Raw genomic sequence first — 143,042 nt, 5'->3', positions numbered from 1 at the left:
GCCCCTGAGACTTACCTCAGTGCTCCCTTTCCCTTCTTCCCTTGCTCACTGCACCCAGCTGGGTGGTCCTGAACTTGTCAAACTCCTTCCCGTTTTGCAGCCTTTGCCCTTGCACTTCCATCCCAGGCCCTGTCCCCAGGTCCCTGCAGGGCTGTCTGTCCGTATTCCTTCTGTGTATCCATGCCACCGCTTAGAATAGCCTTTCCTGGCTGTTTTATTTCTAGTGAAGGTGCCCCTGGCCTCCACCTGCCTATTTTCTGATAATTCTGTCATCTTTTGCTGGGTGTTCAGATCCTGTCTCTGCTCCTTAAATGTGAGATTGTGGGCAACTTTCTAGAGCTGCCTGAGCCTCAGGCTGCTGGAGGTAATGGTGGCATCGACCTCATGGGCTGTGGGAGGATTAGGAGAAGTCACAAAATACATTGAACACATTCCAGGCCAGGCACTCCACTGTTTTCCATGTGAACATTTTCTCTTTACTTATCAGAACTGCCTGGTGAAGTGGGAAGGATTATTGTACTGATGTGGAAATCAAGGCTTAGAGAAATGATGGGATGTCTGCCCCATGGTCACAGCTGGCAACTGTCAGATTCAAGAGTCTTAATTTGGTCTCTGGGAGTCTGGCTCCAGAACAGGGGATTTTTAATCACTTTATCTCAGTGTGTGAAGCCCTCAGCTGGGGTGGCCACACGGGGAGGACCAAGGAGACTCGGCTGCTATTGCTGCAGTTCTCATTGTTGGAATTATCATCATGATCAATTTCCCTGTTCCTCTGATGTCCCAGACCACCTGTTGTCTGCCTCCACTGTCCTCATGGGAATGCTACTGTCTTGTCATCTCCAGCAGCTTCCCAGGGGAGGTTTTTCTCTCAGCCATAATTGCATTATGTCCAAAGGCTGCATCTCTCTCCCCCTCGAGCCCAGCACAGAGCTCTGCCCTCAGGAGGCCTCAGTGATGCAGGCCTGGGTCTCTCTAAATCTTGACCAGAGACTGAGTTACAGGGTTCTGACCCCATCCAACAGCACAAGGCCAATATCATTACTTCTGTTTGACTTTCCAGGTTTTGGTTACCTTCAAGGATGTGGCTGTGACCTTCACCCAGGAAGAGTGGGGACAGCTGGACCTGGACCAGAGGGCCCTGTACCAGGAAGTGATGCTGGAGACTTGTGGGCTTCTGGGCTCACTGGGTAAGGGCTCACTTCTCATCCCTGTGGGGTAACCCAGCCTTCTTGATTCCTGGCTGATCAAGAAGGTCACAGGAGTCATCTTCCCTCTTCCCTGAAGACCCTGCAGTTTTCTGGTTCCTTCTCTTCCTACCTGGCCTCCCTCCATCAGGTCTCCGTCAGGGATCATTGGAATAGAAACAACCTACTTCTGAACACAAACCCTCACCCCAATACCCAGCACACTCAAGTTGCCGTCTGACCTCCATATTCCAGACTGCACAGGAGCCTGGTTGGGTCAGGCGTCCAGGGCCCAGTTAGCAGGGCTGTGAGTGATGGGCTGTTCTCAGGAGAGAGGGTGAGTCAGGCAGATCCCCATATGGCATTCGTCATCAGTGCCCCCCGTGGGATCTTCCTAAACAACATGGTAGCTATAAAAAGACCCCTGGTGTCTCCATGATCATCACCTGTTCTTCTGAGGCCTGGGTCACAGTCCTCCACTGAGGTAGGAGATGCTTTAGAAAGTGCACAGGAATGGCTAAAATGCCAGAGGTGGACACCTTGAGAAAGCCAGTCCTTTAACCTCCTCGGTCTGGAAGGCTGATTGGTGTCAAGAGAAAGTCTCAGAACAGTGCTGAGTATTTCATGTGCCCTAATTGTGGTTAATTTTTCTCTTCAACAGAAGGGACAGCTTCTAGCTCACAGTCCTGAAATATCTACATGAACTTGCTAGGGCTCTGATGGCATTACTTTTTGTTGTTGTGTTTTGATGGTAACCTGCCATTTGTGGAGAGTGAACTTGACTTTGCTCATTTACCAGAGCAAAACAGAGTTCCCTTTTAGAACAAAATACTTAACAAAAATTAAAAGTGGGGCCGGTTAAAGAGAAGCCACCAGTGACAATGGCACCGTGTGTGTGAGAATGCAGACCATTCACTCTGAGTTCAGGTGGGAAGGCAGACGTCAATTCTTAGATGAATTGTGATGAGTCATACATAGAAATATTAGGGGACCTTAGGAGTATGTAGCCAGGTGGTCATAATCCATCATGGGTGCTTCAAAAAAGGCATCTCAGGAAGTGACATTGGAACTGAGCCTTGAAGCTTGGAGGGGAGGTGGAGGAGGGGCTCCAGGTGGAGGAACCAGTACAAGAAAAGGCCCTAAGGTGAGAGGGGGCTCAACTGGCAGAGCCAAAGGAACGTCTGGTTCACCTTTTCTCCTGCCCCTCCCTGAGCTCCGGGCCAGGCATGTAGGACACGTCGATGACTGTTACCGAGACTTGTCCCACTGAGTCCTGGGCTGAGGATCAGAATCTGCTAGTTGATAGACTTCAGTGGGTCCTGGTGCCTCAATCCTTGAAATTCTGTACAGAACCCACCTATCTCTGTTGAGCTCTATCTGGCTGCACGAAACAGAAAAGCAAGCTTGAAACTGGCTTCCCCTGAAGGAAATTTCCCATCTCACCTAATGAGAATCCCCAGGGTGGGGCTGGCCCCCAGGTTGAAGGCTGCAGCTACATAGTTCTATCTTCAGTGATGTGAAGGTTCTCTCTGCTCCTCTCCCTGGACCAGGCATCTCCCTGTTCCTCAGGCTGGCTCCCTGTGGGCCTGTGGGGTGCTGCAGCCAGGGTTGAGAAAGCAGCCCCCTTGTTCAACCTCCCCTCACATTGGAATAAAGGCTTTGTCTTCAGCTCAGGTTACCTGCCTCTCTCAGATTACCAGCGATCAGAGATGCCATTCACCAGTTTCCTCCCCTGGCAGTTTTTAGTTCTCTCTGGGAGAGAGAATTCCCTAGGGAGAGCCCAGAAATACTGTTGGCTAGGCCCAAGCAATTTTGTTTCTTTTGGTTTGAGGTTGGAATCAAGCATCCCTAAGTGGTTCTCAAGTACACGGTGTTTGAGAACAGTGACTTAGATTAATTACAGAATCCCTTCTGGAAGGAGGGGCTCCCCTTCCCAGGGTCCCATGGCTGTGTGTGAAAGTGGTGTGCCCCTGAGTAGGATTGGCTTCTACCAATGAGGTTCAAGGACACTGATGTTGTCTGGACAGACAGCACCACCCTCTATGGCATTTGTGCAGTTGGGTTTCCAGGTCACAGGTCAGCATTTTCTTCACAGCTTCATTCAGTTCTTGTCCCTGCCATGAAGTCCCAGAAGGGATGGAGATACTGCTTTCTTCTCATACACCATGACCTATTTCCTTCTCCATCAACAGGGCATCCGGTTCCCAAACCAGAGTTGACCCACCTACTGGAGCATGGGCAGGAGCTATGGACAGGAAAGAGAGGCCTCTCACGTAGCACCTGCTCAGGTAGGAGGGGACAGCTGGTCAGGTGGGGTCATGGGAGCCTTCAGCATGCAAGCCTCTGAACTTCATTGTGAAACTTAGTGACCTCTTGGTCACATTCATGGAGAACACGAATGAGATGGAGTCTCCTAGTCTCTCAGATGAGGAAATCATGCTTTGAAGAAAAAAGTAACCTGTTCAAGATCACTCACTTGGTAGAGGCAGGACTGGACCAATGGTTTTCTGGCTCCAGAGCCCTCTTAACCACGACATGAGGCCTCCCAGCAGAACAGAAGCTTGTCTTTTATACCATTTGTCCCTGAGTGTCCCTCCATCCCTCTTCTTCAGTCTTAATTCTCTTCCTTTTATGGTGATCCCACTTCAGTGTTGGCTTCACCAGGCATCTGGGGCCCTTTCTTCCTTTAATTGTTCAGCACTCTCCAAGAGTGACTCTACCCATGCTTGCTCCTTCCATTCCAACCCAGTGCTCCCTTCCTCTTTCTCTCTCTGGCAATTCTGATTCTCCATTAGGACCTAGCTCACGGGACACCTCTGGGAAGATGACCTCTTTTTCGTCCCAGTCCTGTTCGGTGCCACTTCTGTGTACTCTCTTAACACCAAGAGATGTCAATTCTTGAAGCAAACACCCCACAGACAGTGTTATGTCCTCCCTCCTCCCCTCTGGACTGTGAGGAGGGGTCTCCACTCCAGATCCTCAGTTCTCTGGTCTAGCCTGTCCTCTGGATTTTCCCTTTAATGGTGTCAAGGGTACAAGGACCAGAGACAGTCATTGGAAACCCAGGATACAGAGCTGTGGGACACAGCAATCCCAGGGTACTGTTTCATCCTCACTTTCCCACTGAAGTGTTGAATTTGTTTCTTCTGTATTGAGTCACTAAAAGTTCCCCTCTCTGTGTTGGCTTCTCTGCAGGTGACAGTGCAAAACTTCAGACCAGGGACCCAAGCACTTCTCAGCTGGTTTTGTCTGAGGGAGCCTTGCTCCAGGGAAGCCTGACTCAGGGATCTTCAAGGGACTCCAAGTTGGCGCACGCCAGGGATTGGGAAGGGCTTTTAGAAATGCAGAAAAGTCAATTGAAGCCTGGGACAGATGATCAAAAGGAGACCCATCTTGGGAGAATGAGCCTTGAAGATGACGGTTTGGGGACAGATGATAGTCTGCACTCTCAGGGACATGTTCTCTGTGAATGTGACCCACAGGGACCAGGTAAAGGCCACATGATTCATGCAGGGAATAATCTCTACAAATGCAAGCAGTGTGGGAAAGGTTTTAACCGGAAGTGGTACCTTGTTCGACATCAGCGGGTTCACACTGGAATGAAGCCCTATGAGTGCAACGCATGTGGGAAAGCCTTTAGCCAGAGCTCAACCCTTATTCGGCACTACCTCATTCACACCGGGGAGAAACCATACAAGTGCATGGAGTGTGGGAAGGCCTTCAAACGCAGGTCCTACCTCATGCAGCACCATCCGATTCACACTGGAGAGAAGCCCTACGAGTGTAGTCAGTGTCGAAAGGCCTTCACCCACCGCTCTACTTTTATTCGGCATAACAGGACCCACACCGGAGAAAAACCCTTTGAGTGCAAAGAATGTGAGAAATCATTCAGCAACAGAGCACACCTGATTCAGCACTACATCATCCACACTGGAGAAAAGCCCTACGATTGCATGGAGTGTGGGAAGGCCTTCAGATGCAGCTCAGAACTCATGCAGCACCAGCGGATTCACACTGGGGAAAAGCCCTATGAGTGTGCCCAGTGTGGGAAAGCCTTTCATCGGAGCACCTACCTCATTCAGCACTCCATCATCCACACGGGGGAGACGCCATACAAGTGCCTCGAATGTGGGAAGGCCTTCAAACGCAGGTCACACCTTCTGCAGCACCAGCGGGTTCATACTTGAGAGAAGCCCTCTCAGTGCCGTGAATGTAGAAAGGCCTTCACCCGCTGCTCCTGCTCTTTTGTCCTTCATAAGGAGATGCACACTGGAGGAAAAAAAACAAAAACAAAAACCCTTTCAGTGTAAAGAATTTTTGTTGGCTCTTCAAACACATGAGTAGTCACACTGGAGATGAGGCCTGTGATGCAGTGAACACGAGAAAGCCTCCAGCCACTGCTCTGCCCCCACTCATCATTGGATTCATACCAGAGAGAATTTCGAGAAGGCAGGTCACCCATGGGTCCACCTCTGTCAACATCAGAAAAAGCCCCAGGGAAACACATTCTGAACGCAACTACTGAGGAGTCTTTAGGCAGAAGAAGACTCTTACTTACCATCTGAGAATCATAATGAACAGGAACCACATCGATGTCATTGCTGTGAGAAAACCTGTGGACAGGTCAGCACTTACTGTTATGTCAAGAGTCAGATGGAAGGGGACACAGCGTGGGCCTTAATGTGCCCACAAGAAGCATGTGGGAGACAGACAGTGGGCACTGTGCACTTACAAAGACCTCCGGCCACCGATCTGCTCCTTGGTTGACACTTAGAAAAGCCATCTCAGCATTATTTTTAAAAGAATAAAAAGAAGGAAATGGAAACCTAGACCCTAAACTGAAAAAACAAGTGTCTTCACAAACTCTTTCAGATTTCCCTGCCAAACCTATTAGTTTTTCATCAGTTTTGTTATTTTGGTGGGGGAATGTTTGAGAGAAAGGGTCTCAGCCCTTTGTTTTTGTGTGTTCCCTGCTGTCCTGTGTCAGGAAGCTTGCACAGTGAGGACAGCTCTACAGATGTTTGCTGGAAGCCTTGCTCCACATCTCCGCCCACAAGGAGCATCATTCTTTGTGAGAAATATCAAGGCTGAGTCATGAGATACTGGAACTTAGAAGAAGTTAGACTTCCGAAAATAACATCACGTGCCACTTGCTTCTGATGTTGTCTGAGAGAAGGATCTGCATACAACAGCCACGTTAAAACATGCTCCCTCCAGACTGTTTAAGGCTTTGATATTTATAAGTAAAACTCCTTGTTTGTGTGGTTTTTAAATGCCTGATGTTCTCCCTCACTTGTTTATTCCATTCTGCTCTTCTGTTTTCTGTATTTTTCCCCTGATGGTATGGGTTGGCCTTCTCAGTTGGGGCCTAATTCCTTCCTGTTCTTGGGGTTTCCTCATGTAGAGGACTGCGCATTCCCAAGTCCCCCTCCACAGCTTTCTTGGGGTTGAATTACTGCTAAAACCAGTGAAATAAAACACTCTGCTGAGGCAAATTCATGATAAGCCCAGAAAAACAAACACAGAGTATTCTCATTGTCTGATCTTACAAATGGTTGTGTGAAGTTTTGTTTCAAAATAAAGTGCTAGCCCGCGGCCGTGCCTCCCGGGGCCCCGGCCGGCCAAGCACAGTGAGCCCTCCCGATGGCAGGCTGCGAGGAGGTGAGCGTGTCTGGCTTGGAGGAGTTCCGCTGGGCCGTGGAGCAGCACCATGACAAGACCATCTTCACCTACTTCACCAGCTCTAAGGACGCTGGGGCAAATAGCTGCTGCCCTGACTGCGTGCAGGCTGAACCGGTCGTACGAAGGGCTGAAGCATATTAGTAAAGGATGTGTGTTCATCTACTGCCAAGTGGGAGAGAAACCTTATTGGAAAGATCCAAATAATGACTTCAGAAAAAAACCTGAAAGTGACGGCAGTGCCTACACTACTTAAATATGGAACACCTCAAAAACTGGTGGAATCTGAGTGTCTTCAGGCCAACCTCGTGGAGATGTAGTTCTCTGAAGATTAAGATTTGATGATGGCAATTGTGTCTTGATTTCCTGATTTCCTCTAGTATAAACGCAATTGCATACTTGCTTTGAATTCATGTTAGCAATAAACAAATGATGATGTAAAAAAAATAAAGTGCCAGGGATTTGAACAGGAGATTCTGGTTGTGTACATGCGGGTGTCGGGTTTGTGTTGGCTTCACAGTTGCCACCATGGACTATTACCCGTGTGCCGGCATTGGATGTGGTCATTTTAAATTCATCCTGTGGACTTTCCTTCAAGACTAGTTTTCAAGGTACACAAGATAATGTTAATGGGTTAAAAATGTACAGAAAAATATAAAGTGATCATTTCCTCCATGGAGCTTTCCTCAGTGCCTTTTAAAAGACTACACAGTTCACATTTTCATAGTGGGCATGCACCTTTTTTGTGGTGACTGCACTTCTTGATGAGTTAATAAGAGTTTTTGTCTGGATAGTGTGCATAGTTTTCTGTTCTTCAGAATGGAGAGTTGACTCAAAGCCCCCTGCCCTCTTCTGTCCTCTCTCTGGAGGGTGGGGTGTATTGTAGTTGTGGTGGTACTTCTGGCTGAGCCTTGAGTTCAAGAGAGTTGGAGAAACCCCTCTGGAAACATCTTGGTTTTTATCAAAGGTTCTCCTTTGCATGCCTGGGATGCTGACCCCAGTTTGTCCCAAAGCAGGAGTGATGCATTTTCCACTAGATGAAGGACATCTGAGGATTTATTCCCTCAACTTCAAGGTTTTTCCATACAGTCTTAACATGTTCAGTGCCAGGTCCTACTATACACTTCCTGCTGTGCTCAGCAGGGTTCTCCTGAGACCTCTGTCCTTCATCCACATGACCACTTAGTGTGTTCTGGGCACACTGTGAGGAGTGGGGCACCTGGGTGACTGAGACGGGAGTCCAGTCCTTGAGCAGGGAGGGAGCTTAATGGCTAGTGTAGGTGAGCAGAGTACACTGAAATCTAAAGAGAAGGAAATTGAGCACATGGCGTTGTTGGATTCTTAATCACCTTAAAAATTTTGTCTCCAAAATAGGATTCTTCTCCATTCTTGAGTGCACTCAGGGTACTGAACCTGAAGGGAGGGTGGTAGTGAATTAGTAAAGTTAGGATAAGTAGCGGAGTGGATTCTTTTTTTTCTTTTTTTAAAGATTTTATTTATTTGACAGAAAGAGACACAGCGAGAGAGGGAACACAAGCAGGGGAGTGGGAGAGGGAGAAGCAGGCTTCCCGCCGAGCAGGGAGCCCAATGCGGGGCTCGATCCCAGGACTCTGGGATCATGACCTGAGCCGAAGGCAGACGCTTAACGACTGAGCCACCCAGGCGCCCCAGCGGAGTGGATTCTTATAAATGTCACAAAAGGTGACATTTAGTGCTCCAAGAAATCATTTATTGTATATCTTATGTGAGTCTTGGACTCTTGTAGGTATACGAAATGCACAAAACACCAAAAGAATTTTGCCCTCATAGAACCTACATTCTGGGTGAGAAAACAGCAATGTTCCTAACTTCCATAGCATGTTAGAAGGGAATAGGTTCTGTGGAAAGGAGAAAAGCAGGACAGTGGTGAAGAAAAACAGAGGAGAGGGAGGAGTCCCGACATTAAGACTGTTCACACTAGGGCTGGTATGGATGCTGTGTCTGGCATGTGTTTTAAAGAGGTGAAAGAACAATCTATTTCTTCCTTTCTAATGCATATACGTATACATTTTTTCTTGCCATACAACACTAGATAGTTTCCGTAGAGTAATGTTGAAGGCCAGGAGATCCCAATTATTTTTCTTTTGTCTCTGATCTTCGGTGAAATATTAACATCATATCTATGGCGTGTGTTGTAGAATTTTTTCAATGTTAAAGGAAAATCCATTCTATACTTTGTATTTTTTTTTAAAGCCAAGAATGGGTGAATTAGCATCAAATTATATTTTATGCATCATGAGTTGATGATGATACCATTTTGTATGAAGTAAAACGTATTGATTTTTGAATTTTTAAATTTTTCAGCTTTAAACTTACAGTAAGTACAAGAATAGTATGAGATACTCTTGTATAAATTCTACCCAGATTAAACAATTGTTTGTTCTGCATCTTTTGTTTTATTAGTCTCTCCCCACATACATGTGCATATGTGGGTTTCTGAACAATCTGAATTAATGGGTAAATATATTGCCTCTGTACAAGTGAATGCTTCAGTGCATGTTTCCTAAGGGCACATCTTATATTATCAGAATATTATCATAATCAGGAAATTCAGTATTGGTAAAATACTATTATGTAATCCACAGGGCATGTTCAAATATTACCATTTGTCCTAATATTGCCCCTTGGTGTCTTTAGGGGTCCATGACCAAACCCAGATGGTATGAAGCATTTGGTTGTCATTGCTCTCCACTCCTTTAATGAAAGTTAATTAGCCTTTGAGTTCCTTGGATATGATAGGTCATGAATTCTGTAGAATTTCCATCTGTTTCTCTGATGTTTCCTAATGATATTTTCCTTTTGCATTGTTTACACTGAAATCACAGAAGTGATATTGTATCTTTCATAGTACTTCATATCAGGAGGCCCATGGTGTCCATGTTTACCAATACGGATAGTAACTTCAGTCACTTCTGTATGTTTGTGTTCTTAAGAATTACCATTTCCCTTTATTTTTTGTAACATTTTAAGAGTTTATTTGAGCAAAAATTGATTCAAATTGGGCAGCATCTAATCTGGCAGACAGAAGGGAACTCCAAGGAGCTGTACAAAATGAAATACTTTTGGGCCGCCTGGGTGGCTCAGTTGTTAAGTGTGTGCCTTCAGCTCAGGTCATGATCCCAGAGGCCTGGGATCGAGCCCTGCATCGGGCTCCCTGCTCAGTGGGAAGCCTGCTTCTCCCTCTCCCACTCCCCCTGCTGTGTTACCTCTCTTGCTGTCTCTCTCTGTCAAATAAATAAATAAAATCTTAAAAAAACAAAACAAAATGAAATACTTTTATAAGGGAGAAGGGAGTTGGGAAAAAGAAGTCATCCTAGGCAAAAAGTGGGTTGGTTCAGACAAGGTCACTTTCCTTCAGGAGATGGCTGGAGTCCATCAGGCAAAGTACCTGACTAGTGCTGATCAGGAGATCCTGATGGTTTATGGTTCCATTTTTGGGAGAACCAAACTATAATGAAGTCTTGGTTTGGTGACATAGGGCTTAACATAAGGGACTCCATGTTGGGCCTGTTGTTTTATTTCCCTTTATTTTTAGTAGGTAATTATTCAGAAGATGTTTTGAAACTGCGTGAATATACTGATCCACATCAGTATTTGACCCCATAGTTTTAGCCACCACTGATGATTTTCAAATCCCAACAGTCTTCCCACATTTATGAGTAGGCATTCTACTTGGGAAGTAAGTTTCCCAACAGCTTGTTCACTCATTTTTTATTAATATACATCAGTATGGAATAATGCACACTTAAATATATAAGTGGGCCATTGTGATGCTTAAATCTTCCCGGGTTGGGCTCAGGGGAGCTCCTTCTAGCTTGCTTCTTTGTCCCTTTTAACATCACCGTCACACTGTGGGTACAACTTTCTGGTACAAAAGAGATTACAGTTTCATCTTATAACTTTCCTTAACCTACCAGGAATCAGTCTTTTTTTCAGGAGGTTTTCTTTTTGGTAGAGACCAGCGTTGAGAAATCAAGAACTGGGTACGGGGTGTGCTGAAGGGCACGTTAACCATTGCTTCTAGGCCACCTTTTGACTACATAGAGTGTATTTTATTGGTTTTTTTTTTTTTTTAAGATTTTATTTATTTGACAGAGAGACACAGCGAGAGAGGGAACACAAGCAGGGGGAGTGGGAGAGGGAGAAGCAGGCTTCCTGTGGAGCAGGGAGCCCGATGAGGGGCTAGATCCCAGGACCCTGGGATCATGACCTGAGCCGAAGGCAGACGCTTAACGACTGAGCCACCCAGGCGCCCCTAGAGTGTACTTTTTAAAAAACATTTATTTTAGAGTGTGAGTGGGGAGAGGGGCAGAGGGGGAGGAAGAGGGAAGGGAGAGAATCTCAAGCAGACTCCTGGCTGAGTGTGGAGCCCCACAAGGGCCTCGATCTCACAACCCTGAGATCATGACCTGAGCTGAAACCCAAGAGTTGGACGCTTAACCAACTGAGCCACCCAGGAGTCCCTCACTACAGAGTTTATGTTCATAGATGCTACCCATGCCATGACAGAACCAAAACCACTAAGTTCAGGAAATGTTTTAAGCTTTTTTAAAGTAGGCTCCACACCCAACATGGGACTTGAACTCATGACCCCAAGATCAAGAGTTACATGCTCTACCAACTGAGCCAGCCAGGTGCCCCAGTGTTTTAAACTTTTTTTTCCTTTTATTTAAAATTTAAATTCTAGTTAGTTGACATACAGTTCAATATTGGTTTCAGGAGTAGAGTTCAGTGGTTCATCATTTGCACATACCACCCAGTGCTCATCATAACAAGTGCCCTCCTTAATACCCATCACCCACCTCCCTCCACCAAGCCTTGGGAATACACAAATAACTGTACAATTTGAGGACTGACAAATGCATTTACCCATGAAACAACTTCCCAATCAAGGTATAGAACAAATCCATGATTCCAGAAAAGGCCCACATGCCTGATTCAGTAAATCTCTGAAAGTCAAATCGCTTTTCTTATTTTTTCATTGTAGTTTTTCTCTCATTGCTATCTAAACTTTGCCTGTCCTGAGTTTTATGAAATGGAAATCTTCAATTGGAAGTATTAACTATACTTATCAATTTTAATTAAGATTTTTTACTTTCTCTGGATTTTTTAAAAAAGATTTTATTTATTTATTATAGAGAATGAGGCGGGTGAAGGTGGGCAGAGGGAGAAGTAGGCTCCCTACTGAGTAGGAGCCCCAATGCAGGGGCTTGATCCCAGGACCCCAGGATCACGACCTGAGCTGAAGGCAGATGCTTAACCGACCGAGCCACCCAGGCACCCCATGGATTTTTAAATTAATTATCTAGTAACAAAATTATGCTCCTAGCATTTTTAAAAATTAGTTTTAGTTTTAAATTTATTCTTAGAGCAGCTGGACTCTGTCAGTATACGTGGTGTTATATATGAATCCACTATTACTTCTTATATAAAATGAGCCATTTTGCAAATGACAGAATTCATTAAACATATGTATTTGCTATGTGCTATTTGTAAGACTTTCTGTGCAAGGGTTGCAGCATGAGAGATGATATTCATAAACACTTTCCCATGTGAAGAATAAATCCAGAGTGCAAACAAAATTGTATTTAAAATGCTATATCTAGGGGTGCCTGGGTGGCTCAGTTGGTTAAGCGACTGCCTTCAGCTCAGGTCATGATCCTGGAGTCCCGAGATCGAGTCCCGCATCGGGCTCCCTGCTCAGCAGGGAGTCTGCTTCTCCCTCTGACCTTCTTCCCTCTCATGCTCTCTCTCTACCATTCTCTCTCAATAAATAAATAAAAATCTTAAAAAAAAACATATTAGGGGTGCCTGGGTGGCTCAGTCAATTAAGTGTCCAACTCTCGATTTCAGCTCAGGTCTTGATCTCAGGGTTGTGAGTTCAAGCCCTGCATTGGGCTCCATGCTGGGAGTGGAGCGCACTTAAGATAAAATTTTAAAAATAAAATAAAATGGTAAACCTACCTATTAAAAAAAATGAAGCATAATAATGAGGGAATGAGACAGGGAAAGTCATGTGGTTCTGTTTATGTATGGATTTGCTCAGAGGAGGCATCAATGGGAATGTAACTTTGAGTAAGGATATAAAGGGGCTGGGCCAACAAGCTGTATTAGAGAATGGGCACAGCAGAACTGAGAGACATGGACATCACTACTGATGAGCACAAAAGGGCTGAATGTGGGAAAACATAAAGCTATGAGCAGAGGTAAGGACTAGCCACTGGCTTGGTTCACAATTATGAATAAAGACAGAGAAAGTGAAGAAGGGAGAAAATAAAAAGAGACAAAGGAGCTCACCAGAATGAGGATGGTGCAGGTGGTTCTGGCCTCATGAGAAGACCTGAGGGAAACGCTGTTGATATGAATGTGTTGCACCCACTGCATGTGCTTGAGCAGAACAAAGAGTATGATGCCGCCAGTGAAGATCAAGAGCCCTAAACAGATAACACCAATGAAGAACATAGTGACTCCAAGAAGGTAGGCCACAGATCTGTTTGGCATGAGCCAGGAACAGTATCCCTTGCTTGTTTCTACACTTCTATTTTTGTCATTTGTTAGGCCAATCACTCTTGTAGAAATTGGGATGTTTACCAGAAGTTGCACAATCCAGCAGAAGGAACAGCAGAAACTTTGGGGATCTCATTCTGAGCTCCAGCCACCTAGAGATACTGGGGCCAAGTTTAATGGCCTGGAAACCACTGAGCAGGCAGGTGGTGCTGAGGGAAGCCCCTCTGGCCACTTGGTGAAAATAGAAGACAAATTTACATCCAGTATCATCCAGGAAAGATTTCCATTCCAGAGCTGCCATTGTTTGAGGTACACTGTTAGAGAAAAGAGGCACGGAGTTTGCCAAGACCACTTGGTTGAGAATCAGCTCTGTGTGTGTCACCTTGTCTTTAGTAAGTAAAGCGAAGTTATAAAGACAGAGGAGTAAGGTGTTTCCCAGGATGCCACTCCAGTCTGAGTGAGTAAAATAAGCCTTACTTCCAACTTGACAGAACCCATAGTATTAACTTCACAGCACACAAATTTTAACAGCAGTCATAGGAATCTGAAGACAGTTGAATTTTATAAGCATCCTCATGCTGCCTGCTGAGCAGGGAGCCCGATGCAGGGCTGGGTCCCAGGACCCTGGGATCATGATCTGAGCCGAAGGCAAATGCTTAACCGCTTAACCGCCCACCCAGGCGCCCCAGCTGGTGACATTTTAATGTGACACAGCTTTCATCTTGAAGAGGTTCTCACTCCACAATGATGGGAGGATGTTAAGGAACAAATTCCATTTTTCTTAAAATGGATAAATAGAAAGAGTCAATCATTTCTTCTGCCTTTGCTGAACAGATTATATTTCAGGGTGACCAAACAGATGATGAGGGACAGTTCTTCTGTATAAAATAATTCCAGGTACTAAATGCAGAAACAGTAATAGCATTAGAATATCAACTTTCTGCAGCATCAAATGAAGTACTTCATCCAGGCAGTGATCATCAGCAATAGCGGAAACCAGCGGATGAAGGCTGGTAGGAAACTGGTAACAGCACATGTACCTCTGATCAAACTTCACAGCACAGAAAGGAAAACAGCTGGCATGGCACCCCCGGAAGGAGGCAATAATGAGACAACTGCACTGCGTATGAAGAGTCCTGGACAAACCCGAACCTGAATTACATCGAGTTTATATTTATAGGGCATATGGGGATATGTGTTAAACGATGTCAGCATGATACAATAAACTAGCAGGATGTTTGAAATCATTCAAGACAAACGATCCATTTTTATCCTCAAAAAATGAGAGCAGGAAGGGAAAAAGGGAAGAGACACCTTAGTTACAAGAAACTTCAAAGACAAAGAAACCCTAAACTTTATGTGGATATAATGTTGGGATCCTGATTCAAACAAACCAACTCTTTAAAAGAATTTTTGGAAGAAAATTAGGAGAGTGTGAACCCCGAATATTCAATGATATTATTGAATTATTGTTATTTTGGTAGGTGTGAAAAACATACTTACGTCCTCCCAATGAAATAAATCCATTGTTTGAAGGTACACTTGTGACTATTTGCTGTGGCGTGTAATGGTATATCTAAGTTTTTTTTTTTTTGTAAAATACTCTATTAAGGGTAACGTGGGAGGAGTAGAGACAAAATGACCGTGTGCTGGTATTTAATTGTTGACACTAGTTATTCATCTATGGATTTTTTTACACTATTTACTTTCATATATACTAGATATTTACATTATATAGCAGCTTTCAAAAGCTTTTTTTTCCATCAATAATTTTATTCCATTGATGTGATATTTTTGTTTCACTCTAAGGTGATATATATTATACTCTGTCTTTCATTTTTAAATCTTTTATCTTAAAATACTGATAATTGTCCTCCCAACAGCAGGAAACTCAAAGTAATTCTATGTCCAGAAAGGCCTGGAGAGGGTAAAAACTCCCAAAGATAGAAGAGCTTCTAAACTCAGCTAGTTAAGTTATTCAAATATCTTAACAATTACATTTTTTCAAAAACACCAATGAATCAGATTGTTGTAAGATACCTCCTGTGGTAGGCAGACTGATGATATGTACACACTCTAATCCCCAGAACTGTGGATATGTTACCTTACACGGCAAAAGGGGATTTGCAGACATGAATAGAGCTAAGGACTTCCCATGGAGGAAATTTTCTGAGCAGCAGATAAAAGCATATTCAATCTTAGATAAAGATGTGTATATCCAAACTAAGATAACTGGAAAAAATACCAAATTCAACAACATTTAAAGGACAGACTTTCCTATGAAGAACTTTTCCTTCTTCTGAAATGAACCAAATATTCATATTGGACAATGAAATATGGGGATATTCTCAAACTGATTAGGATCAAGACAGTCACATCAAATGCTGCCAAATTGACTCACTAATTTCCTGGTGGGGTCAATTCACTGTAAATCAAGATTTAAATGTTCAAGCCTGAAAGCTGAAGTAGTTGTTTCCTTGAGAAACACAAGAGAATCACTAAAATATATTAGATTTATAACATAGTCCAGGACACAGAAATGTGCCAGAGATACCACTGTAAATCAACACATTTCCTGTCTGTAGGAAATAGTCTCTTTAAAAAAAAAAGATTTAAGAAAAATTATCTTGTACAAAGTTAATAGAAATTTAGCAAAACAATATTAAATCTACGTTTGTGTAAAGGATATTGAAACAAAATTAAGAACTTTTAATATACTAGGATCAGGATGAAATAACAGCAAAGAAACACTGCAGACTGAAATAGAAATTCTGCAAATAGATCAATTCACAAAATACCTTACGTAATGTAATACCAGTTGAATAGCAATTTTTCCAAAATCCCGCTAGTAATTACAAAATATTTCTAATTAATAAATAAAATGTAAAGTATTCAAGGAAGAGAATTGGCCCTGACAAACAAAATATATTAATAAGTTTTTAATGCCAAATGGCTGAAGGGGAGGGGGAGGCACAGGCTTCCAGCTATGGAATGAGTAAGTCACAGGAATAAAAGGCAGCATAGGGAACATAGTCACTGATATGGTAATAATGTTGTGCAGTGACAGACAACAGCTACAGTTGTAGTAAGCACAGCATAGCATACAGACTTGTCCACAGACAACAGCTACAGTTGTAGTAAGCACAGCATAGCATGCAGACTTGTCGACATACCTGAAACTAATGTAACACTGTGTGTCAACTACACTCAGAAAAAAAAAAAAAAGACAAAAAATTGAGGATTATTTCAATGGTACAGAACAGGGAGCCTGTGAAACAAACGACTGGTGATAGATGATGGATAGATGGATGGATAGCTAGCTAGCTAGATGGATGATAGATAAGTGAGAGATAAGTGACAAGTGACAGGTGATAGATAAAGAAGGAAGAAAAAAGAAAATTTAGTGAACATAAGGCATTAAAATATTTGAGTATTTAATTGAAACACAGAGGTAAGTTTTTACCTGGTACATCAGAGAGTTTTAGAAAATAATATACTCGATCTAAAATATCCTGCTATATATTTACAATGTGGAATAGGGCAAATCATTACTACATATAGCACAGACCAGAGGACACTTAATTTCATAAAACTGAAATAATAGTGAAATTACTAATATGCCACAAGCAAATTAAAATGAAACCTAAAGAAAATATTTAAATATGGAATATTTAAAAGAGGAAGCTATCAATAATCTCCTGGTACTGATATTAATCAGTTGGGTTAACCAAAAAAATGCTGTAATGTATAGGAACAGACAGTATTAAAAAATAATTAACTCAGAAGGCATGTTCGTAATGAGCAGAAAATTGCAAACAAAAATGATGCTCCATTATGTTCAACTATAACATATTAATTTGCTCAGATTGTATTTTGGATCAAACCCCTGTGATTTAAATTTTACATATTTTTCATTCTCTATCACAAACCATAACTGATCAAACATGACTTAATATTGGGAATCCTTTCAAATAGCCTGAAAATTTAAAGATCGCAAAAACCTGAGTGGAGAATATTCAAAGGTTTATATGATATCTAATCTGGTATGGTTTTATAACCCATTTTTACCTCAATTGCATTTTTAAAGCCTCTTCACTTTTCATGTTTTTGGAGACATGCAATTTAGGATTTATAGAAATAAGACATTTTGGCAATACACGTCAGTAGTTGTCATTACCTTAAATCACATTTGACAATTTATTGTCATAAAGGGCTTCATAGTATTCCCTCATTATCCTTTTAATACCTATAGAATCTGTAGTGATGTCACTTCTAACATTTCTGACATTGGAAATTTGTGTACTCCCCTCTTTTTTGTATGATCAGTTTGGATAGAGGTTCACAATTTATTGATCTTAAAGCTTTGGATTTCACTAATTTTATCTAGAGTTCTTCATTTTCTATTGCATTCATTTTTATTTTATCTTTATTATTTTCTTCTGCTTTCCCTGGATTTCATTTCTCTTTTTCTGGTTTCTAAAGGTGGAAGCTGAGATCCTTGATTTGAGACCTTTCTTTTTTTAAAGTAGGTTCCACACCCAATGTGGGGCTCAAACTCACCACCCTGAGATCAAGAATCACATGCTCCACCGAATGAGGCAGCCAGGCACCCAGAGACCTTTATTTTTTTTTCTGTGTGTGTGTGTGTGTGTGTTTTAAGATTTTATTTATTTATTTGACAGAGAGAGACACAGCGAGAGAGGGAACACAAGCAGGGGGAGTGGGAGAGGGAAAAGAAAGAAATTAAAAAAAAATTTGGTGTGTGTGACAAGGAGAGAAAGAGTCATTAAACTTAAGAGCTTCTACAAAAGTGCTATTGCAAATATGGCTACTGCCATACCTCTTTGTCCATTATAAAATATGCCCCTAAGATTGTGAACAAAACCAGGATGCCTACTCTCTGCACTTGTATCCAGTATTAATACTGATGTTCTTACCTAGTGCAATAAAACAAGAAAATGGATATGTAACATTTGGAAAGGAATAAATAAGGAATTTATCACTAGCCACCTTAACATTTTCCCCCAAATTTCATCTTCACTGAGTCCTACTATGGAGATCCAATTTACCTTTTGTAATCCTTCCCTACCCCCTCTACTTGTCTTCAATCTGGTTCTCTCTCCTTCCATGAGATCTATTACCTTCTAAGACACTATGTAATTCAACAACTGAGACCCATTGCTTCTGTTTCCCTTAATCAGAATGCAATTTCCATAAGGAAACATTCCTTATGTTCTGTGCACTCAAATATCATATACCTAGAAATGTGCCTAACCCACAAAAGGTACACCATAAATATCTGCTGAAGCACTGAACAATATAACACAGAGTTCCCATTCATTTGCAACATCATATGTTGTTTCTAACCCTACAGATTCATTAGGGTCTCTCCTTTCAATTTCAGTACCATCAGGTCTCTCAGAAAGGGAAAGAAATCATATTTTGGATATAAACACTGAACTGACTAAGTGGATAAGATGTGCTCAGCTTAGTTCTCTCACTTAGTAGATTTCAGTGTCTTCTATTCAATTTCCATTAGGATTTTTGCTCTCCCCATCCTGTTCTGCCATTCCTGTTGGATATCTCCATCAATCACTTCTAATAGCATTCAGTGATAGGCACAATTCATAAATGTTTTCCAGAAATAATCTTAAATCCCCAGCAGACACTGTCAGTGCAATTATAGGTGAAATGATAATCACTTTCCAACAAGCGGATGAAATCATGGAATCTCAAAACCTTCACCTCAGGGTTCAAAAGCCCCTTTCCACACCTGCAGAGGTGCCATCACTATAGCCACTGCCCTCACAGCTCACTCCAATTGGGTTAGTTAGCTATTTTTTTTCCAGTTCTTATAAGGAATTTATCTCAGGAAATCCAGGGATATGCATTCTCTTAAAAGCATGAGGCTTTCTGAAATTGAAACATAAAAATACCGAGGGGCAGGGGAGACATTTGCTCTTGGAACCAGCTGACGAAAACAGAGGCTCTTGCCACTCTTGTCCACCTGCCTCAGGGCCACCGCAGCTGCTCCCTCTCCCTCAGTTACAGCCCTTGTGAAACCGTCTCTCACTTGTCTGCAGCACACTGCACCTCACAGGCTCCACTCCAGAGACTGCACACTGCGGTCGTGTGATCAGCAGCCAGAGAAGAGGAGCTCCCAGATGACGAGTGTCTGAGTGACCGCTGGTGGGATGCCTAAGTACTCTGCCGACGCTGCTCTCCGTTGTGCACAGGGGAGGTGGCATGTAGTGCTCACTAAATAATATGTTTCTAAATTTCTCTCATTTGTAAACATTCATATCTCATTTACAGAAAATAATGTCTCATTTGTTTGCATGATAGAAACAAAATTTTTATGGTAAGAAAAATGTGGCAAGGGGCACTAGTTGGCTCAGTCGTTAAGCGTCTGCCCTCAGCTCAGGTCATGATCCCAGGGTCCTGGGATCGAGGCCCCACATCGGGATCCCTGCTCCGCGGGAGGCCTGCTTCTCCCTCTCCCACTCCCCCGGCCTGTGTTCCCTCTCTCGCTGTGTCTCTCTCTGTCAAATAAATAAAATCTTAAAAAAAAAAAAAAAGGAAAAAGAAAAATGTGGCAAGGGCTCCTGAGTAGCTCAGTCGGTTAAGCAGCTGCCTTCGGCTCAGGTCATGATCTCAGGGTCCTGAGCTAAAGCCCCGAGTCAGGCTCCCTGCTCAGTGGGGAGTCTGCATCTTCCTCTCCCTCTGCTGCTTCCCCTGCTTGTGCTCTCTCGCTCACGCTCTCTCTCTTTCAAATAAATAAATAAAATCTTTAAAAATATACATTAAAATAAGGTGGCAAAAAGTTTGTGGGGAACAGACAAAAGGAATAATCAGGACTCTAATCGTCTCAAAATACAAATGTTACTCTGACAGGTAACCAGATTTTAAAGGTGCTTCAATAGTCTCCTTCTTGTACAAATCTGACATTCTCTCTACCCTCTAGGGACCTCAGCTATCCCTTTGGATCCATCATATCTATATCTAAAATCATCTATCTACCTATCTCTATCATCCATCTATCATTCTTTCTATCTATCTGTCACCAATCTTTCTTTCTAAATATATATGTAGTGTGTGGTCACTCCATCCACTTAATCACCTACCTCATTTTATACATTCTTTTTTTTTTTCAAACGGAAAACAATTCTGACCAGACTCTGACTGACAGGCAGGTTCACCTTCTTCTCTGCTAGAGCAGGAGCACTAAATTTAGATTCTCTCTGTGACTCACAAAGCTACTATGATCAGGTGGACACTGTGAGCCATTATTGCCCTGTGCATTGTTACAATTCTTTATTGGGACTGAATGGTTAAAAATCACACTGATTTGAGATTCACAGGTTTCTGTTGTGAGATCTCTTGTTAAAAAGAAAAAAAATATTAAGTCCTACACCATGACTGTTAACATACTATTGCTATTCAAATACATTCTATGATTTCTCCTCCAAATCATTCCTATTTCTCTCCCTATTCTCTTGTTTTAGTTCTATAATATTTTACTATCTAGTGTTTTTTAATCTTAACTGTCATTATCAAGAGTCAGTTTTCTACCCCAAAACTTTAACACCATTGCACCCTTTATTTCAATTAGATAGTGTATTTGATATGATGAAATGCTGGAATATGGATGCATTAAAAAATACCTTCTTTGTACCAAACCTTAATTTAATTCTTTGAAGAAAATAAATACTATATATCATTTAAAAAAGCCATTAAGGAGAAGTGGATGAAGAAACCAGAGTGCTTTTGAGAATAGCATGATATAAATCAGTGAGCATTCTCTACTGAAAGAGGTTTTCAAATGTTTTAAACCTTTTGGGCCATTTTTAAAAACTTATACAGTTTTAAAACCTTTGACTAATTACAGTTTGTGATAGGAAAATGAAAATGAAAATACTGTACCACAGAAATGTGACCCATAAAACAATTTTGGTAAATTAATAAAAATTATACTTGACAATAATGGAATATCATTTTTAATTGATTTCACTTTCTTATTTTAGAAACAAGCATTTCATAACTTTATAATGTTTTTACTTCTAAGTACTACCTGTTCACATACACTGCCAGCATTTTATTTTTTATTTGTTTTTAAAGATTTTATTTATTTATTTGACAGAGAGAGAGACAGCGAGAGAGGGAACACAAGCAGGGGGAGTGGGAGAAGGAGAAGCAGGCTTCCCGCGGAGCAGGGAGCCCGACGCGGGGCTCGATCCCAGGACCCTGGGAGCATGCCCTGAGCCGAAGGCAGGCGCTTAACGACTAAACCACCCGGGTGTCCCTACACTGCCAGCATTTTAAAAATCCATTATCTAAATGTTTAATATCCATAGTGAGGTCGTGCTTAATATTGTCCTCCTTTATAATCTACATAGTTAAATAACTTCTTTGTATTTAAGTTTAATTCATTTCTGGTACATCTGTATTTATCTCTACTTTCATGTTAATGAAATAAAATGGCCTCTGATTTGGGCCATGCATAGTAATGATGTATCAAAACAAATTTATAAAAATATACCCTAGCATTTTTACATGGCAGATTTGACATTTTTATGTTAAGATAGTGTGTTATTTAATTCTAAGATGAAAGCAAGAAATTTATCCCTACTATTTCAAATAAATCTCCGAGCAGTTTAGCCATGTATTAAATAGCTTTCCCAAATAATTGATGATTTACTTTCATCAGATATGGTTTTTGGTTTATTGACCCCGTTCTATGCCATTGATTGTATATTTCTTCAGCAGTGATGAGTTGTGGGTAATGCTCTTTGTATCTGGATTAGCAAGTTCTCTTCATTGAACTTAAGTGTAAATATATGGATGATATAAAATACATTAGGTAATATGGAATGCATTTAATATGTAGTGTATAATTACATATGTTTATATTTTTTGTTCTTTTGTAGTATTAGAAAAATTTAGGGGCACCCGGCTGGCTCAGTCGGTAGAACATGTGACTCTTGATCTCAGGGTAGTGAGTTCAAACCCCACGTTAGGTGTGGAGCCTACTTAAAATAAAAATTAAAAAAATAATAATAAAAGGGATGTCTGAGTAGCTCAGTTGGTTAAACGTCTGACTCTTGATTTTGGCTCAGGTGATGATCTCAGGGTCATGAGACTGAGACCTTATTGGGCTTCAGGCTGGTCATGAAGCCTGCTTAAGATTCTCTCTCTCTCGGGCACCTGGGTGGCTCAGTTGGTTAAGCGACTGCCTTCGGCTCAGGTCACGATCCTGGAGTGCTGGGATCGAGTCCCACATTGGGCTCCCTGCTCAGCGGGGAGTCTGCTTCTCCCTCTGGCCCTCCCCCCTCTCGTGCTCTCGCTCTCTCTCAAATAAATAAAATCTTTAAAAGAAAAAAAAGATTCTCTCTCTCTCTCTTCCTCTGCCCCTCCCCATCCCTCTCTAAAAAAAAAGAAAAATTTATAAATTTTAACTTGAATTATATGAAGAAGATACTGTGTTAATTAAATCACTTACAGCATTAGATTTTCTATCTTGAGATTAAGTCTGTCATGCTATTTTTTTAGTACTGATTTTAAGCTTTTAATAGGGCTTTAATTTTGCTTCAGTACTTCACTACCATTATTTAGCTTATTAAATTATTTAATTTACTAAAGAATATTTTAGTAGACTATTTGCTATTTGGCAAAACTGTATTATCTTTAGTGAGATATCTTTATAATTCTAGAGACAATATTTCCTACATACAGAAAACTGGTTGATTTCTGATTATTTTCATAGCAAATACATAAATGTTAAACTATGTTCTTAATTCTAACATTTTATGTGGTCCTATAGTGCCTCTGAGATATGCAGGCATTTCAGCTCTCAATAATATATTTCCATTTAAAATAAATGTATCTCATAGCTATTTTCCCTGACTTATTGAAATGTCAGGAAATTGGAGTCAATAAAGGACCAGGATAGTCCTCTTATTTCTGATCAATTTGGGAATATTTCCATATTTCTCCATCCAGTACCAGAGTATTTCTTGAAGAAAACCCATTCTTAGGGAAGCCTCCCCCTCAAAATCTTATTGAATTTCATTTTATATTAATATACTTTAGATCTCTGCTTCTTTTTCCATCACTGATAAGGTTTTTTATGAGTGAAATCATTGACTTGCCACAAAGGCTCATACAAAATAGACCTAGTTTGGATACCTGCTCCCAAAGAGTTTTCTTAAAGTGAATATTCCTTTCTTTTAAATAGTATGGAAATTTATTAAGCTAGATTCCTTACATTTAGAATTATGTGAAAATCTGATACACTTCATTAAATGATGAGCGCACAAGCACCTGTATATTAGGCAGCTTTTACCTTTTTACTTTCCAAACTGCTCATTTATCTGGTCCCTCTGGATACAGACATCATTTGATTTTTAGAGTCCTGTCTAAAGACAGAAAAACATTTAAATATAGTAAGAATAAAGTAATTTAACATTTAATGAAACACTAAGAATAAAAAGTATATTGTCTCAGGTTGAAAAATATTGCCTTAAAGACATAAAACTTAGAAAATATTATTAAGAGAAGAAAATGTTTTTAAAAACTGGCACAATGGAATATTCCAAATATATGTGAAAGGTAATAGCATAAAGCTCATAGACTTATTACCAGCTTCAACAGTTAATTATCAGCACACAGTCATTTCATTTCATCTACACTGCTACCCACATTATCCACACCGGATTATTTAACAAAAAATTATATATATCATTATATTCTTGAGTAAATAATCAACAACATACTTCCACACAATGATATGGGATCTAAAGATGGTATTCATTCATTAAGGAGGACCTGAATACCTTTATAATACCTACAACAATAACAAAAACTCAATAATATCATTAAATAATAAGAGCTCATGTTTTCCTTATTTCCTCAAAAAAACACTAATAATCATTTGAATCAGGATCTAATCAATGTACACCCATATAATTTGTGGGTTATTTTTTAAAGATTTTATTTATTTATTTGTCAGGGAAGAGAGTGAGAGAGCACAAGCAGGGGTAGCTGCAGGCAGGGCAGGCAGAGGGAGAAGCAGGCTCCCTGCTGAACAAGGAGCCCAATGCATGATTTGATCTCAGGACCCTGGGATCATGACCTGAGCCAAAGGCAGATGCTTAACTGACCGTGTCACCCAAGCATCCCTAATTTGTGTTTTTCTATTAAGAGTCTGGCAAATAATAAGTCCTCCTTTTTTTCCTCATTCTTATAAAAAAGAAAATAAATGGATCATTTATCTAGAATAATTTAAGACATACTATTAACTTACTGCATCACACTGATGTTGTTTCACACACTGTCCCAGACAGCCACTAAATGTATAATTTTTGCTAATGGTTCACTCAAATTCTAGTTCATTGTGAAGGATACTTCAGAGGTAGTACAGTTCCTTCTTTTTTTTTTTTTTTAAGATTTTATTTATTTATCTGACAGAGAGACACAGCGAGAGAGGGAACACAAGCAGGGGGAGTGGGAGAGGGAAAAGCAGGCTTCCCGTGGAGCAGGGAGCCCGATGTGGGGCTCGATCCCAGGACCCTGGGATCATGACCTGAGCCGAAGGCAGACGCTTAACGACTGAGCCACCCAGGCGCCCAGTACAGTTCCTTCTTACTGCCTCTCACTGGAAGAAGTTTTTCACGACTTTCTGACTTGATGGTTTAACAAGATGTTTCAAAGTCATTTTTCTCATCCTGACTAGGGATTGTCAAATTTTTATCAAGATGTCTTACACTTTTTTAGTGAGAAATTGCATTTAGAGGTCACAATCTGGGGAATGGAGGTGGTAGTTACTCAGGGAGTTGGTCATAATATCTGTACCTGTTCATGTCTCTCTATATATTTTAAGTCAAATACGGACTGGTTAATGTTGATTTTTTTCAAGGAAATGAACAAATATATTATCTTAAAGCAGATTGCTTTTCTATTTCTTTTATTTTTTCCTAAAAGTCTTGGTTCTCAAGTATATTAATATTCTTATTCCATCATTTAAAAAAAACTATGATTTTACTAAAAAATATGATATTGAATACCAGTTCACAATTTCTTGGCTGGTGTTTTGTCTGAATATATCCCAATAAAAATAAACAGACAAAATTATTTTAAGTTTCTCAAAAGTTATTTATATGGATTGGTCACAAACTTCACACATAATGACGTTTGCATACATACACACAAATATATAGCTTAAAATTCATTTTGAAATTGAAAGTAATAGGTTATTCTAGTATATGTTGGTTTTATGTTGTTTGATAAATGTGCAAAGTATTTCCATTTTTACAACAGTCAAAATATAATATACAAGGTCAGTTGAGAGAAGTCTAGCCTTCAACTTTCTCTGCCCCATGAGGCCATTATTTTTATGTTTTTTGTTAATCCTTCCATAGTCCTCTTCAAACACTGTATTTATTTATATTTATATTTATACTGCTATTCTTTGCATTCTTAGAAAAATAGACCCTAGTTCACATGCTCATCTGCATCTCACTTTTTTTTTCACATAAGAATATATCCTGGAGGTAACTCCATACCTGCAGTGAGGAATTCCTCCATGTTTATAGCTGAAGAGAACCAGAGCCTGTTATACTTGGTTTACATTATTTCCAAAATGTTTACATTATTTCCAAAGCAGAACATTGGTAGTGACCCTCACACACATACTCTTAATGTTCATTTAGAGCGAGAAAGCCTGTGTTAGGCTTAACGCTGGAATTGCTGGGCGAGATGATGGTAACAAATTTTTGTTATTTTTAATTCTTCTGACTTCATTTAAGATCAAGTTCCACTAGATATTGCTGTGATGAGTTCTGTCAACTTGGAAATGGGGATTTTCTTCCTCTGCCAGGGTTTGGCATCATGGGTAATTCTTCACTCCTTTGTCTTTATAATTTCATTCTGCTAACTGGATACAGTAAGGGCCTTTACAAGATCTTGTCCAAAAGGGCAGGTGGTGATTTATGGAGTTGCAGAGTTGCTTTGATGCCTCAACAGCAGTACTTCTGGGACTTGTCCTCTGGAAGTTGGGAGTGTTTGGGAAAGCTATTCTTGAGGGTCAGAGGTAGGCCACTTCAAAACTTCCCGGGGAGGGTGGTGTTGGGAAAGCTGCTGGCTACCATGCCCAGCAGGACCCGGGAGCTGGAGACTCACACTGAGACTTATCTGTCACTCAGTGGTCCAGCTGTGCGCTCACCCACAAGGTACAGATCTCATCCTGGGACATGCCCTCTGGCTGTCCTAGCTCGGGCCTAGAGTTCCCTGCGCCTGATGATCCTGTACTCTTCAGAGTTCTTGCGACTTCTCACCCTCCAATCCCTTGTTATTGCAGTCCTGTTTCTTTAAACTTGCCCTGTTCGAATTATGGCACAATAGTGACTCACGGACCTCTCCACTTCCTCTGTTCCCCTTAGTCTACGTACAATACAAAGGCCAGAGTGATCCTTTTAATATACAGGTTGGATCATGCCCCTCTCTATTCCAATACTATGTACACATTCGCTTACCATTTCACTTAGAGAAACTCCAAACTCCTTACAATGGTCTCCAGTGCCCTACATGACCTGGCTCCCTTAGCCCTTCAGCCTCAAAGCTTTACCCTTACTCCCTTCATAGCTGTGCTCCTCACATTTTCAGCAAAGATCCAGGCATGATCCTCTCCTTCAGGCACTAGTCTCGTTGTTTCATCTGTGTGGAACATCCTCCCAAATATGCAAATCCCTCACCACTCAAATATTTGCTCAAATGTCACACCCCTGTGAGACCACCCTGATCACCACATTTTACATTGCCATCCACTCTATTGTACACGATCATCTTTACCTGAATTTTCTACTGTCTGTATTTGGGTGACATAACTTTACAACTTACTGTTAACCCCAATATTTCTTTTATTATTTGTTCTCTGTTTCCATCAATTAGAATGTGAGCAACACATTTTTGGTTCTTTTCACTGGTGTGAACACACATTTAGAATAGCATCTGAGACAGACAAGGTGCTCAATAAATATTTATTCAGCACAGGACACCACCCCTTTCCCTCTGTTTATACACCTTGGTCAACTTTCTCTCACTTTACTTTTTCTTAACAGCCAAGTTTGTTTTTGTTCAGTGGTCTCAGAAATAAAAATATGCTTTGGAAAACAATTTTCATGGTAGCCTAGATGTAGCATAGCCATGGACTCAACTGAATTCTCTCAAGTCTCAGAACCCCGTGACCTCTACTTCCCATCGAGACTTAGCCAATCACCAACTTCACCAACTTCTCTATTTCTATAGTCATTCTCTTTGTACAAGTTTGTTAATTAACATTAATAGCTTTATATAATGCTCACTTCACAAATGCTTTTCAGATATAATTTTAAGTCCCATACAGACCCTCCCCCACCAATTACAATTGAAGAGATAATCACTTCCTAGCAAGAGGCAAGATCATGGAATCCCCAATTTTTATCTCAGGCTTCAGAATCCCCATCTCCACAGACGTACAGGTGTACAGATGTCTCTGCCAACTACTGTCCTGGCAGCAAACACCATCTGTTTGGGTAGGTGGCTATTTTAAAAAACAAGTATCATGGGCGCCTGGGTGGCTCAGTTGGTTAAGCGACTGCCTTCGGCTCAGGTCATGGTCCTGGAGTCCCGGGATCAGGTCCCGCATCGGGCTCCCTGCTCAGCGGGGAGTCTGCTTCTCCCTCTGACCCTCTTCCCTCTCGTGCTCTCTATCTCTCATTCTCTCTCTCTCAAATAAATAAATAAAATCTTAAAAAAAAATAAAAATAAATAAAGAACAAGTATCAGAACCTCTGAGGAAATAGAATGTATTCCATAAAACCTAGTAAGAAACTCATATGAAAAAACCTCATTCTTCTTGCTTGGATTGAAACAAGTACTCTTAGGATTGAAAGCATTAGGGAATTTTCTGAGGGATCCAGACACACTGTCATGCTCATCCACCTGCTTCAGGGCTCCCAAGCATATCCCTCCTTCTTCCCTATTACCCTGACATCTTCTCCTCTTGCTTCTGAATAGACATGCACTCTTATGACATTCAGGGCAAAGGCTTAACTCTAAATGGAAGTGAAGAACAGTAAGATAATGATTTTTAGTTCTCATCTGTAAATGGACACTTGATTTCTGGGTGGCAATTGCAGACAGATATATGCAGTAGGGTTTTGTTTGTTTTGAATCACTGAGAGCCTGTGTTTAAAGGAGTCTGTTATTATATTTCTCTACAATACCTGCGACTGGTGTTAAGAGTATAAACCTCCAACTCCCGTCGGAAGATATGACTCTTTCAAGAGAAAAGTGACTGAAGATTCCACACTTAAGAGAGCGGAGATCATCAGGGACTTCAATATTCTCAGGTTCTCGATGTTACCCTGACCTAGAACCAATTTCAAAAGTACTGTGAAATTATAATTATCTATAAATCTGTAACTCTTTCTACCCAACAAGAACTTCACTGTCCCCTCTGATCAATATGAAATTCTAGTGTGTTCACCCCTCACACCTGTAGCATTAACAGGATGGTTTGTTCTGACATATAAAGTTTTACCCATATAATTGACTTTCTCTGCTTGACTTATTTCACTTTGCATAATCTCCTCCAGTCCCATCCATGTTGATGTAAAAGTTGGGTATTCATCCTTTCTGATGGCTGAGTAATATTCCATTGTATATATGGACCACATCTTCTTTATCCATTCATCTGTTGAAGGGCATCTCGGCTCTTTCCAAGTTTGGCTATTGCGGACACTGCTGCTATGAACACTGGGGTACACATGGCCCTTCTTTTCACTACATGTGTGTCTTTGGTGTAAATACCCAGGAGTGCAATTGCTGGGTCATAGGGTAGCTCTATTTTTAGTTTTTTGAGGAACCTCCACACTGTTTTCCAAAGTGGCTATACCAACTTACATTCCCACCAAGTGTGAGAGGGTTCTCCTTTCTCCACAGAGGAAGTCAATTATCATATGGTTTCACTTATTTGTGGAACATAAGAAATAGCATGGAGGTCATTAGAAGGAAAGGAAAAATGAAGGGGGCGAATCGGAGGGAGAGATGAACCATGAGAGACTATGGACTCTGAGAAACAGGGTTTTAGAGGGGAGGGGGTTGGGGGGATAAGTTAGCCCGGTGATGGGTATTAAGGAGGGCACGTACTGCATGCAGCACAGGGTGTTATATGAAAACAATGGATCGTGGATCACCACATCAAAAACTAATGATGTGCTCACCTCATAATTGTGTGGAGGGCTCCTCTGAAGGGCGCTGGGCCCCCTCCCAGAGTTTTCTGGTTCTCTGGGTCTGGGTGGGCCTTGAGAATTTGCACTTCTAGCAAGTTCCCAGCTGATGCTGATGCTGCGGGTCTGGGGACCCCACTTGGACAAATCACTTCTCTGCACCCCTGCTATCCAGTACGTAGTCACTAGCCAGTTTATGGAGTACGGGAAATGCAGTCGGCCCAACTGGGGTTGAATTTTTAGTTATATTTAACTTAGAGGCAATTAACTTGATGCACTTTTTAGAAAACTCTTCAGTATGGTATGTGAGTCTTGTTTCAACTGTAAATTTTAAATACAGGTCAACCCTTTCTCATGGAAATTTAATATCCAAATTGAGAATCAAAAACACTGAACTTTGAAGACAATACCAGTAAAGTATGTCATTGTTAAAGTTATTATTTACATGTTGAAATGCTAATATTTTGGATATGATGGATTAAATAAAGCAATAAAGTTAATCTTAAAAAAAAAACTAAAGATGTATTGTATGGTGACTAACATAATAAAATTTAAAAAAATAAAGTTCTACCCAAGTAGCATAATGATTGATATTTCAATATTCTTTCTTTGAGAGCACAGTGCACATAATTTAGCCCTTAACATGCCTCCATGGTCACCATTCCCTTTTGATTAAAGGAATAAAATGAGTCCCTTTTTGCCCTTGAATGATTACACTTTGAGCATAGGAGTGACCAGTGATCACAGCTGTTAAGGAGTCAGACAACTCAAAGTTGTCTCTGATTTATAGAAACTGTATAAATTCTCACTCCACATAAAATGATATCTTTGTTGGAGAATTGAATTCAGTTTGTTTTCTTTTTAAAATTATTTCTGGAAATTTCCCTTGGTTTAAAATTCTTCTTTGATAAAGTTCATATGTATATTCTACTACTTTTTCTTAAAATTATTTTTCAATTTTAATTGCTGTTATAAAAATCACAATTGTATCTAAACATTTTGAACAAATCCACCTGCCTATAAAGTTAACATGAAAGTTTATGTCTAAATACCCCACAATTCCCTCCTTTAATAACCCAAGGACTAATGGTTGTTGTCAATTAGTACACATCCTTGGAGAAACATTTTGCATTATTTACAACTACTTAGTAAAATCTCCTTTAGATAACCTCTCTCTGATCCTTTTGTTTGCTTTTTTATTTTTTATTTTTTGGTGGGGGGGGAAGAGTAGGGAAGAGGGTCAAAGGGGGAGGGAGAGAGAATCTTAAGCAAGCTTCATGAGGTGGGGCTTGATCTCATGACCCTGAGATCATGACCTGAGCCAAAATCAAGAGTTGGATGCTTAACCAATTGAGCCACCCAGGCACCCCCCTTTTGTTTGCTTTTAAGGACATATTCTGAATGTCCTTTACATGGGAAAAAAATGTAGTTAATGAAAAGCCCTACAGGAAACATGAAAATAGTAATACATATATTTTGGATTTCCTCCAGATCTTCCACTCCAATTAAAGCCAATTTCCACTTAAAAAAGAAAAAGACCAATTTCCACTTGATATTGATGTGATGGGCTCTTTCAACTTGGAAATGGGGATTATCTTCCTCATTCAGACAGGAGTGGGGATCCTGGGAAATTCTTCCTCTTTGGTCTTTATAACTTCACTTTGTTTACTGGACACAAGTTGAAATCCAAAGACCTGATTCTCAACCAACTGTTCTTAGCCAACTCCTTGGTGCTTTTCTCCAAGGGGATCCCTCAGACCATGGCAGCTTTTGGATGGAAATACATCCTGGATAACATTGGATGTAAAGTTGCCTTTTATGTATACAGATTGGGCAGAGGAGTTTCCCTCAGCATCACCTGCCTGTTGAGTGGCTACCAGGCCATTAAAATTCATTTTAATATCTCTAAGGTGATGGAGCTCAGAATATCTCCAAAGTACATTGGCTTCTGCTGTTTCCTCTGCTGGATCTTGTATCTCCTGTTAAATATCTGCATTCCAATAAGAGTGGGCCACTGAACTGCAAAAACCTTAGTTTGAAAAAAACATATGTCTACTGTTCTGGACTACCACAAGATAAATTTATAGGCTCACTAAATGCCGTTGTGTATTCTTTCTTTGCTGTTGTGTGTTTGAGCCTCATGGTCTGTGCCAGAGGCTCCATCGTCCTTTTCCTGCTCAGGCACAAGCAGCAAGTCCAACATACTCATAGCCACAGACTTTGCCCCAGACCTTCCCATGAGGCCAGAGCCACACACACCATCCTGATCCTGGTGAGCTCCTTTGTCTGCTGTTCCTCTCTCTCTTCCATTTTGTCTCTTTGCAAAGTACTTATTTTGAGTCTAAACCCGTGGCTAGTAAACACTACTGTGTTTGTAGCATCATGTTTTCCAACATTCAGCCCATTTGTGCTCACCAGCAGTGATATGTGTGTCTCTCAGTTCTGCTTTGCCTGCTGGACAAGGAAAACAATTTTCCTTAATCTGGTAAAACAGTTGTGTATCTTTTGATCAGTACAGATAAATCTATTTTTCATTTCACTCTCTGTCAATATGTAGGTGACTATTTGGTGCAAGTTACAATTCTAGGAATCTGTGATATTCAGTGATTAACACCCCACCCTCATACAGCCATAGTGGAGTCAAAATAGACTTATACAATATGCAATGATTACTTTTTAAATTTTTTAAAAAGATTTTATTTATTTATTTGACAGAGAGAGAGACAGTGAGAGAGGGAACACAAGCAGGGGGAATGGGAGAGGGAGAAGCAGGCCTCCCACCGAGCAGAGAGCCCGACGTGGGGCTCACTCTCAGGACCCTGGGATCATAACCTGAGCCGACGGCAGACACTTAATGACTGAACCACCCAGGCGCCCCGCAATGATTATTTAATATACACATGCTATATTCCTCAACTAAGTTCAAGCTCCTTTAGGGGGATGTAATATATGAAAACTACCATGTTTGCCAGCATAAGTAAAACGTCCTGTATATCTAGCATAAAACAGGGCCTTTTAATAGTTTTAATATATATTTTTTTTCCTAAACATAGGTAGATGAGGCTGTATCTATCAGGGAAAATATCTGGAATGGCCCATGTGGGGAACGCACATGCAACCTTAATAAACAACAAAGCTATAATATTTGTGGCAGAATACCATAGATCAGACAAGAATTCTAAACTTTGTCCTAACAATGGTGAAGAGTAATGAAGGGGCATCACCTTTGCTTTTTAGATGTCATTTAGTACATACCTAATTGTGTTTTACTTTAATGAACTTCCATCTGATTTCTAATTTTTTTAATATTTTATTTATTTATTTGAGAGAGAGAGAATGAGAGATAGAGAGCACGAGAGGGAAGAGGGTCAGAGGGAGAAGCAGACTCCCAGCTGAGCAGGGAGCCCGATGTGGGACTCGATCCCAGGACTCCAGGATCATGACCCGGGCCAAGGGCAGTCGCTTAACCAACTGAGCCACCCAGGCGCCCCCATGTGATTCCTAATTTTGATTAAAATATTTTGGTTTAATAGTGATGTTGAGCAACTTTTCCTGTGTCTGTTGGCTGGCTGAGGATATTCTTGGTATACATAATATTTACTTCAATATTTTAAAAGCTTTTATTTCATGGTATACTTACAAACCTAGAGTTTCCAATTTTCAATCACTGGCTTTTACTTTAAATGAAAGGTAAACTTTCAAGAATGTAAGTAAGCATTTTCACTCTATTTCTCATATTTACTATTAAATATAAGTGTTTTTTTCCCCAGTGATCTCTTTTCCTCTATTTAATTCAGGCTGTTCATATTGTCTTTAAGGATTTTAATTTAATCTTTTAATTTTCCTGAGGAGTCCAGGCAATTTTACAACTATTTTATAGTTAATTTTGATAAATCCTAGGACTGAATGCTATCTTTGAGAATATGTAGCCTTTTATTATTTACACACAGAAAAAGATGACATTTATAGGCCTCAAGTCCAATTAATTTTTATAAAAAGTTCATGCACTGTGCAACGCTTTCTTGAGCTTAAGTTTACACCATAGTCTGTGATGAGGCCCTATCCTTCCCATAACATCCACTCACAGGCTCCACTATCAGGTCAGGGTGTGTTTCTCTAAACCATCCTGATTTAAATGCTAATTACCTAGAGAGTCACCAACTAACTTCTGTCCTCTGTAGTCCTAAAGTAGTAATTCCTAGACCAATTAATTCTTGAATAGTTGATTAGAACACACTGTATATAAAACTTAACCTTAGCCCAACAACACCTAATTCGTACAGTTTATCAATGAAGTTAACAAAAGATACAGCAATTTCCCTATCTCTGATGACCCCACCGCTGACTCAGACAGACACACCTCACAGTGAGCTCTCCCAGACCTGTTCTAATGCCTGCTGTCAGTTCTTTCCTGACCTGCATGTCTGTCCCCTGACCTTATTGGTCTGTAGGTTCTACAGCAGATTTCGTATTTTCTAAGAGTGGGTCTGAAATTATTTTATTTCTATGGTTTTACTAACAAGTTATTCATACAACTCAGCTATAAGCTAAGTATCCTCATGTCCATCTGAAGATGAGAAAACAGATTTACAACCTATAAACTCCAACCATCATTCCATGGTACAACTTGACTCAAACTCTTTGTCCAAGTTCTAGACCATGTTCTTAATGGAAATACTTTGTATCCAAATAACTGTGATCATCCTGTTTTTGAAGCTGAGTGAATCATTTTGGGAAAGTTTTTTCTTTTGCATTTTATGGGTTGATCTGTATTTCACCTGATTTTCAGCCAAGCAATCATTCTCTGGGTCTGTGAGGACTTCATACTGATACTGACTGATTTTGTGTTTATGTTTCATGCCTTGCCTCTCATGAGAGACCTCATTAGAAAGAAACCTGTTAGTTAAACCTAATATCCAACTTTCTCTTTCTTCATTTTCCATTTCCAATTTTTTTTTTCTCTTTTCTGCTCTCTGGGCAGGTTATATGTAATTCATCTCCATTAAATTCTTTCATTTTATTGTTTTTTGGTGCTATCACTTAAGGACCACACTTATGTTTATCCCATTTTTCTTTATACTCTTATTGTTATATATAACATTAGTACAGGGAATTTGTAGATATTTAGAATTTAACAAATGTTCCTAAAATAGATGCCTCTGTATCTGTCACTGAGGGAAATACAAAGAATGCTAGTAGTGCCCTGCCATGTCAAGTACTCCATCCCAGACACAGTCTGCACCTCCTCCAAGAGTAATCCAACATCCAGATTTGAAAGTCAGCACCTTTTGGATTTTCTTGATAGTTTTCCTTACTATGCATAAACCCTAAAACTAGAGTTTGGCTCTGTATATCATTGACATTTATATGAATGGAATCATATGCTGTGTGTTTGTTTGATCTTACTTCTTTTGCCCAATGAATGTCAGTACAATTCACCCACGCTGTTCAATGTGTCTGTATCATCCATTTTCATTGCTGCTAAGGGCACCATTTCATAATCTGTCTCTATTCTACACTGATGGACCTTCGTATTGCTTTCGGGTGTTGCAATAACAAGAATGCAGCTGTAAAAGTGTTTGTTCATGTGTTCTGATGCACATCAGAACATATTTCTTTGGAGCAACAGTTTCCTTCCACACTAGGTGTGGATGTCCAGATGTATATAGATCTCCTTCTAAGCTCTACATGGTCTCCACTGTTCTGTACGTGTAGCTCTCTGCAAATATCTAATACCAAATTGTCGTCATTTCTAGTTTTATAACAGGTCCTAGCTTCTGAAAGAACAATCCACCTTATCTTTTTTTCTCTTTATCTTCTAAACGTGCCTTATTTTTCTGTGAGTTCTGAGTTTTAAAAACCTATTGTCAAGTTCGACAACTGTAACAAAAATCAGAAAAACGAAAACTCAAAAGCATTTCAGCACTCAGAAAACTTTTTCTCTTAAAACTACCAACTATACCAGAATTTACTTTTAAACTGTGTTATATGTACAAAATTATTTTTTCTTTTAGATAATAAAAAAACATTATCAAGATATGGATTATCCTTACATGCCAGCCCTATTTCACCACCCTGCTTGGTCTGTCTTGTCTGAATACTTGTTTTTAAGACAGTCATTGTGGTAAATTCCCAGTTTGGAAAAATAAATTCCCAAGTTTAATATGCCCACAAATATTTTTATTGCTTTTTCTTTCAAATGGCATATTGGCTGAGGATATATTTTTTAAAAATTTCTGCTTTTCTATCCTTTTTAAATTAAAAAAATTTTCAATTAATTTATTTTAATTCCAGTACAATTAAAGTACAGTGTTATAATAGTTTCAGGTGTACAATATAGTGATTCAACAATTCTATACATTACTCAATGCTCACAACTGTACTCTTAATCCCCGTCACCTATTTCACGCATCCCTCACCCACCTCCCCTCTGGTAACCACCAGTCTGTTCTCTATACTTAAACGTCTGTCTTTTTTGGTTTGTTTCTTAAATTCCACATGAGTGAAATCATATTTGTCTTTCTCTGACTTATTTCACCTAACCCTATACCCTCTAGGTACATCCACGCTGTTGCAAATGGGACGAATTCATTCTTTTTTATGGTTGAGTAATATTCCAGTATGTGTACATTTTCATACAAACACACACACACACACATCTTTATCCATTCATCTAGACACCTGGGTTGTTTCCATATCTTGGCTATTGTAAATAATGCTACAATAAACATAGGGTGTGTCTATCTTTTCAAATTACTGTTTTCATATTCTTTGGGTAAATACTCAGTAGTGGAATTACTGGATCATATGGTAATTCTAATTTTTAATTTTTTGAGGAATCTTCAAACTGTTTTCCACAATGGCTGAACCAGTTTGCATTCTCACCAATGGGGCAGAACAGTTCCCTTTTCCTCCACATCCTTGCCAATACTTGTTTTCCGTGTTTTTTATTTTAGCCACTATGACAGCTGTGAGGTGATATTCATTGTGGTTTTGATTCACATTTCTCTGATGATTAGTGATGTTGAGCAACTTTTCATGTGTCTGTTGGCTGGCTGAGGATATTCTTGGTATACATAATTTTTACTTCAATATTTTAAAAGCTTTTATTTCATGGTACACTTACACTCACGAATTGTGAAAAGGAATGGGCTCAAGCTGATTTTGGTTCCTCTATTTCTCTCACTGTACATGTGTATAACTTTCTCCGGTCCTTGATTTTCCTTATTACAATGGGCCTAGGCAGCATGTGTTTCCCTGTTCTAAACATGCCCCCTCTGTAATTTTTTGTGTTGTATTATCTAGATATATGTCTGTTTCTTCTTTAATGTTTTAGATTTTTAGCTTTCCTTTAAAATTTCCATTGGCTTTACCCCTTTCTGACTGCTTTAAGATTTTTTCCATCTGAGAGAAATCTTTTTTTTTTTAAGTAAGCTCTATACCCAATGTGGGGCTTGAACTCACAACCCAGAGATCAAGAGCTGCATGCTCTACTGACTGAGCCAGCCAGGCATCCCTGATATTTTTAATTTTAGTTGTATAGAAATTTATTTCTCCTTATTGTGTACTTTATGAAGCCAGTGTATTCAATGTCTAATATTTCCACATTATCACAACTTTTATATTGTACTATATTACTAATGTCCTCCTCACTTTGAAAATAACTATTACACTTTATTTAATAGATATATTAGTCTGTTACAAAAGATGTTTCTCCAGTGTTATACATAGCCCCTTTTACAATGGTTTTGCTTACAGGTAACTTTGAAAGAGAAAGCCAAAAGGTGACTTCTTTACTAGATATGAAGAAACTAGAAAGTCATGGTAATGAAAGGTGTGGTGTCAAGCAGTCAAGCAATCTTTATGCAGCTGCTAGGTTTTGCTTGCCAATCTGCCATAGGTAGGCTGGTAAGGAAACCACAAGCCCAAATGGATTGAGAAAGATTATTCCTTACACAGATAGCATAAGAAAGTCAGCAAACATTCTGTCACCTCCTGCTATGCCTGTCACATAGGAACCACCAAATCAAAGGGACCAGGTTACAGGCAACATGTGCAGTGGGACTCAGTTGCTGAAGAGCGTATTCAAGCCTGGCTGTGAGTGGTTTTATATCCTTGCAGATGGACCCTACGGAGGGAGGGATTAAGTGGAAATTCCAATGTCTCACAGGAACTAGGAAGGTAGTGAAACTCTCATATACCGTTCGTAGGAAATATAAAAAATAACCATTTCAGATCAGTTTGGTAATTTCTTAAAAAGTTAACATTCACCTACCCTATGATTCAGGCATTGCACTCAGACATATTAACACAAGAAAAATGAAACATGTATCCGTATAAAGATTTATACATGAACCTTCACAGAAGTTTTATTTGTAATAACCAAAACCTGCAAACCCAGATGCCAAGGAACAGATATATGGAAAAACAAATACCGATATGTCCATATAACAGAATATGATTCAGCAATGAAAGGAATGAACTTTTTAAAATCTCAAGGTAATGATGCAGTATATATGAAACAGGGAAAAAAATAAATACTTTATGATTCCAATCATATAAAATTCTAGAAAATGTAGTCTACTCTAAAGGAAAGTAAATCCAAGTTTGCCCAGACAGCCAGAGAGGGCAGGGAGAGAGATTAATAAAAATTATGAGGTAAATATGTGTGGGACTTATATGCTCATTATCACAATTATGATGATTTTGTGGATTATACCATCAAATCTTATCAAATTATACATTTTAAATATGTGCAGTTTACTGTATGTCATTATAACTTAAAGCTTTAAGCAATGGTTCAAAATAAAAGGATCTCTCCCACTCCTTATAAAAAAAAATCAAATTTGGCATCCTTCTATTATCTCTATCACCTCTCTCCTAATGCTTTGGGAGGGATGCCTTACCTCAGTGATAGCAAATATTGGTGAACAATAGAGGATGTTTCCACCTTAGTCACAAAGGCCATATCACTAGACTAAGAGATCTCCCTTCTCTCTAACCTTGTTTTCCTGAATGTGCAGTCTTAAGGTCAACAGGCCAGAAAGCTACAGGAATCCACAAAACCTTAATTTCTCTGCCAATGACCTCAGCTATTCAAGATACACAGACCAGGAGGTACATGCTCACTCAACACAGCCAGAGATGCTGGAATAGCTGTGGGTGCACTTTTAGAAGAGGGATGTTCCATCTAGTTTACTGCAGGCTCCAGCACTCCCTATCAACCCAATGTTTCTAATCAATTATGATCCCCCCTGAGCCCTTTAGTGTTAAAACCAGTGACACTACCCTACCAAATTCTGGGCATCAGGGCACATGACTCTTCTGAAGGACCTGGGGAAGAGAGTCCCCTTAGCTGTGTGGTCATTACATGATATGCACTATAAACAAAGGAACCAATCCCAGAAACACTGGGGATTGTCACAAGTGCCCGCTCCTCAATGTGACCTTTGGGCCCACAAAAAAATCTTGGCTTCCAGGCTGCATGTTAGTTGTACAAAGCCTGTTGCCCTCCCAAAGTTGGGAACTGTCACACAAGCTGTTTACCCCTTCATGTTTTCAAAGCAACCAGCTAGTGAATACAACCCCCAAGATTAAAGGTGGCTTAAACAATAAGGCCTTTATTATTGCATAAATCATAGCAAGGTCAGGCAGGCAGTTTATGGGTTGGTGACATGGAGAATGGAAAAATCCATCACAAGTGTCATATGAAAACAATGTCCTTCAAGACAAACCTTCTCTGCAAGCCACCAGTAGAACCCAGATAAGGTGTTCTGGGAGAAAACTGGGTCAGGTATACACATTAATTAGAGAAAAGGGAATGATGTTACTCTAAAGGCTCAGGCTGCTCATTATTTTCTCCAGACAGAACACAGAGATCTACTTCCCTAAACAGTGGGGTAACTGATGCATACCATGGGGGCCTTTCTAGGCAGTAGAGCTGATTTATACTACGAAAACTGGCAGTCACACAATTTCAGCAAGGAGCCCAAGCTGGTTAGGAAGTGCAATATGGTTCCTAGAAGCTTCCCACATACCTGGAACTTACAGGGAATCTTCCCTGTGGTGTATATTCAGATGTATGAGTTCAACTTCAGGAAGATGTCTCCCTCACAAAGGCTCTCCTCCCATGTCATTATATCAAACACGTAGAAAGCCTGCTTCTTGTATGGCTATGGCTTTGCCGTGTGAACTTTCTGGTGCCCAATGACGTGAGACTTTCGGCTGAAGGTTTTCCCACATTCACTGCACTCATGAGGTCTCTCTCCAGTGTGGACTTTTTTGTGTCGGATGAGGTTACACCTTCGGCTAAAGGCTTTCCCACATTCACTGCACTCATAAAGCCGATCTGCATTGTGAACTTTCTGGTGCTGAATCACGGCAGACCACTGACTGAAGGCTTTCCCACATTTGCTGCACACATATGGCCTTTCCGTGTGGTGGTAAACTTTCTGGTGTCTAATGAGGTTAGACCTTCGGCTGAAAGCTTTTGCACATTTGTTGCACTCATGAGACCTTTTTCTGATGTGAATTTTTTGGTGTTGAGCAAACTGGGTGTCACTGAAGAATTCTCCACATTCCCTGCACTCATGAGGCCTCTCTCCAGTGTGAACCCTTTTGTGTTGAAAGAGGTCAGAGTTGCGGGTAAAGGATTTCCCACATATCTTACACTCATAAGGTCTTTCTCCACTGTGAACTCTCTGGTGTTGAATGAGGCCAGAACTTTGGCTAAAAAACTTCCCACATTCCCTGCACTCATAAGGTTTCTCTCCAGTGTGAACTCTACGGTGTTTAATGAGGCTGGAGGTGTCACCAAAACATTTTCCACATTCACTGCACTCATAAGGCCTCACTCCAGTGTGAACTCTCTGATGTTTAATGAGACTGGAGCTTTGGCTAAAGGATTTTCCACATTCACTGCACTCATAAGGCTTTTCTCCAGTGTGAACTCTCTTGTGTACAATAAGGCTGGAGCTCTGGCCAAAGAATTTCCCACATCTGCTGCATTTATAAGGCTTTGCCCCTGTGTGAATTCTCTGGTGTTGAATGAAACTGGAGATGTGGGTGAAGAATTTCCCACATTCATTGCATTTATAGGGCCTTTCTCCGGTGTGGACTTTCTGATGCTGGAAGAGGTTAAACCTTCGGGTAAAGGATTTCCCACATTCACTGCACTCATAAGGCCTTTCTCCAGTGCGGACACTCAGGCATTCAGCAAGAGTGTATTTGTGGCTAAAGGTTTTCTTGCATTCACACCAACTGCAATGGCTCTTCCCACTGTGAATAGCTTCCCCACACACGGTGCAACTGTGTGGTTTCTGCCCATTATGAGTGGCCTGGTGCTGGTGCTGGCCTGAACTGGCGAGGAAATCCTTATCAACCTCCCCATTGGTAAAGGACTTCCCTGACACATGGGACCTACAGCTCTTCACAAATGAAGCCCATTTCAACAGTTTCTCTCCACTATGCTGCTTCCCATGCTGGTGAAGGTTTGCAGTGAAACAGACTTGTTTCCTACATGTGTAAGATCTCAACTGGGGACGTGTTCTCTGATGCAGAGCCACACCCAAAATGTCTTTTAAGACCAGACAACATATCCCACAGGGGTGTGCCTTCTGGGGATATGAACCTGCATGGTGAGTCCTGACCTGTGACACTCCTATAGAAGCAGCCTGCTCTGAAGGTGCCTTCCCATCCTCTGCTCCATGCCAGCAACCTGAAAGCAGAGAAATTCTAGTGAAGTAGACATAGGCAGTAGTGGGAAGAGGCAACACCATCATAAATGTGTGTCCAACGCACCAACGAATGTGCTGATGGCACTGTTTCCAGGATGAAGGAGCTGGGGTCAGGGTAAAGAAGCTGCTGCTGTGGGGCACCTGGATGGTTCATAAGGCTTCCCGCTCAGTGGGGAGTCTACTTCTCCTTCTGCCCCTCCCCCCCACTTGTGCGCTTGCTCTCTCAAATAAATAAAATCTTAAAAAGAAAAAAAAGCAGCAGCTGCTGCTGTTTAGTACTGGGCCTCTACAGGTCAGTGAGGGAGGCCTCTCCGGGTGAAGAACACAAGGATGGGATGTGGCACAGAGAGGGGCAGCAGGATCTATAGCTCATTCCTCTGCTAATGGCTTTCAGTAAATCCTTGCTGACAACTGCAGAAAGGTGTATCTAAGCTCAGGAAAATCCAAGTGCAAGAGAGCTGGTGCTTAAGAACTATGTGAGTAGGGGCGCCTGGGTGGCTCAGTCGGTTAAGCATCTGTCTTCAGCTCAGGTCATGATCACGGGATCCTGGGATGGAGTCCCGCATCGGGCTCCCTGCTCAGCGGGGAGTGTTTCTCCCTCTTCCTCTGCCCCTCTCCCTGCTCGTGCACTAATAAATAAATAAAATCTTAAAAAAAAAAAAAAAGAACTATGTGAGGATATGTGCACACTTCATGACACAGAATGTGTAGGACGATGTGAGAAAGCACTACAGAGGAAGCAGTAAGACAAACTGGTGACATGTGGAGTCCAGAGAGGTGGGAATTAACCAAATTCAGAGCAGAAAGGACAAGTTAGCAAGTGTCAAGAATGGGGAAGTAGAAGTAGAAACAAGGTGGCCAATGGCCACCAGTGGAACAGGACAGGTTTCTGGTATCATCTGAACACAGATGAGTTCTCTCCTACTTAACACTTTTCAGAGCCAGGGCTCCTCTGAGCTCACCTTGCTATGGCTGGAGTCATGTTCATCCTGGGAAACACCCAGGACTCTCCTCCATATCCCCTGGTTCGGGAACTAAATGGGACCTGCATGATGCAAGTTCTAAGGGAAAGGTGGGAGAGATGAGTGACCAGCAGTGGCCCAGAGCAACTTAACACATAACAGACCATAGGAAAGAAAACTAGTATTACAAAAAAAATCCTCAGAGGAGGATCCTATAAGAACTGCCCATAGTCCACATAAGTACTGACCATGTCAGTGACTACAATTCCTGGAGCAGGCAGGGACAGGAAATGTCATCACCTATAGGAAGGGGGCAAAACCTTCTGACCCTGAATACCTCCCCAGTGAGGCTATGGTGCAGTGCACTCAACCTAGCCCTAAGGACTACAACTAACCAGGGAGCTGTGGAAGGAAGCAATGCCCATGTTTGTGATGGGAGAAATAGGGAGCTATCCCTGGGATAAAAGTAGAAAGCCCAGGTCCCTGGGGAGGGAATGAGGGCCTTACCCAGGGTGGTCACAAGTGCAAAGTTCTCCAGCATCACATCATGGTATAGGCGTCTCTGAGCCTCATCAAGAAGACCCCATTCCTCCCAGGAGAAGTACACAGCCACATCTTCAAATGTCACACTGTCCTGTCAGGACAGAGACAGATGAAACCCCAAAGAGCCCCTGTCCCAAGGACCTACAATTTCTTCCCCCACAAAAATCACCCCATAGGCATCATTGGTGGTCTCTCCTTACGGTCCCATTATTCACTGTGTACAACCCTCAGCAACAACAGCACATCATCAGATAAACACCATCTAAACTCTGGGCATGGCACATAGGGAGGGCCCCAAAGCTCCTGCCAAGCAATACCCCTGCAGTCCTCCAGACTAAGTGTCCCAGACTCAACCAAATTTGGGCTTTCCCTTCAACCTTAAGTCCCCAGTACCAGAACCCTGGGGCCATTAGTTCACAGTCCCTCTCCACATGCACATCACTGCACCTGTGATGTACAGACTGTACCTTTTACATCTCTGGAGCCCACAGATGCACTCTCTCCACCACCACAACTACCCCCTTGCCCCACGGCACAGGCATCTCCCTAGATTGACAGTGCTTGCTTGGCAAACTCAAATGGAATCCAGTATTATCCAGACCTCCAATGCCTTCCACTACCAAGGGCACTCCAGAATCCTGCTAGGAAAGCCTCCCCTTCATAGAGAGAAAGCTAGCTCTGTTCTTTGCTTCAACCTCACCAACCAGAACCACATGCACACCTCAGATATCTCTGGTCCTCCTCAACTTCTGTGCTGCCCTTCCTGTCCTCTCCAGTCACATCTAAACCTCATTCAAAACTCAGCCCCACTGGTTCCCTATCCCAGGCCTAATAACCCATAGATGACCACAGTGGACTCTGAAATAACCTACCATCCTGACTGAAACATCTCACGCCCTACCCAAGGGTCACCACAAAGTCCTGGGAAACATCATCCTGCCTCAATTACTCCCGTGCCTCCACATTTTCTGTCAGGTCCACTTTTCCCTTGGAAATCTTGGTTACCTGCCAGATCGTCCTCCTACCCACACTTCCCTGCCAGCCACTCTTCTCCTTCACCTGTGTACCCAATACCGTCCACCTTCAACCAGGTGTCCAAGCCAGAGGTCCCATATTTGGCCCACACCATCTTCTTCTTGGACTGCTAACAGTATCACCACCAGGACCTGAAGATTCCCCTTCCTCAATGCAACCCACAGCTCCACCCTGGTTGACACAGCAGCAATCACCTTTGGGATGGCTCCGTCCCGAAACCCCCTCCCTACCAAACTGTGTGTGCAACTGCCCACTTAATGCCTCCACTCAATAGTCTCTGAAACGAAACAAACCTCCTGATACCCCACTGAAAACTGTACCCGTTACTGACTATCCCATCTCAGTTGGTGGCACTTCCATCCTTCCAGCTGTTACGACCAAAACCTTTGGGGTTATCCCCGACTCTGTCCTTTCTGTCCACATCAAAAAGCCTGGTTGGCCCTACTTTAAAAAAAAAAAAAAGAGTCCAGGATCCAACCACTTCTCCCACCTCGATGGCCACCATTTACATCCAACAAGCCTCACCTGGCCCGTTGCGGCGGCCTCCTTCCTGGTCATCCTTCTCCCCCGCTTCTCCCAGAGTCCATCCTGCACTGTGCAGCCACACGAGGCCTGTGAGAACCTTGGTAAGGTCGCTTTACTCTGAATCAAACCTCCCATTACCTCCAGAATTGACAAGTGACCTCCAGGGCAGCCATTCCAGCCCTGCTCCTGTCACCGTGTTTCCATGAGGAAAAAAAAAAAGGGGACATCTTCAGTTCCCTTGACACTCCCAGCTGCCTCCAAGCACTTGCACCGCTTCCTGTCCCTAGGATGACCCTCCGCCCCTCTTTCATCTGGCTGCCAGAAAGCACCCCTCCATATAACCCTCAGCCTAGACTCGGGCCTCTGTGCCTGCAGTCTCTCCAAGGTCTCCCAGACACTAGGAGCGGGAGCGCGGCAGACGGAGTCGCCGGACGCCTTAATCCCAGAAACCACTTGGCAGGGGCCAGGACCAGTAAGGGACCGAGACCCTCCACTGACCCGTGTTGGCCTCCTGAGCACTTCTTCACCGACAGAAACCTGTGAAGAGACAGGCCCTAGAGGAAGACAGCCACGGCCGGGCTCCACGGGCTCCCATCTCCCTATATTCCTGCCCAGCCCTGGAGCCAGGCGAGCTCCGCTGACTGTCTAACCTCTGTGCCTCAGAGAGGACTCTGACCAGGGACGTGACCTTGCACAAGAACGTCACCTCCCGGCACCTCACTGTCCTCCTCAACCCCCTTCCCGTCTGTTCTCCTTCCCAGCAACCTTCGGGAAACTTAAAACCCTCAAGGAGATCGGGTCCCTCCTGCGGCCGAAAGGCCCCTTGGCGCCTAGAGTCCTCACCTGGAGGTACGGCACCTCGGCCCGCCAGTCCCGGCGCGACGCCGCCTCACGCGCGGTCCCCTGCGGGCAGCCTCCTCCCGCCTCAGGGCCCCTCCGGCCTCCCTCCGGCCTCCCTCCGGCCTCCTCCCGCCTCAGGCCCCCTCCGGCCTCCCTCCCGCCTCAGGCCCCCCGGCCCGGAGCCCGCTCCTCACGCCGGCACGCCGGCGCTCGCACACGGGGCCCCCGCCCCCCGCCGCCGCCCCGTCCGACGCCGGGGCCTGGGCCGCAGGGCCGCGAGCAGCTCGGGCCTTTCGGGTCCCTCATTGGTTTTATTGATACTAATAAATATCAGTGCGGGGGAGGGCAGGGAGGGCAGGGGGACGAGCGCTTACCTGAGCCGCGTCCCTGGACGCGGCCGCCGCCATCGGACTGTGGAGGAGCGGACACCCGAACCGGCGGTCCCCGGCCCGGCCCCTGGCGCGGGCAGTCTGGGCAGCGTCGCCGAGCCGCGGACCCAAATCTGTGCGGTGGGGACAGCGTCTCCTCCCGACCCTTCTCTGACCCCGTCAGCTCACTCCCAAACCAGGGCTACAGTATCTCTAAATCACGGTAAGCCCCGAAAAGCCAAAATGACCGCCAAGAAGAGGACGCCAGAAGTCCCGCCCCAATATGACGTACTTGCACAGAAGGGCCCTCTCCTGAGCCTTCATTGGCTCAGCGCCGCCCGGCGCTCGGACAGAGCATTCTGGGTAATGTAGTTCCGACAGCTCTGCAGACCTCGGCGAGGGAGGTACCCACACCTACCTCCGGGGCAAGGCAGGCGGCTCTGCCGAGGATGGCTAGGAAATGGCCTCGCCAACGAGAGCCTGCAGCTTGCCTCCTCAGGGAAGACCAGCACCCATACTTCCGGGTACGTTGTTGCAACAGATCGCCAAAGTGTTTAGAAACATGTTATTTCAGACTCCACGGAGCCGAGTTTGCTTCAGAGGCCAAAAATATTATTTCAGATGCCCTCAAAAGGACACGGATCCAAATGGACGTATCGTTCCATCGTTACTCGGTACAAAACGCGTTCGCGTCGTAGCCGGAAGCTAATAAACATCATGCTATTGCTTTTCAAATGCAGGTACCCCGAAACTTTGGAGTCGGTTTTGTTAGTTTCAGAATTTTAGGTCAGGGGCTAGGAGAGAAGCCTCCGGACAGGGTCATGGCAATGAAAACAGGGGAGGAATGGACGTTGGACACTCTAGAGCAGGTGGACAAGGGTAAACCAGGCTCCGGTTCCCTCGGAAAATATCTTTCCTGCCTAAATTATCAGTGATTGTATCCAACCCAGTGAGTACTGTTTTATCCATAGTCTATTTCTTACTCCATATCCTGAAATATATTTTTTACAAAATGATAGTGGCACAACTCACTACTATGGCCAATGATAGTAGCTATCATTTATTAGGTCATAATAACAAAATGTATGCTTCTTGTTCTGTTGCTCTAGATGTATCAATAAAACTAATGAGGGAGAGGAAAGGGAGGATTAGAAGGGAATAAAAATTAAATTGAGACAGGAGTTGAGTAACTGTTTAAACTGAAAGGAGGGGGAAAGGAGCTCCTTTCTGTTTTCTGGGTGTGGGCAGCCACTTTGTGCAGGTGATAACCAAGTTGACACTAAGGAGACACATGAGGACTAGTCACGGGGAGAGCCAGGTTAAAACACAAAGGTAGAGAAAGTGCCAAAAAGAGATGAGAAAAAGCTCGGTGAGGTGGAAGGAGATCAAGTAGCCGGAAAAGGGCAAAAGGGGGACAGGAGAGGAGGAAGAGGGGAGCGCAAATGGGAGCACCAATGAGAGCACCACATGAGGCTCAGGTTTCTGATCTCACTTTTTTTTTAAAATTTTTTATTTATTTGCGAGAGAGAGAATGAGAGACTGAGAGCATGAGAGGGGGGAGGGTCAGAGGGAGAGGCAGACTCCCCGCTGAGCAGGGAGCCCGATGCGGGACTCGATCCCGGGACTGCAGGATCATGACCTGAGCCGAAGGCAGTCGCTCAACCGACTGAGCCACCCAGGCGCCCTGATCTCCCTTCTTTTCTATGTACACTCACTACAATGGGGGAACCTCAACCAGGCTCGTGTCTGATGACATTCTCTCTGTACTTATGACTCCAAAGTTTACGTCTATATATCACACTTCCTCCAGGAACTAACCCATACCTCTATTCACCTACTCAGCATGTCCAGATGGGCTTGAATCTGCTGTCTCCAGTAGTCACCATCTTGGTTCATAACAGCGCCATTATCCTAGGTCCTCAGAGCAACCTGGAGGTCACCCTTAACCATGTTCTCCCTTGTCCCTCATAGCAGTCATGAACAAATCATGTGCTACTTACTTTCAAAGGACAAAAAAATCTGTATCTCCCTACTAAATATGTTAATAGCTGATCCAGCTACCATCTCCTCACCCCTGATTTATTACAGCTGTCTCTCAATGATCTCCCTACTTTACTTGTTGATTTATGGTCTAATCTTTAAATAGTAGCCAGAATGATTGATCTTTCCCAAGTAAAATCATGTCACTTCCCTTTCCAAACCTTTCAATACACGCTTCTTTACAAATTAAAACCTCGATTCTTGCAATAGGTTTAAAGGACAAACATGACCATGTTTTGGCCCAACCCTATGAACTTTCTTCCTACAGGGACGTCTTGCTGCCTATTCCCTGCAAGCCACCGGCCACACATAAGGACAGAAGTCAAACATCTACTGGCTATGCCAATTCACCATGTATTATGAGCCAAACCCATTCACTTCTGGTGGGTGAATTTTAGGCAACTGATTTTAAGTAACCTTCCTTCCATTACTTCATAAAATAACTCACAACTGCAACCCTCTGACACCCACTTCCACAAACAAATTTCAGGCTTTTAAGGTTAAATGCTGTACTTACATTATGTGTTTCTCAGACTTTTAACATGTGTAAAATTGTGCTATGGCATTTATTAGGATTCCATCTTCTTTTTTTATGTTTTACTGATTACATTTTGAGGATCTCAATAAGCGCTGTGATTTTTTATTTTGGATTTTGCATAGCTTGGTGGTTTTCAGGAACATATACATTCCATGACAGCACAACTCTGTGAACTTTCCTCCAGAATATATTTTTTTTTCTCCAGAATATATTCTTAAGTAAAAATCTATGCTCCAGAATAAACACACACACACACACAGAAACACACACACCATGTACAACTAGAGGAATCTGTATGAGATCAGTAGATAGTATCAATGCCAATTTCATTGTTGTGATATTGTAATATGGTCTTGGAAAATATTACCAGTGGAGAAACTGGGTAAAGCATACACAGGATCTCTCTGTAACAATTCTTACAACTGCATGTAACTTGCCAATTTTCACATTAAATATTTCAATTAAAGAATCCAAGGGCTACATACAGCACAAAAATTCCTGCAAAGTATCTTAAAATCCTTTACTTACCATGTTTTGGCAAAATCAGTTGGTACTGATAAATTTCAAAAATAAGCCTAGTAATTAAAATTTGGCAAAAATAACACTAAAATGAGGTAATTTTAAGGAAAATGGAAGCAAAAGTTAAAACTATTAAACTATGAAGATCAGAAGTAAATAACAGCAGAGACAAAGTATAGCACAAGATAATATATGTAAACATATTTTTATAATATAAATACATTATTTAACATAACTCCAATATAAATATTTTGGTAATGTTCCTAACATTTCCTAATTATAAAATATCAGAATTATAAAAATAAGTAAAAAGTCAAGGGAAATTAAGATAATGGGTAGTACCATTTTATACTGAAAATGAAAAAAATAGGAAAGTCAGGGACACAGAACAAGAAGCTTCTCCCTGCTGCGCGGGAAGCCTGCTTCTCCCTCTCTCACTCCCCCTGCCTGTGTTCCTGCTCTCGCTATCTCTCTCTCCGTCAAATAAATAAATAAAATCTTTTAAAAAAAAAAAAAAAGCTTCTAAAACAAATCACACACATATGTGTATGGATATATTTTTACTGATAAATATAAATTACCAACTTATTAAGAAACCATTTATTGGGGTGCCTGGGTGGCACAGTTGGTTAAGTGTCTGACTCTTGGTTACAGCTCAGGTAGTGATCTCAGGGTCATGAGATCAAGCCTTGCCTTGGGCTCTACACCAGGACAAACTCCACTTAAGACTCTCCCTCTCGGGGCGCCTGGGTGGCTCAGATGGTTAAGCGTCTGCCTTCGGCTCCGGTCATGATCCCCGGGTCCTGGGATCGAGTCCCGCACAGGGAGCCTGCTTCTCCCTCTGCTTCTCTCTCTCTCTGTCTCTCATGAATAAATAAATAAAATCTTTAAAAAAAAAAGACTCTCCCTCTCCCTCTGCCCCTCCCTGCCCGTGCTCTTTCTCTCTAAAATAAATAAATAAATCTTTTTAAAAAAGTAACCATTTAATATATACTATTTAAATATTTGTACCATTAGTTCAAAAAAATAGAGGTAAATTTGACCTCATAATTTAAAAAAATTTTATTCATTTATTTGAGAGAGAGAACACAAGCTGGGGAAGGCACAGAAGGAGAGGGAGAAGCAGCCTCCCGCTGAGCCAGGAGCCCAACACGGGGCTCAATCCTAGGACCTTGGGATCATGACCTGAGCCGAAGGCAGACGCTCAACCTACTGAGCCACCTAGGCGCCCCTAGAATCAAAAAGTTCTAATATTCTGGGGCGCCTGGGTGGCTCAGTCGTTGAGCGTCTGCCTTCAGCTCAGGTCATGATCCAGGGTCCTGGGATCGAGCCCTGCATCGGGCTCCCTGCTCCGCGGGAAGCCTGCTTCTCCCTCTCCCACTCCCCCTGCTTGTGTTCCCTCTCTCGCTGTGTCTCTGTCAAATAAATAAAATCTTTAAAAAAGAAAAGTTCTAATATTCTTTTCCAGAGTAGTTAATTTTGGCTTATGAGAATACACTACATTTCTTTTTTTTTTTAAGATTTTACTTATTTATTCATGAGAGACAGAGAGAGAGAAGCAGAGGGAGAAGCAGGCTTCCCGTGGAGCAGGGGGCCCGATGTGGGACTCGATCCCAGGACTCTGGGATCATGACCTGAGCCGAAGGCAGACGCTTAACCATCTGAGCCACCCAGGTGCCCTACATTTCTTTTTGTATTCTTATTTCAGTTGTTCCCCTCATGATAAACAGATTGGAAAATTCAAGTCATTCAAGTTTTAGGGAAGAAAACTGAATCTTGCTATGGATGTATGGTAAACATACACCAACCTGTGGGGATAGGCCTTCGGGCTGGTGGAAGCACTGATCCCACTAGCAATGTGTGTGTGCTTTCCATGGACTGAAATCAGGACACCTGACAAGGGAAGACAAAGAAGGAATCCACTCAGCACTATGTCAAGCAGACAGACATTCTCAAAAATCTTACTGAATATTTGTATGAATATTTACATAAAATGGACATCTATCTGGAGGGATCCTCATCAACTGTGGTTGTTCCTTCCCGGGGCTGGGAACTTCATGAGGTAGGAGGGGAGTAGTACATCATCATTATTTGATTTAACTTTATAGATATGTAGGTTCTTTCAAAATATCTACAGTATACATTATAATTTCTATAATACTATTTAAGGTTGAAGTGAAAAAAAATAGGAAATCACTAGTATAAGGAAAACAGTTTACAGAGCCAGAACAATGAAGCAAAACAAGGGATAAAGAAAAGAACCAGAAATCATCTTCAAGAGGAGTCAAAAGATGCAGTTAAATAACAAAAACATATGTCAATAGAATTTACTGTGGTCATTTCAAAGTCTGCATAAACCCGAGAGCCTGATAATCATGACATTGCAGTTTATGGACTATTCCAGCCCCTGAAGACCAGTGATTCACAGGCAATAATGACTCATAATTTCCCCTGTTCATAGATATTCTGTGGAAACACAGGAAGGATATAAGTTAAATGCCTCCTGCTGTCAGAGTGGGGTGTGGACCCATTCATCCAAGAGTGATTGATCTGAATTTTTATTTAAAAATAATTGTATGGGCGGCATCTGGGTGGCTCAGTCAGTTAAGTGTCTGCCTTCAGCTCACATCATGATCCCAGGGTCCTGGGATCAAGCCCTGCATCAGGCTCCCTAGGGAGCCTGCGTCTCCCTCTCCCTTGGCTGCTCCCCCTGCTTGTGCTCCCATTCTCTGTCAAATAAATAAATAAAATTAAAAAAAAAAGAATTATAGGGGCACCTGGGGGCTCAGTCATTAAGCATCTGCCTTCAGCTCAGGTCATGATCCCAGGGTCCTGGGATCGAGCCCCGCATCGGGCTCCCTGCTCAGCGGAAAGCCTGCTTCTCCCTCTCCCACTCCCCCTGCTTGTGTTCTTTCTCTCACATTGTCTCTGTCAAATAAATAAATAAAATCTTTAAAAAAAATTATATGGTACATGTGGTTAAGCTGAAACCACACTAAAGCAAAGAGATTAATAGATGACAAATTGATCTGTTTTTCGAGATATAGGAAGGGAAGCCAAGGCCCCAGGACGTTAGAATGTTGAGTAGTATGAAAATGAGAACATCCAGGCACTTTGAAAATCTGGTTAAATGTCAGAGTAACATTTGTATTTGGGGATTTTAAGTCCTAATTATTCCGTTTTCCACACATCACCACCTTTTTGTTATATTCATCTTTACTAAGACCTACATTTTATAACATGGAGATAAATGAGCCTTTCAGTGGTTTAAGAGATGTGGTTAAAAGCCTTCCACCTAGGATATTTAAAGACATGCCACTGAAGACTCCATTTAGCACAACATACCCCTGCTCAAAACAAAGCAGAACACCAAAACAACATGCACATACACACATGCCAATGGCAGCTATCACCCAGACACTAGATGTCTGCTCTAGAGTGGGAGCTCACCTTCTTTATGTTACTCACAACCCTGTATCTTGAAGACTTTATAGAGTGAATGCTGCTCTGGTCACTGTGTTTCATGAGAAGCAAGTGAGAGAAATTTCAAAACAATATAACCGAGGAGAGACGCGAGATGTCGGGCAGCCCTGAGGCAATTTGACGAGACTGGTGACATGCCTCTGGTTTCCTCAGCAAATTTGTGTCTTCCCTGTTTGTGTTTTGTCTTTATCTATCTATCATCTATCTATCTATGGTGTTTTTTTATTCCAACCTCAGGAAGACAAATTTATTTTAAGAATAGTTAATCCTGGGGGGCACCTGGGTGGCTCAGTCGTTAAGCATCTGCCTTCAACTCAGGTCATGATCCCAGGGTCCTGGGATCGAGCCCCGCGTCGGGCTCCCTGCTCCGCGGGAAGCCTGCTTCTCCCTCTCCCACTCCCCCTGCTTGTGTTCCATCTCTCGCTGTGTCTCTGTCAAATAGATAAAATCTTATTAAAAAAAAAGAATAGTTAATTCTGGGTTTCCTGAGATAAACATTTTCTAGGAATCGGATACCTGAAAAGAAGAGCTACTTCCCAAATTGTGTTTGCTCCCAGGACAGGGACTGCCATGGCAGCATCTGTGCAAGGGGGACATATACACCAAGACAAAGTTCTGGAATTCCATTGTCTCATCTGCTTGCTGGGAAATGATTATCATTTCACCTTAAGTGCAGTGACAGTGTCTGCATGAGGAGTAAATATTAACTGAAAAATATTTCAGACTGAGCAAACCAATGAAAGCTATTAAAAGTGCTTAGTAAGATATCCATCAGGAGTGGCACAAACTGAAAGGGGAAAACTTGCTTTTGAAATAAACAATCAAAATCCCAATAGACTGTGAGGAAAGGAATCTGAGATCTAATAAGTGAGGGACGTAAGCCAACCAAATGCCTATTGGGGCTTTTCAGAGAATTTGAAGGTTTTTTGCAAAATGGGATTTCTTGCCATTACTGTAAATATTGAGGTTAGTGAAACTGAAGGAAAAGACACTGTGGGTGGAGTTAGAAAGTATATCCAGAGTAGGGCAAATAAACGTTAAATATGCTTTGTCATTTTGTTCAACATTTTAAAACATCAATTATGGGGGCGCCTGGGTGGTGTACTCGGTTAGGCCTCCGACTCGTTTTCAGCTCATGATCTCAAGTTCATGAGATCAAGGCGTGCATTGGGCTCTGTGCTGAGCACAGAGTCTGCTTGGGTTTCTCTCTCTCCCTCTGCCCCTCCCCACTGCTCTCGCTCTAAAATAAATAAATCTTTTTTAAAAACACATCAATTATGTACCTCATGTGTTTCAGGCAAATTTCTAGGAACATGGAATATATCAGTGCACAAAATGTAAAAAGAAATTTCCCTCCTGGAACTTACTCCACAGTTGATGGAAAAGGCAATACGCAATTCATAAATTATATTAAGTTGCATAGTGTAATAGAAGGTTATGTGTCCTAAGAAATGAAGAACACTGAATGGGTAATGAAGAAGTTGGGAGTTTGGGAAGGGTTGAGGCAGTAAACTGGGTATCTATATTTGGACTCATAGTGAAGACAAGACAGGAAATATTTTAGGTGGTTTATTTTTTCCTTGCCAACTATTACATATCCATCATCTTGCCTTACTGAATGAAACTGGAACTCCAGAACAAATGAGTAAGAGAAAGGAGCAGCTATCTTCCCTTTGTTTTAATAACATGGGAAAATTTTAATAATGAATAATAAGGTATAATATTTGTAAGAGTTTCTTTGTAGACATCATTTATAACATAAAGGAGGATTTATTCTATCCTTAGTTTAATATCTCTTTTAGTGTAACAAGACCGAACAACTGGCAAATTGAAATTTGAGGTAAAAATTACCATTTATAATATCATCAGATGTAGAAAATACTTGGAGATACGTAAGGTATGTGAGGGCTATAAAAAGAAAACTAAAACACATTGCTAAGAGGGGCACCTGGCTGGCTCAGTAGGTGGAGCATCTGACTCTTAATCTCAGGGTTGTAGATTCAAGACCCACACTGGGTATACAGATGACCTAAAAATAAAATCTTAAAAAAGACAAATGGATTCTATTTTTTGTTTGTATTTTAAATTTAAATTCAATTAATTAACATATAATGTATTATTGGTTTCAGAGGTAGAGGTCAGTGATTCATCGGTCTTATATAATACCTAGTGCTCATTACATCACGTGCCCTCCTTAATGTCCATCACCCAGTTACCCCATCCCCCCACCCCCATCCCCTCCAGCAACCCTCAGGTTGTTTCCTATGATTAAGAGTCTCTTATGGTTTATCTCCCTCTCTGATTTCATCTTATTTTTTCCTCTCTTCCCCTATGATCCTCTGCTTTGTTTCTTAGATTCCACATATGAGTGAGATCATATAATTGTCTTTCTCTGATTGACTCATTTCGCTTAGCATAATACCCTCTAGTTCCATCCCTCTAGTTCATTGCAAATGGCAAGATCTCATTTTTTGATGGCTGAGTAGTATTCCATTGTATATATACCACATCATCTTTATCTGTTCATCTGACAAGTGGATTCTAAAATTCATATGGAAAGGTGAAGGACCAAGAATGACCACTACAACTTTGAAAAAGAAAACAGTTGTAGGAGTACATGACCTTGATTTCAAAACAAATTATTCAACACATGAAAGTATAGAGTAAAATAGATAAATGCAACAGAAGAGAGTCTAGAAATAAGCATTCAGAGAAATGAATGACCTTCAATGAAGATACAAAAGCCAATTCAAAGGAGAAGGAATAATCTTTTAAATCGATATGGCAGCAGCTCTTGGGTATCCACGTTTTGTTTTAAGTACTCTGTATGCCCAGGGTGGGGACCAAACTCATGACCCTGAGATCAAGAGTCACATGCTCTACTGACAGCCAGCCAGGTGCCCCTGGGCATCCATATTTTTTTTAAAGAATGTCCAAAAATTAACTGAGAAAGGCACATAAACATCAGTAAAAAAAAACTAAAAAAAAACTCGCAAGAAGAAACATAGGAAAAATTGTCTTTATATTTGGCAAACTTTTTTTTCACAAACATTTCTTGTACACAAGATCAAAAGGATATTCAGTGAAAGAATGGACAAATTCAACTTCATTAAAATTTTAAAATTTTTTCACAAGAAAAGTGATTGAAAAGACCAAACCATAACTGGAAGAAATACTGGCAAATATTTAAAATAGAAGACTTTCATCAACAATCCACAAACGTCAAAACTCAGTAATTAAGATGACAAATTATATGAACAGAAATTTCAAAAGATATGATGGCTAGAAATTAACACATGAAAAACATCTAAACATCACATCATTAGGGAAATACAAATTAAAATCACAAGGTGCATTACACACCTATTACACCACTGAAATTAAGAAGCCTGACCATACCAGGTGTGAGTAAGGATATAGAGAAACTGGAACTCTGGTTCTGGTTTTTCTGGTGAGAATGTAAACTGATACCAACATATTAGATTATCCCTTAGTAAGTTAGACATTCATCTACACTGTGACTCAGGAATGCACTGCTACATACTAATTACAAAGCCCTGTAGTCTTTCCCAGGATGCCTTAGGAAGCAATGCAAATGAAGCCAAAATAGGACTAAGAAATATTTTCTGACTTGGGGCGCCTAGGTAGCTCAGTCGTTAAGCGTCTGCCTTCGGCTTAGATCATGATCCCAGGGTCGTGGGATCAAGCCCCGCATAGGACTCCCTGCTCGGCGGGAACCCTGTTTCCCACATTGGCTGCGCTTATAAGCCACTCCCCCTGCTTGTGTTCCCTCTCTTGCTGTGTCTGTCAAATAAATAAAATCTTTTTTTTTTAAAGATTTATTTATTTGAGAGCGCGAGAATGAGAGAGAGAGAGTACATGGGGGGGAGGGTCAGAGGGAGAAGCAGGCTCCTCGCCGAGCAGAGAGCCCAATGCGGGACTCGATCCCGGGACTCCGGGATCATGACCTGAGCCGAAGGCAGTCACTTAACCAACTGAGCCACCCTGGCGCCCAATAAAATCTTAAACAAAAAAATATTTTCTGACTTGTACTGTGCCTCTGACATGACACTGACTCACAAAAGCTGTTCACCCCTTCACACTGGCAAACCACAATTCTATCCTAAACCTACCCCCAAAGTGCACATAACCTCCACACTTCAACGTGGCTTAAACAACAAGGTGTTTGTCTACTACTAAGGACTTTCTCTACTGTGAACTTTCTGGCGCCTGATGAAGCAATATCTTCCACTGAAATACTTTCCACATTTGCTGCACAAATAGGCTTTTCTCCAGTGTGGACTTTGTGGTGCTGAACAAGTCTATCCTTGAGGCTGAAGGCTTTCCCACATTCATTATACTCAAAGGTTCTTCCTCCAGTTTGGATTCTCTGTGCTCAAGATTTCTTTTGTAAATGGAGGACATCCCACATTCATTACACATATTCAAGGCCTCTCTCCAGCATGAACTTTTTGGTGTTGAATGTGAGCGGATCAATGATCAGTGTCTAAAGAACTTCCCACATTCATTACATTCATATGGCTTTTCTCCAGGGTGAACTCTCTGGTGCTCACTGAATTCAAACCTTTTTATGAAGGTTTACCCACACTTGCTGCATTCATAAAACTTTTCTCTGATGTGGATTCTCTGGTGCAAATCTTTTTTTGTGGATGTAAGATTTCCACATTTACCACGCTGAGATGGCCTTCTCCGTTGTGAACTTTCTGGTGTTTAAGAAGGGTGGAGCTGTGTCTGAAGAACTTCCCACATTGGCTGCACTCATAAGGCTTTTCTCCAGTGTGAATTCTCTGGTGCTCAAGAAGTCTGCTTTTGTAGACAAAGGACTTTTCACATTCGCTGCATTTATAAAGTCTTTCTCCAGTGTGGATTCTCTGGTGTTCAAGAAGTCTCTTTTTATGGATGAAGGACTTCCCACATTCACTGCACTTATGAGGCCTTTCTCCAGTGTGAACTTTCCAGTGATGATTAAGGCTAGATTTGTGTCTCAAGAACTTCCCACATTCGTTACACTCATAAGGCTTTTCTCCAGTATGGATTCTCTGGTGCTCAAGGAGTATTCTTTTGTAGAAGAAGGACTTTTCACATTCATTGCACTTATAGGGCCTTTCTCTAGTGTGGATTCTCTGGTGCTCAAGAAGTCTCCTTTTATGGATGAAGGACTTCCCACATTCACTGCATTTATAAGGCCTTTCTCTAGAGTGAACTTCCCGGTGATGAATAAGGTTGGGTCTGTGTCTAAAGAATTTCCCACATTCGTTACACTCATGAGGCTTTCCTCCAGTGTGGATTCTCTGGTGCCTTATAAGTATTCTTTTGTAGAAGAAAGACTTCCCACATTCACTGCACTTATAAAGCCTTTCTCCAGTGTGGATTCTCTGGTGCTCAAGAAGTCTCTTTTTATAGATGAAAGACTTCCCACATTCACTGCACTTATAAGGCCTTTCTCTAGTATGGATTCTCTGGTGCTCAAGAAGTCTGCTTTTATAGATGAAGGACTTCCCGCAGTCACTGCACTTATGAGGCCTTTCTCCAGTGTGAACTTTCCAGTGTTGGTTAAGACTAGATTTGTACTTAAAGAACCTGCCACACTTGCTACACTCATGAGGCTTTCCTCCAGTGTGGATTCTCTGGTGCTCAAGAAGCCTTTTTTTGGAGACGAAGGATTTTTCACATTGACTGCACTTATGAAGGCTTTCTTCAGTGTGAGCGCTCTGCTGCCCCATGAATTTAACCTTTTTGTGGCAGGCTTGCCCATGTGTGCTGTGCTGCCGTCGCCGAGTGTGAGAAACTGCCCTGCTCCCGCTGCCTCTGTGTGGATGCTCTCCGCTGGGGATGGTCTGGTGCTGGAGAAGGCCCAGGCTGCCCAGGGAATAATGCTCAACCTCTCCACAGGTGAAAATATTGTCTGACATGAGGACTTTGCTCTTCATGAACAAAGCCCCGTTCTCCTCCCTTCCAAGGTCCTTCTCTCCATGGTTCTGCTTCTGGTGCTGGTGTAAGTAAGAACTAAACAAGCACAGTTTTCCACAAGGCCCACAAGTGCATGGTTTCAGTCCAGCACATGTTCCTTCGTGCTCAGCAAGGTACAAGACGTCTTTCTCCGCTAGGACACACACATTGCAGAAATGAGCCTTTGGGATAGACAGGCCTGGGTCTGGAGTCCTGGCCTGTGACACTCTTTCCATAAAAACACATTGCTCAGAAAAAGCTTCCTCAGCTTTTACCCCATGCCAACAACCTGAGAGCAGAAAAATGCCGGTGAAGTGTATTATAGACTTTGGTGTGACAGGACAGCCCATTACAAATGTGTGTAGGACACAAACAGGACTGAGTCCATGGGTTTGTTTTCAGGACAAAGGAGCCAGGATCAGGTGAAGGAAGGGGACACGGTATAGCACTTGGCCTCTGATGGTTACAGAACAGTGTCTGTGGGGATGGGGGCCTCACAACTAGCAAGAAAGTCGGATACACTGCTGCGCCAGCAAGAGAGGTCTGGTACAACTCACTCCTCTGCCAGGGGTTCTCAGCAGGACCTTGTCTGCTGGTGACAAGCGTGTGCTGTGTAGAATGTGTGTCCCACCCCAGGAAAAGGCAATTGCCTTTTAGCTGGTGGTCCACCATTTAGGGCTATGTGCACACATCTCATGACACACAGTGTAGGCTAATGCTGCAGAACATTGCAGAGAGAAAGAAAGGGGAAAGATGTGAGGGACATAGATGTAGGGGATAGCCTGCAAATACTGACCATGTAGGTGTCTATAATTCCCGACACAGGCAGTACACAAAACAGAAGAGGGCAGAACCTGTGACACAGATCTTCCACAAATGGGAACAGTCAACAAAATAAGGAGGGGCAAAGCTAATCAGAATTGATCGGGCAGGTCCAAGACTCAGAAACCAAACCCTTCTGTGAGAGGCTTCAAGACAGAATATGTTGGGGTTTCATAAAGCCCAGGCCCAGCAAACACAACACCTATGCCAAGAAACCAGGAAAGGAAGCAATGCCCATGGCCCAGCTCTGGGAAGGACAGAGACCCCTGGAAAAAGGAGAAGAGCAGAGCCTCATATAAGGCAATGGTGTGGGAATGAGGGTCCTTACCCAGGGAGGCTATCAGTGCCAAGTTCTCCAGCATCACGGTGTGGTACAGGTGTCTCTGAGCCTCGTCAAGGAGCGCCCACTCCTCCTGGGAGAAGTACACAGCCACATCCTCAAAGGTCACATGGCCCTGTCATGATGAGGGCAGAGCAATGCATAAGTAGCCTCTCTAACCAAGACCCTCGGGCCATGGCCCTCCTCCCCAGCTCCCCAACTCAGAGGAGATACCAGGTCCTGCTCCACTGGTACCCGCTCTTCCTCACGTCAAACTCCTCACTGTTGCCAGTCATCAGTAGGAACAGATGGGGAGAGAGGCAGTCTTACCTACGCTCTAGGCTGGTGTAGAGAGTCCCTGGCACTCTCTTCACAGTCAGCTCTCCTGGGATCATATTGATCATGCCCCGTATGTCACTTATGCTCAGCCTTCTGGCTTAAGCCCTGAATACAAGGACACTGAGTGCATCCTCACACTCCCTCCGCATTTGCACAACACAATGGGATCACTCCTCTCTCATGTGCCAGGCCACGACCACTCATCCGTGACACCACTGCCACCTCTGGTCCTTGTCCCAGGCCATCTCTCTGGTTTCCCCATATGTCACTCTGCATGTGGCACCCAGGCACTGTTTGCCAAATGCAACAGGATCCAGGGCTACCCCAGGGCCTCTGATGGACCCTCCTCCCAGAGGCAGTCCTAGCACTGAGGACTGCCCCACCTGGTCTGGCTCCGTCTTCCAACTTCAGCCACCCTAGCCTGTGTAGGAGTGGGACCCCCCAAACCCTCCTCCTCAGTGTTGCTTGTGCTGTCCCCACACCAGTCACACCCTTCCTCTCTCCACCTCCTCTCAATCAAAGCCCAGCCCCACTTTTCCTACCGCAGCCCCAGAGACTCTCAGCTGACCTCCTTTTCTCTTAAGCTAATCTGTCATCCCATCTGACACGCTTCAGGTTCCAGCAAGAGCTGTCACAAAACTGAACCTGCGGAGGGAGAAAAGTACCACGCCTTACACAGTGTCATCTGATCTCCATTACTGCTCTGCCTTTCGGTAAATCTTGCATCCAGCCCCTGGGAATCCTGTGCCACCACGTGGACTCCCACCTGAGGCCTGTTGCCTCATGCGACCCCCCCACACACACACTCATGGTCACTGTACTTCCTCATGTCTTAGTAATGACAGCCATCCCTATCCAGGTGCCCAAGCAAGTGAGCCAGTCCATGGAGAATAACCTCCCCATCCTTCCCCTGTAATGGCATTGCCACCATGATCTGCAGAGTGCACCCTCTTAAATGAGACATGGTCTACATGCCTGCCATCGCTGAGGGGTGTCTTCAAACCTGAACCCCTTCCCTGAAATCTAGATGTTTGCTTCTAGATGCCCACTTGCCACCTCCACTCAAAGGTCCCCGCAATATCTCTGACACAACATGGCAAAAACCTAACTCCTCAGAGTGCTGCTGTTAAGTACTCCTGCTATGGACTTTCCATCTCAGCAACAGCACTTCCACACTTCCAGCTAAAGCCAAACATCCTGGAGTAATCCTAGATTCTCTCTCACCCTGTACAGCGGAAAATCATCCCTACTTACAAAATAACCTAGAAACAAAACAGTCTTCTCCAACTATGGAGCCAGTGCTATGATCCAGCTACCATTAACCTTCACCAAAATTGCAGCCTCCACTGGGGTCTCTGCCTCCACCCTCACCCCCACAATCTGTCCTCCACTCTGCAGGCAGAGTAGCCTGATTAGACCTGAGTCAGATCACTTCCCTTCTCTGCTCCAAACCTTCCATGGACCTACTGCCCTCAGCAGACCCAATTCCTCAAGCTGCTACTTGAGGACTGGCTCTTGCCCCTCAATCTCTGTTCCCAGCAGATTTAATGTAGTCCTGCAGTTCACTGAACCCTCCCATGTGGACATGCTGGTTCCCCTTATGGACTAGAGAAATGGGACACCTCAACACAACTTCTGGCCTTGATTAAGGACCCTGCACCTAAGATGACCCCAGGGCTCAGAACAAAGGGCCTGAGGATGTCACTATCTCTTTTATCTATGTGCCAGTACCATGGGGATGGGGATCAGGGCCAGTGAGCACAACCTCCCGGCACTTCTTTTATTTCAATGTGTTCACCATCCTGGAGGCTCCCTGAATCTCACAGCTCAACAATTTTTATACCTCCAGCTCCTCTCCCATCTGGGAGGTGGGGGGGTAGCTAAAAGTTGAAGTGTCTTTAAAACAAAATAAAACAAAACAAAACAACAAAAAAGACCATTTTATTTATTTTTAAGTAATCTCTATACCCAATGTGGGGCTCAAACTCACGACCCCAAGATCAAGAGTCTCATGCTCTTCCATCTGAGACCGCCAGGCACCCTGAGAGTTTAAACTTCTAATCACCTGGTCTTTCTGGTGACCAGCCCCAACTTGAGGCTATCTAGAAGCCCCACCCCAAGTCACCTCATTAGAATAAACTCCTGTGGGATGAAAGGAGACAGTTATGATAACAAAAACCACGCCTAACACCCAGGAAATTCCAAGGGTTTTAGGAGATCTATGGCAAGAGTCCAGGACAAAAATCCAAATATATTATATATACACACACACACACACACACACACACACACATTCTGTTACAGAGGTATATTGCTATTCCAATCAATCATTACTTGCTTGCATAAGTTTAACTGACTAAACTTAAACTGTTTTGAACTTGTACTTCCTGCGAGAGCTGAGGCACCTGTGAGACGTTCATGAACCTGGGCTCCTCCACCAGCCAGGCTGGGCCTTCCCTGGCTCCACAGGGAGTAGACAGTCGGCTGAGTCTTCAGAGCAGAGACTCTCACGTGCCCTCAAACCTCCATTTCCCATCCCAGCAGGGCTCCTGACTCATTACACCTTCCTCTCCCCCACCACCTTAAAGCCCTGGACCACAGGACCCTCCCATCTGTGGGCACTCTTGCCTGCCCTCCAGCCCCAGCCCTCTCTTCCTTCATCTCGGGGCCTATCTCAAAGAAGTGTTCAGATCTTTCCATCCTAAATCTGAGATCCAGGCTTGGTCCTGGTCCAGGACTTAGGCTGCTACTATATGGACATCACGGAGCCAGCCTCCGCTGAGTCCAGAGCAGAGATTCCAGCCTCCTGTATGTCACCTCTACTTTGGGAGCTCGGAAACAGTAAGCCCAAAATCCAACTCGTAGGCTCTCCCTGAAACCTGCTCCTCACACCAGTTTCCTCGTCTCAGCGCGTCCGGATATTCAGGCAAAAGACAGACTGGATAGTCTTTGGTCGTGTCCTTTTGCTCACAGCCACCCTCGCTGCAGCAGGAAATCCTTCCGGTTCTACGTCTAAGATCATCAGGAATCTTACTGTTACGTTCCTCCTAGCCGCTGCTCCAGAGGTCCAGACCCCAGCACGACTGTTTCGAGTCTTTCGCAGCGGTCTCCCTGGCTCCCCTGAGCAGCCTGGAAGGACTGTAGAGCTCCAACCCAGCCCGCGTCCCTCTTCCACTCACGACCCTCCAAGGCCCCCAGAGCCCTCACCCCGACCGCCCGGCGGCTCCCTGCCGACTGGAGGCGGACCCCCGCTCTCCCGAAGGCTCCGGGCTCACGCGCGCCCCCACGGCTTCGCACGTGCTGGTGCCACCCACACGCCTCCCACGGGGGCCCCGAAGTGCGGCCCCGGCCACGAACGCCCCAGGTTCCGGGGACCTGGGCCTGGACTGCAAGGTCCTGAGCAGGAGACCCACCCCCGTGGGCTCGGGGCAGAACACACTCTCTCACCTGCGCCGGGTACCTTGGCCCGGCCGTCACCATAGTCATCGGCGGGCTCAACCGGGCCAGGGGACGCGTGATAATGGCGGAGACCGGCAGGAGGCCCCGAAAGCGGCTCCGCGCAGCCGTGCTCGCGCCGAACCTCAGACCCGCTCCGTGCAGAGCACACGTGCCCTCTTCTGCTCCTCTAGGTTCCAGTTCCCTTCGGCGGACGCAGGGCTACGAGCCCAAGAAGCACGGCATCCACGAGGCACAGGAGGGAAGCCCCGCCCCTGGCCTTTCGGCCTCTTGGAAACGCCCCGGCGTGCGCCCTCATTGGTCAGCGTGATCCGGAAGCTGGGAGCACAGTCTTCTGGGTAACGTAGTTCCTCTCAGCCGTGCCCCGGGGTGTAAGAGCCTCTCCCACCCGTCTGCACATTGAGGATCGGTGGCCCCTATGAAAGAACAAATTAAAAACACATCAGGGGCGCCTGGGTGGCTCAGTCGTTAAGCGTCTGCCTTCGGCTCAGGTCATGGTCCCAGGGTCCTGGGATCGAGCCCCGCATCGGGCTCCCTGCTCCGCGGGAAGCCCGCTTCTCCCTCTCCCACTTCCCCTGCTTGTGTTCCCTCTCTCGCTGTGTCTCTCTGTCAAATAAATAAATAAAATCTTTAAAAAAAACACACACAACATCAAATTAGAGGCAATAAAACCTGTTAACCTTAAAATAAAACTTCCAGTTATTTCACCAGCCAAAGATGGGCCTATTTCGGAATAAAAGAGAATTGTAATCCAGGATGAACAAACTACGCAAAACCTTAGGTAAAGGACAAAGGAGAGGTACCCACTTTTATGGAGAAAAGAGGTAAGCTGGGAAGGCTGTTATAAACTAAAAGTCCATTGGAATAAACTGGGAGTTCGAAGTAGAGTGGCTTCTCATTGGCTGAGTTGTTGAGTTGGGGAATAAGCAAAGTTTTCTTTCTCCAGCTGGGATAGTAAAGTAGCATCCATCTGTTAGATCAAGTATATCTCTTCCTGTTGGGTCTGCAATGGACTCTAAGTGGTAGTGCATAAGAACTCCCCTTGCCGAAACCTCCTCACTACATTTTAATGAGGTTTCAGTTATTAATTTTCATATATATGTGTGTGAAGGTGAATTCACTTAGCTGTAAATCAGCAGATGTGATTTAAAAGTTAGTGACTGAACATAGATTGGTTTAGAAGGATCTTCAGCAGGTAAAGCAGGGTTACCTGTCTGGGCTAGGGAAGGAGCAGAGGAGGGGGTGTCAGAGTGGATATCCACCTGACATTTATACAGAATTGATTTCTTAAAAAAACTGAAATTTATAGTTATTAAATTTAAATTTTTATAATTTTTAAAACACCACTTAATATTGAAAAGAGAAATCTGGGACATAACAGAATAAAAATATGTAACAGAGAGGCGCCTGGGTGGCTCAGTCAGTTAAGCATCCAACTCTTGATCTCAGCTCAGGTCTTGATTTCGGGGTTGTGAGTTTAAGCTACCTGTTGGGCTCTGAGCTGGGCATGGAGCCTACTTAAAAAAAAATATGTAATAGACCTAGGACAGTGAAGTAAACTAACAAAAAAGGAAAGATTTGTGATCTTTTGGAAGAGACATCATAAAATAAATTTAAATCTTTTTTAAAAAATAAATTTAAATCGGGGCGCCTGGGTGGCTCCGATGGTTAAGTGTCTACCTTCGGCTCAGGTCATGATCCCGGAGTCCTGGGATCGAGTCCCGCATCGGGCTCCCTGCTCCTTGGGAGCCTGCTTCTCCCTCTGCCTCTCTCTCTCTGTCTCTCATGAATAAATAAATAAAATCTTTAAAAAAATAAATTTAAATCGAAAACACTTAGGTAAGAAGATGTAGTATGGGAATTAATAAAATTTGCTCATATAAAAGCCCACATTAGAATCTTATAAATCTGAAATTGCTGTGGTTACTGATCATCCAGCCCTTAAAGACTTCAGAAATATAAAGACAATAAAAGATCATGATATTCCCATAATCATAGAGTGTTGGGCAATAAAGGGAGGATCTGAATTAAGTAACTCCTGCTCTTAGAAAGGGGGACATGGGGGCGCCTGGGTGGCTTAGATGGTTAAGTGTCTACCTTCGGCTCAGGTCATGATCTCAGGGTCCTGGGATCGAGCCCCACATCAGGTTCCCTGCTCCATGGGGAGCCTGCTTCTCCCTCTCCCTCTACTGTTCTCCCTGCTTGTGCTCTCTCGCTCTCTCTGTCAAATAAATAAATAAAATCTTAAAAAAGGGGGACATGAACTTCCCCATCAAACGAATTCTCCAGGGGAGCCTACCTGGCTCAGTTGGTTAAGCATCTGCCTTCAGCTCAGGTCATGATTCCAGGGTCCTGGGATTGAGTCCTGCATTGGGCTCCCTTTTCAGTGGGAAGTCTGCTTCTCCCTCTCCCTCTCCCTCTCCCCCTCCCCCCCCCGCTCATGCTCTCTCTCTTGCTCTTTCTCTCTCAAATAAATAAATAAAATATTTTTTAAAAGAAAATACAAAAATTATTTTAATATAAAAGTGTGTAGTAATTTTCTATAAAAGATTAATGCAAGCCATAAATTTAAAATAAGAAAACAGTGTCTTATTGGCATAATGGCATGGAATTCAAGTTCAAACCTAGCAGAGTAAACTATAAAGGTTACAAAAAAGCACTCACATATTTAGATTCCTCCTGCAAGACTGGGCTATGTTGGTGCTACAGAACATTGGAAAATGGCTGCTTAAAAAAATTGTTCAGGGGAAACAGGGTATCCAACTGGTTAAACTCAGATTTTCATCTCTGCTCTTAATCATACAGAAAAATTAATTTCAGATAAAGAAGGCTTAACAGGAATAAAAAATACGTAACTCTTACAAGATCGTGGAAGAAAATATATTTGTGAAATGATAGAACAGGATCTCTCAAGCCAAATATAAAAATTATCAAAACTTATACACAGGGGCACCTGGGTGGCTCAGTTGTTAAGCATCTACCTTTGGCTCAGGTCATGATCCCAGGGTCCTGGGATCGAGCCCCACATTGGGCTCCTTGCTCAGCGGGAAGCCTGCTTCTCCCTCTCCCACTCCCCCTGCTTGTGTTCCCTCCCTCACTGTGTCTCTCTCTGTCAAATACAGAATAATAAATAAATAAAATCTATAAAAAATAAATAAAATCTTTAAAAAAACCATATACACAAACTATATGAAAATAACAGGTTTCTATTACCAAAAAACCCATAAAAATTAAAATAACAAGAACACAAGCGAGAAAATACTGAGTCATCTATAATTTTTAGAGTTAATATATAAATAATACATTTAATAAGTCCTACAAATTAACAAGAGAAAGATTTAAAACCAGAGACTGCAAAGCTCTTGCATGCCACTTTAGATTAGAATTACAAAAGGCAAACAATAATTTTTTAAAAATAATCTTATTGGCGGGCGCCTGGGTGGCTCAGTTGGTTAAGCGACTGCCTTCGGCTCAGGTCATGATCCTGGAGTCCCGGGATCAAGTCCCACATCGGGGGGTCCCTGCTCAGCAGGGAGTCTGCTTCTCCCTCTGACCCTCCCCCCTCTCATGCTCTCTCTCTCAAATAAATAAATAAAATCTTTAAAAAAATAATCTTATTGGCACTCAGGAAAATGCAAAGGACATTTGCCTGGTATGATTTGTACTCCGTCCTGAAATCATACCTTCTCCACAGTCCAGACCCAGGACTCCATTAATCTTTGGAGATTTGTCCACCCTGCCAGGCACCCAGAGCTCCCCTCCAGCCCCTGGCTCAAGTTGGGTGACTAAATGGGACCTAGAAGATGGAAGTTCGAAGGGAAAAACACAGCAGTTGAGTAGACAACACTAGCCCAGGGTGTCTCAACCCGTGACACCACTGAACAAAACTGATCACACAAAGAACCTTGAAGGGGAGGCTTAATGTAACAGCCTAGTGCTCTGTGCCAATCATGACCACTTAAGTGCCTGTAATTCCTGAGACAGGCAAGGTCCAAGCAATATCTAAAAAAGGCAGGGGCAGAAATTGTGACACATCTGTGCCAGATGTGAACAGTCACCTTACAAGGAGGTGCAAAGCCAAATGCACTGGCAGGACAGGCTACAATACTCAGAAACCAAACCCTTCTGTGAGAGGCTTCAAGACAGAATATGTTGGGGTTTCATAAAGCCCAGGCCCAGCAAACACAACACCTATGCCAAGAAACCAGGAAAGGAAGCAATGCCCATGGCCCAGCTCTGGGAAGGACAGAGACCCTTGGAAAAAGGAGAAGAGCAGAGCCTCATATAAGGCAATGGTGTGGGAATGAGGGTCCTTACCCAGGGAGGCTATCAGTGCCAAGTTCTCCAGCATCACGGTGCGGTACAGGTGTCTTTGAGCCTCGTCAAGGAGCGCCCACTCCTCCTGGGAGAAGTACACAGCCACATCCTCAAAGGTCACATGGCCCTGTCATGATGAGGGCAGAGCAATGCATAAGTAGCCTCTCTAACCAAGAACCCCAGGCCATGGCTCTCCTCCCCAGCTCCCCAACTCAGAGGAAATACCAGGTCCTGCTCCACTGGTACCCGCTCTTCCTCACATCAAACTCCTCACTGTTGCCAGTCATCAGTAAGAACTGATGGGAAAAGAGATTGTGTCATCTACTTTCTAGACCTGGCATATAAAGTGCCACCACTCTCCTGACAGTCAACTGCCCTGGAGTTCCTCAGATCGTGCCACATACAACCAAACTTGTGCTCACCCTCTGCTCAAATGCTGAGTACAAAGACCCTGTAATCCATTCATACTCTGTCCCCATTTGCACATCACTCTTGGGACTGCACCTGCTCTACCTTCGTATCATGGCTGCTAGATCCCCAACACCACAGCCACTTTCTAGCCCATGTCACAGGCATCTCTCTGGCTTCCCCACAAGCCACTCTGCATGTGGCACCAGGGCAGTGCTTGCCAAATGCAACACATCCAGGGCTACCCCAGGCTTCTGATGGACCCTCCTGCCAGAGGCAGTCCCAGCACTGCTCGGAGGACCACCCCAGCAGGCCTGGCTCCTTGTTGCATCTTCAGCCATCCAGACCTTCCATGGATCTCAGGTAGCTTAAACCCCTCTTCCTTTTCAGTGTTGCCTGTGCTATACCTACCCTAATAATATCTTTTCTTGGCACCTACACTCATTCAACGTCAGCCTCATCTGCTCCCATCACATGCCAATGACTCTCCCAGCAAGTATCATTTGCTCCCAAACTAATGTCAGCTTGTCTGAAATTCCTCTGGCTCCATCAAGAGTTACCCTGCCAAAAAAAAATCTGGGCCTGGAGATGGAAGAAAAAACACCAATCCTGGCCTCTGCATCATCTGACTCCCATTACTGCCTTGACTCTGAACAGATGTCATAACTTCGTCCCCTTGGAAGCCTGTGCCAGCAGCCAGCGCTCTCCCCTCTCACTACCACACAGCCATGGTCAGTACTCTCCAGCTTCTGTTAATGAAGACTGCCACCACTATCCGGGTGCCCAAGACACCCAGTCCTCGGAGAATACCGTCCCCATTCTTCCGCACTGCCACCATAACCTGAAGAGGCCTCCTCTGAAGTACGACATATTCCATATGCCGCCCACCTACTCACAGATAGCGTCAATCTCAATCCCTCCTTTAAATTCCACGTGTGTTTCTAACTGCCAACCTGACACCTCCTCTCAGGGGTCCCCAGAGTATCTCAGACCCAACATGGGAAAAACCTAACTCCATATGGTGCTTCTGTTAAGTACTCCCACTACTGACTTTCCATCTCAGTACCGGGTGCTTCCACGCTTCAACTGCGAAGGCCAAACATCTTGGGGTCGTAACTGACTTTGTTCTCTCATCCCACATGGCAGAAAATTGTCCCTGCTAATAAAACAGATTGAGAAACCAACCTCTTCTCCCAACTTCAAAGCCATTCTTATGATCCAGCTACCATCAACCCTCCCCTGTACTGTTGTAGTAGCTTCCCCTGGAGTCTCCTGATTACCTCAGGCTGCCATTCCAGGACTGACTTCTGCCCCCATCCCTCAGTTTTCTGTGCCCAGCAGACATAATAGAGACCTACAGTTCATTCCCTGAACACCCAGCTCATTGTCATCTCTAAGCATCTGAACACACTTGTTCGTGTGGCCAGGTAACCTTTCATTTTCTCATACTACTGGTTGAGTATTGCTCCAGAAAGTGAATCCTACCCCAACCCCATCTCAGATGATGGTTTTTCCATCCTTGCAGGTGCTAAGGCCAAAACCCCGCAGTCATCCAGCTCCCAGAGATCTAGAATCCAACCACCTCCGCCACTTCCACGGCCACTCTTCTGGTCCAGCCACATTCAGCAGTGTTTCAGACTACTGCAATTTTCTCCTTCCTCACCCCCACAATCGGTTCTCCACTCTGAATTCCCCAGAGGACTTGTTAATGATGAGTCAGATCACCTCTCTTTTCTGTTCCAAATCTGTGGCTCCCCAGACCCTCAGAACAGAGGCCGAACTGCTCAGCTAGTAGTTCCAGTACTGAATACTGCCCCCCACTGCCCTCCCCATTCCCACCAGATATAAAGCAGACTTGTGATTCCCTGAACACTATCAACTCAGCCTCATCTCCAAGCATTTGCAGACACTGTTTCCCATCCCAGGGACAATCTTTGGCTTCACATTGTGTTGGTTGCCGGAAATGTGGACTTTATCATATAAGCCCCGGACTGGATTCAGGATTCAAGAATCCAGGCTGAGGAGAGCCCTCAAGGTCCCCAGACCTAGAAGTGGGAGCTAGGAAGGCGAAGAGCCCATGAAACCACCCTCCCTCAAACAGGGACCACGCAGGTGGGGGTCTGGGTGAGGGAGGGCTTGCGGCACGACCCTTGCCTGTGCCAGTTTTGTGTGAACTGAGCAGGGTGGGGCAGGGCGACCTTGGCTGAAGGTCTCAGTTCTGCAAAATGGTAACCCTGCAGTCCTGGGAAAGCTCATCCCAGCCCTCCATCACGGATTTGGTGCAAACTAAGCTCTTTTTCCTTATAGTGCAGTGATGCCCCTTCAAGTTCCCCCTCCACGTCCTGGATCGGAAGTTACTTTGTGTCCCTTTTCCTTCCTTCACTGCCCTAGCTAAAACCTTTAGCAGAGAGGTGCCTGGGTGGCTCAGTTGGTTAAGCGACTGCCTTCGGCTCAGGTCATGATCCCAGGGCCCTGGGATCGAGCCCGGGATCGAGCCACGCATCGGGATCCGTGCTCGGCGGGAAGCCTGCTTCTCCCTCTCCCACTCCCCCTGCTTGTGTTCCCCCTCTCGCTGTCTCTGTCAAATAAATAAATAAAACCTTTAAAAAAAAAAAAAAAAAACCTTTAGCAGAATAGCTTCCTCTAGAGAGAACTGGTTTAGCAACATCTCAGAAATTTTAATGTGTTGTGTAATTTTTTGCATAAGGTAGAGTTCATTTGCTTGGACTGGAAGACTTCAGTCTTAGGTCTAGGAACTCTGGATATCTGGCTCTGAGTCTTTGTTGAGATAGGGTGGTGGGACTTATTATGTGCTGTTTAAAGTCCAAAGCTCCCATGGGGACACCCAAGGCCAGTTTGTTTACTGACGGTTTTCAAAATGGCATAATTGATTAGGTATCCTAATTTGACTTTTAGCAGAAGGGATAAAATCCTTGCTGGGAATTCTGACTCAAATTATCCTTCATTTGAAGATGAATATTATCCATGCACAAATAAGGATTCTGCAAAGCTGTGCCTGGGTGACCCATGCTCCCTTTATTTTGCTACAGTATGTCCTTTACATTCCCCCCTCCCCATAGGCTTCTCTCTCTCTCTCTTTTTCAGTCTCAGGTGTAGAATTTAGTGATTCATCACTTACATAGGACATCCAGTGCTCATCACAAGTGCCCTCATTAATACCCATCCCCCACCCCCATCCCCTCCAGGACCTTTTAAGAAAAACCTCACATCCGGATGCTCTGAAGACTTGTGAGTCTTTTCAATTATCCACACACGTGAAATTTTTGCAGTTTGTGATACAGAGAGGTTAATTCATATGATCCTCAACTCTACTTTAAATAATAATGAGAAGGTAGTATTAGGGAGAAGGAAAAATGGGCAGTACTGGGTGGTGGGTGAGGAACCACTGTTGCTATCTGGATGGCTTCTGGCCATTTCTGGTTTGTGGTTGTTCAAGGACTACAGGCTTGAGAAGGAAAGTATAAAAATAGGACCTAGGTTCAGTAGGTGCAGGACTGGGGAGATTAAAATAAATGAATGTCAAAAGACTTTGAAACTTAGGGAAAGTCATTCAAGAATACACAGTCTTGGCTACTTTTCTTTGTTCTAGGGAAAGTGAAGGCAACAGAGAAGCTACTACAGCTGAAGAGTTATGGGTGGTGATCCAGTATGATACTAAAGCTTGTCTTAACTATGCCTCTGATCCAGGTGATTCTTTTTTGTTTGTTTGTTTGAAGATTTTATTTATTTATTTGACAGAGAGAGTGAGAGAGAGCACAAGCAGGGGGAGCTGCAGAGGGAGAGGGAGAAACAGGCTCCCTGCTGACCAGGGGGAGAAGCCACTGAAAAATGTGCCCAGATACACTAGGTATAAAATCATCTGTGTGTCTGGCTTGCAGTAGCATGTGCCCATGTGTTGTGGATAGAGGACAAGAACCAAGGAAAACAATACTTGCCAAATAGTGTCAGAGAATATGTGGGCTTATATGCTTAGTAATAATAGCCCCAATGGCCACAGTGTGTACTTATGAGAAACTCACTGGCATATGCAAACTACAATAGAATTGAGGATGACTACTTCCCATATAATGTCCTAGGGACAATGAGCATTTTAGGGCCCATAAAATGTATTCAGATATCACCTCAGCAATAAGCAAGCTATGGCTGGGGTGCCTCGGTGGCTCAGTCCGTTAAGGGTCACACTCTTGGTTTCAGCTCAGGTCATGATCTCAAGGTTGTGGGATTGAGCACCCTGCCGGTCCTTGAGCTCAGCATGGAGTCTGCTTGAGAGTCTCTCCTTTTCCTTCTGCCCCTCCCCTTGTTCATGTTCTCGCTCTCTCTGTCTCTCTCTCTAAAATAAAAAAGTAAAATCTTTAAAAAAAAAAATCAGTCTATAGGGTGCCTGGGTGGCTCAGTCGTTAAGCGTCTGCCTTCAGCTCAGGTCATGATCCCAGGGTCCTGGGATCAAGCCCCGCATCGGGCTTCCTGCTCCGCAGGAAGCCTGCTTCTCCCTCTCCCACTCCCCCTGCTTGTGTTCCCTCTCTCGCTATCTCTCTGTCAAATAAATAAATAAAATCTTTATAAAAAAAATAAGCAGTCTGTGGCAAAAACAGATGTGTGGCCAAACCCTAATTGGCCAAAATGCTCTAAAAGAGCCCTGTGTGAAATTGTCTTGGGTCTAGCTGGCCTGAGATAACCAGAATCGGTCTTTACTGAAGAGAAGATACTGAGGAAAAGTATTCATTGGCCATACTGACCACACCGAAGGTATCTGTTTTCCACGAAGAAGAGAAAAGGTTTGTCATCTTCCATGGGGCTGCTGTAACAGATCCCACAAACCAGGTGGCTCAAAACAAATTTGTTCTCTTTAGTTAAAAAAATCAGAAGTCTGAAATCAAGAGGCTGGCAAGGTAGGTTCCTTCTGGAAGCTCTGAGGGAGATTGTTCCATGCCTCTCACCTAGCTTCTGGTGGTTTCCAGAAATCCTTGGTATCCCTTGGCTTGTAGATGCATTCTCTCCAGTTTCTGCATGCATCTTCACGTGGCCTCTTCCCTTGTGTCTCTGAGAATATCAAATCTCTTCTCCTTTCTCTTATGAGGACATCAGTTATTGGACTTAGGGCCCACCCTAAATGCAAAATGATCTCTTCCCAAGATCCTTAATTAAATTATATCTACAAAGACCCTATTGTCAAACAAGTCATTTCCCAGGTATCTGGGATTAAGATTTGGACATAATCTTTTTCAAAAGACACTATTTAACCCTGCTCACAGATGGTGAGCAGCTTGAAAAGATAATACAGCTTTAGAAAAATGGATAAAACAAATTCATCAGATAGTAAGCACACTAGAGAACACAGATGGAAAGAGCATTCACGCTGACCCAAGAGGAACAGTCATATTTGCTTCTCCAGATGGAAGCAGAAGTAGATCAAGGACAATAGCCTGGAATCTTGTCAGCTGAAACAGCCAGGTACCAAGCAACTAGGGACCACTTACAAAGCCCAAAGCCTAAAATTACTCATACTAGCCAATCCGAAATTGTTCACCTGGCCTGCCTTGCCTGTCCCCCAGAAACCCAAATAAAGGTGGTACCCTAAACCTTCTCCTTGTTTCTGCTCTTACCTCCTGACCACCCTGGTGTCTTTCCCATGTGGCCCTTTGTGGTATGCTTCCTGTTTCGAGAACATGTGAGTATCATAAACTTTGTTTTCCTGAGCCCCTCCTCTGTCTCCTCATTGACCATTTCTTAAAAGAATGCAAAATAATGAGGAAAAGAATTTTTATACATTTTCGAAGAATCCTTCCTCTAATAACTTACAATTATACCAGAAAAATAGTAACTTTTGTGTAGGGAGATCAGAAGGACAAAGTGAAAAAGTTACCATAACCAATAACGGGAAAACAGACATTACATGCCTCCTAATACAACACATTGAGAGGACAAAGCAATACTTCTGTGGTTTCCTTGCCACAAAAATGCCAAAACTCAATTAATCATTAAGAAACCTCATGACACACTAGCCGAGGTAAATTTTACAAAATAATTGGCCTGTACTTTTTAGAAACAACAAGAAAAAACACTTCTGAAGAGTGAGAAACTGTTTCTGATCAATAGAGAATAAAAGCAAATGAGAAATAAAGGCAATTCTTGATACTGAACTTGACTCTGGACTGAAAAAATTAGCTGTAAAAGGGCATTCATAGAACAACTGACAAAATTTAAATATGAACTATGAATTAAATAATACTATTAAAGCAATATTAAATTACTTGGTTTTGAATATTGAACTAGGTTATGTAGGATAATGTCAATTTATATAGGAAATATACACCAAAGGGTTCTTTGGCCAAGGGATACAACGTTCCCAACATACTTTCAAGGTGTTCAAAAAACAATATATATATGTTCACAAATAACACATATGTTCAGAAATTATATATCTACATATGTATACACATACATGAACATATATGCATATAAGGATATAAGACAGATCTTCTTTAATCTTATAAATAATACCTTTAATCTTTAATTTTATAAATAACATAAATAACAAAAATACTGTTGCAAATATCATAACTCAGGGCTCATTATTAAAATATTCCCATGAGATTAAAACAAAAGGAGGATGGCTGCTCTTTGCCCTCTTAATCAGCATTTTTCTGACGATCCTATTTTGTGCAATAAGGCAAGAAAATAAATATATAACAATTGGAAAGGAAGAAATAAACATGTCTTCCTGCATCATGTAAACTATTTCCTCAAATGTTATCTTCACTATGAGTCCAACTATTGACAGCCAATCACAACTTTAATCCATCTGAAATCCCTGATCTTTTTATCACCTGTACCCTGCTCTTGTTTCTAAAGGACCCATCACCTTCTAATGTACTATGTGACTTAGTAACACAGATGCATTGTTTGTTCCTTTCCATCAACTACAGAGTAAATTCCAGGATTTCTACTTATATTTTGTGCACTGATATATTCCATATGCCTAGAAATGTGCCTGAAACCCATAAACTACACAATAAATATTTGTTAAAATACTGAACAAATAATCACACCACAATACCCTATTTATTCACACAACTCCGGATACACTTTCTCCCTCCGCCTACACTGTTTTTTCCTTCAATTTCACTGCCCTCAGTGCTCTCAGGAATGAGAAGGAATTATCTTCTGTAAACAGAGCCCTCAAACTGACTAAGAAATTTGATCAGCCTCTTTCTTTCACTGATTAGATAAAATGGTACTCTTTCACATTCTATTAGAACTAAATTATTTCAAAAGTAGATTCTTCCCATCTGTTTCTGCCACTCTCTTTTAAACAAATTTTTAAAAAGGATTTTATTTTCTTCTGAGCCAAAGTCAGACACTTACCTGACTGAGCCATGCAGGTGTCCCTCTGCCACTCTTAACGGCTTTCCTATTAGCACTTTTAATAGCTTTCAGAAGTTTTCGCAATCCCAAATATTTTTTAGTTATTTTGGGATTAATTAGAATTAATCTCTACTCCCCATGCAGACACTGTCACTGCACTTACAGGTGAAATGATAATCACTTCTTGGCAAGCAGATGAGATCACAGACCAAACCTCTATCTCTGGCATAAGTGTGCTATTGAGATACTTCGCAGATGCTGTGGCGGCAGTCCTTGTCCTGGGAGCAAATCTAAACTGTGTAAATAGCTTTTCTTTTCAGGTAAGTATCATATTCTTAGAAAATACTTATCTCAGGAAATCCAGGATTAGACAGTAGATGGATAGAAAGATGATAGAGAAAGAAAGAAAGGAAGGAAGGGAGGGAGGGAGAGAGAGAGAGAGAGAGAAAGCAAGCAAGCAAGCAAGCAAGCAAGCTAAGAAGACCAAACACATAGAAACAGGAAAACATTTGCTGAGGAAACCAGAGGCATGTCGCCAGTCTTGTCAAACTGCCTCAGGGCTGCCCAACATGTCCCCTCTCCTCAGTTAAATTGTTTTGAAACTTCTCTCACTTCTTCGCACGAAACAGAGTGACCAGAACAGCATTCACCCTAAGGGCATCAAAATACAGCGTTGTGAGTACTAACATAATAAAGGTGAGCTCCCACTCTGAGTAGACACCTAGTGTCTGTGTGATAGCTGCTGCTGGTGTATGTATGTGCATGTTGTTTTGGTGTTCTGTTCTGTTTTGTTTTAAGCAGGGGTATGTTGTGCTAAATGGAGTCTTCAATGACGTATCTCTAAATTTCTGTCAAGTTCAGGAAGACTGTTCACCGTATTTCTCATTTAGACCAGTGAAGGCTCGTTTATCTGTCATGTACAGAAATGCAAATATTGTGTAAAGATAAATAGGGCAAAAAGATTATGGGGATATGAATAAAAGAATATAATCCTGTAAATGTTATCCTGGAATTTAAACAGATTTTAAAGTGCCTCAGTTGTCTTGTTGTCACCCTAATCTGACACTCTCTACCCTCCAAGGACTGCTCTGTGGATTGATCCATTCCTGTATTTCTTTCTCTATCTCACGATGTTATTCATATGCTTATGCTCACGATGTTTCCTAATTTCTCTCTTTTTTTTTTAAGATTTTATTTATTTATTTGAGAGAGAGAGAATGAGAGATAGAGAGCACGAGAGGGAAGAGGGTCAGAGGGAGAAGCAGCCTCCCTGCTGAGCAGGGAGCCCGATGCGGGACTCGATCCCAGGACTCCAGGATCATGACCTGAGCCGAAGGCAGTCGCTTAACCAACTAAGCCTCCCAGGCGCCCGGTTTCCTAATTTCTCAATCATGTTGGGAAAAAGACTGAAACAATACTGACTGGTTCAGTATACAAAGATCTCCTGACCTCATCCCCACAACTGTTGAGAACTGCGTGCAGTTGTGCCCTCATTCGATCACCCACAAACTTATAGATGGACATTGGGGTTATTTCTTTTGTTTTTGTTCATTTGGCAGAGTTTTCTTTCTCTCTCTTTCTTCCTTCTATTTTAATGGACTTTACTTTTTCATTGAAATATATTTGACATATAACATTGTGCAAGTTAATGTGTACAACATGTTAATTTGATACATTTATATATTGTAATATGATTGCCATTTAGTGATAATTAGCACCTCTATCATGTTACATATCCTTTCATTTTAGTTATTGGAATAATTAAGTTATAGTCTTTTAGCAAGTTTTATGATTTTCAGAGGCTATTTCTTTTTTTTTTAAGATTTTTTTATTTATTCATTCGAGACACAGAGATACAGAGAGAGAGAGAGAGCGTGAGCAGGGGGAGAAGCAGACTCCCCACGGAGCAGGGAGCCCGATGTGGGGCTCGATCCCAGGACCCTGGGATCATGACCTGAGCCGAAGGCAGACGCTTAACCATCTGAGCCACCCAGGTGCCCCTATCAGAGGCTATTTCTAATCCAGTTCGTCAGTGAATTGCCATTGCACACACACACAAGCAGCATAAAATAACCACTTAAAGTGAGAAAATAAGTTTTAGAATAAGTGCCGAAAAGTACTCTGCATAGTGTTGACAAGGCATTTATTTCTGCTTTTTTCCTCTCAGTCTTCTGACTTCAATTAAAATCAGCCCCTAGATGTTGATGCAATGGGTTCTGGCAAATTGGAATTGGGCATTATCTTCATCACTCAGACGGGAGTTGGGATCCTAGGAAATTCATCCCTTCTTTGTCTTTATACTTTCTCTTTGCTCACTGGACACAAGTTGAGACCTACAGACTTGATTCTTAATCATCTGGTCCTAGCTAACTCCATGGTCCTTTTTTCCAAAGGGATCCCTCAAACAATGGTAACTTTTGGATCCCGATATTTCCTGAATGATGCTGCCTGTAAACTTACCTTTTATTATTACAGAGTGTGCACTGGGGTTTCCTTCAGCACTATCTGTCTCCTCAATGGCTACCAAGTTATTAAACTGAACCCTAGTATTTGTAGGTGGATGGAGCTCAAGATTAAATCCCCAAAGTTCATTGGCTTCTGCTGCTTCCTCTGCTGGATCCTACATCTCTTGATAAATTCATTTATTTCTGTAATAATGAGTGTTCCACCACATAGCAAAAACCTTAGTGTGGAAAAGTAATGGATACTGTTCCTGGAATAGGGTATTGAGATTTAACATATTATATACAGCCATACATTTTCCCCTTGACTTTATGAGTTTGGGCTTCATGGTGTGGGCAAGTAGCTCCATGATCTTCATCCAGCTCAGGCCCAGGCAGCAAGTACAGCACATTCGCAACAACAGCCTTGCCCCCAAAACGTCCCACGAGGCCAAAGCCACAGGAACCATCTTGGTCCTGGCGAGCTCCTTTGTTACTATTTATTCAATCTATGCTATTTTGACTGTTTGGATGACTGTGGTTGCAAATCCAGTGGAAAGTGAACAGCACTATACTCCTCTCATCATGTTTTCCAGCACTGAGTCCTTTTGTGCTCATGGTCAGTGACACTTGAGTCTCTCAGTTCTGCCTTGTCTGTAGGGCAAGGACAAATTGTTTTCCCAATCTGGTTAAAGTGCTGAGTCTGTTTTAACAGCGTTTAATCATTCATTTAAACATTTGTTAACATTTTATTAACTACTGTGTGATAGGAAATTATGACATCATGGCAAATAAGGTCAGGAAAAGCCCATTGTCTTATAACAGAGGTGCTGAACACCATATATTTAAGGTGCTAAAATGAACACCATATATTTAAGTACACAAAGATTACTCATTCTGTGTTAGGATCTTCAAAGGAGAAGTTCAGAGAATTTTGAAATAGTGTAAAAGAGGGGCGCCTGGTTGGTTCAGTTGGCTAAGCATCTGACTTCAGCTCAGGTCATGATATCAGGGTCCTGGGGTTGAACCCCACACATGGGGCTCCCTGCTCAGCAGGGAGTCTGCTTCTCCCTCTCCCTCGCTCTCTGCCCCTCCCCCCCACTCATGCCCTCACTCTCAAAAAAATGAATAAAATCGTTTTTAGTTTAAAAAGGGGGTGCCTGGGTGGCTCAGTCGTTAAGCGTCTGCCTTCAGCTTAGGTCATGATCCCAGGGTCCTGGGATCGAGTCCCGCATTAGGCTCCCTGCTCAGCAGGAAGCCTGCTTCTCCCTCTCCCACTCCCCCTGCTTGTGTTCCTGCTCTTGCTATCTCTGTGTCAAATAAATAAATAAACTCTTTAAAAAAATAAAAAAAAATAAAAAGTTTAAAAAGGAAGGAAATTTCTAAGTTTAAGGAATTTGGGGGAATCTCTCACCTTGGTCTTACAAAAATACATGCAAGTGTTTTTTAAACATATTTTTGAATCATAATTGAGTTCAGTTCTTTCTGACAGAAACAAATCACCTGGAAAGATCTTATGGAGCCTCAAGGGATTGGAAGAAATCCTGTGTGTTTAGATTGTCAAGAGGTGGGGAGAGCAGCCGACTACGAAATAAGAAAGGATGGTGATGGAGAGTTCTGAGTGAACACTTACGACAGGCCAAGAAAGCTGAACATTTGTTTGTTTGTTTTCAATAACAGGTCAGTATAGGAGTTCAAACTATGAGTAAAAATGTCAGCTCTCCTTATTTAAAATTATTAATAAGAATTTAATTTTAAATTTGCTTGCTTAATTAGTAACTCTTTAAATATTATTACAGTTTAAATTACATCAAAAAGAATAAAATACTTAGGAATACATTTAACCAAGGAGGTGAAAGACCTATACACTGAAATCTATAAGACAATGATGAAAGAAATTGGAAGAAATTGATGGAAAAAACTGCCATGTCTATTGATATACCATCTCTTATTTAAAATCATTTTATGGTGTCTATTCCCAGTGATTCTCAGTTCTTCCCTTTTTCCTTTCTCTAATTTTTTTGCTTTTTTCGGTTATAGTTCTATCATATATTTTTGTTATACTTAGTGATTTCATAAATTTAGTCTTGTTAGTGTTAATTAATTAAATTAGTGTTAAAATGACTTTTTTCTATAAATATTTTGAATTGACTCATCTATATACAAAGTTAAAGTGAATATTCATAGTGACACACTACCCCACTTCTCCCTCCTCATCTCCTCAATCCAGGGAAGGAACGCTGTCTGCAGTTGATGAAGATTCTTCCAAAAAGATTATAATTTAACCACAAATATTGTGCAAGGTCTCTCTTAACTCCCCTCTGCTTGCCTTCCTGCTGAGCAAATTTTTTCTGAATTCCCCTCTCAGAATTTATTACCATGGATCACGTAGGATCTCTGTCGGTGAGGTCAGTGCTTCCACGTCCAACAGCGTCCACTGAGGAAGTAACAGTGGCCCTGAGTCTTTCTTCTTCTTCCCAGCCCTTGACATAATAACATTCCTTTCCTCACACATCACACCAAAGCTGTGATGGTCAGCCAGTGCTCAGCCCACAGGTGAAAGGACAAGGGAAGGATCAGGGAAATTAAGGGGCACATGAAAGAAATGGAGTCAATTGTGGGAATTTAGGGGGTCAGAGGTGGTCATAGAATTAATTGCTGCCATCTCTTTTATCAGTGGCTGTCCTTGGCCCAATATATCACCCTGGGTTTGGGAATTATATTGTGGATTTGGAAATTATTGTGCTGCCTGGACACCATAACTGGGTCTTTGAGAAAAGAAAGGAGTAGATGGAGGATGTGTAAGTGAGGAAGGTGAATATTCAGATATCTGATACTCTACCAACCTTCAGAAGTCAGGCTGGTTTCTAACTCTCTTATATGGTGACACTTCACAATTGATGACTGTAATTGGGTGTCTACTCAACAGACTATAGATCCCTGGCTCAGCTCAATGAAAACCGCTTTGTAGTCCTGGAGGTCCTTTCCAAGCCTGAGAAATTCTGCTCTCTCCCATTTAGCATATTTCTAATGCTAGGAACTCTAGTACCCAGTAGGAAATGGAATCACTCTCTGTAATAGAAATTGACCTGATGATACACATTCATTCTTCTTCTGTGTGACTTCACCTTATAAAAGAATCTCCCTGGGGCACCTGGGTGGCTCAGTCGGTTGTCTGCCTTCAGCTCAGGTCATGATCCCAGGGTCTCTGGATCGAGCCCTGCATCGGGCTCCCTGCTCTGTGGGAAGCCTGCTTCTCCCTCTCCCACTCCACCTGCTTGTGTTCCCTCTCTCGCTGTGTCTCTCTCTCTCTGTCAAATAAATAAATAAATAACATCTAAAAATAAAATAAATAAATAAATAAATAAGTAAGTAAGTAAGTAAATAAATAAAAGAATCCCCTATCTCCAGGAGACCTATCTAGGATGGGAACTTGCTGCTTCAAGAAGTAAGATTTTCTTCCTTCCTTTACCTGGGTTAGAGGTTTCATTCTCCACCCTGTACTTTCTCTTGGACCTGCCTTTCAGGAAACATAGGCTGCAATTAACCATCCACAGAGCGCTTTCCTATTCCTAACCACCTTCAGCGTCTTATGTTACTGCACTAATAGCAATAATGATTTTCAGACCCTTCCAGGTATTGTTTTAAAAACTCTATATATTTTGGGGATGGGTTAGCCTGGTGATGATGGGTATTAAAGAGGGCACGTTCTGCGTAGAGCACTGGGTGTTATGCACAAACAATGAATCATGGAACACTGCATCAAAAGCTAATGATGTAATGTATGGTGACTAACATAACAATAAAAAATTTAAAGAAAGAAAAAAGAAAAAATAACTCTATATATTTTCACTCATTTAATCTTCATTCTTACTTTGCAATCCTTGAACAGCCAAGACACTCAAACCATGTCATTTCAAAAGCACTTAGGCAACTTGCTATCAACACAAATGCTTAGGCTCTTTTTTACCTCAGTGACCGAGGGGCTTCTGTGTTCTTATTCCTCCAGTGATTCTGATGTACCCCTAAGGTTTGAGAACACCTGCACTAGAAGGAAATGCCAAAATTAAAGAACTACCTAGTGTAAGACACAACCATTTGAGATCTGCCTCAGACATAAAGTCACACAGCAGAGAACACCATGTCCCCTGCTCATCAGGTATTGAGGAGGGAAACAAGCACTCCCCCACAAAGAGATTCAGCAACACATTCTAACTCTCCTCTAAAATTGCAGAGCTTTGTTCATATCAGGACACATTTAAGCAAGTTTTCTTGATCTTCCTTGCTCGTCTTGTTATGGAAAAGAAACCTTAATATCCTGGGTATACTTCACCTGATTATATTTTAGGTTTTCACCAGATGTGTCCTGTCTGGGGTTGGGTTTTGTAGAAGCAGAAGCTGGCACAAGGTTCAATGACATGTGATTTATTGAGGAGAAATTATCAGGAAAAATTAAAGGTCAAGGAATGAGAATGAGGCAAGGAAAGGAGTCACACAAGGGTGTGGCCTCATCTGGAATCAACATGTCTGATCTCACACACAGCTCTAGAGTGTAAACGGTACCACAGGTGGTCCTAGTTTGAGACATAGGAACACTCCTTTTGTTACAGCAGGTCAAGCAGTGTTTAAATACTTCCTAGCTAAACCGCTTCTATATTTACTTCTCTAAAATATTGGACTTACCTATAACTGCAGAAAGCCATATATGAGACATTTTACTTTGTGTTATTTCTGAGCATTAATTTCTTCTTCTGTCGAGGAGTCTGGATTGCAGAGCTATGAGCATTCTAGAAATCAATCTATCAGTGAATCAAAATGCTGACATTTTTTACAAAAAAAGAACCCTACAGTTCTATATTGAAATTTCTACAGTCTGCCTCATTTGGATGCTTAGTAGATTCAAAATAGGCTCAAAAGTGAGACCCTAATGTTTCCAAGCTCCTCCATCTGCACGACCACCGCCCCTTCCCATCTCAGTTAAGGACAAATCCATCCTTCCAGCTGGGGCACAACCCTTGAGTCATCCTTGACTAAGCGTGACATATAAGCTGACCAGTGGAGGAGAAGCCACATTCTTATCTAAGGACATGGAGCGGTGTGACCACAATCATGTGCAACTTCTCATTAATAAAGATGTGATATGATGAGAACACAGGGTACCTTCTCCCAGTGAATTTTCATTGAATAAATGTGAATGCATAGCATGAGGTAATTAGTAACCTCGTGCATAATTTTGCTAGTAGACTAAAACTGGTAGGCAGTAATTTACTTTTCACAAATGGTTTTCAGAGATAATTTCAATTCCCCTGGTGCATACTCTCATTGCAATTATAGCAAACAGATTGAGATCAAGAAAACCCATTTATCTCTGGGTTCAGACGGTCAGTCTCTGCACATTCTCCGACCATGACCATTACAGTCACCATCCCAATAGAAAATGAAATTTGACAAATACCTCTCCTTTTCAAATAGATCTCAGGTTTCATAGTACTGAAAGAAATAGGATATACCTTGGAATGTGCAGTAAGAAGTACCCCACTGATGAGACGCTGCTGCTCGCTGGGTTGGATAGGGATACAGCCCGTGAGTATCCGGACAGGAAAACAATGTTTTCTGAGGGAAAAGGAGACACTGCCTTGGCCATGCGATTTAAGGCTGTCTGACAGTTCCGCCCTCTTCCCCCCTCAACCTGCAGCCCGGAAGCATTTTCTCTCTCGTCTCTGACCATCATCGAATTCCACAGAATTGACTCTCAAAACTTCAGTCTCCCCGGAACTGAAGAGTAGCAAAGACGGTGCTTATTAGGGCTAACCTTGGAGGGGCGGACTCTCTGCTAGCGCCGTCCGCCGCGTCCCTCTGGGAGCCTCAACTTGGGGCACACGTGAAACAACACCTCGCAGCACTTCTAATCGGAGAAGCTGTGCCCCAGACACGCGGCGGTGCCGGCTAAGAAGGGAAGCAGCCTGGCCCCACCCGCAGAGCGTGATGACGTCACCTGCCAGACGCCCTCAGGCAGGCGCCGCGGGTCCTTTGAGGCGCTTTCTGGAGGGATGCTCTTTGAGACGGCGGGCGAAGCGGCAGCCACCGTATTACCCAGCAGGCTCAGCGGCGAGAGGCGGTAGTGCTGGGCCAATCACAGCACAGGGCTGGGATCCCGCATCACGCGAGACCTACGGCGCCGGCCCCCCGGAGGCTGTATCGCGTGTTCCCGGGTCTGTTCGCGAGGTCACGGCTGCGGGACGCTCAGTGGGTTTGAGGCCGCGGGCCAGGGAGGCTTGAGAAGAGGCGTCGTGTCCCCTTTGCACGGAGGCAGGGCTGAGGGTGTGTGGGGCGGGTCAGCAGAGCCCCTGGGCCCCTCCCTGGCCTCCCACTCTTCGCGGCCCTCGGTCCACGCGCAGGGTCCCACGGAGGCAGCAGAGGGGCAGATGGACCCGGCACAGGTGAGTGCATGACCCCTCAGGCCCTGGGGACCCCCAACCACGCAGTCCCAGCACCTCCATACGGGGCATAGTGTTGTCCTGGGTCTCACCACTTCCCCTAACTGTGCCGTTGTGTCTGGGGACCCGCCCTGATACGGAAGGGTTCCCAGCTCCGTCCATCAGTGAGGCGTGCAGGGGTGTCCCAGGCACATGCACCAGGAGGTGCACATGCGGGGAGCGGAGGCTGAGCTGGACAGACTCGGCAGCTCTCCGTGTCGCCTGGTGGGAACAGAGAGCACCAAGATGGGAGTCAGGTCTGGAATGACAGGCTGAGGAACTCGGCCTCTTTGAGGTTGGGGGGAGCCATGGAGGATGTGGAGGAGAGGAGGAACGTGATTTGTGTCAAGTCTTAATAGGCTTTCTCTAGCTATAGAGTGGAGAGGAGGCAGGGACAGCAGGGGGAGGGCTCCCTGCAACCCCCACATCGTACCTGGAATTCCCCGCCTCACCCACAGCCGCCCTCGCAGCCGAGGCACGTGCCACAGGTGTGCAAAACGAGTTACACAGCCTACAGGCTGGGTTCAGCTCCAGGCTCTGCTGCCGCACCGCAGTGGGATATAGTCAGCTTCCTTGGCTGTGAAATGGGCTAATTGCAGTGTCTTCCCTCTGGGGTCCTGGTGGCAGACGTGGGAGGCAGAGTGTGAAAAGCAGCACAGCACATGCAGGGAATGCCCAGTAAATACCAGTCGTGACCATTCATTTCTGTGATCTCAGGGGTCCAAGGAGGCCTTTGCCCTGGTCTCCTCTTACGGCGGTGTGGGCGAGAGAGAAATGGGGTTTCTTGGAATCCTCCCGTCCCTGCACCGTCTGAATGAACCGAGCTTCAGGAAAGCCCATTTAACAATGTAGAGACTTCAGGGGCCCCTCTGGCTATGCCCTTCCCAGGGCTGTGAGCTTGAGTAAGTCTGATCAGTGCTTTTGTCTTCCATCTCTCGGGTTCAATGGGCATATTGACATTTCCTCCCCTTGCCTTGAGGGGGTCAGAGAGGGCCTGTGTGTGATGTATGTCCTCCATTGTCCAACACTGCCCAGGTAGCATCACTCTGGACACTGTTCTCAGGGAGCAGAGCCCCTTGTCCTGTGACGATCTTAGGGACTTACCCCAGGGGAATCCTGCCCTGGGGTGTCCCCTGTCTCAGGCTTGTATCCAGCCAAGGACTAGGGGAAGAGAGAGCCTAGGGGCAGACTCACAGTGGGAGCAATATTTTTGGAATCATTGCTTCTCTGCTAGGATGAAAGGGGCCCTCGAGGGGCACGTGGGTGGCTCAGTTGGTTAAACGTCTGCCTTTGGCTCAGGTCATGATCCCGGGGTCCTGGGATTGAACCCCGTGTCAGGCCCCTTGCTCAGCGGGGAACCTGCTTCTCCCTCTCCCTCCGCCTGCTGCTTCCCCTGCTTGTGCTCTTTCTCTCTGTCATACAAATAAATAAAACCTTTAAAAAGAAATGAAAGGGCCCTCAGGCACTGGGAGCCAAGAAGGTTACTGGATTCATCTTTGTATTTGCCGTCTGTTTATTACAAGTAAAGCTGGCTTGCCACTTATAAGACGTTTACTTTTATGCGAAAAGTAGATGTATTAAAGATTCAGTGGTGGCAGTGTGCATTTAGATGTAAACACACAACGGACCCCGGGTTTCTCTCCGGTACATGTCCCCCTCCCTTCATTCCAGCCACGCCAGTGCCCGCCTTCAGCAAGGTCATCCCCAGCTTTCCTTCTGAAATGACCCCATCTCTCTAATCTTGTCCCCTTTTTTCTTGGCCTCAGAACTCTTAAGGCCATCTGCATCATCTTGCTCAGTTATTTAGTCCTTGTTGGGGATCTTTCTCCAACGGGGGCTGTGATTCCTTTTTGAAGCTCTGTCGCCAGGCCTATAACAGCACCAGAGCTGTAACAGGACCTTGTTAGCTAGTTGGAGAATGAGACTCCCCTCAGTGGGCTCTCATCACACTTAGAATCTACGTTCAAACCCTCTCCCCCCATTGCCTGCTGCACCTGTCCCTGCAACTGCTCTGTGTCCACCCACGTATCTTCCTTTCCTTTCTTCCCCATCGGCCCTGCAGCTATGCCATCCTCCACTTGCCAAGCTCTTGCTCACTTGCCAGTTCCCTCTGCCCAGGACACTGTCTCTGGAACTCTGCAGGGCATCCCTGTGCATTCCTCAGGCCTCTGCTCAAATGCCACTTCTTCATCTTTCTAGTTCTAGCTAAAGTACCCCTAGTACGCGCATGCTTGGGAGCTAGCATTTTTGTGCAGAGTGGAGTGCCAGGTTGAGATTTTCCAGGGTGCTTGAGGAGCGAGGAGGAAAAATAATCATAACCAAACAGTGGTAATAGCTGGATTTCACTGAGCCCTTGATTTGCTTTGAGGGACAGTTATTATGTTTCATCTCATTCAGTTCCCATCTCCTCAGAGTTAGGTTCTGTTATCATCCCTGCTTTATAGAAGAGGAACTAGGGGTCAGAGACGTTAAGTTACCGACCCAAGGTCACACAGCTCTTAAGTAGTTGAAACTCACGTACTGTCCATTAGCTACCAGAGCCTATGTTCCCAACCACAGTGGGCTGGGGAGGCCTGGGGATTTCACCTATATTAAACTTTGTAAGGTGGGCAGGGCTTTCTCCTGCTGGTGAGCTTGGGAACAAGGAGGGGAAGAGGAGCCATCCCAGACAGGGAACCTCGTGGACAGAGGCAGTGAGGACAGAGTTTAAGGAGGCACGAGAGGGCCTTGTGACTGCCAAGCCCCACCCCCCACCTGCTGAGATGTGTCTTGGGAAGGGGAGCATGTGTGGTCATTTGCTGGATGTTCACCCCGCCCTCACCCAGGACACACATCACAGCCAGTCGGGGGCTGCTGCCTTTGTTCTTATGGCCTCAGTGGCATTGTTCTCACCCACTTGGGTTCCCTGGTCCTTACGGTATTCGTGACTCAGGGACACATGCTGTCAGGACTCAGGAAGGGGAAACTGACTGATAGCTCACCGTGGAATCTCCTGGGGAGTCTGAGAAGGCTGGGGGACCCAAGTGGGTGTGGGGAGCTAGCCCAGGCCCTGGCACTCCCAGGATGAGTGGCGCCCCCGTCAGTGCCTCTCCCATGAGGAGGGTGAGGATGGCTCCCATCCTCTTGTCCATGTCCATGGAAGTGTGGTCAGGGATCTAGAAGCAGATTAACAGCAACAGTCATTAGAAGTGCTTCACCTGGGGCGCCTGGGTGGCTCAGTCGTTAAGCGTCTGCCTTCTGCTCAGGTCATGATCTCAGGGTCCTGGGATCGAGCCCCGCATCGGGTTCCCTGCTTGGTGGGGAGTCTGCTTCTCCTTCTCCCTCTGCCACTCCCTCCACCACCTGCTCATGCTCTCCCACCATCTCTCTTTCTTTCAAATAAATAATCTTTATTTAAAAAAAAATAAAAAAGAAGGGCTTCACCTGCAGTAATGGAGGAGTGTGAGGGTTACCACAGACCTGGGCCGGAAGGACCTAGGTTCAAATCCTACCTCTGCTGTGTAGGCTGGGAACTCTCAGGTGACTCACTATAGCTCCCCGAGCCTCAACTCAGACTGTGATGTGGAGCTGATGATGGCATTTATCTTCATCGTGATAGAAGGATTAATAAATGTACAGAGCACTGTCATGAGCCAGAGACTCTAGTGTTGGCTTTATGAATGTTTTCCCTTGGATTCTCAAATAACCTGATAAAGTGAGAGAATTATTATACTGACAGGGGAGATTGAGGCTCAGAGAAATTAAATGGCTTCCCCAAGGTACACAGCAGGCCAAGTGTTGATTCAAGGGGTTGAATCCAAACTTGGGAGTCTGCTCCAGAGCTGTGGACATTTAATCCCTTTACCACAGCATGTGAAGCCCACAGTCCAGGGCAGGCACATGGGAAGGACCAGGGAGGCTCAGCTTTGGCTGCTGCTGTTCTTATTGTTGGAATTATCGTCATGATTATTTCCCTGTTCCTCTGACGTCCCAGACCACTTACCATCTGCTCCCACGTCCGTGTCATTCTCCACTGTTTCCACCACGGAGGGCGTCTCTGTCAGCCATAGCTGCCTCCCCCTTAAGTCCAGCTCAGAGCTCGGCCCTCAAGAAGCCTTAGTGATTCAGGGGGACCTCTGTGCACCTTCACCAGAGACTAAGTTACAGGCTCTGATCCCACCCAATAGCCATAGAGCACATAATGCTACTGTGTTTGTCTTTCCAGGCACTGCTGACCTTCAAAGATGTGGTTGTCACCTTCACTCAGGAGGAGTGGGAATTATTGGACCTGCCCCAGAGGACACTGTACTGGAAGGTGATGAGGGAGACCTGCAGGCTCCTGGTCTCACTGGGTAAGTCTTCTCCTTGCCTCCATGCAGGGACATGCAGCCTCCTTCTTAGTTTCTTCCTGTCTTTTGAGGCCTGGCTGGTGGAAGAGGCCTTTGGAGCAGCATGCCTTCCTCCCCACGGTCCCTGCCATGTTCTGGGCTCACTTCCTCCTGCCTGCTCTCCCTTTGTCTCCATCAGGAATCACCAAGATGGTTGCTCTTCCCTTTTTGACTTGTCAGATTTTTTTTTGTATATTCCTGACTGCAGTTGTATTCTATTGGAGCTTAGCTTTTTAGAAATTTTCTTTAAAGCATCTTTTGATTAAAAGAAATTCATATTTTTTTTAGTCAGATCAATTTATCTTTTGTTTTATGATTACTGCTTTTCATGTCTTGCTAGGAAATCTTCCTCACACCAAGGTCAAATTATATTCTTTTTCTGTTGCTTACTAACCTGGAATTAGCTTTGTGTATGACATGCGGTAGAAATGCAAGAATTTTTTCCTGCATGTAGGTTACCAGTTTTTCAGCTCCACTGGTTATTTAGTCCCTTCTTTTCCCACTGATCTGCTGTGCCACCTCTGCAGTCTGTGAAAGCTGTATGTATTCATAAGTCTGTTTCTGATCACTGTTGCGTCCTGTTGCCAGTTTTCCTTACGTCTGTGCCAACACCATGCTGTCTTGATGTCTCTACTTTCATCATAACCCTAATACTGGGAGGGCAAGCCCCATCTCCTTATTATTCTTTCTTCAGTGATATTCTTAGCCTTTAACAAATATACAAATTCTAGAATCAACTTGTTGAGTTTCATGGAAAATCATGTTATCTGGACTGGTGATGAACTTACAGATAGATTTGAGGAGAGTTGACAACCTTGTTATTAACTTCTCCATTTGTACAGCTTCTCTTTAATATTTGAAGTAAATAATTCAAATTTCTCTACTAGCTTTTGTCTGTGTTTTAGTCACTTAGCTGTTTCTTACACACAGTAGATTTAATATGTCCCCCTGACAAGTCCTGCTCACCCTCGGCCTTGTAGATACTGTCCTGGGAGTGGCAATGGCTGTACTTGCTCTCACCCTTCCGAACTCTGGAGGCTGCACCCTGTCTGCATCTCTAGCCACATCTCCACCAACCTCTCATGCTCTGAAGTTCCCTCAGCATCCAGGATTCTCTCTAGACTCTGCACCTCTGTACACTCTGCCTCCTTTGGCAGCAGGACCCTCTCACTTTCTCTGTGTGGTAACTCTTGCTTCATTAGGACTCAGATCTCAAGACCCCTCCCAGTTGTCTTTCATTCAGGCTGGGTTAGATGCCCCCTTCCCTGTGTTCCCTGTGACATCCTTTCTTAGAACAAACACAGCACATGGTGTCATATTTCTCTCCCGTCTGGATAGTAAGGAAGGGATTCTTCTCTGGCCCCTACCCGAAATTCTCCCCAAGGTTGTCCCTTTAAAGATGTCAAGAATTCAAGGACCAGCAAAAAAAAAAAAAAAAAATACAAAGCTGAGTTTCAGAGATGTGAAAATCCAGCAGGTATCAGTGGCCCTGTTTCCATCTTCCTTTTCCCACTGGCTTGGTGATTTTGTTCCTTCTATGTTGGCATTGTTAATGGGACTCTTTTGTGTATTGGATTCCCTTCAGATGACAAAGCAAAAACCAAGACCACAGAGCCTTCTGCTTCTCAGCCAGGCTTGTTTGAGGGATGCTCACCCCACAGGTTACTGACTGAGGACGACTCCAGTGTTTCCACATTGGGAGAAGCCGGGGAACAAGAGAGACCATCAGAAAAACAGGGAGGGTACCTAAGGACAGGGACAGTCCCCTACAAGGAAACCCTCCCTGGAAAGGTGAACCCTGAATGTGATGATTTGGGAACAGGTAAAAATCTGTGCACAAAAGATTTACAGGAGCAAGTCTCTCCAGGAGATGCTCTCCTTGAGTGTGAATCACATAGATCAAGGAGAGACCCCTTGATTCATGGAGGGAAGAAATCCTACAAATGCAAGGAATGTGGGAAAGAGTTTATTAAGAATCACTTCCTTCTTCAACATCAGTGGATTCACACTAGAGTAAAATCCTATAAATGCAAAAAGTGTGGGAAGGCCTTTCTCAGGAAGGCAGATCTCACTGGACACTACAGCATTCACATTAAGAAGAAGCTCTATGAGTGCACCGAGTGTGAGAAGGCCTTCAGCCGCAGGTCACACCTCACAGAACACCAGCGGATTCACACTGGGGAGAAGCCCTATGTGTGCATCGAATGCAGGAAGGCCTTCAGCCGCAGGTCACACCTCACTGAGCACCAGCGGATTCATAGTGGAGAGAAGCCTCATGTGTGCAGTGAATGTGGAAAGGCCTTTGCCCGCCACTCTGATTTTATTCGGCATAATAGAACCCACACTGGAGAAAAACCCTTTGAGTGCAAAGAATGTGGGAAAGCCTTTTGTAACAGCTTTTCTGTAACACGACACATGAGGTGTCATTCTGGGGAGAAGCTCTATGAGTGCAATGAGTGTGGAAAGACCTACAGCTACAGCTCAACCCTCACTACTCATCAAAAGATTCATAGTGGAGTAAAATCCTACAAGTGTAAGAGATGTGGGAAGGTCTTTGACCAGAAGGCAGGCCTCAGTCAACATCAGAGAACTCATACTGAATTCTTCTTAAAGAGACCTTCTTAAAGTAACTGCAGTGGCAAATTGTTTGACCGGAGGGAAAATGTAACTTGGCATCTGAGAGTTCACATCCAAGGCTTCCCTGCATACCGTGTCCTCCTTCATGTGCACAGTTTTGTGCTATGGCTGTGGCATTACCTTTACCTGTAGCTGAGCACTGACACTACAGAGACTAGAGGCCACTCTCCCAAAACACAACGTGGTTCTCAGCAGAGGGACCTTCTTTCCACACCTGAGAGTGCTTTGCTGTCATGTGGCCTGCAAAGAGACCTGAGCCTCAGTTTGTCCCAAAGCAGACGCGATGTGCTTTGCAGTGGTTGAAGGGCCCTCTTCCCTCATGGTCCATGTCTCTCCATCCAACTTTCTGTGTTTACAGGGGCCTGCTATGCTCTTGCTGGTATGATGGGCAGGAGTCATGAGAACCCCATCCTTTGTGCCCATTACCCCGCATGTGCCCTGTGTCATGGAAATACATGGGTGACTGAGACTTGGGCCTTGCTGTCTAGAAGGGAAAAACACGTGGTAATACAGAGGTGTGATAGAGCAACTCTGCTGCTAGACAGTGATGTGCCTATAGGCCCTGTGTGGCATAATCAGGGTCAAACTTAGGCATGGAGGACAGATGTCCTTTGGGAAGAGTGGTCCAGTGACTAAGGGCTTGGGCCCTGGGGACAGTTGGAATTCCAGCACTTCCAAGCTGTGCCTATCACCACCTGGGTGACCTCAGTCATGTCACTTCCCCACAGGCCTCTCTTGTAAAAGTGGGAAGATGAATGTTAAACTGTAAAGCATGGTCAGAGGAGCAGACAGTACCCAAAGGGTAAGATCATGCAGACCCATGAAGGATGGAGGAGCCCCAGCTATGTTCAAAGATAAGAAAGAACATTTTTGGCAAAGGAACAGCATGTACCAAGACCCTGAGGCAGGCAAGAACTGGCCTTATTAGAGGAAACAGCTGAAGGCCAGTGTGTCTGGAGGAAATGAGTGGTGAGCACTGAGATGGACAGAAGAGGGCCAGATGCACAGGGCTTTGTGGGTTTTATTCTGACTGTTCTGGGAGGCTGAGGAAGGGATTCAGCAGGGCAGTGGCATGGTCTTGTCTCTAAATTTGCCCTTGGCTGCTGCGTGGAGAGTGTACTGAAGAGGGAATAATTGATGTGGGAGAGAGAAATGAGGCCACTGGGTGGTCCAGGGGTCCATTGTTATTGGACTGGCCCATGATGGTGGCAATGGAGTTGGTTTGGGAGAAGATGACTTGGGACATGTTAGGAGGCAGAGCCAACAGAACGTGTGCATAATTAGGATGATGGGTGAGACCTGGGGAATGACTTTCCCTCCTCAGACCTCAGGAGAGAGCCCTTTGCATCCATGGGAATGTGACATGGACTGTCCTTATGTTCCAGGTTTTCAGTCAGCACCTAGTGTGTTGAGTGAGCAGGCGAAGCTGAAGATTCCCTTTCTTGGACAGGAAAAGGCAGAACTCCTTCTCCCCTTGATGGTTGCATGGGCAGGGAATTTGCCATGACTTTATTTCTGTGATGCTGAGGGGCCCTGGCCCTGCCCAGATGGGATGAATTTGAGCAGGAAGCCATGCAGGGCCGATGAGCACCCTTCTCAGCTGTGCTTCTTACTAGTGGCCATGACAGCACAACTCAGGGACTTTTTGGGTTCTTGGTCTCTTCCTCTGTAAACTGGGTGACCTAATATCCTTTGTGAGTCTCAGCTTCATTATCTAGGAAACAAGACTGTTGACTGACGCACCTCACCAAGTGGTTATGCAGGTTAAAGGATAGTGTTGAAAAGTGCGTGGTGTCTGCTTTGTGGATATTCTTAAATGTTAGCTGTTGTTAAAATTATTTTCACTAATGTTACCCCTTCATGCCATCCTATTCCTTTCTCATCAGGAGATGTGCTGATGGGATTTGTTTGTAAAAATATACTGCAGGTCCTAATGACGTCTCAGCTGATTTTAGACCTTAAGATGCTTGATTATAGATTTTGGTGACCCTCGGCATACAGTCTTGGTTCCCCAGCAACCAACGCCAGGACGTTCTTTGCCCCGTGGTGTCTTTCCCTGGTGGAGATGGGGTGGCTGAGGATGCCAGAGAATGTTAGTTGTTCTTTGAATGGAAATTCAAAACCTGCCCTTGAAATTTATTGATGAAGATTAAGTATCTTGTGAAGGGAGGTTTTAACCATCAAAAAGTACTGACTGTTAATTTATTTCCTATTTACCTAATGTAATATTTTACATATTTGTTTTTAAATATGTCCTCTTATTTTGTGGCTTTCTTTGCCTCGCTTGTTCTTTTTCTGGTCCTTAAAAAAAATAACTGTTACTTATAATCCAGATTTTTAAAAAATTCTAGTTTAAAAAGCTTATTCTGTTTGTTATTGTTTAAGCTAAAATTTACAAACACTTAAAAACAGTAGAGCACAAACTTATAAATGCTTTTCCTTCTTCTCAGGCAAAATAATGGACTTAGAGGTTTAACTAGTATGCTCTGTCTCAGTATATGTGTTGAGATTATGCATGTTAATTCCATCAATCTGACTGCAAAAGGAAATGTTATTCATGTTTAATGCAAATAATGAGCAGATGTATCAATCCACATAGGCATTCCCCTCTTGGGTCCCCATTCCTTCTATCATTGTAAATATTTCATCTGAGATTACTTTCCAAAGTTCTTAAATATAACCTTTAGAATTTCATTTTATATGTGTTAATCTTCCATTAAATTCTTCATTTTTGGTTTGAAATGGTCTTATTTTGTACTCTTTCTTGAAAGACAGTTTTGACATATATAGAAATCTAGGTTGGCATGGTTTTTTTCTTCAGCAGATCCTTGACTAGGTCCTTCTAAATGTCACAGAACCATAATTATATAGGGAGTGAGTGGCAACAAGTAACTTACTTTGTGTATGGTTTTAAGTTAAGAATAGAAGTATTAGGGGTGTCTGGCTGACTCAGTCAGTAGAACATAAGACTCTTGATCCCAGGGTTCTGAGTTTGAGCCCCAGGTTGGGTGTAGAGATTACTTAAAATTAAAATCTTAAAAAAAAAAAAAAGAATATAAATATTAACATTAAGATGGAGGCATGGTTTTGGGTTATCACCCAAAGGGTAGTAGTGCTGAATATGTAGGAAGAATAATAAAATGGTATCTGATGAATAGAAAGTGGGTAGATGCTCTCCGATCCAGTTTTCCCTTTATGGACATACAGCTTCATTTACATGAGCCATGTAAATGAGTTTGGGGCAATGAAATATAGGCAGAAGTTATTATGAAACTATACCTTCATTATGTCTTCTCATTTCTGCTCCTCCACAGGGATATCTTCTCCAGCCTCAGTGATTTCAGTTTGCACACACCTCCCCAGGATTTAGCTGCAGGTTCAGGCATGGACTGAGGCCCTTCTGGATGCATTTTTAACATATTCCCGTGTGATGCTATTGCTACCGGTTTGGGAACCACTGGATTAGAGCACTATTTAACGTTAGTACACAATATGCCGCAAGTTATCTCCATATCACCTATTTTTAAGCCTTTTAAGTGTTATTTTTTTATACAGTATTGTTAACCGTAGTCACCATGCTGCATATTTCATCCCCAGGACTTATTTTATTTTATGGTTTTTAAGTATATTTTTTTCCTCAGCGGTTGAGGAGGCTTGCCTAAGGCCACTAAGGAGAAGTCTCCTATTACAGCTCTCCCAGGATGGGGCTTCGCCCAAGGTGGCCACAGAAATCTGGGCACGGTCCTTGTATTTGGAGCCCTAGAGCAGTATTTCCCCAGGTCCCTCGCAGGACTGTTGGGCCAGGGTTGTGGAGCACGGGAAAGGCCCATCCTAACGTGTACGCGTGCAAGACAGAAACTACATTACCCCGCAGGCTGTGCCTCGTGCGTGGGCGGCAGTCACTCGTCCAGTAACAACCCAGGAGTGAGGTGTTCCCCTGCGGGCGTGGTGGTGGGACGTCAGGTGACGTCCCCGAAGCTGGGCCTGTTGGCTGAACAGGAGGCAAGGAAGGAGAGTAGGAGCCCGGCTGTGCCCCTTTGTGTGAGCAGCGGCCCTAACCCGGCCCCGCACTCTCCCGGCCCCACACCAGCCCTCCGTCCTCCGGGTGCCTGGAGGCGGCACCCTCGGCCTCGAGTGCCTTTGACGGGAGAGCGGCTGAGGCTGGGAGTGCGGGCCGCCGTGGTCACGTCCCGCCTGGGGCCTGGCAAGATGGGACTAAACTTGAAGGGCCCAACCGGTCCCAGCCGGTTCACAGGCCCAGTGGGCGGCAGCTGCGGGGACCCTCGCCCTGCTGGTCTCGGAGCCCCGATACGGAGGATCCCGTGACCTGGAGCTTCTCGCTCTCCCCCGCCCGCCTCTGAGTTTGGGCTCCCGGAGGCGAGCCGCCCTTGGCCCACGGCCCTTCATCGAGACCCGGAGTTGCACGGAGCACTTCCCGTTTCTGGAAGCCGGTAGGATGACGTGAGGACGGTTTTCCGGTTACAAGCAGCAGCATGAACGTAAGCTTGGACGTGGTACTGAACTGGGAATGTTTGCAAACGCAGGTCCACACAGTGTCTTTTACGGTTCCCTACAAATTTTAGAATTGTTCTAATTCTATGGAAAATGCCTTTGAAAAGTTGATAGGGACTGTGTTGAATCTGTCGATTACTCCGGGTAATATGGACAATTTAACAGCATTATTTCTTCCAATCTATTAGCATAGAACATCTTTCCATTTATTTGTGTCTTTTTCAATTTCTTTCATCAAAGTCTTGTATGATATTCAGTATACAGGCCTTTCACCTCCTTGGTTAAGTTTGTTCCTAGGCATTTTATTCTTTTTGATGCAGTCGTAAATGGGATTGCTTTCTTTTTAAGATTGATTTATTCATTCATTCATTCATTTATTTGACAGAGACACAGCGAGAGAGGGAACACAAGCAGGGGGAGTGGCAGAGGGAGAAGCAGGCCTCTCGCCGAGCAGGGAGCCCGATGCGGGGCTCGATCCCAGGACCCCGGGATCATGACCCGAGCCGAAGGCAGACGTTTATGAGTGAGCCACCCAGGCGCCCAGAAGATATTTCTTTTTAAAGATTTTATTTACTTGAGAGTGAGAGAGCATGAGCAGGGGGGAGGGGCAGAGGAAGAGGGAGAAGCGGACTCCCCGCTGAGCCAGGGAGCTCAATGCAAGACTCAATTCCAGGACCCTGGCTGGGATCATGACCTGAGTAGAAGGCAGACGCTTAACCAACTGAGCCACCCAGGCGCCCCAAACCTTCCTTTAGCTCTTCATTATCTCTCAAACCTTTGTCATTATCTAAGTAGCCTGATTTATTCTTGGTAAGACTTTGTTGTTGAGGGTGTGCCAAGACCCGTAAGTATTCCAGAGGAAGGATAGTCAATAATCTAGTTTCAGTCTAATTAGAGGCTGGATCCTAAGGCAGCAGTTTTTAAGGTATGCAAGTACATACAGTCCACTGGATCATAATCATAAGCCCTACTGGCCTTGAGGTCAGGTGATCTACTGCTGTCACTTTGGTGACAGTTGCAGAAGTTGGGGTTCCCTTGTGGGAGGCACTGGCTCACTATAGCAAGACCAAGGAAGAGCACAAAGACGGTGTCCTCTGGCCTGTATTCCCGAGGAGCATTTCCGTATCCTCCAGATGTGTGGTAAACCTGAAGCCTGCATCTCCAAGATTAGTAAATAGGTCTTCTCCACAGGAAGATGGGGTGTGTTTCAGTCTCCTGTCTGTGCAGTGCCCTGGGGGTGGTAGCCTGCCAAGAACTTTCTCTGATTGTTTCAGGCTTTGTGAGGCCCAGAAATGCTGTTTCCTTGGCCACCAGAGCCAGGTACTAAAGGGGTGTGCCCTCTGCAGGCTGTGCATGTGGTGTCCAGCCACCCTGCTTCGGTGGGGCCACAGGAGTGGGGCGGGGGCAAGGTTCACACACTGGTGCTAGCAGATTAGAAGAAGAGTATAAAGCTGGTGCCCACCAGTGCTGACACTAGTAAGGTAGAGGGAGAATGCAAAAATGGTGCCCACCAGTGCCTCCACCCCAGGAGAGAGTTGTAGCATGCTCCTGCTCATACAGCAGTTGCTTTAAGATTAACAAATCTCCTTCACGTATAGTCTTGGAGCTTTTCAAAACTGCTGCTTCTGTATTGGATCCTGGGGTGAGTGATTCTGCATGCCAGCCTTTTAAGAGTGGAATCTCCGGGCGCCTGGGTGGCTCAGTCAGTTAAGCACCTGCCTTCAGCTCAGGTCATGATCCCAGGGGTCTGGGATTGAGTCCTGCATTGGGCTCCTTGCTCAGCGAGGAGCCTGCTTCTCCCTCTGCCTTTGCCTGCCACTCCCCCTGCTTGTGTTCTCACTTGCTATCTCTGTCAAAAAAAAGAGTGGAATCTCCATTCCCTATAACCCTGTGATTCTCCTAGATATAATGTCTATTCATGTCTTCTGCCCGTCTTTTAATTTGACTGTTTTCTGGGTGTTGGATTTTTTAAGTTCTTTATATATATTGGATACTAACCCTTTATTGGATGTCATTTGCAAATATTTTCTCCCATTCTGTAGATCGCCTTTTAGTTTTGTTGATTGTTTCTTTTGCTCTGCAGAAGCTTTTTATTTTTATGTAGTCCCAATTGTTTATTTTTCTTTTTGTTTTCCTTGCCTCAGGGGACCTATCTAGAAAAAAAGTTGCTCTCTCTTTATTCTTTGCATATTAGTGGGGTTTTCTTAAAAAAAAAAAAGATTTTATTTTAGAAAGCGCATGAGAGTTGGGGGACAGAGGGAGAGAGAGAATCCTCAAGCAGACTTCCCGTGGAGCATGGAGCCTGACGTGGGGCTCTATCCCTGGACCCTGAGATCATGACCTGGAGCTGAAATCAAGACCCAGCTGCCCAACTGACTGAGCCACTCAGATGTTCCTAACAAATTAGCTTTTTTTTTTTTCTTTAAAGTAGGCTCCGTGCTCAGCATGGAGCCCAGTGTGGGGCTTGAACTCACAACCCTGAGTTCAAGACCTGAACTGAGATCAAGAATTGGACACTCAGGGTGCCTGGGTGGCTCAGTCGTTAAGCGTCTGCCTTCGGCTTAGGTCACGATCCCAGGGTCCTAGGATCGAGCCCCACATGGGGCTCCCTACTCAGAGGAAAGCCTGCTTCACTTCTCCCTCTCCCACTCCCCCTGCTTGTGTTCCCTCTCTTGTTGTGTCTCTGTCAAATAAATAAAATCTTAAAAAAAAAGAATTGGACGCTCAACTGACAGAGCCACCCAGGTGCCCCATGTTATTAGTGGGTTTTGATTTGTGGTTACCATTAGGTTTGTATATAACATCTTCTGCATATAGCAGTCTATATTAAGTTGATGGTCATTTAAGTTTGAACCCATTCTTTACTCCTCCCCCCACACACACATTTTAGGTGTGTGTTGTCAGATTTACTAGTTTTGTGTTTCCTATCTTCATACTGTCACTTTTGGTCTTTCCTTTCCAAAGAGTCCCCTTTAATAGTTCTTGCAGAACTGGTTTAGTGGTCATGAACTCCTTTAGTTTTGTTTGTCTGGGAAACTCTTTATCTCTCCTATTCTGAATGATAGTCCTGCTGGATAGAATATTCTTGGTTGCAGATTATTCCCATTCAGCACTTTGAATATATCATGCTACTCCCTTCTGATTTAGAAAGATTCTGCTGAAAAATCCCAATAGCCTTATTGGATTTCTCTTGAATATAACTGTCTTCTTTTGTCTTGCCACTTTTAAAGTTTTTTTTTAATCACTATATTTTGCCATTTTAATTGCAATATGCCTTGGTATGGATCTGCTTTTGTTGATATTGTTAGGGGTTCTGTGTGCCTCTTGGATGTGGGTTATCTGTTTCCTCAGATTAGGGAATTTTCTTTTTTAAAAAATATTTTATTTATTTGAGAGATAACGACAAGTGGGGAGTTGAGGGAGAAGCAGGCTCCCCGCTGAGCAGGGAGCCTGATACAGGGCTCCATTCCAGGCCCCTGGCATCATGACCTGAGCCGAAGGCAGACACTTAACTGAGCCCCCCAGGCGCCCCAGATTAGGGAATTTCCAGCTATTATCTCTTCAAATAAGTTTTCTCTCGTCTCTTCCTCTTCCTTCTCCTATAATGTGAATGTTAGTACACTTGATGGAGTAACTGAGGTCCCTAAGTCTGTTCTTGTTTTGCATATTTTCTTTTTTGTTCATCTTGTTTACTTTCCATTACTCTTCTAGGTCATTAATTCATTCTTTTTCCAGCCGACTGTTCATTGCATCAGGTGTTTCTAATCTCGCTTATTGCAGTCTTCATCTCTGATTGTTTTTTCATCTCCACGTTCAGGGTCTCACTGGTATCTTCTCCTCTTTTTGGCCCCTCATGCTTTCCAAGCTTATTGCTACGGGTACTTGTTTCTTCTGTCCATTCCCCTCTGTGGGAGTGTCTCTTGCTCTTCTCCATCAGTGTGGCTCTCTCCCCACATCAACCACAATCCAGTTCTCTCCCAAATCATGTCTCCACACTTCCTACCTTCTTTGATGGAGCCTCTTCCCTATCTTTAGTTTTGGAGTTTGCTCTGCCAGCCTTCAGGTTGACTTCTGTGGTATTTAGGATGATTTGATATTTAGTTGCATTTGTGGGAAGAGGAGACCCTACAGTCCTCCTACTCTGCCACCATCATTCCCCCCCTCCAAAAAATTTTTTGCTAAGGTTTTGCTGTATCTATGTTCATGTGGATATTGCTCTGTAATTTGTTTTAAATATTACCCACATTTAGTATCATGTTAGTATTGGGTTCACTTAATTAGTTGGGAAGTGTTTGAACTTTGGTTTTGTGTTTGTTTGTTTTTTTTAAGATTTTTATTTTATTTATTTGACAGAGACAGCGAGAGAGGGAATACAGGCAGGGGGAGTGGGAGAGGGAGAAGCAGGCTTCCCGCCTGAGCAGGGAGCCCAATGCGGGGATTGATCCCAGGACCCTGGGATCATGACCTGAGCCGAAGGCAGACGCTTAACGACTGAGCCAACCAGGTGCCCGTTTTTTTTTTAAGATTTTATTTGAGAGAGAGTGAGAGAGCAAGCATGAGCAGGGGGGAGGGGCAGAGGGAGAGGAAGAAGCAGACTCCCCACTGAGCAAGAAGCCTGATGCAGGGCTTGATCCGAGGACCCTGGGATCATGAAGATCATGACCTGAACGGAAGGCAGACACTTAACCGACTGAGCCACCCAGGTGCCCCTGACCTTTGTTTTGTAAGACTTTGTATACAATTGGTACTGTTTTAGCTTTAAATATGCTGTAAAAGTTCCTATATGTTCGGGGTCAACCCTAAGCTGAGAGCCACAGAGAAAACACAAACATAAGTCGTACAACCACAAGGAACTGAAATCGTCCAATAACTCAAATGAGTAGAAAACAGAATTTGTCCTAGAGACTCCAGAAAAGAACACATCCCTGCGAACACCTTGATTTTAACTTATTGAGACCTGTCCTGTGTAGGACTTCTGATCTACAGTACTATAATATAATGTGTTGTTTAAGCCATAGGTTTGTGGTAATTTGTTAGGACAGCACTAGAAATCTAATATGTCGACATCATTCTGTGAGCACTTCTTAACTGATCCAAGAATATTTTCTAGGCTCATGTACCTTCCTGCACCAACCTGGAAATAGCCTCTAAGGAGTTCTGGTTCTTTTTACTGAAAAACTGTACCAATAACTGGGCATTAAATATGCTCATGCCTATTGGAATGCCGATTTTTTTTTAGGTTATTTTATTATTTATTTATTTATTTAGCGGGGGCGGGGGCAGAGGGAGAGGAGAGAAAGAATCTTAAGCAGGCTCCAATGCGGGCTCGATCTCATGACCCTGAGATCATGACCTGAGCATTCATCAGAAGAGTCAGGGGATATGTACATAGGTAAATATTTCTACATACATTGAAAATTTTTATATACACTTAAATCCACAAAGATTTCATAAGCTTGGGTAAGGACTCATAAGACTCCACCATACTCCGATAAGGCTTTTATTTACAAGCAAAGATATAGTACCATAAAAGAAAAAGAATATCATACCAAACATGAAATCTCTAAAAATAAATAAATTGAACTTCATGAAAATTAATAAATTCTGCCCTAGGAAAGAGACTGTTAAGAAATGAAAATTAAAAAAAGAAAGAAACAGAAATCAAAGGCATAGACTGTGAGAAAACACTGGTAAAACATATATCAAATAAGGAACTTCTATGTAGAATATATGAAATCACAAAACAATAAGAAACCAACCAATTTTTCTAAAAGTAGGCAAAAAACATGAAAAGATAATTCACTAAAGAAGATGTATGGGTGGCAGATTAACACAAAGACTAATGCTCAACACTGAGTCATTAGAGAGACAGGTTAAAACCACACACCTACTAGAATGGCTGAAGTGAATGGCTCGTGTCTTACATACAAGGATAAGCAATGATGTGAAGAAACTGGAAATCTAATATAGGAGGAAATATGAAATGGCATAACCATCTAGAACACAAGTTGGCAAGTTCTTAATAAAGTTAAATATTTAGATCAACTTCCTGCATGACAGTGTGAGCTCTGCAGGCCTGCTTCCCATTAAAACTGGGGAATATTATAAAAACACAAGTTAAAGTCTCTGGAAATGGTCCTACGGTATACAGCAAATGAGGAAACACTTAAGAACGTCTAATATTCAGTAAGAGCAGCAAGAGCCAGTCATATCTGAACTAAGACCATTCCCTCTCTCCCCACTCCAATGATAGAGGTGGAATCTCCACTACAGACATACATCCAAGAACACAGGACTCCCTCTCCCTGGAGCTCCCAGGCAGAAGCTTATTTTCTCAGGAGGCAGTATGTCAGGATATTTGGATGAATGATATTCAGTTGCTGGCTTCCTCATAAATGCTACTTTCAGAGCTCCTCTCTGTTTTAAGTTAGGTTGACCAGGAAACTGCATGTATACTGCACTCCTAAGGCCTCTCTCCAGTCTGAACATTCTGGTGCTCAACAAGTTTAAGCTTTTGGCTGAAGCCTTTCTTCACATTTACTGTATTCATTAGGCCTATCTGGATTGTGAAGTTTCTGTTGCTGAATCAGAGCAGACCTCTGGTTAAAGGCTTGTCCACATCAGCTGCATTCAAGACTTTTCTCCACTGTGAACTTTCTGGTGTTGAATGAGGTTGAAACGCTGGCTAAATGATTTCCCACAATTGCTGCACTCATAAGGCATTTCTCCAGTGTGAATCCTCCGATGTTTAACAAGGCTGGAGCTGTGGCGAAAAAATTTCCCACATTCCCTGCACTCATAAGGTCTTGCTCCAGTATGAACCCTCTGATGTTTAACGAGGCTGGAATTCTCACTAAAGAATCTTCCACATTCATTGCACTTAAAAGGCTTTTCTCCAGTGTGAACTTTCCGATGTTGCATGAGGCTAGAGCTTTGGCTAAAAAACTTCCCACATTCCCTGCACTCATAAGGCCTTTCTCCAGTGTGAACCCTCCAATGATTAATAAGGCTTGACTTGTGGCTATAGAATTTCCCACATTCACTGCACTTATAAGGTCTTTCTCCAGTGTGAACTCTCTGATGTTTCATGAGGCTTGAGTTAAAGCTAAAGAATTTCCCACATTCACTGCACTCATAAGGCCTCACTCCAGTGTGGATCCTATGATGCTGAACAAGTGTGGAATTATGCCTGAAGGCTTTTCCACATTCACTGCATGTAAAAGGCTTTTCTCCAGTGTGAACTCTCTGGTGTTGAATGAGATCAGCATTGCGGCTAAAGGATTTTCCACATTCACTACACCCATAAGGCCTTTCTCCAGTGTGAACTATTTGATGTATAAAAAGGTTTGATTTATGGCTAAATAATTTCCCACATTCACTGCATTCGTAAGGCTTTTCTCCAGTATGTAGTCTCTGGTGCTGTACAAGTAAGTATTTCTGACCAAAGGCTTTCCCACATTCACTGCATTTGTAATGCCTTTTTCCAGGGTGAAACGCCTCCGTACTCTTGGTGTTCCTTTGTGGCTCCCCTCCGCCACGGGTCACCTGATGGTTGAGAAAACCAGAACTGACTGGGAAGTCCTTTCCACCCTCCCCACCCTCTTCTCTTAAAGGTTTCTCTCCACAGTGCAGCTTCTGGTGTTGAACTTTTGCTTTGAGCACTCCTTCTATATAAACACTCTGCTCATGAGGTGCTTCCTTAACCTCTGCTCTACGCCGCCAACCTGAAAGCAAAGAAGTGCTGATGAAGTGTATGTGGACTTCAGTGGGAGGACGCAGCATGCTTACAAATGTGTCTCACACACCTAGTAAATAGTCCGTCGTATTGCGGGCAGAATCAGGCCTGAGGTTCAGAGTGAGGAAGGGCCTGCCGTGCCTGCGCTGGACCTGGCAAGCTCGCAGATTGGTGGGAGGCCTCATGAGCAGCAAGGACACAGGATGGAGTGCAGCTCAGGGAGGAGAGGCTGGGTCTCCAACACACTCTGCAGATGGCCTTCAGCAAGGCTGCTGATGACCCCGGAACACAGTGCAGAAGGGTGTGGTCAGGCCCAGAAAACAATCAGATGCAACTGAGTAGCTGGTGTTCAGGGTTAAGGACATGTGCACACCTCATGACACACTCTGTGAAAGCCTGTATGTATCAGAGCCTTGAAAACTTCGTATTCTGCTGCCTCAACCTCCCCCCAGGCCATGAATTCTGTGACACGTACGCTAGTGTGACGCGGGCCCCTGCCACAAGTCCCCTTCCTACCCTCCCCCTTGGCTGGGACCTAGCACCGTTCAAACGCACCAGTGAAACCCCCTCACTGCCTTTCTTATGCATCCCAGCCTGACTCCCAATGAAGCTACTCACCCACAGGTCCTCTCTGCTTCTCCCCAGCCTGGCTGAGCCCACTCCCTTGGGACTCCCTCCCAGGTGACCCTCTGCCCCTCTCATCATGCAATGACTATCTGTCTCGGACCTGTGAGTGTAATAAATTTTGTTATTCCTGTGCCTCTCCTGTCATGGCTGCACCTATTCTCAGAAAATACAAAATGACTGACGTCGCAAACAGCATGGTCTGATGCCAATCATTCACAGGTGGGGGAAGATTTAGGAAATGCCTCCTAACTGCTTGGCTTACTAACTGGCTGTCGACCATCTGGGAAGGCTGGGTGTCCTGCTAGCACTCCTGTGTGCTGCCTCTCTCAGGCATTGCCAAGGCTTCCCACCCTAAATTATGGAGCTCATTCTCCTCAAATACCCTGAGACTTCACTTCTGGCCAGCCCTGACTCAACAGGGTGCTGGTGAGGAGGGGGAGTGTTCTCCTAGTGCTCCCTGAATAAGGGACAGGCTGGTAGAATTGGCTAAAAACGTCATGAAGTCTCCACTAGGATCGAGGGTGAGAGTGGAAGGGTAATCTCCTTGCAGCCGCCAAAGAAGCACTGCATATCAGTTGTTGGCTATTAGCTGATCTGTCAACAGAGGGGGGCTGGGTAACCCTCAGGAGATAACTCCTGTGGACTCACGGCACCAGGACTGGGAGGTTTTTCGTGTTCCCAAAGCCATGTTGCTCCTCAATCCCAGGCAGGGATGCTGCATCTCCTTCATGGGAAGTCTACCATGGCAGCCTGTGAGGGTCTGTACTGCTGGCAACTCTTTCACTGCCTGTGTTGCTGCTGTGGCTCCTTGCCTCCCAAGCCCGTGGGCATCAATGGGTCCCATTCCTGGAGATAAATGGCTCAAGTTCTTATGGCCTAGGATCTCAGCAGGAACATTTCATTCTAACACCTCACAATAACCAGAGGAAGTAAGCCAAAAATTCAAGAAAGGTAAACACCTTTGAAACCCTTCCAGGTTCTGCTTCGTGCCCCTGCCTGTCAACTTGCCAACTCTGCTCCCAAGATCTGGGACCAATCCCAAAAAGACATCCAGCCACCACAGCTCTCCTCAGCGGATTCCAATCCAGCTGAGGTCACCTTAAGAGATGGAGCCACAGGAAGGAAGCATCTAATATCTTTCCAGAACCAGCAGGTCAAGAACGCAGATCACGAGGAATTAGAAACTAAAACTCACGACATCACAAGACTGGAAATCCAAACTATTCTGAAAGATTTCATGCAAAGAGATGGGGGAAAGGAGCTCATTGGTCACCAAGAGCATTTAATACCGGCTTGTAGCTCCTGCTCACAGAGCCCCAGAGATGAGGCAGCTGCTGGCATTACTAAAGAGCCTAAGATAGGTAATTTAAAGATCCTCTGGCCCGCCAAGTTCAATTCTCACATAACATTTTGGGCTAAAGGCACCCAGGAGGATGCAGGGCATCCCAAATGCCAGGGCAGGGATGACAGATGCCAAAACTTTTGATGAGATTATAAAAGCCTCAGATGAGGAATCTGAAACTTCTACCACCCCTCCGGATTCAGAAGCCCTGCCTTTACTGACTTGGATTTTCATGGCCTGGAGATGGACAACAGAAGCATCAGGAAGCCCTGATGCTCCTCCGCACAAAGTGGAATGGTTCAGTGGATCTTTCAGTACTTTGAACATTCAGACAAGAAAAATCCTGAGTGTGTTTTTAATCCAGAGGAGGCCGGCCGCCTTTGTCAGAGTCTAGTTGTTCTTGCAGGTGCCCTTCCCAATATAGGGTGGCATTGCTTAATTTTATTGACATGTCCCACACCAAACAGGATGGAACTGATTTCCTGACACGCCATAAGGGCTCCACCCACCCCAACTGACAAAGTCTGACTTACCACCCTCTGCCTCCTAGTATGCGGGTACCCCCCACCTATACCATTTAGTCTGTTCCTTTTTTCCCAACTTGCTGACACCCCTACTGCCTCCAGGTGACTTACTGACCACTGAGAGACCCCACAAACTAACTACTAGGCAAGCCAACCCCAAATTACAACAACTAAACAACAAATTACAACAACTAAAAGAAATACTAGAAGAGCCTCACCCATTATTACCCACAGGTCTGGTGGCTCAGGGAACCACTCCTCTGGAACCACCCAAGGATGCTTCCAGTTCCAAAAATGTCAACCGCCAAGGCCAAGCCAGTGAGGATTCAGCTAGTCCTCAGGCACTGTCATACCACCCAAGGGCAATCACCCACATACAATTCTGGTAATTCACAGGAACTCTTCAACATTTCCTAACTCTATGGGCTACAGGAGCCCAAGTCACCATCATTCCAAGCAACCCATTCAGATTTAAAGGGGGTGCCCCTTTTAAACTACAGGGTAATGGCAGTAAAACTATTCATGGCAAAGAAACTGCACTCAATGTCAATATTCTAATTGCAACGGTTTTTATTAAATGGCTGCCTGTCACAGTGACCCCTACCGCTTTGACTTTTCCTATTATAGACAGAGATGCCATTGCATGCCACATACAAAGCTGGAGTAAGCCACGCTCCCTGGTCCTGCCAGTTATTCACCAAATGAGAACCTGTGGGGCTGCCCCTGCTGGTGAAGGTAGTAAACACACCACAGTATCACCTGAAACAAGGTAACTGCTGGCCTTCAGAGTGCTGTTCAAGATCAACTAAATGAAGGGGCAATTATTCTCATAATTTCTCCTTTCAATAATCCTCCTATTTGGCCAGTCTTCAAGGGCTTCTACCAACAATGCCACTCAACTACTGATTATCAAAACCCCAAAGCTTAAGTTCTCCCCATCAAGGCTCTAATACCTAACATAATTGAATTAACTGAAGATATCCAAAGGGTGCCCAGTGACTACTTTGCTGTGGCAGATCTGGGCAATGGATCTTATTCAGTGCCTATTACCAGTCACAGCCCCTGTTCACCTTTACCTTTCAAGGAACCCAACATACATTTATTGAGTTGTCCATGAGTAATTTAAACAACCCAGTGACTGCCCACAATCTGTACTGTCAGGACCCAGACAGGGTCCCCTCAAAGCACCTTGTCTGCTTATGCCCCCTGCCTTTGTTCCCAACTACACTCACCTAGGATGGCTGCACCTTATAATCAGGTCACCCCCACAGGCTTACTGCTTGTACCCACGAGCCAACTGCATGTTAGTCTTTTGCCCTCATGCTAACTACCTCACGGGCACATTATGCTTTAAATAACAGCACCTCAGGAGCGCCTGGGTGACTCAGTCCATTAAGCATCCAACTCCTGGTTTCGGCTCAGGTCATGATCTCAGAGCCATGGAATTGAGCCCTGTGTCAGGCCCCACGCTCAGCGCAAAGTGTGCTTGAGATTCTCTCCCTTTCCCTCTGCCCTTCCCCCCACTCGCACACTCTCTCTTTCCCAAAAATCAATAAATCAGTAACTAACAGTACCTCTGGATTCTACTGCAGCCCGAACTCATGGGTACGGCACTTTATACACTTTCCCCTACTGACACCCAATGAGTCTGTACCCCAGTGTGCAGTGGTTACACCGAGGAGCCCCACAGTTCTTTATCTACCAGGTACCTCCCCTTTGCTATCAAACCCAGGCAAAACAGGCAAGATTTATTTCCATCTTAACAGGACCCCCCCCATAGCCACAGGCGACACCAGAGCTGGCCCCAGTAGAGCAGCCTTTGTGTCAAACGAGATTGTATCATGACTGCCAACCAGCACCTCCTGGCGACCCTCTCAAGGTCACATACAAAGGCTGCACTACACACTGTCCCTTTATGCAACAGGCACACAAGTCTCTAAGCCCGAATGGTCGTGGATAACACACTGGCTTAACTGCTTACTAGCCAGGAAAGGAGGCGTGGGTGCTATTCAGGGTACCTCCTGCTGTATGTAACTCAGTAACTCTAGAGAGCTACAAGCAAAACTATGAAGATTAGGCCAAGAGGTAAAAATCTTTCATAACATAACCAAAACCTTCCAGTAGATTCCCTTAAACCAAGGGGTATATGACCTGTTCTCTTGGCTTTCCCCCCACTAAATGCAGGCCTGCCTAAGGCCTGGGTTTCAAACCCTCATCATATCCCTAGGAGGACTCCTCTCAGCTGTCACCTGTGTCAAAGTCTGCCTTTCTATGGGTAGACCAAGCTATTCCAGTCACCTTTAACGTCTCCACAACCCAGGTGGCAAGCGGTACCTATCACAGTTGGTCCTGTTAATGGTGTTGAGACGTCACAGGGCTCATTGTATTGTAACCTTTTAAATTTCATATTTTCCTGTTGCCTCAACATCCCCACAAACAGGCTGTGAGCACCCCACCCAGGTAACCAGCTTAACCAAGTGATAAGGCTGGTTCCTATCACAAGTCCCCCTTCTTGCCCTCTCCTGTGACCTAGTGACATTCAAATGTTCCAAATGAAATCCACTCACACCTATTCTTGTGTACACCCCCTGACCCCCAGGAAAGGCACTTGCTCATGGGTCCTCACTCACTCTCTGCTTCCCCCTGCTTGGTTGAGCCCACTCCCTGGGTGCTCCCTCCCCTGTGAACCACCTCACACACACATCCCCAGTGTCATGACTGTGTCTCTCTCAACCTGCTGAGCATAATAAACTTTGTTTTTTCCTGAGCTGCTCCTGTGTCTCCTCCTGTGGCCGTGCCTGACTGACCAACTCACGAGGATACAAAGGCAGGCCACTGTTGGGGAGCACTGCAGAGGGAGCAGTAGGAAGGACAGAGGTGGGGGAGAGCCCTGGTTAGAAATCAGAGTAGACATAATAAGTGCACAACTGAGAAAAGATGGACATCAGCCTTGAACCGTGCCTTGGCACCGAATCGTCAGGGCCCAGCACAAGGATTCCTGGCAGGACCTGAGTCCATCCCTGAGTTCACACCTGCCCAGCTCCACCCGCCGAGTACCTCTTGGCATGGCTGCAGTCACAACTCCACAGGGAGGCAAAGAGGGTTCTCTCCACCACTCCAACTGGGTGATTTCATGGGTCCTGGAAGATGCAAGTCCTAAGGGAGAGAGGACACAGGTGGGTCAAAGTGACCCACCCCATGACAGCCCACAGGAAAGAAAACTAAGTATTACAGAAGAATCTTGGAGGAGACTCTCGTGAGAACAACCCAGGGAAGCCGTTGCCATGTTGGTGCCTCAATCGCTGGGACAGGCACATCCCATATGTCAGCCAGAGGAAGAGAGCAGAGCCTGGGGCACAAAGCTGTCAGGGATCCTTATGGCGTTCGCAAGCCACGGAGAGGCCAACAGGGTGTGATTCGTTGGGGTGACAGCAAGACTCCTGATCCCACAGCTTCCCCTGCACGGCTTTGGGGCAGCAAGTATTGAGGCAGCTCAAGAAGGGAAGGGGTGGTACACACAGCCCAGGCTGTCACAACACCTACTCACGCGCACGGGGAAGGGAAAAAACGCCCGTGGTCCAGCTCTGGGAAGGCGAGACCTGTCCCTGAGGTAAAGGGGAAGAGCAGAGCCCAGCCCAGGACACTGGAATGGGTTGTGAGGACCTTACCCAGAGAGGCCATCAGTGAAAAGTTCTCCAGCATCACATCACGGTACAGGAGTCTCTGGGCTTCATCAAGGAGCCCCCACTCCTCCCAAGAGAAGTAGACAGCCACGTCCTCAAAGGTCACATGGCCCTGTCAAGATGGGACAGTTGAGTTGATGTGTAGCTTCCTTTCCCAGGACTCCAGGCATCCTCACAAGTGTCCACCCTCCTCCAGGGGTCCCCCACCTCAGAGGAGATACCAAGCCCTGGTGCCACTGATCCCACCTTGCTCCTCACTGTTCAGTCCTCAGCAACAACAGGTGGGCAGGTCTGGGCCTGCCAGACAACTGACCTGGCGTCTCCCCGACTGTGCTTCCCAAACACGACTAACTTTGGGCCATTGTTCTCCCTTCAGCCCCCAGTACAAGAGCCTGGAGCCATCAGTTTACACTCCCACCCAACATGCACATCATTGTACCACACCTCCTTTCACTGCCACCAGCACCCCTACACCACGTCATGCATCTGCCTGGCCTCACCACACGCTGGTGTGGTACATGCCCGCCAGAGGGTGCTTGGCACATGGAATCAGAATTCCATTCAGTCCTAGAATTCCAATGACCCTGACTGCCAGAGGCAACCCCAGGCCTACTTTCAGGCCCTTCCTCCCTGGCCCATATCCTTGCTTCCTCCTCAGCCACCAGGAACCACACACAGATTTCAGACACCCTCAGCCCTCTTCTACTTCTGTGTTGCAAAGGTGTCCCCTCACCTGTCTGTTTCCGCTGAGGCTTATTCGAAGCCCAAGTCCACTTGTCTCTCCCACTAGGCCTACAGTTGTCCCAGAGGAGCCCATTTTATCTTGGGCTAATCCCCTGGCCCCAGCAAGGGTCAGAACAAGAGCCTGGGATCCCAGAGCTAAATGAACTGGCAGTGGCACCAGCTTCACTGTCACCTCACTGCCTTGTCTCCACATGTATCTCATGTTCACTGGCCACCGGCCAGACCCTCTTCATGCCTACACCCTGACCGCAGGGACACCATTCTCCCTCATGTGTCTTTGTGAAGCCCACTACCCCATCCAGGTGTCCAGCAAGACTCAGTCCCTGGCCCCACACTCTCCTCGTTACTTGACGATGCTCCTGCCAAATCTGATCCACAGCTCTGTCCTGGTCCACACACCATCCGTACTGGGGGTGTCTCCAATCTAACCACTTCACCTCAGCTCCACAACTGTGTGTCCAGGTGCCCACTCAACATACCCACTTGGGGGTCTCTGAAGCATCACAGTTCAAACACAGCCCAAACCTGACTCCTAATATTCCCCGTGAAAATGACTCTTACCACCAACTCTGACATGGTAGTACTTGCCAGCTTCTAGCTACTACAGCCAAATATCTAAGTCACTGCCGACCCTTCCATGTCTTTCTCCCACCCTCCACATCAGAAAGTCTGCTTGGACCTACTGAAAAAACAGACGCAGATTCCAACCCATGTCCCACCCCCACAGCCACCACTCACACTCACTTGGACTACTGCAGCCGCTCTTCCCCAGTTTGCTCTCTGCTCTGCAGCAGAAGCAGCTCATTAAGTCTGGTCCTATCACGTCCCTCTTCTGCTCCAAACCTTCCCGGGCTCCTGCCACTCCAGAATAGAGGCCCAGCTCCTGGCTTCCATCAGGTCTAATTTCTGTTTCCTACTGTTTCCACCAGACATAACAGAGACCTAAGGTTGCATAAGCATTCCCGGCCCAGCCTCACCTCTAGCATTTTCTAATGTTTATCACCATGAATATAATGTCTTATAAATGTCATGCCACTGGTTGCCAGGAATGGGAACCAATCCATGTAATTCCTGGTCTGGACTCAGGCCTCTGACCTTAGGTGATCATCTTCTAGGGATCTATGATGGAAGAGTAGGGAGAATAGCAGGCAGTCACAGAATCCTGCAGCCCACGCAGGTGGGAACTGAATAGGATGAGGATTTGGGATACCCCCCACTTACCTCTGCATGGTCTGGAAGCAAATCTGCAGCAATACAAACCTACAGAAAAGCAAAGCCATGAGAAGCAGGCAACAGTGTTGGGCCACAAAGGCCCACCCAAGTCCCTCATATCATCTGGGCCTCAGTCCTCAGGGATGCCTCTTACCAGCTGTGTGACTTCGGATAAATACACAACCCCCCTGTGCCTCAGTGTTGTCATCTGTAAAATGGGGATAATAGTGGTGCCCACCCCGTGGGGCTATTATCTGTACTGAATTCCTTCCCATGTGTCAAGTACTAAGTAGTAACTCTTACTGTCCTCATAATTAACACCTTTTGTCAACATTTTCAGTGCAAATAAACTGACAGGTATCCAAAGTGTGTTTTGTACGTGCCTTTTAACTAAAAGCATGTGATATTTAAGACATCTAATTTTAGGGACGCCTCCGTGACTCAGTTAAGCATATGCTTTCAGCTCAGGTCATGATCCCCGGGTCCTGGGATCGAGTCCCACATTGGGCTCCTTGTTTGGCAGGGAGCCTGCTTCTCCCTCTGCCTGCCGCTCCCCCTGCTTGTGCTCATTCTCTCTGACAAATAAAGAAATCTTAAAAAAAAAAAAAAAAGATTTAATTTTAATCAGATGCTTAGAAGTATATTAAAACTTCAATTATTAAGCGCTTACATCAATTTAACTTGTTAAACCCATGTTATTTTAATGCCTACGTATGTATATACACACGTGCAGACGTATGTATACAAACATACGTATTTTTACCAGTTAATGTTTAAATAAACACTTCATATAAACTCACACATCAATAATACGGGGATTGGGCCTGAGGAAACATTAGAGACCAGTCCTGGTGGCAGCCTGGCTGCTTGCTACACACGCTCCTACAGGCAATCCTGCTGGGGGCCTTTCCAGCTACTCGTCCTTCCTGCCCTGAAGGCTGGGAGAACTCAAGCACCAAAAGGGGCTGCTCCACTCACCTGACTGACCTTTCCTTTTCTCCACAAAAACTGGACTTGAGGGCTTGCTGAGCCCACAATGGCAGGCCTACACCACTGAACAGCTCAGTCTCCATTCCAGTCCCAGTCCTCAGACCCTATAACCTTCCACTCTTGCATACACCACCCAGAACCACTTGGGATTACGGGGATCACCCTTCTGAAAGCAGCGCCGCCCTTCAGGCCCATCTGAAATAAGAACTTTAAGATTCGGGCGCCTGGGTGGCTCAGCTGGTGAGGCGACTGCCTTCGGCTCAGGTCATGGTCCTGGAGTCCCGGGATCGAGTCCCGCGTCGGGCTCCCTGCTCGGCGGGGAGTCTGCTTCTCCCTCTGACCCTCTTCCCTCTCGTGCTCTCTCTCATTCTCTCTCTCTCTCAAATAAATAAATAAAATTAAAAAAAAAAAAAAAAGAACTTTAAGATTCTCCCTCCCAAGTAGGAGTCCCAGGCCTTGCCCTGGTCCAGGACAAGACCCACCACCTCTTGGGCATCTTCAGCCCAGATCCCTCCCCAGCACCTCAGATGTGAGTGCGCGAGCTACCCATACGACACCTGCACTCGACACCACCCTGTCCCAAATCCAGCTCCTGCTCTTCTCCCTGAAACCTGTTCCCTGCACCGACCTCCCCATCTCCATCCTTCAGGGTATTTTCAGGAAACACTTTAAAAAAAAAAAAGGGGGCAAACAAACACAGCCGGCCCTTCACTGCCTTCTTTCTCTCTCAGCCACTTCTGATGCGTCAGGTAATCCTGTCCGGTTCTTAAAACTCCCTCCGGGACCCATCAATCCTCCCGCTCCGCTGCCCTCAGCACGGTCCCGTCTCCAGTAGAGTCTACTGTATGGGCTTCCCCCACCCTCCGTCCCCGATCCCTTTGTGTTCCCGGAAAAGCCCCTGAAAACTCTGAGCAACGGATGGGAGTCCCTCCTCTGTTCACAACCCTCCGTGGCCATCAGCGCCCTCAGAACGAAGGCCCAGCCGCTCCGGCTGCCTCTCCACGGCGGCCCGTCCCCTCTCAGCCGTTCCCTGCGGACACGAGACAGCCCCCAGGTTTAGGACTCCAGCTCAGGCCCTGTCCCTGTCACCCTCCCGCGCCCCCTCACACTGGCTGACAGGAATGGGGATGCGGACACGGGCGCCTCACCGTCCCGGACCCAGGCGGACCGCTCCTTCGGGGCTCAGCTTCAGCGGGGTTCAGTTTAAGCGGGGAGGGCCGGGGTATCAGCGCCTACCTGAGCCAGGTCCCTCCGCGCGGCCGCCGCCATCGGACTCTGTGGGCGGAGCAACGCCCGGGGAGGGGGACCAGCCCGCGCACCCCCGACCCCGATCCCTCGCCGCTGCCGAACCTCAGACCCGATTCTCCCGGCTTCCCGCTCTCGTCACCCCAACCGCACACGAGGCTTCCCAAGCCTCTGATCAGACTCAGCGGCCCCAGAGGCCCCAAAACGCCCGCCCCTGCGGCCGCGCTAGAAGTCCCGCCCAGCGCGTTCCGCACGCGAGGGAAAGTCCACTTTCATTGGCCGAGCGCGGGCGGCGCGGGGCGCAGCGCCTTCTGGGTAATGTAGTTCCCACCGAGCCCAGCGTGGAAGAAGTGGGCTGACGGGCGGAGGTGGCGGGCTGGGGAAATCTGGGTCAAGAACTGCCCCGGACTCTCCTCCAGAGACTATCCTAAATGTAGATGTCCCTGTATTTCAGTTTCCCTGCGCAGCTAGTACTACTACAGTCTTTCCTTCTCTTGAATGAGTTCGAGAGAGTCTTGAGAGCCACAATAAAGTGGTTTCCTCGTACTGAACCGTTGTACATTGACAAATTACCCTTGCTGAGGCGATGCCCAAGATCAAAGACATCGGTGGTGAAGCAATGCCTGATGTGTGAGGAAGAAGTGACACAGTTCTGAACATAGGCGGGGAGATAGTCGGGCATCCCAAGTGCTTACCTTCCTCCCTCACCCCACGCACCTGTGCCCTTTCCCTTTTTAAGGGCCCAATGTTGGTGTTCAAGTAGAACAATGGGCTTCAAAAACGTAGGCCAACCCGCTCTCACTCCCAGATTTCTCCCCTTCATCCCTTTCTACTCCGTGTTCCCGCTGCCCTCTCCTCTCCAGATACAAAGCAAACTCCCTGTGGGTGGGAAGGATGCTGGACTACTGTTGACATCAGGAAGCATTGGTAAAAGAAATGCCAGCACTTTAGTATGTGTTCTCCCTGTGTTCTCCCAGCACCTCCCTTACCTCTGGCTCCATTTCTTTCCTGTCAGTCTTCATTTCCCCAATTCTTCTGTCCCTTTTGTCTGTGGGCTGAGCAGTGACTAAATCCGTCACTGCCTTGGAATGACTCATGAGAACAAAAGATGATGAAGCATTCACTCCTTCCTGGGATTTTCTGGAAGTAGGTGTTAAGTACTAGCGAAAATACTCTGGTTAGGAGGTGAGGAGTCAATATCGGAGTCGAGAACATGAAATGATAGAGACCCAAGGGCATTAGTTATTTAGTTCAGGCCTAAATGTGGCATGTGACTATAGACTATCATTTAGGGAAGTAAACATAGGTGGTAAAACTTTAAGGACATCAAAAGCATGATTATCGAAATGTCGGGTGAACTCTAGGGGGCCAGAGGGTCATATAAGGGGAGCAAGTGACAAGGAATGCCTAAGAAATATTATATATTCTGTTTTACACCAGGTGATAGTTCTATAGGTGTGGTCTTTGATGTGGGAAAGACATTAGGGCTCGAAGTCGATGGCCAAGAAAGAATTCTTGAGATGTCTTTGGTGCAAAAAGGTGGTTTTATGAAAGCATGGGGACAGGACCCGTGAGCAGAAAGAGCTGCTGCACTGCATTGACATAAACTGAGGAAGACTCGTGTCCTGCTGGACTGTGATCCCTATTACTTAACCATTTGTTTTTCCTTCCCTTAGCTTTAGGGCAGCCAGGAGTGCCTGAGGAATGTCACACATATTCCACCTGGGAGGGGGGGAATTGAGGGGTATCAGCTTGTGCTTTGCCCTCAGCTTGCCTCTGCTCCCTCCTGAGTCTTTATAAAAGAAAAAAACATGATTTGTACATCTCTTATTAACACTCAACTGAATGTATGACAGTTTTAAAATAGAGAAAGAGAAAAAGCTATGCAGATAGTTTAATTTTGTCACAAGAATAAACAAATGGATGATCTTAACAGGCTGAAACAGCCTCACAAGGGTGTGGAATTTAAATAACTTGATCAGTGATGGGGCGCCTGGGTGGCTCAGTTGGTTAAGTGTCTGCCTTCAGCTCAGGTCATGATCCTGGAGTCCTGGGATCGAGCCTCACATCACGCTCCCTGCTCAGTGGGGAGCCTGCTTCTCCCTCTGCCCCTCACCCCACTTGTACTCTCTCGCTCAAATAAATAAATACAAAAAATATTTAAAAAAATAACTTGATCAGTGAAGAACAAACAGACTATTTAATCATTTAGTTTAGGTAAAATGATTATCTACTGTCACCAAATGTACCTGGGATTTGTTCTATAGGTGTGGTAAGACATACAGACACAGAAATGATTTTCATGAAGGAAGAAGTTATTACTTAAACACAAGAGGCACGACATGGGAAGGGCCATGTGGGGCCACATGCAGAATCACCCAGGTGGATCAGGAGGCAGAGAGGGAGAGGGGAAAGCATGGTCCAGAGTCTTTACTGAGGTTCTCATGGGAAGGAATGTGCAAGGCAGGGTAGATACACTGAGCAAAGCTTCGACTGGATAATTAGAATAATTTTAGCAGACTCTGGGATAGAGTCAGTAGGACTCAACAGCTACTGCTCCTTCAGGGTGAAATCTACAGTTCCGTTCCTGAAAGCTGTCAAATGTTTTTGCTTCCTTCAAAAAGAAGAAGGAGGACTCCACTCACCTGAAGGAGAGCACTACGGCAGAGAGCATAGGCCACACATCCCAGTCTACTTCATGTTGGCTGTGCGTGACTTCAGGGTGAAACCTAACCCAAGTCTGTCTAGCTGATGCACAGCAAAGCCAATCACTGAGACGTCAGGTATGTGACAGAAAAATGGGAACTGCACTCTTGAACCTTTATCTTTATAATTCTGCCTCCTTTCTGGTCTTCCTCAGAACACTATCCAGGTTTCTACCTAAATCGGTGTCTCCCAAATTGTAATTCTAATTGCCCAAATAAGAGTCTGTTTGCTTTAATTTTCAGTGAATTCTGGGGCGGCTGGGTGGCTCAGATGATTAAGTGTCTGCCTTCGGCTCAGGTCATGATCCCAGGGTCCTGGGATCGAGTCCTGCATCGGGCTCCCTGCTCCTTCGGAGCCTGCTTCTCCCTCTGCTTCTCTCTCTGTCTCTCCCTCTGTCTCTCATGAATAAATAAATAAAATCTGTTTTAAAAATTTTTTTTTCAGTGAATTCTTTCTTGATCAACAAGTTATACTCCAAATTTTTCCTCTTCTCCTCTGAGAAGTATACACTGATTCTATTTATTATATTTAAGCTAAAAAAATCACAAGCATCTATTTAATACATTCAAGTTGTGAAAATTAGTAATGGGATGCTTCACTAAAATGGAGTCAGGAGGTTTCTGCAAGGGAAGCTCTCACTCCCTCCCACTTGTAGTTAATTGCAGACCCAACAGGAAGAGATGGACTTGATCTTACCTGGACAGGACCTTGCATATTGATACTACTCTGCTACTCCAGCCACAGGAAGAAACGCTTTCCTCACCGCCCCCCCCCCCCCCACAACAGGCAACAGCTCAGCCAATGCAAAGCCACCACGCTTTGAACTCCTAGTTTACTCCAATGGACTTGTAGTTCATAACGGCCTTCCCAGCTTCCCTCTTTTCTCCTTAAAAAATTGTGTCTCTCCTTTGTTCCCCAGACTTGCCTATGGTTTTGCTGCTGCTTTGTTTGTCCTGGATTGCAATTATCTTTTCCCAAATAAACCCATCATTTGCCGGTAAAATAACTGGCAGCTTCTATTTTTAAGGTTAACAGAATTATAAATACATTTACTTCCCATTTAGAACTATAAGGGATTTAGAACATTAAGCAACTAGCCTTCTCTCAGTGGATGTTGTCTGAAGGAATGCTTGGGAATTCTGACATGGAGAACAAAGGCAAAAAAAATAAAATAAATTTCCTTACAACTTAAAGCCCATTGACAAGTACTTGAGATAGGCAGAGTGACCTTCCTCTAGGAACTCAACTGCCTCGATGTTAATACTTTGCTGAGGGCAAAAGGCAATCTTAGCTTAATATTATCTTGACCTCCAAGATCCTGTAAGTCTCCTTTAACATACAAAAATACCAGGGATTCCTGACTGGTTCAGTCGGTAGAGTGTAACTCTTGACTTTAGAGTTGTGAGTTCAAGCCCCACTTCAGGAGGTTGAATTTACTTAAGGGAAAAAAATATTTGTGTTCCCCTAACATATAAAAATTCCTCTGGAAACTTCCTTTATCCCTACCTCACCAAAGATCTACGTTAGCAATCATCCTTCAAGCATATGGCCCACTTGTATACATCTGAACGGTCTTGTGAATAAGGTTTTACTATGCAGTAATAAATGACCTTTCCCTAACAATGACTAGCCCCTCAAGGTTCTGGAAACTTTACTTCCAAATTCCTTAGAGACTTAGGCTATCCATAACCCCCTCCCAACTTTAGAGTATATCATCAGTCACCCCTCAGTACCCCGGTGCAGCTCTTTCTGCCCACAGGTTCTGTCCCATGCTTTAATCTTAACCACCTTTTTATACCAACGATGTCTCAAGAATCCTTTCTTGACCTTTAACTCCAAACCCCAACATTTGCACGTCAATTCCATCATTTTAATTCCATGGGAGATATATTCACATTTTACATAGATAATGAGCATTTGTTTTGATAAAAAGATGTACCTCTCTCTCAGTCTTGATTCCTCCTCTCATTGCACTTTTCATCTGGGATCAATCTTCTTTGGACTTGAATATTTTGTTTAGAATTTTATTTTCTGTGGGTTTGTTTTCCATTACAGTCATCATTTTGGGCCTCAAATCGTCTTATGTTGCAATTTCTTAAGAGATATTTTTACTGTATGGGGCGCCTGGGTGGCTCAGTCATTAAGCGTCTGCCTTTGGCTCAGGTCATGGTCCCACGGTCCTGGGATCAAGCCCCGCATCGGGCTCCCTGCTCGGCGGGAAGCCTGCTTCTCCCTCTCCCACTCCCCCTGCTTGTGTTCCCTCTCTTGCTGTGTCTCTCTCTGTCAAATAAATAAATAAAATCTTTTTTTTAAAAAAGGAGACATTTTTACTGTGTATAGAAATTTAATTAGTGGCTATTTCTTCTGCATAGAGACTGTTCTTATTGCCCTTCTGACTCCCAAATGACATTTGGTAAATCCCCTTTCTCTCATTTGTAACACACCTATAAGGAACTGACTACATCTCTGTATACAGAGTAAGAAATATTATCTTGTAAAAAAGTGTTACACCTGTGTTCTACACAATCACTGATTATACAGGCAGAAGGAATGATTTCTGAGGTAACCAGAGACACACACGTCCACCTCCTTTAGCGGTGCTTAACATCCCTCTCCATGTTCCACATCATCGAGTGTCTGGAGTGTTTTCTCTCTTGTTCCCGATCCTCAATGCTGAGGCTCACAAAACTAACTCTAGAGCTGCAGGCTACAAGAGTTTATTTGAGGGACACCTGGGTGGCTCAGTCGGTTAAGCGTCTGCCTTCGGCTCAGGTCATGATCCCAGCGTCCTGGGATCTAGTCCCGCATCAGGCTCCTGGCTCGGTGGAGAGCCTATTGCTTCCCCTGCTGTGCTTTCTCTCTCTGACAAATAAATAAATTTTAAAAAAGTTTATTTTATAACAATATTTATTAACTTCCAGCTATAAAAATCTGAGTGAAATTAGCATATGGTGTGTCCATTGAATTTTTTGGTGCGCATTCTCTGCCTAAAGAGTCCTGAAATAATATCTCTAAACATTTCTGTAATGTGTTTTTGAGGAAACACTTTTTCTTTTCTTTTTTCTTTTTTTTTTTAGGGATTTTATTTATTTATTTGTCAGAGAGAGAGAGAGAGAGCATGAGCACAAGCAAGGGGAGGAGCAGACAGAGGAAGAAGCAGGATCCCCAATGAGCAAAGAGCCCGATGCGGGACTCGATCCTTGGACTCTGGGATCATGACCCCAGCAGAAAGCAGACGCTTAACCGACTGAGCTACCCAGGCGTCCCACGTGTTACACATTATAGTTACCGGAAATATGGGACCGGCTCCTTTAAGGGAAAGCGAAGCTCCGCCTCGTACTCAAGGCCACGCAATTTCTAGGCGCCGCCAGCTACGTGGTGGCCTCTGTTCCGGAGGCGGTGCAAATGCCCCTCTGCAGTGTGGTTGCTGAGGAAACTACACTACCCAGGATTCTCCGCGGTACTGGGCCAATGCAGGCCCGAGGGAGAGGCGTTTTCGTTGGTGCGGGAGACATCAGGGTGGGACTTCCGTTCCCTTGCTGAGCGGACATTTTGTTTGTTTTTGGATTAACCCACCAGGTCCGTTTCCAGATCGCAGGGTCAGGCGTGAGTCCCCCGAGAGAGCAAACGCGAGAGGAGGCGTTGCCTCCCCTGAACAGAGGCGGGCCTGAGGATCGGGTCCTCGCAGCTGTCGACCATTAATGACCCCCTCCCCTCCGCGCGCCTTCCCGGGTCCACAGGTTCCGGGGGCGGCGGCCGCACTGACGGACCCGGCGCAGGTGGGTGCTGCGCCCTCGGGTCCGCCCGCGACCTCCGTTTCGGAACCCAGAGCCCCGAATGAGAACAGCCTCGGGTCCCGACAGCAGGGGCGCCCCTGGCTGCGCCCCGTTTCTGATCGCCGGTGCGGTGGGTGTGGAAGGACGTCGCGGACGGAGGGACCAGCGTGGGCAAAGCCTTGGGCGGCGACCCAGACGGAGTGTTCGGGAGGCCTGGGGCCGTTGGTGTGTGAAAGGGTGAGAGTGTGAGGGGCGTTACACCGCAGTGTCAGCCTGAGCCGTTCTTTCGTCATTGTGAGCCTGCGCGAGCCGGGGAAGGTTCCAAACGGGGGAAGGACGCGATCCGACGGCCTTAGAGGTATTTCATGGACTGCTTACGGAACGCACGAACCAGCTTAGGAGGTTAGGAGATGATGAGGCCGGTGAGGACAGAAGGACCTAGTCCGAGGTAACGCCGCTGTTAGGTGGCCTGGAGACCTAGGCACAGAGGGTAGGGTTGGGGTTTAATCAGCCCGGGGTCTTTGTGGCGGGGTAGGAGTGGGGGATGGGCACGAGCTCCTTCGTGGTTGCTTGTCTCTCACAGGCTCCCTCTTCCCGCAGGTCCCGGTGAACTCAGGAGTAACTATGGACCGTGTACAGGTGAGGGAAGGGTGTCTGTGTTCTCATCCATCCCACCCCCACCCACATGGGCTCCAGGACTGTGGTATCATACAACCCTCTTCTTATACTCTCCCAGCGCTTGAGTCTGAGGACCCTGGAGAAATCCTCAGCCCGGGATTCTGAGTCCAGGCCAGGGCTTATCTGGAAGGGTTCCCACTTTGGGGTAACTGTTGGAATAAGATGTGGATGGCGGTTCCAGGTACAGGAACTAACACCTGCATATACTTGGAGGAGAGACTGAGATGGAAGTTTTCAAGAAACAACAGGTCTCCGCCACGTGTGCTAGGAATCAGGAGCAGGTGGCAAGAGTCAGGTCTGGAATGGCCAGCTGACAAGCTAGGCCTCTGTTCTGAGGGTGGTGTCGCCATGGGCGTAGGGAGCAGAGGAGGGGGGAGTGGTCTAATCCAGGTTTTAACGGCCCCCTCTGGATGCCAAGTGGAGAACAGACTGTGTGTGGTGAGGGTAAAGGGAGCTGTGGTATACATAAGGAGGCTGCTTCAACATTCCCGGTGAGTGGTGGCAAGGGGTGGGCCAGAGGGGAGCTTGTAGGTGGGAGAAGTGTTGGATCAGATTTTCTTTTTGATGTGAGAGAGAGAACCCCAAGGTTTCAGCCCTTCTCAGCCGGAAGGGTAGAAGCTCCATCAGCTGAGATGGGCAAGTCAGTGGTAGACATGACTCAGATGGGATATTAGGATTTTAAATTTGTAGCCCGTGTGAAGAGTTTAAGATGTTCCAGTGAACACTGAGTGGAGGTGTCAGGTGAGCTGATGGACACAGCACTGGACTTCTGTGGAAGGTTCATGACGGAGACATCCAAAAAGTAGAAGATGGCGTGTAGGCAGGTTTAGGAGGAAGAATGTACAGTGCAGTGCAGTTAGTGAGGCAGGAAGGTGATGGTGGAGGCTAGTGACTGGGTGGGGGGCCAGAGTTGTGAGACAGAGTATGATCCAAAAGAATAATGTTCACATACAAAGTAGTGTGAACTGATGGCTCATGGGTCCTGCTATCGGGGGCTTAAAGAAGAAAGGTGAGCCCAACTTTGGTTGTCTGGTAGCATGATCTTAGCAACCCCAGGAGAACTGGCTGTCAGGAGGTGGTGGGGGGCAGTGCATCCCTGCAGGCCAGGCCCAGAGGTTAGATGGTGCCTCTCTGACCACCCGCCTGTTGTTGCTACGGGTGGACACAGTAATCAAAGGGAGATTACGAGAGTGCAGACACCGTTGGTACCCAGTCCCTGTATTTCCTCTGAGTTGAGGAATTAGGAAGAAATGCAGGAGGGAGATCTGTGGGGGCCTGGATGGGTGTCCTTGGGAGAGAGGCTGCTCATGGACTCGGCTCTCCCCCTTGTGGCAGGGACAAGTGAACTTTGAAGATGTGGCCGTGTACTTCTCCCAGGAGGAGTGGGGGCTCCTTGATGAGGCTCAGAGGCTCCTGTACCGTGATGTGATGCTGGAGAACTTGGCACTTATGGCCTCACTGGGTAAGATCATCATACCCACCCCAGTGTCCTGTACTGGTCTCTGTTTCTCCCCTACTTCCCAAGGGTAGTCCAGTCATTCCTATATCAGAGCTTGTCTTCTCCCTGACTGGATGCCTCTGTCCAGATCCGTGCACCCCTGTGCCCCAGTTTCTGACCCCTTCCTCTAGCTGATGTTTCCAATGGCCTGCCTGGGTTAGGAATTGCAGGGACCAGAGTGGTCACCACTTGCTGAGACCACTGAGCTCTTCATGCAAGACCCTACTTTGAGGTTATTTTTATAATACTTAGTTTTCTTCTCTGAGTGGTGGGTTGCCCAGACCAGTGCTGGCCATTTACATGTCTTGTCTTCCTCTTAGGATATGAATCTTCCACGTCCCATGGGGTTGCCTCACTGGAGCTGGGCAGCAAGCTCTGGCGATCTGACTGGGCAGATGTTACTCCAGGCGGGACTAGAGAGGCTCAGGGTGGGTGTGGCCCTGGGGAATGGGAATGGGGAAGGATGTGATGTCGGGGCTGGGTTCTGGTCATTCCCTAACCTCTCTCCCCACACTTTACTTCCCCGTGTACACACTTGTCTTATGCTCTGACCTTTGGCCTCTGGCTGTTCCCCACCTCTGCTTCCATGTCTCACCTGTTCCTCTCCACTGCTCCCTCTGCAGTGCTCCCCAACATTGGCCTGTACTTAGTGTGTTATGAGATGTGCGCATACGCCAAGAAGTCCTTAAATACAAGCTGTTCAGTGGTAGCTGTTCAGTAGACACAGCTGCACAGCTCTCACCTGTCCCCAGGTGAAATGCTCTTCCTGGGCTGTACCCCACATTCGTGTCCTTTCCTAATCAAGTCTTCTTCCATTCCTTTTTTTTTTTTTTGACTCTTCCATTCTGTGATCTTTAGATGCCAACTGCTGCCTAGCAGCCCTTTACTCACTTGAGCTTGGACCTCTTGTTCTGACAGCAGTCCTATGACCTTGATCTTACTTCTGTTAGACACATTTATAATGAGGCTACCCCTTCCATCAGTGTCAATTTGCACTTGTCCTCTGCATTTGTCTGCTTTCAGGTCGTTGGCATGGAATGGAGAATGAGGAGATAGCTTTTGAGCAGAACATTTCTGTGGGAGTGTCACAGGTCAGGACTCCCAAGGCAGGTCCTTCTACCCAGAAGGCCCACCCCTGTGAGACTTGTGGCCTGGTCTTGAAAGACATTTTGCACATGGCTGAGTACCAGGGAACACACCCTAGGCAGAAATCATACATGTGTGGGGCATGTGGGAAACAATTCTACTTCAGTGCAAACCTTTACCACCAGAAGCAGCACAGTGGAGAGGAACCCTTCAGAGGGGACAAGAGCGGCACCTTGCTTGTGAACAGCTGCCCTGTGGAACCATCGGAGATGCCTTTTACGACAGGGAAGGGTTATAAGGACTTCCCAGCTAGTTCAAGCATTTTCCAGCACCATGCCCCTCAGAGTAAGTGGAAGCCTAACAGTAACACCAAACGTGTGGATGCTTTTCACAGTGGACAAAGGCATTACGAATGCAGTGAATGTGGGAAAGCCTTCAGCCGGAAAGACTCACTTGTCCAGCACCAGAGAGTCCACACTGGAGAAAGGCCTTATGAGTGCAGCGAATGTGGGAAAACCTTCAGCCGCAAACCCATACTTGCTCAGCACCAGAGAATCCACACTGGAGAAATGCCATACGAGTGTGGCATATGTGGGAAAGTTTTCAATCATAGCTCCAACCTTATTGTACACCAGAGAGTCCACACTGGAGCAAGGCCTTACAAGTGCAGTGAATGTGGGAAAGCCTATAGCCACAAATCCACACTTGTTCAGCATGAGAGTATCCATACTGGAGAAAGGCCTTATGAGTGCAGTGAATGTGGGAAATACTTTGGTCACAAATACAGACTCATTAAACACTGGAGTGTTCATACTGGAGCAAGGCCCTACGAGTGCATTGCATGTGGGAAGTTCTTTAGCCAGAGCTCTGACCTTATTGCACACCAGAGAGTTCACAATGGCGAAAAGCCCTATGTGTGCAGTGACTGTGGAAAAGCCTTTAGCCACAAACATGTACTTGTTCAGCACCATAGAATTCACACTGGAGAAAGGCCATATAAGTGCAGTGAGTGTGGCAAGGCCTTCAGGCAAAGAGCTTCCCTCATCCGACATTGGAAAGTTCACACTGGAGAAAGGCCTTAGGATGGCAGGGAATACACCATATCCTTGTTCAACGTAGTGACTGACAGCAGAGAGAAGCTCTGAGATTAGCCTTCATGAGTAGCCATCAGCTGGAAGTTGAACCTCATATGTTTCAACGTCTGCCCCCGGAGATTATTCTGTCACCTATGTGGGAAGCTTTCTGGTGCTGTGTTGCACTTTGTAACCTGTCCAGGAGGCTTGCCAGAATTCTGTCACTGCCCATGTCTCTAAAAAAACGAACAAAAACCAGCCATGTATGGAATGGCACCTTATGCATAAGTCATCCCAACATGTTCTAATAGGCAGACCTCTGCTCCTCCCTTCCCTAGAGGGATCATCAGTACCTGGAAGCCATTAAAAATCCTCACTCCTTCATGCTTTCTCCCCCACCAGCTGGTATAAGCATGGACATGACCTAGTGTTGGTCAGAAGGTTGGAAGCTTTGTTCTGCTGGCTGCTTGCAGAGAGAAGGTTTCCATTTTTCATGGACTTTGCTGGTCTCATTTTGCACTCATGATGGATTTGTCCAGCCTCCAAGTCACCTAACTTAGGAATTGCCCATCTCATAGTGTTTGTTTTGGCAACAAATGCCTTAGTTTTTAAACTATAATTTGGGGGATTCTGTTCACTCAGTGGGTTGTATTGAGAACAGAATTGGGTTCTGCCAGCATGAGGGGAGGAACAGCTTTTGTGAGAGCTCCAAATGTGTCCCAGTGGTGTTAGCAGAATGGCAAGCAAAGAGCAGCTCTCATTTTAGCCTAACTTGCATCAAAGTTCAAGATCGCCTATGAAAGAATACTGATCTTGGTGGGCCTAATCTTTTGGCCTGTATGCCAGGATTATTTGTGTGATCAAGGTCACCCTGAGCAGTGGGCCGTTGTGACAGCCTCTAGTGTATCTAGGAGCAGTATGAATTGGTTCCCTTGTTCCAGAGGGATGTTTCATAGTCCTATAGTGTGTGTCTCTCTCTCTCTCTCTCTCTCTCTCTCTTTTTTTTAAAGATTTATTTATTTGACAGAGACACAGCAAGAAAGGGAACACAAGCGGGGGGGGGGGGGTGGGAGAGAGAAGCAGGTTTCCTGTGAAGCAGGGAACCCGAGTCCCATAGTCTCTAGATGAGAACTTGACCCCTGGGACCTGCCAATGCCCCTGAAATCTATTATTTAGTAGGCAGATGTCACTGTCCCCTAAAAAGACTAGGTAGGAATAGTAATTGGCACAGAGATACTGATTAATTGGGAGTTGGGAGCAAACTATAGGGAATGTGACTCTTATAAAGGTATATCCACATGTTTCCATCACTGTGGCTTTGATATGAGGGCTCACAGAAATTCTCAGGATTCCCATATTTGTGTCTTTTTTTATGGCTACGGTCACTGCCAGAGCAATCAATCAAAGCCTTTTCTGCAATAAACACATATTTATAGTATACAGTTTGATAAGTTTTGATACATGTTTGCACCTGTGAAGCCAAGTTTCCTGATTTGCCCTACAATCCCTCTGCCCCTTACCCATTTCTAGGCAACCATTCATCTTGCTTTCTGTCACTATAGGTTTCTTTGCATTTCCCAGAATTTTATATCTATGGAAAAACTTATGTACACAGGTAACACTTTAATATGTACTCTTATGTATCTGGCTTTAACTCTGCATAATTATCTTGTGATTCATCAGTGTTATGTCCATCAGTAGTTCATTCCTTTGCATTCATACTTTTGCTGAAAGTATTCCATTTTAGAGAAAGAATTCCAAATCAGGTGATCCAGTAGAGAGCTCACACAAAAACAAAGCCACAGTATCTGTTAAAACCTTTTCCCGGAAAAGATGTGTTAACATTTCTGACTTTTCCTGTGGGTAACACAGACTAATCCTGGTATAAAGTGGAAGGGGACTCCACAACGGACAATACAAGAAGGTAGAGCTTGTTAAGAGAATCTCTTGCATAGTGGTTACCACAATCATAGGGTTTTTTTTTTTCTTTACATTTTTAGTCTTTTAATGATGAATTACACTGACTAATTTTAAAAACTTAAACCAACCTTATATTTCTAAGGTGAGCCCCATTTGGTCATGATGTATTCTTTTTATCTATTGTATTTATCTCCCCTCCCTTTTTTAAGATTTTTGCATCTGTGCTCTTGAGAGATGTTAGTCTCTAATTTTCTTTAATGCCTGGGTTTAGTTGGTATCACCATAATGCTGGCTTTACATATTAAGTATTCCCTGGTTTTTAATTTTGTTGAACAGTTTGTGAAGAATTGATGTTTCTTCCTTGTTTTGTAGAATTCACCAGTGAAGAAGTAATTGGGCCTGGAGTTTATTTTATGGGAAGATTTGTAACTGCAAATTTAATTTTCATAGTGGATATAGACCTATAGAAGTTATCTTTCTTCCCCTAGAGTGAGCATTGGTGGCTTGTGTCATTCAAGGAGTTCATTTTATTTAAGTAGTCAAACTTCTCAAACTATTCTCCTATTATTTTAGTACCTGCAGAGTCTTTACTGATGCCACTTCTCTTATTCCTGTGTTAACCTTAAAAATAAAACTGCCAGTTATTTTACCAACCAACCAAAAAAAAAAAAAAAAAGGGTTTATTCGGGAATAGCTGAGATTACAATCCAGGACAAGTGAGTTTTAGCAAAACCATAGGCGGGTCCAGAGAACAAAGGTGAAGAATGCTTTTTTATAGAGGAAAGGGGAAGTTGGGAAGGGCTGTTATAAACTAAAAATTCCACTAGAGTAAACGGGGTTGTAACTACATAGGTTTCTGATTGGCTGAGCTGTCACTGTCTCTGATTGGCCGGGTTGTTGACAGAGGAGGAAGAAATCCTCCTCCTGTGAGGATAATAAAGTAGTATTGGCTTGCAAGGTCCATCTCTTCCTTTGGGTCTGCAATTGACAACTAGTGCCAAACTAGAGTACCCCCTGCTGGCCGCCTGACTCCATTCTAAATGAGGTTTCCTTTTATTAATTTCCACATTCCCCTCTTTTGATTAAGATCTTTCTTTGAAGGCATTGCCAATCAATAGTCAGGTTCTTTTATATTTACTGGTTTTGTCCCTCAGTACTAGGAATGTTGTCATGTCCTATGTTGGAAGGAAAGTGCGTTGCAAGTGGAAACCACTTAAGGTCACATTTGAGGAATAAGGAAGGTTAGGAGGAAGAAACTCAGATTCTTGAAGCATCAAGCCAGCATCACCTAATTGGGTGATCATTTAAAAAAATTAAAAAGCTTAACAGTCAACAAAATACAAAACAATTATATACGAGTCAGAAGTAACATAATTCCAAATTGTATGATGGTTCTAACCAAGGACCCTAGGTCTGAAAGTCAAACAGAACATTTATTGGCACTTATTCCAACTTAGGGGAGAAAGGTTCTCCCTATGAAGGCAAACCCAGAGTGATGTATTCCTCTTGGAAATGATTCTTTAAAGTGATCATGAAAAACAGACTAGCAAATATTTGCAAGAGCATACTGAAGGAGCAAACCAAGTGCATTTGGGAAGATAGAGTGCAGGTATGAACATGATGCAACAGCTGATGAACTTTTTGTAAAACAGCAGAACTTCAAAGATGTTTTAAAACAGTATGTTATCTCAAAAAAAGCAATGTGTTATTGCTAGTACAATCTGTAAGGTTGCAAATTTAGAGACCATGAATTTGGAGATGAATCCAAAGTCAGTTAATAGTTCAGATGAAAGAGACTTTTGAATTCTGAAACCTTCTAACCCATAAGAAAGAGCAAGGGAAAATTAACTTGTCTCAGGATCATGAGGCTGTTTCTGAAAGGCCACAATCGAAAGATGTTCCCCTTTTTGCCGCGACTTGGAAAATGCAGATGGGCACTGTCTTCCCATGAAAGAAGCTACAGTGAAGAAGATATACAGGCTTATTTTACACATCTTGGGAAAGCTGTTGTCAGATGTCTTCTTCAGTTCCAAGAAATCTTTACTTTCAAGTCACCAGATGATGTGCAGATCCAATCAAGGTTTGGTGCTTTCTTTAGAGGTGTTACAGAAACCCAAGAGTCTATTCCCTGGAGTTCGGTGGCACAGGGTTGGTTAGTAGTTCCTGACAAGGGCCTTTCCAGGGGGGCTGAAGAGTCTGGAGGTGTGTTTTCCAACAGCTCAAATCTCTGGGTTGCAGTGTGATGCTTAAGGTCACTGGGGAGTGCTCTGTGAGAAGATGGCTCTACCAAAACATGGTTATCTTTAACAGAAGTAATTAGGCCTTTACATAAGTTTATCAAGTGGGTCAAAGAAGGCAGGGGCCAAGTGCTTTGGACGTCCTGTGACTACCTCAAAGGGTGAAAGTCTGTTAAGTTCCCAAGGGGGTGGATCTGAGGTTTAGAAGAATTAACAGCCATGGCCAAGGTATTGGAGAGTCTCTAGAAGTTTTGGCAATTGAGTCTTTATAGTGCCATTAGCGCATTTTTGCTAACTGAGGTTTGAGGATGATATGCACAATGAAAGTGTTGTAAAACTGGCCAGACAGCACAGAAATGTCAAAATGCCTGACCAGTAAAATGGGTTCCCTGATTACTATGAAGTTTGAGAGGTTTCCTATATAGGGATAATCTTTTCTCTTTTTAAAAAAGATTTATTTTAGAGAGAGTGAGGGGAGAAACAGAGGGAGAGAATCTTCAAGCAGACTCCCCACTGGGTGTGGAGCCTGACATGGGGCTTGATCCCACAACTCATGAGATCATGATCTGAGTTGAAACCAAGAGTTGTACACTCGACCGACTGAGCCACCCAGGCACCCCTATGGATAATCTTGTTCCAAGAGCCACAGAAGAGGCACTGGCCTGTTTTCAAGGGAAAGTTTGATCCATGAGAAAACCTACAAACCACAATTAAAACATATCCATGAGATGGGGTGAGTTGTATGAAATCCATTTGCCAAACTTGAAATTGTCCACTGTGTAATTTGAAATGCCCAGGGTCAACATGGACAGGTACCTGAGATTGTGTTTTGGACAGGTGGGACAAATGAGGTTGATACTTTTGTGGACTTATTAACCTTTTCTCAGCAACATTGGTTTATGGATGCTATCATTTTATCAGTAGACCAGTGGTTTAATGAGTATTCACTTTTTTTTTTAAGATTTATTTATTTAGAGAGCCTGCGAGTGGGGGAAGGAGTAGAGGGAGAGGGAGAGAGAATCCTCAAGCAGACTCCCTGCTGAATGTGGAGCCAGACACAGGACTCAGTCCGAGGACCCCAAGATCATGACCTGAGCCAACATCAAGAGTTGGCCAATTAACCTACTGAGCCACCCAGGCGCCTGTAATGTGTATGCATTTGTAAGTAGTGGAAATTTCAGAACTTCTGATATGGCTGAATTGTTATTTGGCCCAAACCAGAGTTATCTCTTTTTATTAAGGCAACAATTATATTTCCAGTATTGTTTTTCCCTCTTTGTTGCCAATTGCTGGGTATCTCCTGTTGATTTTTCCAAAATTTATCATTTTGGAGAACATCCCTTTGGACCACGACAAAGGTTTGGTTACTGGTTTCCTTGAGAGCAGCATTTGTACAGATACCAGTGAGGTGGGCTACTTTGGCCCCCATGGAGTTGAGTCTGGAATGTCCAGGAACTTTGATAATACCCAGAGCAGGTAGCAGAAGTATGGCATCTAATAAATTTTGGACATAGGAGCCATTTTTAACATTATTCCCATTGGAGGTAAGGACATGTTGTTTCCATAATATTCCAAAGTTGTGAGCGACCTCAAAGGCATACTGGCTATTGGTATAAATGTTTGCAGTTTTACCCTTGGATAAGGTACAAGCTCGAGTAAAGGCACAGGACTCAGCTTTTGGGGTGAAGTAGCCAAAGGTAAAGGTTCTGCCTCAGTGGATTCAAAGGAGTTGCAGTAGCATACCCAGCATGATATTTACCATTTTCATTCTTTAAGAACCATCAGTAAATCATGAAAAATCTGCATTGGTCAGAGGAGTTTCCTTAAGTTCTCATGAGGATTCAAAAGGTAACCTGCCTGGTGGCTCAGTTGGTTGAGCAACTGCCTTCGGCTCAGGTCATGATCCTGGAGTCCCGGGATCGAGTCCCGCATCGGGCTCCTTGCTCAGCAGGGAGTCTGCTTCTCCCTCTGACCCTCCCCCCTCTAATGTGCGCTCTCTCTCTCTCTCTCTCTCAAATAAATAAATAAATCTTAAAAAAAAAAAAAAGGTAACCTGTCAACATTAAGCACTTGTGAGGAGTTTCATCTGGATCCAAATATAGTCCTTGTTTCAAGATCAGGCTCCCTAAGTATCTAACTTGAGACTGGGTAAATGGCAATTTTTCTTTGGAGACGTTAGGTCCCTTTAAGGCCAAAAGTTTCAACAGGTGGATGTGGTCTTCCTGTGAAGAGGTTTGAGAAGGGGAACAGAGAAGCAAATTATCTACATATTGCAACAAAGTAGAGCCTGCGAAGAACTTTCTATCATCCAAAGCAAGTTTTAAGATTTGTGAAAAGTAAGAAGGACTCTGTGATACCTTCTTTCCAAGTGAAAACAATGATATTGGCTATCCTTATCAACTGGAATACGAAAAATGTGCTTACTTTGGGAATAGGTATTAGTAGCAGATGGGGGTTAGGAACAACAGGGTGCTGAGGAGTAACAGCGGTTATTTGGCATTTATTGTTCAGAGGTCCTGGACAAACCCCCATCCTTGGCCTTTGGGTTTTCTCACTGTTAAAACAGGAGTGTTATGGAGAATAAGGCAGGGGATAATGAGACCTTGTAATCTGTTAGGGACTCGATACCCTGAAGGGCTTCTTTATTTATAGGGCATTGACCATGGGAAGAGGTTTTGAATCCTGATGGGAGGTACCCTGTGGATTTTGCCAATATCTGTTGAGAGAGGAGGTAGCTGATACAATAGGAACAAGTGGTCAGTGCCTGCAGAGTCAGCTATCGCGCTGTCAGAGACAGAATAAAAGAATAAATTATGTCAGAAGGTCATTTAATTCTCCTGACTGGCTATTTTGATTACCACTGTAAAATTCTAGAGTTATTCCCCCTTTGGGGAAGAAAGTCTGGCATGATATTTTTCTAAGAAATCTTGGCCCAATAAATGAATAGGGGCAGAGTACAGAGAAAATGGGTGAGTAGCTCTCCAAGGGCCTAGAAGAAAGGGACTAGGTACAGACACAGGAACCTGTTGAAGTTTGTTAGAGACCCCCGCTGTTTGAACTGCTCTAGTACTCTGGGGCAGGGGCAGCTTTATAGCAGTAGGGTTAAACACTGAGAATGTAGCTCTGGTGTGAATGACAGAGACTCACTCCCAAACCGGAAAATAGTTTCTCCAAGCTGATTGAGAGGGAGGATTGGGAAGAGCTCCTGTAGTTTCTCAGATCCCCATCATTGGGAATTAGGAAGACATTAGCAAAGCTGACTAAGGGCTGAAGGCACCTGGAGCACTCAAATTTCTAACAATCATTTTTCCCCCAATGCCCTGGCTTTTTGCAAAAATAGCAACTAGAGGGCTTTTGTTTTGTTCAGGGACTTTCATTTGCCAGAGTCAAAAATTAAGAATTTTGGGACGCCTGGGTGGCTCAGTTGGTTAAATATCTGCCTTTGGCTCAGGTCATGATTCCGGGGTCCTGGGATCGAGTCCCGCATTGGGCTCTCTGCTCAGCGGGGAGTCTGCTTCTCCCTCGCCCTCTGTGATCTCTCTCACTCTCTCTCTCAAATAAATTAGGAAAATCTTAAAAAAATTGAGAATTTTAGTCGTCTTTCTTTTAGGTGACTCATCTGGGATGTGAGTGAGCTGGTTTGCCATATTAACTAAATTGAGCGGGCGGTTTCCCATTCCATCCCAGTACTTTTAACTAAAAGAGAAAGATCCTGGTTCAGTCCATTAATAAACATAGAGTCAAATGCTACCCAGGTAGATTCAACATCTAAAGGTAGACCAGAATATTCTTAAAAGACAATTTTGTGTTGATTATAATAGTCATAAGCAGGTCCATCAGGTTTCTGTGTGCAAGCCTGAATTTTGTTGCCACATGTCTACAGACAAAGAAGATGAGACACGGGGCGCCTGGGTGGCTCAGTTGGTTAAACAACTGCCTTCGGCTCGGGTCATGATCCTGGAGTCCCGGGATCGAGTCCCACGTCAGGCTCCCTGCCCAGCAGGGAGTCTGCTTCTCCCTCTGACCCTCCTCCCTCTAGTGCTCTCTCTCATTCTCTCTCTCTCTCTCTCAAATAAATAAATAAAGTCTTTAAAAAAATAAGATGAGACAGAAGTGAAAAAGAGGCCTCAGGCCATTTTGACTTATTTTAATTGTTTGCTTCAGTTAAATTAGAAATAGTATTTTACAAAGAGGCAAACTTAGAACCCTGAATATATCTGGAAGACTTGGAGATACCATTTAAGACAGGCATCCCATTCAGGTTTTTTGTTTTGTTTTAGGAACTGCAACTTTCTGATTGAATTTGGAGTAAAATAAGTAAGTTCGGGGAGATCAAAAGTTCCCCATGATGGCCACTGAAGCTCTAAATTACTTTTGGTTAAGTCAGTCTACTTACTCATAAATGTGCATATGAGTGATCATAGTTTTTAAACATAAAACTGGAGTCCCAGTAGGGTGCCCTCAAAAGCATGTTGATGACTGGGATCTCTTAGAGGTTTTTCAGGAACAGTCTGGTTCAAAGGCTGGCACAGTTCCAACCAGAATAATCTGATCCACGAAAAAGACCTGGACTGAAGGCCTACACATTTCAAACTGGTCCAGTTATGACAGAACAGTTCAATCCCAAAAGGGAGCTGGACCAGACCAACACAGTTCAAAATGGCACAGTTCATACAGGAGCAGTCTGGTTCCAAAAAGGAGTCAGACTGAAGGCTAGCACAGTTCCACTAGTAACATTACTGTTTCCAAACGTGACTTGGACTGAAAGCCAACACAGTCCCCCAGGAATGGTCCAGTTCCAAAAAGGAGTTGCATCAAAGGCCAAACAAATACAGTCAGAGATACTTACTTTATTTTTTAAAAAGATTTTTTATTTTTATTTATGTGAGAGAGAGCAGAGTGAGTGAAAACATGAGTGGGGGGGAGGGGCAGAGGGAGAGGGAGAAGCAGACTCCTCCCCGCTGAGCAGGGAGCCTGATGCGGGACTCATCCCAGGACCCTGAGATCATGACCTGAGCTGAAGGCAGACGCTTAACCTACTGAGCCACCCAAGCGCCCCAGAGATTTTTTTTTTTCAAAGACAAGGCCTTTAAACAGATCCTGAATAAGGGCTGGAGGACTCAAACACAAAGCATGGAGCTTGAAAGCCAGAAGAAAATTTACTGTCAAACCCCAGGGTTGGTGAGAAAGCAATGAGAACAGTCAGCTTTGTGGGTACCGGCACCTGTTTGTTTACAAGCCTCAGAGTTGTTGGGGATCTTCTCTGGATCCCTGTTTGGCCCAACGACTAACTTTAACTTAAAAAATAAAATTGCCACTTATTATACCAGCAAAAAAAAGGGGGTAGTTATTTGGGAATAGTTGAGAATTGCAATCCAGGACAAGCAAGCTGCAGCAAAACCGTAGGCAAGTCCAGAGAACAAAGGTGAGGAATGCTCTTTTATAGAGGAAAAGGGAAGCTGGGAAGGCTGTTATAAACCAAAAGTCCATTGGAGTAAACTGAGAGTTATAAGTATAGTGGCTTCTCATGAGCTGAGCTGTCCTTGTCATTGGCTGGGCTGTTGCCAGGAGAGGAAGATAGTAAAGTAGGTATTGGTTTGCAAGGTCCATCTCTTCCTGTTGGGTCTGCAATGGACAACGGGTTGCCAAGTGCAAGAGCTCCCCCTGCTGTCCTCCCGACTCCATCCTAAATGAGGTTTCCTTTTTGTGAATTTTCACACCTTATGCTGGTAATGTCTATACCTCTCTTTTTCTTGATCAAAAGCTTATCACTTTTATTATCTTCCTAAAGCACTTGGTTGCACTGATTTTTCTGTTTCATTTTTTTCTAATTTGCTCTTTTTTTTTTTTAACCATTGCCTTTTGCTTTTGTTTTGTTTTTTTTTGTAATCTCTACACCCAACATGGCGCTGGAACTCACGAGCTGGAGATCAAGAGTCTCATGCTCTTCTGACTGAGCCATCCAAGCACCCTGCCTTTTGCTTTTACTGGATTTTATTTCCTTCGCTACTTTTTAACATGGAAGCTGAGATCCTTATTGGAAACCCTTTTTCCTAATATAGATGCTTAATACCAAAAGTGGTCTTGTAAGAACTGCTTTAGTTGTCTCCCATAGAACTTAATATGTTATGTTTTCATTTTAAGTTAAAATCTCTCTCACCTTTCAAATTCCTTCTTTCACATTTGGCTCATTTTAGAACTGTGTTATATCAAATATTTGAAATTTTCCTTATCTTGTAATTTACTTTTTTAAAATAAAATATTTTTAAAGATTTTATTTATTTATTTGAGAGAGAGAACGAGCAGTGGGGAGGGGCAGAGGGAGAGAGAGAAAGATGCAGACTCCCTATTGAGCAGGAAGCCTGATACCGGGGCTTGATCCCAGGACCCAGAGATCATGGCCTGAGCTGAAGGCAAGCGCTTAACTGACTGAGCCACCCAGGTGCCCCTCTTGTAATTTAGTTCTAATTTAATTCCATTGCACTCAGAGTACATACTTTACGACTTGAATTATTTACGTTTGGGACACCTGGGTGGCTCAGTCGGTTAACTGTCTGCCTTCAGCTCAGGTCTTGATCCTGGGGTCCTGGGATCGAGTCCCACATCAGGTTCCTTGCTCAGCGGGGAGCCTGCTTCTCCCTCTGCCTATGCCCCTCCCTCTGCTTGTGCTCTCTCTCTCTCTCTCACAAATAAAATTTTTTTTAAAAAATCTGCAAATACCCGTCCATAGGTAAATGGGTAATGATATTAGTTTGCTATGGCTGTCATGACAAAATACCACAGACTGGGTAGCCTAAAGGACAAATTTATTTTCTCATAGTTCTGGAGGCTGGAAGTCCAATATCAAGATGCTGGCCAGGTTGGTTTCCCCTGAGGCCTCTTTCCTTGAATTGCAGTTGGCCACCCTCTTGCTGACCCTTCACATGGTCATCCCTCTGTGCAGATGCACCCAGGTATCTGTGTGTGTCCTAATCACTTGTAGGATTGGATGTGTGCCCATCCTGATGGCCTCACTTTAACTTAATTACCTCTTTAAAGGCCCTATCTCCCAATACACTTACATTCTGAGATACTGGGGTGGGCTTCAGCCTATGAATTTGGGGGAAGCACAACTCAGCCCTGTAATGAGAAAACAGCTGTTGTGAATTGCTGCCCAGGCATTTTACAGCATGACAACCCTGCTCACAACCAGTCTAGACATGTAGCTAAGGAACTGAGCTTAGGATTCCCGTCACAAGTTCCTGCTGTGCTTTTCCTGGGGCATCTTTAAAAAAATAACCGCTCAGGGTTGAGTCTCAAAAGCTAGTGATTGCTGCCCCAGCCACCTTATAAGTAATAAGTGCTTGCTACCCTGATTTCTATCTCCTGCTCATTGTGATCTGGGAGGGAGGACTGCCCTTCCCCCGACTCACTGTGTCCCCACTGTGGGATTTGTAATAAACCTTGTGACTTTACTTCCTTTGTGTGAATGTACTGAAATTACACCTTCAGCCAAAATGACCCTGGGTTTCCACTTCCCTAACATGGGGGCCCTGATGCTGAGGGAGCTGCCTGCCAAACCCGTGTGGGTGGTTTGAACCACCTCATTCGTCAGGTCATAATCTCCATATTCTTAACACACCAGCCCTGGATTTTCCAACACAGGATCACCCTTTATATACTGCCTGCTGTCCCTAAATGCCCATCTTCCCACTTTTACTCTGAAGAGTACGGAGGCTTAGGAAGAAGTGACATGACCAAGTGACATTCCCATTTGAAGCCCAACTAACAGTTCATGGCATCGCCCAACCCCCACATTATCAGCAGAGCTTAGAAGGGTCCAAATTCCTCTCCCCAGAATCAAAGGTCTCAGACGCTAGGGAACACTACCTTTGCTCGCCTGTGCCAGGACCCCAAGATTTGACCCTTCTCTCTCATGAACTCTGGATATGTTCAGAGCAGCAGAACTATTTCATTGCACCCACGTGTTCTCAGGTATATTTACCACACTTCATGATGAGCTCCTTCCCTGTGCAAGGGTATGTCCCATATCTCTGTCATCCGTGTCATCCCATGCTCCAGAACACGGTGCTTAGTGTGTGGAGAAAGGACAGGGATCTTATGACACTCTTACTCATAGCAGCATGGCCACAGCAGGCCCCTTTGAGTGACCCCATATGTAAAGATTTGACCAGGAGAACTGGATGATGAGGGAATAACCCTTAATGCGTCCTTCTGCACCTAATTCCTGCTTCAGGTTGTCTAGGGCCCAGGTCTCTACGGTATTGGAAATGATGCTGGAGACGGGGCGTTCTCGGGCCCTGAAACCTCAGCCAGCAGTCAGTGCCCGGTTCTTGACTTCCCTGAAAGAAAGAATTCAAGGATGAGTCACAGTAAAGTATAGCAGAGGCAGCTTTATTGCAAAGCAAAAGTGTGGGAGTGCAAGCACGGTCAGATGCAGGATCTGAGTTGCCAGGTACATGTGGGGCTCTGATCTTTAGGGGAAGTTATAGTAACGGGGTCGAAAATTCAGGTAGGGTTCTGGGAATGGGGGGGGGACCTCCAAGAACTCTGCATATCATCACACTTCCTCTAGGCCAGCCTATGTGAAGGCGCAGGCTGATTTTTCTCTTGGGGATACTCTGTATGAAGTCAAGATCTACCAGAAGTCCTCTAGCGTCCCCCAGTGGAGGGGTCATTCTCGGTCACTTGCAAGCGAACTGGCTGTGCGTGTTCGTGTGCTGTAGGCTTTGCAGCCACAGGATGCTTTGGCCGTGAGAAACCAGAGCTATCACAGCGTCTACTCAATAGTCACGAACACTGTAAGGTGTCAGACTCAGTTACCCGTGTTTTGTTTCTTCTGCAGTTACCCAGCGTTTCCCTACTCTGCCTGCCTCAGAAAGAATAACCCTGTGCTTTGAACCAAGAGTGGATTATCTGCCTCTCATGGACCCCAAACTCAGCTACACGCACAGCCACGGCGACCACCCAGACACTCCTCCTCAGAGGAAGTAAAAGAGGTTATAGTCCTCAGAAAGCAACTCGCTTTCCTAAAGAACATAAGAACTACACAAGTTACCCTAAAAACATTATAAGTTTGGAGAAAACTTTGAAACTTTTTCACTGAGAGATACATGTGCAATAACGTTATTGGATAAAAGACACAAAAAACGTTCTTGCCAACCTTTGCAACACAAAGTATGTATGTGAGCATATAAAAGGCTCCCAGGAGGGTTCAAAATGAAAACGTGATCTTGGTATCTTTCTAGACAATACTTTTTTTTTTAAACTAAAAGTCACACTGACGATTCCATGCAGCTTTGAACTTAGCCCCAAAGGCGATCCAAAGGAGGAATTTCAAAGCATCTGACTGCTAAGAGCATCTTGAGAATAAGTGTATGGTGGTAACTGTGAAACCCACACATAGCTAGCTATATGGACGCAGAGTGGTTTGCCTGTGAAAGTTCCAGGCACTTTACAACACTCCACAAAAACTTTCATAAAATTAAGCAATGAGATTTTTTTTTTCCGTGTGTGTTTTCCTGAATTTATTGGAACTTTACTCAGCCATGTGTTTTATTGTGTTTGCGGCAGCTGTAATTTGACACCTAGAAAACCTCTGAGGTAGACCTAGAAACACCTGACTACTCAGGAGTAAAGAACCTCAGAAACACCAGAAGAGGAGAGAATCAGGACTTGCCCGGCGGGGAGCGGCGCTACACGATTACTCCCCCCCCTCCGCGGAAAATGCAAATCACCTGAACAAGGGCTAATACTCCACCGTTGGTCCATTACCCCTGAAGCCGACTCAGTGCACGCTGAACCCTCCAGTTAGAGCCCATAACCTCCCCTTACTCCACCCCTGCCCCCTGCCTCTTGCCAGTTTTACAAGCGTGTAAAAATGTGCCCGTGGTATTTTAACTTGTGGAAATAACTGAGTAACAACAGGAAAGGCTAATGATGTCTTTAAAAGACTTCTTAATACTCAGTTTCCCCTGGAGATGAGGGGCACAACATGCCACGTAGGGCCCCATGAAGCCTGTCACATGCAGGGGTCCCGAAGCAGGAAGAAGAATGGGGACCATGCCTATAAGGCTACAGTGGCGAAAAAGAGCTAGGTGCTAACGTCCCGTATTTGACAAGAAACAAAGACCCATTCTATAGTTTGTGGCTGCGAGGTTTGTAGTAGGGCTTTCTCACGGCCGAGAGGCGCGGTCCGCGTTGGGGCGGGAGAAACTCGGACGCCCGGGCCGCAGGCAGTGCGCCCTCGCCGGCCGGCGATGCAGAGCCGTCCCGCTGACGTTCGCGCCGGCTGTCGAGCGCCACCGGGTGGCCGCTCTTCGGCTTTCTTCCCTCCGGAGCCCCGGCGAAATCGACCAGGGACGGGATTTGGCCGTGGTACCCGAGGCAGAGTTCCAGGAGGCCGGCGGCGCTGGCGGGATCGTCCCGCTCTCGCCGGCGCGTCGCCGCCCCCCCCTTCGCTGGAGATTGGATACGCAGGTCTCCCGCGCGTTGGCCACAGCCGCAGGGAAGGGGGCGCTCGTGGGGCCGCCCAGGGGATTCGATGAGCATCCGCTTGGTGTTTCCCAGTCCGCGGGAGCTGATTGTGACTCCGCGGGGGCAACGAAGTGCGGGCGGCTCCGCAGGTGGGAGACCGGCCCGGAGCGTGCGCGGAGGCCGGGGTAAGGTGCCAGAGATCTGGCTGCGGCTCCTCGTGGGGTGGTCCGCTGATCCTCGTGGCGCCTCCGCGGAACTTTCTTCCAAGTCGTCTCAACGTTGTGTAGAGGTGGATGGACCGCGCCCCCCCATCCCAGCCCGTGTTTGGGTTGGACGGGGAAGGGGGGGAAGGGACCTCGGTGGTGTCCACATTCCGCAGTGGGTGCCCGGGTCGCGCTTTGGTGTTTAGAAGTTCTGCTCCAGAGGCGGAAACCCGTGTCACGGGCGGGCCTTGCGAGTTGGCTGGCCCAGACAAGTTGCCCTTTTTTTTTTAGGGCCTTTCCACCCGCAGTCCCGCGTGGGGGGGGGGGTCTGCGTTGGGAGGGGCAGTGCCGCAATGGAAGCTTTTTTCCGAATTCTGAAACCTCCGTTCAGTATTCACCCGATGCGTGCGCCGGCGGGGAGGCCGTAATCCAACCCGAAGGGTTCTTAGCTTTTTTGGGAGGCACTACCTGCGGGTCGACTAGATGGCCCCAGGAGCTCTTGGCTGGGGGGGGGGGGTGTCGCTGGTGATGATGGAGTTGTTCTGGGGGCCGGGGACCAGTAGTTGGACCAAGTGCCCAGGAGGCCCTTATGATCTATAAATAGGTTCCTTCTTCAGAAACGGTAATTTTTTGCTGTCAGGTGAGGGGTGGAACAGCTTTCACTGTGGTTTCAAGTGGGGTATCCAGAGGAGCTCAAAGTCTGACCTTGATAAGCCCGATTCGTGTTAGAGGTTGCTAGTCTGCCCTTTTGTTCCAGCCGTTGTGCACTGGGATGTCTAGTCTGTGGGCTTGTTGACGATAACCCCGATTCGTGTTGTGAGCTACTAGTCAGCCCTTGTGCACCAGGGTCTGGATCTCAGGCTGCGGGGTTGTCTCCAGCCTCCAGCACCCGGGGGCCGCGGGGGTCCTCTGGCCGGTTCGCTCCCTGCTGCCGGTAATGAAATGCAGACATAGGCATACTATGCCACCCGACATGGTTAAGCGTTCTGTCCGATGGAAATCTCCAGACTACGGATCGTACTCAGGCGACAAAAGGGGCCTGGGGGCTGAAGCAGGCCCAAGGGTGTTGTCCGTGCTGGGCTCTCGCTGGGGGTTTTCACGAGCGGGCCGCGGTAGTGAGCGCCCTCTTCCGCACCCGACCCAGCTCCAGGCGGATGCGAGACGAATGCTCGCGGCAGGGGGAGGCCCGGCTCCTCCCTGCGGGGTAGGTGCGCGGGGCGCGGGGCGCGGTACGGAGCTTGGCCTGCCCCGCTCTGCCGCACGGTTATGGCCGGACCAAGGCCTCCGGCGCAGCCCACGCTTGCCTTCACTTCTGGGTTGTCCCGTAAGCGGCTCTCTGAGTTGGAGAGGCTATCCTGCCGCTCTGTGCTCCCCACTCCCGGGTCCGCTGTGGCATCACCGGAGCGCTCGACGTTACCCCAGCTGCGTGTTTGCAGTGGCCTCTGAGGCCCCCTCCAGTACTCCGGAAGGGCGGGGGTCGAGTGGGCGAGGGGAGGCGCGCGGTCCCGTGTGGGGGGTGGGCACCTTGCCTGGCCGCGAGGCCGAGGCCTGACGTGTGACACGCCCGACAGAGACGGCGGTGTTTCGAGCCCCGCAGAGAGCGCTGGCTGTGCTTCAAGTTGCTCGTGTTTTGCACTTTCAGGGTCTGTGTGACCTGACCAGACGCATCTCTTTGGGGTTTAGAAGCCTCGAGTGGCAAACGGATGAGCCCCCGCAGCACCGCGGATTCCCCGCCAGGGTCCTAATGCCGGCGGCGCCCCGCGTGCTGACCTGCATCGTGGAGTCCCCAACCCGTGTGTCTCAATCTGTAGGAGTGTGGCGAGCCCTGATGGGGGAAGACAGGCCTTTGGTCAGAACATTGCCCCCTGACGCCGCTCTTCTCGTGCAGAGCAGCCACTTTGGCCACGCCTTTGCTAGGGGGTGAGGGCGTCTTTTCGGCGTGGAGCCCACTAGCCCCTCGGTGGGGCTGAGCACCGCTTTCCCCGTCGTGAACCGTGTTGCTGCGCCCCAGGCAGGGCAGGGTCCCCCGGGTCGGACCAGCGAGGGGCCCTCGGTGTGCGTGTGGGTCTCCTTTCCGGTGCCACGGGGTCCGTCTCCAGCACCCCCTGCGACGCTGTGGGGGGCTCTCGGCCGCTCCTGGCCCCCGACCCGGCGGGCGGCTAACGAGCACGGGTGGGGCTGCCTCGTTGGGGCGCTTCCCGGACGTGGCCCCAGAGCTGAGCGGAGCAACGGGAGGCCCCACGGCAGGGGCCACGCGCAGGGGACTTGGAAGATACAGCGAGGCTGGCGTGCGTCCCAGGCATCACGGGACCGCTCCTGTTTGCTGGGAGGACCGTGCACGTTCTCCTGACAGCGCGCAAGCGCGTTTGAGGTTCTTCTCCGCCTTCTCGGTGCGTGCGCCCGCGTTCCCCCGTGTGGTCCGGGTCTCCGTGTGCGTTTCATCCCGGTCAACACCGACTCTCCCGCGTCTGAACAGACGACCCACCGTGCAGCCCCGCCTGGTACCGGAGCCAGGCTGCCGCCCGGACGTGACCCTGGCCTCTCCCCACCAGCTGGTGGCCGGAGTCCTGGGTGCGGTCGGCACCGGGGGGGCGGCGCGCTGCGGGCGGCGTGTGCGCGTGGTTACGGGACAGCGCTCCAGGGCCCCGCAGCGGCCGCTGGGGGGCGGGGGGTGCTGAGCCTCGAGACGTGCAGGGGTCCCTGAGGGCCAGTGGGTGTTCTGGGTACCCGGGCACCGCCCTTTGTGTTGGGGGTCTTAGGGCGTGAAGTGCCGTGGTGTAACCGACCTGTAGCCGAGATGTCCCCAATCCTTTGCTGTGGCCCGAGGCCGCTCTCCCCTTCGGTCTCGTGCCCTCCCTGCCTTGCTGCCGCGCTACCAGGACCACTGGGGGTTCCTCTGCGTCCATTCTCGACGGCGGCCATGTGTGCGGGCAAGGACCAGCCCCCCCGCCACACACACCTTCTGATATCGGAAGGCGGGTCGGGTCCCCTCTGCCCGTCCTGACCCGTGGGCACGCCGCTTCCAGGGAGAGGGCCTTGGCCTGACCTTCGTCCTTGCGAGACGCCGGCCTCGACGGGATTGCCCGGCGCTCTGTGCCTGGCTTCTGAGCAGCCGTCGGGGCAGCTCTGGGGGAGGGGGCGCTCTCGCCCCCACGCTGGTTCAGTAGAAGCGCGAGGAACCGCAACCGTTGCTTTAGTCGCTTACTTCTCTCCTGTAAAGAGCGGTTTTCAACGCTAAATATGCCCGGGTGTGCAGACTCCCTCAAGGGAGCGCACACAGGTCAGCACCAGCCCGGTCAGCCCCCAAGGCCCCTTGGGTGTGCGCCTCTGGCTTTGGTGATGGGACCTCAAGGTGGCCTGGCCACACGCCCCCGAGGCGGCGATCATTTCTTTGAATGTTTGCCCCTCTTGTGTGTTCTGGTGCAGTCACAATAATGACTCTGGCGATGGTCACGAGGGACGGGGAACCCGGATCCGATTGCGGAGACGGAGCCCGAGAAACGAGCACCACATCCAAGGAACGCAGCAGGGGCTCCAGCACCTCACTCTCGGCCGCAGACCAGGGTGAGACCGAG

The 143,042-nt window shown here is 45.1% G+C and overlaps 6 protein-coding genes and 2 pseudogenes across 7 annotated transcripts in view; 5 read left to right on the top strand and 3 right to left on the bottom strand.

Annotated features, from left to right (window-relative positions):
- Positions 1-7,330, top strand: part of ZNF550 (zinc finger protein 550) — an 8,772-nt gene extending 1,442 nt beyond the window's left edge. Inside the window, exons 2-4 of the mRNA XM_028093357.2 lie at positions 1,061-1,187; positions 3,377-3,472; positions 4,380-7,330. Of these exons, the coding sequence (XP_027949158.1) occupies positions 1,061-1,187; positions 3,377-3,472; positions 4,380-5,371 (1,215 nt within the window). The 3' untranslated portion in view covers positions 5,372-7,330. The remainder of the gene's footprint in view (positions 1-1,060; positions 1,188-3,376; positions 3,473-4,379) is intronic.
- LOC114200961 (thioredoxin domain-containing protein 17 pseudogene) lies at positions 6,828-7,538 on the top strand (annotated as a pseudogene).
- Positions 7,539-39,797: 32,259 nt separating this feature from the next.
- On the bottom strand, positions 39,798-45,798 carry LOC114200936 (uncharacterized). Its single transcript, XM_028093339.2, has 3 exons — positions 45,689-45,798; positions 42,879-43,005; positions 39,798-41,390 (listed from the first exon to the last, which is right to left on the bottom strand). The coding sequence occupies exons 1-3, from the start codon at positions 45,719-45,721 to the stop codon at positions 39,847-39,849; spliced, it is 1,704 nt and encodes a 567-aa protein (XP_027949140.1). The 5' UTR covers positions 45,722-45,798; the 3' UTR covers positions 39,798-39,846.
- An 11,072-nt stretch (positions 45,799-56,870) lies between these two features.
- Positions 56,871-63,232, bottom strand: LOC114200946 (uncharacterized). The gene is given in 4 exon segments (XM_028093352.2): positions 56,871-57,057; positions 57,059-58,521; positions 59,383-59,509; positions 63,160-63,232. Coding segments are annotated over 4 exon segments (1,737 nt in total). The 5' UTR covers positions 63,199-63,232; the 3' UTR covers positions 56,871-56,949.
- LOC148163307 (vomeronasal type-1 receptor 1-like) lies at positions 63,233-78,432 on the top strand (annotated as a pseudogene).
- Positions 78,433-84,145: 5,713 nt separating this feature from the next.
- On the top strand, positions 84,146-91,188 carry LOC148163306 (uncharacterized). The gene is made up of 3 exons (XM_088027037.1): positions 84,146-84,160; positions 88,401-88,527; positions 90,149-91,188. The coding sequence occupies exons 1-3, from the start codon at positions 84,146-84,148 to the stop codon at positions 91,186-91,188; spliced, it is 1,182 nt and encodes a 393-aa protein (XP_087883163.1).
- A 9,152-nt stretch (positions 91,189-100,340) lies between these two features.
- LOC114200944 (uncharacterized) lies at positions 100,341-114,040 on the bottom strand. The gene is made up of 5 exons (XM_028093349.2): positions 113,806-114,040; positions 111,589-111,627; positions 109,609-109,735; positions 108,998-109,096; positions 100,341-103,436 (listed from the first exon to the last, which is right to left on the bottom strand). Exons 1-5 carry the CDS (start codon positions 113,836-113,838, stop codon positions 102,343-102,345), a joined length of 1,392 nt encoding a protein of 463 aa, XP_027949150.1. The 5' UTR covers positions 113,839-114,040; the 3' UTR covers positions 100,341-102,342.
- Positions 114,041-120,080: 6,040 nt separating this feature from the next.
- Positions 120,081-125,678, top strand: ZNF772 (zinc finger protein 772). 2 transcript variants are annotated; one of them, XM_028093329.2, is made up of 5 exons: positions 120,081-120,533; positions 120,897-120,935; positions 122,310-122,436; positions 122,793-122,900; positions 123,496-125,678. In XM_028093329.2, the coding sequence occupies exons 1-5, from the start codon at positions 120,222-120,224 to the stop codon at positions 124,638-124,640; spliced, it is 1,731 nt and encodes a 576-aa protein (XP_027949130.1). In that variant the 5' UTR covers positions 120,081-120,221; the 3' UTR covers positions 124,641-125,678. The 2 variants fall into 2 exon arrangements, with proteins under 2 accessions (XP_027949130.1, XP_027949131.1); XM_028093330.2 differs by lacking the exon at positions 122,793-122,900.
- Positions 125,679-143,042: the final 17,364 nt, after the last annotated feature.

This window comes from Eumetopias jubatus, unplaced genomic scaffold (assembly GCF_037043125.1).
Source record: "Eumetopias jubatus isolate StellerSeaLion01/CBP00866 unplaced genomic scaffold, mEumJub1_p1.0 scaffold_10, whole genome shotgun sequence".
Taxonomy (NCBI): Eukaryota; Metazoa; Chordata; class Mammalia; order Carnivora; family Otariidae; genus Eumetopias; species Eumetopias jubatus.
This window is presented reverse-complemented; position numbering and strand designations above follow the sequence as displayed.

Excerpts from the sequence above, each read along its gene's own strand:
- ZNF772 (XM_028093329.2), top strand. The coding sequence starts at position 120,222 with ATGACCCCCTCCCCTCCGCGCGCCTTCCCGGGTCCACAGGTTCCGGGG. Across the intron at positions 120,936-122,309 it reads TAACTATGGACCGTGTACAG|GGACAAGTGAACTTTGAAGA; the intron begins GTGAGGGAAGGG and ends CCCTTGTGGCAG. Across the intron at positions 122,901-123,495 it reads CGGGACTAGAGAGGCTCAGG|GTCGTTGGCATGGAATGGAG; the intron begins GTGGGTGTGGCC and ends GTCTGCTTTCAG.
- LOC114200936 (XM_028093339.2), bottom strand. The coding sequence starts at position 45,721 with ATGGCGGCGGCCGCGTCCAGGGACGCGGCTCAG. Across the intron at positions 43,006-45,688 it reads CGTCCAGGGACGCGGCTCAG|GACAGTGTGACATTTGAAGA; the intron begins GTAAGCGCTCGT and ends CTGTCCTGACAG. Across the intron at positions 41,391-42,878 it reads TGCACTTGTGACCACCCTGG|GTTGCTGGCATGGAGCAGAG; the intron begins GTAAGGCCCTCA and ends CTCTGCTTTCAG.
- LOC148163306 (XM_088027037.1), top strand. Across the intron at positions 88,528-90,148 it reads CAGGCTCCTGGTCTCACTGG|ATGACAAAGCAAAAACCAAG; the intron begins GTAAGTCTTCTC and ends GATTCCCTTCAG.
- LOC114200944 (XM_028093349.2), bottom strand. The coding sequence starts at position 113,838 with ATGGCGGCGGCCGCGCGGAGGGACCTGGCTCAG. Across the intron at positions 111,628-113,805 it reads CGCGGAGGGACCTGGCTCAG|GTTTGTATTGCTGCAGATTT; the intron begins GTAGGCGCTGAT and ends GCTTTTCTGTAG. Across the intron at positions 103,437-108,997 it reads GACTGCAGCCATGCCAAGAG|GTTGGCGGCGTAGAGCAGAG; the intron begins GTACTCGGCGGG and ends CTTTGCTTTCAG.